Source organism: Podarcis filfolensis (genome assembly GCF_964270895.1).
Source record: "Podarcis filfolensis genome assembly, chromosome: 4".
In the NCBI taxonomy this organism is placed as follows: domain Eukaryota; kingdom Metazoa; phylum Chordata; class Lepidosauria; order Squamata; family Lacertidae; genus Podarcis; species Podarcis filfolensis.
Genome location: NC_139607.1, coordinates 34,216,205 through 34,353,068, shown reverse-complemented (window position 1 = coordinate 34,353,068; position 136,864 = coordinate 34,216,205). Strand labels below are relative to the sequence as shown.

The window sequence follows — 136,864 nt, the reverse complement described above, 5'->3', positions numbered from 1 at the left end:
CTCACTTAAATGTTAATTGTTTGCTAAAAGGTTTGAGCCCAGCACACAGGCTTTAATTTGTGAACAGTTACTAATTGTGCTTGGATAACTTCAGGCTTTTTCTCACCTGTATCTTATTTTGTTACCTATGCTCCATTTGCTTGGTAGTCCTGTCATGTAGATGGTCTTCATCATTATGGGCCAGGGGCTGATGAATAGCAGTCTGGCCTTCAGCATTGCCTAGACACAAGACTTCCTGGGAACCACACGTAAGCTGCACTGAGTTCCCTGGAAGGAAAAACAGGTTATAGATATAATACACAACAACCAGACATACCTCCAAATGTATATGAGGCATTAAAGCCATTTCGGTAGAGGACGGTCATGTATGTTATATCAACCAAGCCTCATGTTTCATTGTGATTCTTTTCATATATTTATAGCATTTTTACCCCACTCTTCAACCATAAAGGCTCTGAGATTGTGGTCCTCAGGCTTATAATCCAGAAGACATGACTAGAACCTGGGGCAGAAATTCAATTCAGTTTGCATTTAAAGGTGAACGTACCTAATTCACACTTTATGAAACCTACATAAACTGAGACAATACATGAAACACAACCATCTATCAAAATTTGTGCTTCTCTGAATGTTGCAATACAGTTCTCCAACCAAGTAATGTACATATACTAGGGTAACATGTTCCATAAAAATGCATATATTGATGAAAATAACATACAAAAATGCATTATATTACAAGGACTTGTGCAAAAATGTGCATATTTGGGGGAATTACATTTGAAAATGTGCACATTAGGAGGAATTTGCACTAAAAAGCTGTTGAATTTTCATGAGGTTGAGAGATAGGTGGGGGGCATCTGTCTCAACTTCTCCTAAGATAGGATGCTCTACATCAGCGGTGGGGAGCTGGACCCACTCAATGATTCTGGTCACTTGTCAATTACATGACAGCATCAGGTGACAAATTCAAAGAGGCTTACAGTCAAACTATACCTGCAAATGGAGAGGGAAAATGTGTGCTTGCAGGTACAGTTTGAATGCAAATAAGCTTCAAGAGTGTGCATTTTCAGGCAAGACCTTTGCAAGTGCTGAGGCTTGCAAAGCCCTTGCGTGACAGCATGCCTTTGAAGGAGGTCAAAGTGGGTCATGGGCCAAAGAAAAGAACTGCTTGGCCTAAATAGGCCTGTGGGCTGGTGGTTCCCCACCTGTTGCTCTGTATGTAGATGCCCTTCCCTGGAAATCTCCAGTGTTGAAGACTGCAAAATGTTCCCCTAATAAGCTTGTTCTCATTTCTCAACTGTTCTTCCAGTTACTGCATTTCCCCTAATTTTAAAAATACTTCAACCTTATAGTAGTTTAATGCTGCAATCTTTTCCATGAGTTATGCTGGCTAGATGAGAAAAGGACAGTTGCTCAACTCCTTACACTGATGCAACACCAAATTAGGCTGATTTACTGAAATGATGAGCAAAGATGGGCAAACATACTTGTCTACTCATCCCAAAACCAAGCGCACCCCCCAAGAAAAAAAAGGTAGAGAAGAGAGAGGACCATCAAACAGCTGAATTCCCCTTTCTCTTCCCTGTAAGTTCCACAATTTCCTCAAGGTGTGTGTATAGTGGGGCATCCTTACTGTAGGGAAAAGATAGGTGGCAAATAACACTCATCAGGGCATAAGAGTCCGATGGAATCAGGCCAGTTACTTATCTAGTCTAGCAGGTGATTTTCACAGCGGCTAGCCAGACACCTATGGGAAGCCATGAAGAAGACCCTGAGCACAAGGGCTCTCTCCCCCTTTGCAATTTCTTGCAACTCGTGATTGACTTTTCACACACAATTACCTGTTGAAAATCATGGAGCTTATAATCAAGCCATGGTCCCTATCCTAGCTTCCACTGTGTGGTACCCTTCACTGAAGGGGGTGACCAGCAGAAAGGAAGAACAGTAGGAGACAAGCGTGCAAGTCCCATTTCAAATTTACTCCATTGTGGCAGCAGTAGCTAGAAATTGTGCTGCTCAATCTGAATAGGTGGCCCATGGCTGGCTGTATATTTTGGATGCTTGCCCCTAATTATGACTATGTGATTATGCTCTTAGTCTGTCAATAACTTCTATCAGGGGGAAGTGGGCTGCTGCTGTTAACGCCTACAGAATAAAGGGAGGGAAATTTTGACATTGGGACATGGTGGGGGAATACTAGAGGCTCAGGTGGGCTTATTTGTAGCCTCCCCACAATTATAAAATAACATCAATAAATGAGCTGTCATTAGTAAATGAAGTCAGTGAAGAAACTGATTACCCGATAATTTCTACCCCTCTGTTTTAGTGTCATCAGAAGATAAGATCCTCACTAACCCATGAACTAATAAAGAACGGCATTCCCTTTTATAAGGCATCCACTCAACACAGACAGCCAATTATTGTCACCAAGTATTTTCCCTGTGGTCTATTCCACGTGTTATAAGACAACAAAAAAAGTCCAACTTTTTTTCAGAAGAATGGAAGAGTAACACAATCTTCCTCATTGCATTTTGTTTGATTACAACTCCCATCACCCAAGACCATCACCTGAGATGGGTGGCGATGATTGGAGCAGTAGTCCAAGAACATCTGGAAACCTAAGGTTGAAAAGCACTGTGCTCAAGTGAGAGAGAAGGTGCCTGAAGGTCAATATTTGGCCCCTTAATATTGTTACTGCTTAACATATGATGAAACCAGTATTGTGGCTGCCATGAGGTGGAGAAGTGGTCACAGATAACCTGTTGTGCTGGACTAAAAACAAAAAACAACAGTATATGAATTGTGGGAAGGTAGGACTAGATGTGATAAAAGAGGGTGAACAAAATGTATGAATGTCAGGCAGTAACCTGACTGCAGCCATTGGTCCACATATAAGTCTGATTGATTAGCTATCAGAATCAGTGGTATAGTGGTAAATTTTGAAGAGGACAAAGTTCATCATAGCCACACCCTCAATGAGAGTCCAAAATTGCAGGAAGAGGTATATTTCTATATACACACCAAAGATAAACAGCACACAGCAGAATAGCCAATTTATTAGGATCACCTTGGACTGCAATTCTATATGCAAAGTTTCCTGTGAGTAAACTCAGTGATGCTTATTTCTGTTTCATATGTTAGTCGCTTTATCTTACCCAAAATGACTTACAACCAACCAGACAGACAATCACCATCTGCTCACACAGATATATTAAAACCAAGGAAAAAAGAAAAACATTAAAAACATTCCTCCCACTTTTAAAAGGACACAGATAGTTAAGGGCTAAATGCCTGGTTGTAGGGGAATGTAGACTAAATATATATAATGATGGTGTCAGGCAAATCTTCCTGGGAAGAGCATTCCACAAATGGGGAGCCACTGCAGAAAAGGACTGTTCCAATGTTACCACCCTCCAGACCTCCCTGATAGCCCTCAATAGCCTTAACTTTGATGAATTTGGCTTATTTGGCTAATCCCCTTATATTCTTGACTGTCATGGACGGGCCGGGTGCAGAAGAGTGGTGAAAGGCACCAGCTGGGGAACACCCATGAGAAAAAGGCTCAGAGCCAGGGGATTGGTGGTGAGACAATGATGAGTGGTCAGAGGGAGAAAAGAGAGCAGACTGGAGACTCAGCTAGACTGGTAAAGAAAAAACACTTTATATGTGTTGTGTATGCAATATAAAACTGTGACACTAGATGGCGCTGTGGAGTCCCGTCTTTCCCTACCGGATTTCCCTGTTTACAACACATTTAACTGAATCGCTTCTTTGACATGTCTAGATCCAGCCTGGGAGGAGGAGGTGTCGGAAGCTGAAGAGGTAAGCAGGGTTCAGTGAGCAGGAAGAGGCTGTGGCAGAGAGCAGTCCAGAACCAGAGGCAGAAGCGGAGGCTGGAGAGGAGTGGGGCTAAGAGGCAGCGATGAGTCAGGCTGGTGAGGAAGCCAGGCTGTCTCCCCCTCCTGCAGCAACCGCCCCTCCCCATGGGTCTCCTAGAGCCCAAAGAGGCATGAAGAGGGCAGAGCAAAGAAAGGCAAGACGAAGGAGCCTCAGATTGCTTAGGAAGGAACCAGAGGAGGAAGATACTTAAGGAGCGATGGGAAGATGGGGACCTGCAGTCCTCACAACTCCATCATTGGGGTGAGAGGGTTGCTGTGATCACTAGGCCTGCGCTATTTGGGTTCCTTTGAATAATGAGTTTTTATTGCTGACCTACTCCTGCTAGCAGCTAAGTGGAAACTGGAAAACCTTGGGGCTTGAGAGCCTATTTGGTTAACTTTTAAAAAATCTTGTAGAATCTCTACAGAAGCAGAACTCTATTGACAAGTTTTTAAACTGTTTTGATGTCTATGTGAACACACCCCTCTCATGACCTACTTGATTCCTAACAGGCAAGAGGAAGGAAGTGCAACACCCTGCAACCTAGTCTGTTTTTCACTATCACAGTTGTATTTGTAACCACAACATCACAGTTTACTAATGAAAAATATAGAGACGCTAGCCCTCAAGAGTGCTTATCTGCTAGTTTCTCTGTCATTAATGGTTAATCTGTGAACTTCTAAATATGGGCTTCTACTAAGCAAAGAAATGTTTTCTGTAACCACCATAAGAAACCCATGAATCCTACTTTTACCATGGGACACTTGTCATGTTCTCTCTGCGTGTAGGTGTGCATGTTCATTCCTGTTTCAGCTGGCAGGGCCATTTCCATTTTGTGGGGTGCTTTCAACTAACTGGAGAAGTCCTCAGTAAATATGATAAGGGTATGAAGAAGAAGGCACAGCTTGTAAGGACAGGAGGAAACAGAGAATATGTTCAAATATAAAACAATCAAAAAGAGCCATGACATTTTTGGCTGTGTCTGTCTTTCCTGATGGATAGCAAACATTGCACCCCTTCCCCTAATTACCTCAGATGTCTTCACAGAGGGAAGGGAGCATACCCTCCAACATTTCTCCAATGAAAATAGGGATGTCCTAAAGAAGGAGAAGAAGAAGAAGAAGAAGAAGAAGAAGAAGAAGAAGAAGAAGAAGAAGAAGAAGAAGAAGGAAGTTATTGTTTGTATGCCACCCATCTGACTGGGTGCCCCAGCCACTCTGGGCAACTTCCAACATATATAAAAACATAATAAAACATTCAACATTTAAAAACTGCAGATGTCTTCTAAAGGTTGTATAGTTACTTATCTCCTTGGCTTGGCGGGTTTCATAACTCCATACCCTCCAATATTTCTACGATAAAAATAGGGATGTCCTAAGGAAAAGTGGGATATTCCGGGATCAAATCAGAAACTGGGATGGCTTCCGGCACCTGGAGGGTTTGAGGGAGTTCTCCATCCCTGAATCCTGTCTTTATGGCCTTGCTAAAGGAGGATCAGCTAGGGTAGGGCTGCCATACGTCTGGATTTTCCTGGACATTACTGGGATTCCAAAGGCAGAATTGACGTCCCAACCATTTCGGGCTTTTCCTTTTTGAAACATGGCAACCCTAAACTAGGGTAAATCCTATAACTGGATTATGAAATAGAATCTCACTTTGTGTAGGCCTAGCAAAGTCATAGAGGTTGAGAGTGAAGATGACTTTTAGTTTGTGAATTCTTTCTTGTACCTGGGCCCTGGCAACTGCCTGGTTGTTCCTTTGCAGCTGCAGCTTTACCTGCCCCACACCTGACATAACATGGCATCAAGTGTAGGTAGGGATGGGTGGATCTGTCAATCTTGGTTTTGCTCCGTTTCTCTTCTTTTTCTCTTTCTTCAATCTTAAATTTAGTTTTCTACATCAGTTTGCAGTTTCTTTTTTTAAAAAAAGTCCTCATGAAAATTCATCAGCATTTTGATACAAATTTATCCTAATCTACACCTTTTTTTGCAAAACAATTTCCCATAATATAATATGTATTTGTATGTTCTCACCGATATATGCAGTTTTATGGACACTTTGCTGCTGTATGTGTATTTTTGTACACATTACTTGGAAAGACGACTATGTTTCAGTTCTCACACTGTTTTAGAAATTGCAAATTAGACAAATCTGAGTTTAAATGAGAACTGAACTGAATTTCTTCCCCATCCTTAAGTGTGGTTGGGACTGGTGGGTACAGTTGGGGGGAAATGCCCTTATGAGCCAAATTAGGACCCCCTAGTGAAATATACTCAGAGTCGCAAAGTGATTTCTTGCTCTTTATTCAGCTCATAGTGGTGAGGAGGAATGAATGAATGTCCCCTCAAAGTATCTGCTTTATATACATTATTTACACAATGGGCTGCACATGATTGGCTAATTCCGGAATTCTACTGTAAGCCAATCAGGTTGTGGATTCACTTCTATCTGGAGCATGATTGGGTGGTTCCTGCCAACCAATCATACTGCTGCATTGTTCTAGGACCAATCAGACTGCTGCATTCTGAATCCTATTGTTCTAGGACCAATCAGACTGCTGCCTTTTGGATCCTATTGTTCTAGGACCAATCAGACTGCTGCAGTTTGGATCCTATTCAACTCAGTACATAACACCTAGTATGCCTTTTGTGGCCTTCAGAACAAACGTACCCCACCCCCGGGCTATGAACTAACGGAACTAATTGGCCTATGAACTAATGGGACAGATTGAGCTCTTCAGCAATGACCTCAGCGTGATCTCAGCACCTGAACAATATGCAACCATGATTGTGGAGATCAGTACTAGGAAGCTGCAGCTTAAGTTTGGATGATCCATTGGCTATATTCCTGCATGCAAATGTTTCCCTGGGAATAGTTGTATGTGTGGGGAAAACCTTTGAATGTCTAAACCAGAAAGAATTAAGGCACAAACAAGGGTGACAGGAAGAAAAACCTTACCTCAGTGTGGTTTTCCAGCTGGAGGAAGAGATAGACCCAGGACACATTTTTTTTCAGGATACAGGAGCTTCAAGGCAGGTTGCAAAGTAAATACAATGGAAGCACCTTCAGATGCTGCTCTTCACAAAAGTTTTATGGGCTGCATTTGCTTACACCAGCATTCTTTGGCCATGCATGTGAGGCTCTGGGGATTTCCAGATGACTTGTTTTTCGTACAATAACTATATAGCTGTTGCTCATATGTTGCTAAGGTATTCCAACAGTGAAGAGCCAGAAACCTATATGCAAATCATGAAGACAATAGCCACATGTTATTGCTTGTCCCTCAACACCTGGTGTTTTGAAGGCACACTGCTTCTGAACATGGACAGTCCATGTTCGCCTTCCATTGACTATGTGAAGTCTTCATTAAAATTAAAAAAATCCATTTAGGCTAGTGGTCCGTCATCACATCTTGTGATAGAAAACTCCATAAAGCAATTGTATGTTATGTACCTTCCTTTTGTCACTGCCCATTTTGGGTGAACTTGAGTTCTAGTGTTCTGAGAAGTAGGCAAATATTTCTATGTGTTTTCTTCATGCTATTCAACATTTTATAAACCTCTGCCATACCCTTTCCGTTACTTACAGTTCCCTTAACTGAAAACACCAGCCATTCAGCCTTACATTGAGAGAAATGACTCCAGTTCCCTGGCCACTTGAGTTTATATTTTCTGGTTACTGCATTTATATGAAGGCATTGTTATATTTTCCATTTTGTTTTTAGTCCCACCCCTAAAAAAATCCTAATATGCAATTTGAGTTTTCTAGGATAATGCCTTTTGTCAAATTTGCTTAGTACATAAAAAAACATTATGTCACCGTGAAAATGTAATCCCCCCATGACCAAATATACAGATTATTCGTTGTGATAGTGAATAACTTGTGTAACGTGCTTGTGCCAGTGCGATGGGCAAGTGGTGGATTGTGTCTGTGACATAGTTAGCGATTACACAACTTGTATCCATTCCTGGACAATTCTGTAATGTTTGAGACATTTATTTTAATTATTGCAAGGTTGTTTTTTCTTTAGAGGAAGCGCAGCCTCACTATATTTCTCAAACAGTGAAATGTACATGCAGTCCTTTTTAAAACGGAAAAAGAAGAATGACATTAAGACAGTCTATCCTGTGATGCAATGAATAGCCATCTTGCAGCATTTATTGCTTAGAAGGCTGGGAATATGAATGCAACCATTACTTCCCACACTATTTTTGTGAAGGAACCATGTAAAATACCCATGATTAGCAACTAGAAAAGTTATTGGACATGGTCTGGCAAGAGCTTTGCTCAGGCATGTCCAGGCACGTTCATGCTCAGCTACTACTTTTGCAAATGGGTGGTGGAGATAGTGAAATGACTCATCCTTTCCCCTCCCCTGCCAGGCTAGAGAGAGGGCAGCAAACTAATCCTGCAATATGCAGGATGCTTAAATTCTGCTCAGTTCAGGCACACCAGCCAATTCCCACTGAAGAATTTTGGCCCCTCCATATATATGGACTTTTGCAAGCTCTTGGTGCCTCTAAGCATCACTTCAGTGTCATATGTGGCTGTTTGTGTGCTGGCTCTCTCTATCAGACTCAGAACGCATTACAGTTGGAACATTTAAATGTGTTATTAGGAAGTCAAACGAGCATCCCAACATTGGTCTACAGGTTACAAGGCACAACAGAGATACATGGCTAGGCATAAACTAGGACATTGTTCCAACAATTGGTATGCTCACCCGCCCCATGCTCTGCCCTGTGAGTCAGGCACAGCTATTCACATGGTTGACATCCCAAGTCCCAGGACTGGGCAAGCAAGCTGCTAGTCCTCCCTAGAGGCTGGGCATGCAAGGTTTGTTCATGCCAGTGCTGTCAACTCCATGTCTTTGGAGGTGAAGGTGGAGTCAGCAGGGTCCACTTGCCTTTGGACTCATACACAGAAGGGAATGCCTAGGTAGAGCCACTGGAGACCCCTCAATAGGTGGTGATGTCACTCTTGGGATACCTAATGGCATGTTCTCCTAATAGCCCTTTCCCATGATCTAGGTCAATACCTCCCCACCTGGCACTCCCTAAGCAGACCCTGCAAGTGTCCCTATTTTCCAGGGAGAGTCCTGGATTTACAGAAGCCGTCCTGGTTTCTGATTTGATCCCATAATGTCCCACTTTTCCTTAGGACATCCCTATTTTCATCAGAGACATGTTGGAGGGTATGGTAGGATGTCCCTATTTTCACTGGAGAAATGTTGGAGGGTGTGGAGTTATGTGGCCTGCAAGCCAAGGAGACAAATAACTATACAGTGGTACCTCGGAAGTCGAATGGAATCTGTTCCAGAAGTCTGTTCGACTTCCAAAACGTTCGGAAACCAAGGCGCGGCTTCCGATTGGCTGCAGGAAGTTCCTGCAGCCAATCAGAAGCCGCGGAAGCTGCGTCGGACATTTGGGTTCCAAAGAACGTTCTCAAACAGGAACACTCACTTCCGGGTTTGCGGTGTTCGGGAGCCAAAACGTTGGACTCACAAGGTGTTCGGAATCCAAGGTACAGCTATATAACCTTTAGAAGACATCTGAAGGCAGCTTTTTAACATTTAATGTTTTATTATGCTTTTTTATATGTTGGAAGATGCCCAGAGTCCTCTAGGGGGACACAGTAACAGTCCAAACTTGTAACAATAAAGTAACTTTTCCAACTTTCAGAAATCCCCCCTTTAACAAAAAAAGCAACAGTTTCGGGTCCGGAGAAACCCTTCAATGTCAAAGTATCTCTCTTACAGAGTTAGCTGTCAAAAAGTTGCATTATCCTTAAACAGCGCGATTCACAATACGGCAGTTCTATTGTCCCTTGGCAGTCCGTTCCCAGGCATTAAGTGGTGGTCTTTGTTCCCTTTCTCTCTTTTTTTGCAGGCAAAAAGTGCTTCCCCTTCTCCCTCCCCTCTCCTGCACCTCAGGGAGGGAGTTCTCTTTTATTGATGTTGGGATTTGAGTCTTTCTCAATGTGATTTACAGGGTCTTAGCTTAGACAGTCTTTGCTTTGATCTGTTTACAGAAAACGGAAGGCGGACTTCCTGTTTACGCCTTCCCGCTCCGGTGCCAAATTAATCCTTTTTTCCCTTAAATTCCCCGATCTTTAAACTTGACCTACTCATGGGTAGTTGTTTAGTAGCCGAATTGTCACAGGAAAAAGGTCAGCGCTCTCCGGCAACAGCTGTGCGGCTTCACTCCACGGAAGAAGCAATTGACTCTCAGCACCGCGCCAGACTCCCCGTTTCGCTCCGGAGCCCTTTACAGGGTTCCCTCGCAGATTGGGGGGGCGCTAAAGGTGCCCACCGAGTCCCACGATCACAGGCTTCACCCGCCTGTGATTTTCGAAGGGGTCCCCGCTTCGCCGTAGCGGCAAGACCCGATTTCCGCGGAGCTACTCCCTCAGAACTAGAGGGAATCCGCCATTGCCGATGGCGCCGCCTCCGGAAGTCGGGACTCAAGACAATTTCCTCGCTAATGATTGGCACTCACCTGAAACACTGCTTACAGAGCGAATGATAAATAACGCATAAAACACCAACAAAGAATATAGCAAGATCATCATTTTCCTAGCTTGCATGTTCCTCTCTACACTAAGAATGGGAAAGGGAGCTGAGTGAAAATGAGACTCCCAGCCTTAGATATGTACTAAAAATAGTCAAGGAAAGCGCCACTACAATCTGCAAGCAGGTGCTGGGTTTATCAAACTGAAATCTGCTTGGCATGGCTAGCAATTGCTCAGGAAGGAGCATGCAGCTCAGTTAGGAGTTTACACTGGTGAATCTGAAAAAAGGCACACAAGAGGGGGATGATTAACTCGTTCACTTTATCTTCTACGTTACCTTAATGTGCTCTTTTGAAAAACATTTTGAAAGTATTATTAATAAACAGATATAAATATGGGTCTTCTGCACTTTCAAAGACTTAGAATTTGCTTCTGATCCTGTTTCCTGGTGCTATGGCCAGTAGTAGAGAGAGGGGCAAAGCACAGCTCAACAAGGCACTGAGGGCACATTTCTTGGTGCCCAGATTTCCTATGGAAAATCAGTACAACAGCAGCTCACCTCCCAGGGCTGTCGTGACAAACCAAACAAAGCTTATAAAAATGGACTTTGGAATTTCTAAATATAAAAATACATATCAGGTGTCAAGGAGATAAATATATATACAGCTTTTAGAAGACATCTGAAGGCAGTCCTGTATAGGAAGTTTTTAATGTTTTATGTATTATTATGTTTTTATATGTGTTAGAAGCCACCTAGAGTGCCTGGGATAACCCAGCCAGATGGGTGGGGTATAAATAATAAAATTGCTCTTGTTGTTGTTGTTGTCATCTAGGATCTAGGTGTTTTTGTTTTTGTTTGTTTATATGCATTTATTTGTTTATTAAATTTGTATTCTGCCCTTCATCCAACAATCATATGGTGATTCACAACATATTTGTAAGCCATCTTGGGAAAATATTTTCCACACTTCTCTCTCTCTCTCTCTCTCTCTCTCTCTCTCTCTCTCTCTCTCTCCATACACACACACACACACACACACAATTTTCTTTACAGTGAAAACAGCAATTATTACCACACATAATTATTGCAGTCACAAGCTTGTATAAAGCAAAGCAGAGTACAGAAGGAAGAAAAGTATCCACCCGCGGAATATTATGGGCACTTTGCTCTCATGCATTTGGAGAATCATATCAATGCAATAATCCTATGCCTGATGCATAACCACACTTTAAATGAGCTCCTACCTGGCCTCTCCACCTAGGAACCTGAGAGACTGGGGGATATAAAGTATGTTGTCCCTTATCTATAAAAGAGAAGAACCAAAAAACCTCCTCAAACCTATCTCTTTTTGGCACACCCCATATGGTCCTCCTTCTCGGCAGAATAAGTTCTAAGAGGGCAGTGTCCCAGACATAATTAATCCAGGCCTCAATTAATTCAGTTTTCTAGTGATGAACTGCAGTCAGCCACACAGCATCCCACACTTTTCATTGCATTTCCCTGTCACATTCCTAACGAAAAGGTCTATTTGCTTGAAGGGTGATGGAACGCTTTAATCCACTTCAACTGCACAAACCAAAATTTCTCTGTACACGCTCAAACCCTCTCTCAAATCACTGACAGTAAAGAGGCAACAACTTCTTTCAAAGCAGCTCGATAACCACCTCACTCTTTCTCAATGAATGCCATGAAATCTGACCTAATTCGAAGAAAAAAATATCTCACTTCCTCCCCCCACGTGTCTCGCCTTGAGCACTGTTCACTATGGAAATAAATAAACATGAACCTCACAATGTGCAAGATTCTTCAGATTCAGTTATAGGAAGTGCAATCCAAGTTGTCTGTTTTGGAATTTGTAGCACGTGCAGAATCTTAAGATGGAACCTCCATGGCCATTTTTAAAAGGTTTGTAAAGGTAAAGGGACCCCTGGCCATTAGCTCCAGTCATGACCGACTATGGGGTTGCGGCACTCATCTCACTTTATTGGCCGAGGGAGCCAGCGTACAGCCGGCGTACAGCTTCTGGGTCATGTGGCAAACCAGAGCAGCGCACGGAAACGCCATTTACCTTCCCGCTGGAGTGGTACCTATTTATCTACTTGCACTTTGACATGCTTTTGAACTGCTAGGTTGGCAGGAGCTCACCCCGTTATGGGGATTTGAACTGCCAACCTTCTGATTGGCAAGTCCTAGGCTCTGTGGTTTAACCCACAGCGCCACCCGCGTCCTTTAAAAGGTTTGAGAAACTGATAAAAAAAATACCCTCTGGCATACAATTATCTGTGTGCATCTTTTGATGCTCAGATGGCTGCATTGCATGGGTATTCACACAAACACTGGAGCTCTATCTTCTCTCCAGCCTTATTAACCCCCTTTCCCTTTCACCATGGCCCCTTAAAGCAGCTACAGAACAACTCAGGGAGGCAGGGATCAAATATAAATGGGGATTTCCATTTGCTCCCATCGCGGAGATTGATGGCATGCCACACAAAGGCACCAGAAAAGGAGAAGTGGAACCTATCTTAACACTACTGAAATTGAAGGTCCCCTGGGAGGAAGATGAATTTAACATGGGAGACCTGCAGGAGCCTAAAGCAAGAAGGGACAAATGGAAACTGCCCCCCTTACCTAACAGAACAAGACAACACCATCAATTATAATTCTCCAGGAAACACATCACATGGATAGTAACGCTAGGCTTCCTAAACATCCATGCTTCAATAACCGTTTCACAGAAGCTGGAAAATTCAATTTTAGAGCCGTCATCATTATTTTGGACAAAACAAGAAGGGAGGATATATTTTTGTGAATGATGGACACTTATATGGTCAAAGCAAAGCAATTCTCTTTTATTTTTAACACATTAGAAATGTGATTCCATCTTTTGTTACTGCACTATCGCCTGGTAGATTCCTGTTGGTGGGTACACCCAGGGGGTCAGGGACTACAATTATTTATCTCCAGGTCCTATTCATTCTTACAACTGAAATACCATATTTTTCCGTGTATAACATGCCCTCATGTATAAGACACCCCCTATTTTGGGGGACTCCAAATTGAGAAAATGGGGGAAGATTGTATCCTCATATAAGATGACCCACAATTCTGAACACAATTTTCTAATTAAAAAAAACCTAGTCATACACGGAAAAGTACAGTATGTGCTGGATTCTGGCCCCATAGAGGTGCAGCTATAGGATGCCAAATTCTTCCTAACACTATGTCAGACCATTCATCTCTATGGGCTACGTTGCAACTTAACTATGACTCATCTGTCCAATAGGTTTGGAGATGAGACTCAAATTTATTTAACAGGAAAAGCTCCATGGAACATATTAAGAAATTGATAATGGAATATATTACATTTTATTTAGGCTCAAATCCAAATTTAGCTATTGTAGGGGATGCTATGAAGGCCACAAACCAAGGGTGTGCATAGCTGTAAAAAGAAAAATTAATAGGATAATCATTCTAATCAAATAACAGCTTTTACATTACATCTCAATTTTGGAAATTAAACAAAACACCACAGCTTCAAGTAAAGCGTATAGGCAATTATTACTCAGTCTAATGAAAGAATGTGAAGCCTGAAAAACTCAGCTACAAAATCTTTAAACTTTTTTAATCAATGATTTTATCAGGCTGGGAAATGAAACTCAAACCCCTTAACTGATATGCTGAAGAAGAAAAAATACAGTGGTACCTCGGGTTACAAACACCTCAGGTTACAAACACTTCGGGTTATAGACTCCGCTAACCCGGAAGTAGTACCTCAGATTAAGAACAGAACTTTACCTCAGGATGAGAACAGAAATCGCGCGGCAGGGGCAGGGTGGCGGCGGGAGGCCCCATTAGCTAAAATGGTACCTCAGGTTAAGAATGGTTTCAGGTTAAGAATGGACCTGCAGAATGAATTAAGTTCGTAACCAGAGGTACCACTGTATGCACATTTTCCTCTCTCTATAAAAAAACAGAAAGGCGGAGTATTTACTGACAGTCAGTAATTAATGAAACCTTTACCAAATAGTATTCTAAATTAAATAGTTCCTTGAAACTTAATGAAGAAAACATACAAAACTAGCTATCCGTAAATTATAGCCTATCACTGATGATCAAGGAAGAATATTGAACAAACCTATTTCAGCAGAGGTCAAAACTTCCATAAATAAATAGAAAATCAACAGGGCTCCCAGCCCAGATAGCTTTTGGAGCTCATTCTACAACAAATTCAAAGGGAATTCAAATGCATGTCTGAAAGGTGTTTCTAGTGATACACTTAAATGCAACTTGTGGGTATCTAATAAAGGTTAATGCTGGAGGATTCAGGACAGATAAAAGAAAGCATTTAATGCAGTACATAATTAAATTATGGAAACCTGCTTTCTCGGAAAGCAGTGATGGCCACCAACTAGAATGAATTCAAAAGATGGTTAGATGAATTCACAGAGCATAAGTCTATCAATGGCTACTAGCCATGATATGCTCTGTCTCTATAGTTTAGAAGCCATATGCTTTTGAAAGCCAGTTGCTGGAAACCATAGGAAGGGAGAGAGCGCTTGTGCTCCCATCCTGCTTGCTGGTTTCCCACAGGCATCTGGTCTGCCGCAGTGAGAACAGGATGCTGAGCTAGATAGGGACGCAGGTGGCGCTGTGGTCTAAACCACTTAGCCTCTTGGGCTTGCCAGTCAGAAGGTCAATAGTTTGAATCCCCAAGATGGGGTGAGCTCCCGTTGCTCTGTCCCAGCTCCTACCAATCTAGCAGTTCGAAAGTATACCAGTGCAAGTAGATAAATAGGTACCGCTGCAGTGGAAAGGTAAACGACGTTTCCATGTGCTCTGGTTTCCGTTTTGGTGCTCTGTTGCACCAGTAGCGGTTTAGTCCTGTTGGCCACATGACCCAGAAAGCTGTCTGTAGACAAATGCCGGCTCCCTCAGCCTAAAAGAAAGATGAGCGCCGCAACCCCATAGTCGCCTTTGACTGGACTTAACCATCCAGGGATCCTTTACCTTTTACCTTTTAGTTACTGATGTAATACAGCAGCTGTTAGATCAGATAAACAGACACATGCAAAGGATACACCCATCTGAAGATTAATTTGCCCAACATCTTCCTGCTTCATAATTTGAAATGGTACCAAACATTCCAATCCACTTTAATAAAAGAAAGTTTGACATTTATGGATGAGAAGGAGAGGTCCTGTTTGATAACTAGCTAAACAGACTGGGGTCTCATGAGTTATCTGTGATCAGCACACAAGTGAGGAAACAGTTAACCGTTGCAAAATATATATGTATGTATGGTCATTTCCTGAGCTGCGGGGTGCTGCCAAAACAACATCTTCTCACTTACTTCCCATCCCATCACATGTGGCTCTTGCATGCTATGAACTACACACCAAAGCAGGTAAGTGCTACTTTGTCATCTAAAACCTACATTCTATGAGATACGTGTGATTTTTCATGTCCCTTGCTTGATCCTAAGTTTTCTTGCAGTGAATTATGTCATGTCTACCGATAAGACCATCACTGATGGCTTAACCAATTGCACATTGCTATCAAAGCAACCTGCGTAACAGCTCGCAATCAACAACTAACTCAGGGAAAGGAACTGTGTTATTAAACAGCCACAAGTATTATTAAGATTAAATTAGGAACTGCTTTTAAAATTAAATTAGTTGTGTATAAGCTGACTATTTTAAAGCAAAGTTTTATTGCATTTAAAACACAAATGATTTAATAAACCTTTCTGAGACAGGCAAACAAATGAAGTAATGATTTGTAGCAATTTTGAAACTGCTGTTCTAGCGGGGAAAGAGTGTGGGAGACAATCATTTCGCACAACCCCTTTAAGAATTATTAGTATGTATCTTTATCAGGAAAGCAACATTTTCAGTCTCTTAATCACCATGAAAGCAGAACTTGGTTGCCTGCAGAATTCAACCGCAATTTTTAAAATCACAGTGCATAAAAGCAAACTGTGCTTATTGTCTCTTACATAGGCTAAAACAGTTCGTCGAAAGCGGCTTTTACAGACAACTCCGGTCTATCCTCTTAATTGTAAAATAATTGCCAATTGCTGACCTATGGAAAATTTCAAGTACAGGAAAGTTTTTACAGTCTTTAGTGCTCCTCTAAGTCCACTTCACCATCTGTGTACCATTTTGGAATTAGCCAATCTGCTTATCTGCCTTTAATGTTATTTTTATTATTAGTTCTTTAATCCATTCTGTACGTAGTGGTTGGAGTTAGGGAGACCTGGCACCCTACACTCAGGCATGAAGCTCACTGATCGATTTGGGGCCAGTCGTTCAAGCTAACCTACCATATTGTGTTGTTATGCAGGTAAAATAGGCTTCTTTAAGTAATGATGAGATAGAAATCTGACAAGATTAAACCCATGTACTCTTCGGCTAGTTGGATACATGCAATAGTTTTTAATTGACTTCTCATGATATTTGTATACTTTCTCTGCTATATCTGGTACATGTGCATACTGACTGGTGTTTAGGCACATCCTTGATGCACGTTATATATATGCTGCACATATATGTATATCTTATAGATCAGGCTTCCTCAACCTTGGCCCTCCAGATGTTTTTGGTTTACAACTCCCATGATCCCTAGCTAGCAGGACCAGTGGTCAGGGATGATGGGAATTGTAGTCTCAAAACATCTGGAGGGCCGAGGTTGAGGAAGCCTGTTATAGGCTGTACAATGGTCTTCTTTCTTTCTTTCTTTCTTTCTTTCTTTCTTTCTTTCTTTCTCCAAACCTTTATTAGGCATTACAGATATAGCCCATCTTAAAAGATCCATATACAAACTTCTAAAAATATATACAAAGAAGCAGCCATATATAGTAACAGAAATTTTCACTGGAGTGTCCTCCCACTAAATCGTGTCATTCACCACTGTGGTTTTCAACCAGTGTGCCGTGGCACCCTGGGGTGCCTTGAATGGTGGTCAGGGGTGCCGCAAGCAACACTAGACTCTGTCCCTCTTTCCTTTCCTCCCTCCTCTGATGCCCTCTCGCTTCTCTGTCTCCCAAAGGCTTGTGTGGCTGTTTGTTGCAGCAGCCCTGCCTACAAGCTGCCCCGGTGAATGGAGCCTCTGCAGCTGGCCAGGGGTGCTTCTCAGACCCCTGTGGGGCAGTTTGAGGAGGCACCTCTCTTTGGGGTGGGGTGGGGTGGGACAGCTCAGAGACCAGCAGCAGCTGTGATTGTCCAGAGGACTCCCAAGGAGAGGAGAGGAGAGGAGAGGAGAGGAGAGGAGAGGAGAGGAGAGGAGAGAGAAGGCTGGGGGAACACTCCACTAGGGAGGGTGTTTGAAAAGGGGTGAGGGGCTGTCGGCTCTGCATAACATAACTGGGCTCCTGGACTCCACAGCTGCAGAAAGAATGTTGGTCAAGGCAGCCATGGTCCCAAAAAGGATGAAAACCTCTGTATTAGTACATAGTTACCTTTGGGGTTTCGCTACGAAACAAATACTTGCAGTACTTGAGTATGATGTAAATATCTTTGCCATCTTCTGCAATTTATTTGTAGAGGACCTCAAATAGCATTTTAGTGTTGTCTCCACCCCCCACCCCTATTATAACCTTGGCTGGTATATTCTTGCAAAACACAGCAGCACCAGGTGCAATGCATTTTGTGGGAAGACTGTGATTTACCATATACATAGTTTCATGAATGAAAAAAAGGAAAGTTTGGGTTCGGATAAGCAAAGTACATCTGTAGGAAACCACATACTGTAGGTAATCAGAATAAACTTCCAGGCAGCTGAAGTTGGAGTAGTCACCCAGGGGAAAGATCATAAGTATAGTCTGAGACCATGTTTGCACCATCAGTTCACACAAGTGGATTCGAAAGAAGAGAATACTTCTTTCACCAGGAATCGTGTGACTTGACCTTCCTGTAGTGAGGATGTCCCCACCAATAAATCTCCTGCAATATTCACTGGTATATACCATAGGTGTGAATATTGCACATTCCTTCTGTGCATGCAAGCCTCCTATGGTACACACAGGAGCAATGCAGATGTGAAGAACAATGCAGGTAATATATTTGTGCTACACCATACACAGTCTGATTGCCTTATACTGCAACTAGTATCATTTTTGTTCTCTTGGTTTCTCATTTTTCCAATATGAAATTCAGTTCTCCATAGTTCTGTAGCATTTTTTTTTAAAAAAAGTTCAGCATTTTAGTGTCTATTTCTCCCAATAAACACAATTTTGTATGCAGTTTTGATGAATGTATAGATTTCTGCAAGCCATTTCTCCTGATATAATGCACCGTTCTATGTAATTTTCACTAATTTCTTCATTTTTATGCACATTTCCCCTGAACATATAGATTTTGGTGGATTTTGAAGGATGGCTGTGGTTCAGTCAGGGCAAATTTGATAGATTTGACTTTAAATATGAGAGAAAAGGCAGCAGCAACCACTTTTCCAGAAGTATTAATTCATTTATGGGTGCAGGACAAGTGACCCAAAGCCTTTGTTCTCTCTTGTCCAAGTTTCCCTTGTTACAAAGTGTATGTGGCAAAAAAGGTGTTTTCAGACTTAACTGCCCCTTGTTGTGTTGGAAACCATCAGAAAGAAAAGCTTTGCCATTTTGAATTGTTATCAGCTTGAAAGAAAGAAGAAAAATCAGTATACGGAAATAAACATCAAATATCAAGCATTTTTAACATAAGAATTAAAATAAAATAGATAAAAAAGAGAAGGAAAAAGATGGAGAATCAGCAGGGTTTTTTTTCCTATCAGCTTTAAAAACCTGTATAAAATTCTTACTTCACAATAACATCCAACTCTTCTACTTTCCATAAACCAACCTTTCCCCCCATAGTCTTCAAACCCTGATACCACAAGTTCTTTTTCCTTGTTGCGAAGAAAGTCCGTAAGGGGTTTCTTGTCATTAATAAATGTCAGTACTGATTTTTCTCTACTTATCATCAGAAAGAAAAGCTGGTGGTGCAGCACCCCTCTGCGAGCTTCTTCTTCCCACCCAGGCAAAATGATTGGTAACAACAAGGGAGGGGCTGGTTGGTAGAGAAGTGGTCACTTCAGAGCTAATTCACATGTTACTTCAGGCTCTACCCCACTCACTGAAGTTGCTCGTTGGCACGAGCAAGATCTAGAAACTACCCGTTAGTTCACAGATCTCAACAGCTAGCACAGCCTTCAGCACTCAAGGGTGTTAGAGATCACCAAAGATAAAAGAGGTAACATTTAGAAATACACAGGCAAGGATGCTTTGCATGCAGTCTACAAACTGCCTGACACTCCATATTGCCAAATTGTAAGGTTTAAATGGAAATCACCTTTCCCCAAGTTTACTCTTTATGGAAACACTAATGAATTTGAAAAGCTTATTTGGTTCAAGTTAAAGCAGGCTTCCTCAACCTCAGCCCTCCAGATGTTTTGAGACTACAATTCCCATCATCCCTGACCACAGGTCCTGCTAGCTAGGGATCATGGGAGTTGTAGGCCAGAAACATCTGGAGGGCCGAGGTTGAGGAAGCCTGAGTTAAAGGCTTGGTCTTGCATGGGTGGGGAACCCTTTTCAGCCCTTACAGACAACCTTCTAGGGACTGCCTACCGGTAAAAGGTGGGACTAGAGGCAGAAGCCGTGGAGGCCACCGCTATAGATGTGGTTCTTATCTTTGTACAGTAGGCTGCATTCTGCCCATGCCAAAATCAGAGGTATCCCACCCACACCATGCATCTCTCCATCTTCCAACCAGGCAAGCAAGAGGCATTATGACAGTTCAATGACACAAGCAAAGGCACCTGAGGAAGGTGGGGAGCATAGACAGTGAGAAGAGTAGTCTACAGAGTTCTGAGGGTCACTTTTGAACCCTTGGAGTTCCAATCCAAGGCCCAATCCAAGACCAGCCTCAGAATTTCCACTTGAGATGAAAAGGCTAAATAGATATCCACCCATTCTGTACTTAATTACAGCCTTGATTTATCCTTCTGAGGCAGCTGATTTATCGCTCTGGGGGCAGTTATCCAGAGTTTTGGAGCACGTTGCCAGCTGTGTATGCTGAGGATACACAGCTCTACTTCTCCTTTACATCTGCAGGTGTGGCAGTGGATGTTCAGGATGTTCAGTATTGCCTCGGTCATGGACTGGGTGAGAGCCAATAAACCGAAGCTCAATCCAGATAAGCCCCATTCAACAAAATTGCATATGCCCAGAGCCGGATTTTGATTTGATGAGGCCCTAAGCTACTGAAGGTAATTGGGCCCTTTATATGTCCAGCTGTCCTTTGTCAACAACAAATTGTCGCTGTTTTTTGTGTTGAATATATGCTATATGGTAATTTATGGAGCTAATAGGTCCATAATAGGTATCTAAAGCCATTTGCACATGTTGCCATGCAACCAGTCCATGCAGAATGTAGGCACCCTATATAGAGAAATGAGCAAATATTTCAAGGAGCAGGCTAGCAGGCGGGGCCCATTATTTACATCATAGGAGCCGACACAACACAAAACAAAACACTGTTGCTGTATGCAGTTTTTATTTTATTTGTTTTTTATCTTATATTTTGGAAATGTACATCCAGGTTTTTTTCCTCTTAAATTTTTTGGGGCCCCCCAAGAGAGTGGGGCCCTAAGCTGTAGCTTGTTTAGCTTACACGTAAATCCGGCACTACATATGCCTCTGAGTTGACGTGTATCAGGTAACAGCCAACTAATTAATACTCAGAGCAGACCCACTGAAATTAAGTCCACTAATTTCAGTGGGTCTACTCTGAGTAGGGACTCTGATAAGGGACTCTTTCTCTTTAGTTTACAGCCATATTTATTGAGCGTATCCGTTTGTTAGCAAAACAGGGTTTAAAGGTTACTTTCAAGTTTCCACTCCAGTTTGTATACAGGTTTTAGCCGTGCACCCTCCAGTGTGTGCTGCACTTTGATACAAATCATTGCAACCACTTCCTCATTGCTCATGGCTTCTGTTTCACAGCTTTACAACACACCCCAGCATTCAAGAGTGAGCAGCGCCCGCGCAGCTGCCACACTGTTTTCAAACCACTCTGCGAGGTGACGGCTCCCACGTGGCAAGTTGTTTGTGTGCAGAGCTGCCATCAGCAGATCAGGCGATCCTCTGCATGATGGCTCTGGGCCTCAAAGGTGAGGCCTTACAGTGCCGCGGAGGAAATCAGCCATTGTCCACTGCACAAAGACAAATGCCGCAGGCTGCAAAGATGGCCGTTCTGTGGCAGCTGCTATATATGCATCAGAATGGAAGGTTTTTATTTTTAGAACACTTGATTCCAGATCATCACTATTTTGGGGTGGGATCCAGAAATGTGCCGGTACATTCTGGTTCCGCAATTAAAGTTGATTTGGTGCTCTTGCTCCTCACACCGTGACCTTTTTGCAGTAAAGAAAGTGACAGGAAAATGCACTGGCTATGCTTGATGAAATATCATATAGCCTCTTTGCAAAGCAATCAGAATGAATGTCTGCGGTATTTAACCTCTCCCCACAAACGTTTATCTAAAAAAAATAAATCAGGATAATTGCTCATAAACAGTAAGTCTGGAAGTGACCTTATCTTTCTTCTCTGATGGCAATCAAAGGAGAGGCTATTTTTCTTTTTGAGGTTGTGTACATACAATGCATTTAAAGCACATGGCTTCTCCTGGGAACTGTAGTTTGTTAAGGGAGCTGGGAATTGTAGCTCTCTTAGGGGTTAACTACAGTCCAGGATTTTTGGGGGGGGAGGATTTTCAATGTAGGTGACAATTAAGCACGATCTCTCTGTGTGTTTGTCTATTGTATATTTTTTGGGCAATTAGGAAGTGGGGTATGGAAATTTCTCAATAATAATGTTGCCAGAAAGATGGTTGTTGGCTCACTCATTCCCGCTAGCATTCTTTCTTTTGCAATATAGTTATATACGTAGTCATCTTGGCTAACCAGGAGTAATTGCTGCCCTTGGATGAAAATTTTCAGTAATGCAGGGGCTATTTACCTTCATTTTGTTCAGAGCCCTGATTCAAGGAAGGAAGGAAGGAAGGAAGGAAGGGTTGAGGTTGATTTTGAACAGAGAAATGGTTGAGGGAAGAAGCTGTTTATCTGCTTCATTTTACTTACAGAGAGTGGCCCACAAAGAAGTATGTGAAGCCCCTGTTCCACTATCCCTCAGCTGGGCACAGTGGAATGCTTCTCGCCATTCCCAGGAAAGGGAGGTCCCCCAGCACATCATAGAGTTAGGTAGAATCTACACACACATATAAAAACACTGTGAAAATGCTTTAAAAAAAAGTTTTGAAAAATGCATTGAATTTTGCATAGCTCATTGTCCCATCCAGTGTCGCATTTGTATATTCCACTTTGCAACACATTTAAAACGTTTTATTAGCAGTTGTGTAGATGAGTCCATATTCTGTGGCCTGCCTCACTGCAAGGCTGTAGGGGCACAAGCTCTTTGTATACATAGAGATCGGGCTGGAAAAGTCCTTAGTCTGTTTGATTTATTGCCACTGAAATTCCAGATCCATCAGGCTAGAATCTAATTTGGCCTGTTTTCCAGCCAGTCCTCCAACCATCTTACCTTCCTTTTGCCCAGCATTACATTCATTCATCTGTTCATCTATTCTGGGCGGCTTCCAACATATATAAAAACATAATAAAACATTTTTAAAAACCTTCCCTATACAGGGCTACCTTCAGATGACACATTGGCTGGTTAACTCCATGCCCTCCAACATTTCTCTGATGAAAATAGACGTACTAAGGAAAAGCGGGACATTTAAGGATCAAATCAGAAACCGGGAGGGACAGCTTCTGTAAATCTGGGACTGTCCCTAGAAAACTTGGAGGGTCTGAACTATCCCCCCCCCCCATTTTTTGTATATGGATCAATGTATATACAAGAAGCAAAAGGGACATAGAAAACTAGATCGGGGTATTACAGAGAGCAAATTCTAGGAAGAAGCACTGGAGCAAACACAGTTCTTATTTCTGTCTCCTCAGAGTATATGCTTATGGACACGTTCTGAAGAAAACACAAGCGAAACGTTACTATGGTTTCCTCCAAGTGATGGATCACTGATCTAATCCTTTTCATTTCTCTAGTGTTAGCATAGTGATTCGGCTATACAGTTGCCCTGTCTCATTGCCTGTGTAATACAATACTCCCTTAAATGGAACTACATTAAGTCCAGCCTAAGTACCTCGTGCCTTTTCACCCACAGGAAATCTCAAAGCCTGTAGGGTGGTGATGCCAATTCTGACAAAGGGTTAAAATGCAAAATGCACTCAAAAAGCATTTCCACGCCTTGCATTTGGCAGTATTTTACCTTCTATGTGGTAACACCAAGCCTGACCACAATGTCCCGTTTTCAACAAAAGGAAAAGTCTGGCGCTTTTCAGTAGACGGCATAGGTTATATGGTTTTCCTGTCCGCTCCACCCTGCCAACCCCCTTTACAATGTAAATAGTTTGCTTGTAAATATATACCGTACTTTTCCACACACACACACCCCGTGTATAAGACCCCCCTATTTTGGGGGACTCAATTTTAAGAAAATGAGGGGAGATGGCCCCAAGTTGTTGAGCCTCTCCCCCCACGCAGCTGCGGGCAGGAAACACTCCCTAGATCATTTCCTGCGCGCAGGAAGGGAGTGTTTCCCTCACGCAGCCGCATCGGGGGAAGCTGCGAGCCGCCAGCCAGCGCTCCCAGATCGCTCCCCGCTTGCTGCGGCATCGGGAGAAGCTGCGTGCCAGTAGCCAGTGCCCCCAGATCACTCCCTGTGCGCAGCAGCAGCTCCCCCCAAGCCACTATCTGTGTATTCGACGACCCCAGTTTTTTGACATGATTTTCGTGTCAAAAAACCTCGTCCAATACACAGAAAAATGCAGTATAGCCAGATCAAATAAAGACACCAGAATGCAAGTGCATGCATTCAGTCACCGAGTAAAAAACAATCCCAGGCCACATTCACACCAACATTTAAAGACCTGCAATGCCACTTTAAACAGCCACAGCTTCCCCCCAAAGCATTCTAGGAACTGTGTAGATTCATAGAATTGTAGAGTTGGAAGGGACCCCGAGGGTCATCTAGTCCAACCCCCTGCAATGCAGGAATCTTTTGCCCAACGTGGGGCTCGAATGCAGCACCCTGAGATTAAGAGTTTCCTGCTCTACTGACTGAGCTATCTCATAGTTTGTTAAAGGTGCTGGGAGCTGGGAGCAGGCTTGTTTTTCCCCTCCCATAGCTATAATTCTCAGAGTGGTTTAGCAATCAATCTCTCTTCACAGGGAACTCTGAGAAATGTAGCTCTGGGATAGGAACAGGGGCCCCCAAGAATTCTCAGCAATAGTCAGGGGTTATGGAATTGAATCAACAACCTAGGGGAGCCACCACAGTGGCCAGCCCTATTTTATGGAGTTTTCAGCCTGAACCCTTCGTGAAGCTGTCCAGGATGCCACTGAATTCCGAACGCCTTGCCTCATCTCAATCTCAGTCTATAATTTTTGCATTGGGTCAGAACTAGGGATGGGCGAGAAACTTGGTTTAGTTTGAATTTCAATATGAACCTAACTAATAATGCACTTCCCAAAACGATATGTGAACCGAAACACAGCTATCTTTTGAAATTCACACTTCTCCAAACTTTGCGATGCAGTTCGCCAATCAAATAACGTGCACAAAAATACATATATCTGTGTGAACAATATATAAAGCACATTATATTAGAGAAGTTTCTTGCAAAACAATGTGCATAATGTGAGATGTTTGCACTAAAGCGCCAACAAATTTTCACATTAACTAGTTAAAATAAATAAATAAATTGCAAGCCGGTGCAGGAATGCGCGAAACTGAAATTAAGATTGGCAGAGTGAGAAACTCAAATTGACATATTCATATATCCTTAGTCAGAATCCTAGAACAGAGCAACTTCATTCGCACCAATCTGAGTGCACCTTGTCCTCAGTAGCTTTTAGCGGCTGATTCGGTGTTCCCAGAAGTGTGTTGTTTGCCAGAAGCGTTATTTGCATAGTTATTTGAGGTTCTGCAGTGAAATGGCTTCTGAACTTTCTTGATGACAATTTGGTGCAACGACCAGGTTATTTTAGTCCTGAACAGCACGTGCATGCTGTCTCTTTGGCACCTGTTGCTTTTGCATCCTTTCGTGTACCACATTCAGAAACAGCCAGGCTCATGCAAATCTTCTTTTGCACCTTTCATCAAAAACATTTGCTGCTTGGGACCCCTTTGGGAGGATGGGCAGGAGAGAAATGCAATAAATCAATAACAATAACTAGGGGATTCACCCCTGCTGGCTCCACTCATCAACCCCCCTGCCCCCCCATTAATGTCCCACAGATTTCTCTTCCCACTCTAAGCTTGCAACTACTAAGATCGCTCTTCACCTCCCAAACCCCATTTCTGAAGCCGCTTCTCCCTCTTATTCTGCATGCCCATGCCTCCCCCTCTCCCAGCATCTATAGTAAGTTCTCCTTTGAGAACTTTGGTTGTTGACTTGACCTGACTCTCCCTTTCCATGGCAGCCATTTTTGTGCCCTCAATCTGTGTGAGCAAATAATAATAATAACAATCAGTGTCTCGCATGCCTGGACAGATGTTTCTTGGTTTGTTTTTAAAACTGTGCACCAGACAGTTTGCACATGATATAATCTATGAAAAAAGGAAGTCAAAAACATCAGCAGTCAAAAACACTCCCTTTATCTTGTGATGCACATGACCCTGTAGAAATATTTCCTGTCGCGCTAGCCTAAATGTTTCATTAAGTGTACTGCCATGTGCTAGTGAGATGCCCACCAAATGGTGGGAATGTGGATGGAAATGAGGCCAGCATGATGGACTGCAGCTGAATACATGGGTGAGTGCACAGACCCAGATCCCCCCCCAATTGTTTTGCATCCTCTTTCTTTCCTTTGACCCATTTACTTCCCGTAAATCCCCTTGGGATTCTTGCCTCTGTCTGCGGCTTGATAAGCACCCTTATTTCAGCTGCCTTCTTCCCTTTCCCCTTTCAGTACTATTCAACTAAAGAGTGTTGTGTTGTGTTGTACTGTTGTACTGTTTTATTGTTATTAGCCGCCCTGAGCCCGGCTTCAGCTGGGGAGGGCGGGATATAAATAAAAAAAATTATTATTATTATTATTCTTCAAAAGCCCTGCATTGTCATCCAATTATTTCTCAGGTAATAGATGCTCGCATCTTTATGCCCGCACTCATTCTTGGCCCTTTGTGGTGTAGCGGTTAAGAACGGTGGACTCATAATCTGGTGAACCAGGTTTGATTCCCCGTTCCTCCATATGCAGCTGCTGGGTGACCTTGGGCCAGTCACACTTCTCTGAAGTCTCTCAGTCTCACTCACCTCACAGAGTGTTTGTTGTGGGGGAGGAAGGGAAAGGAGAATGTTAGCCGCTTTGAGACTCCTTCGGGTAGTGATAAAGCGGGATATCAAATCCAAACTCTTCTTCTTCTTCTTCTTAGCTTCCAGGTCTATTAAGGATGACAGCTTTTGCACCTGTCCTTAGTGGGCAGTTAGTTGCTAAACATGCAAATAAGATTGAGGTGACAGTGGTGATTGGTGGACTGGTTGCTGTTGTAAAAAGGGCATAGCTATCTCTCTTAAGCAATCTGCATGGCGGATGGACGTGTGTAATGAATATCGTGAAATGCATCCGTCTATGTGTATGAGGACCATCTTGAGAAGGACAATTATTTCAGCTGCAGTTCTCCTCCCTCACATCCTTTCCCTTTCTTGCCTGATTGCTACTTCACTCATTCATCTGTTGGACCCAGCAACGGATTGCACAAAAGGAAAGGTCTTTGGCCACCAGTTCTGGTCTTCAGAATTCAACTTCAGTCGGGGAATGTGATAGATATAGCTTACTCTTGGGTAAGGGGTGGCCTATGACTGCTTCTTCTTTTTCTGACAGCCACAGGCTACTTCCAAGGTCTTGGACTTAGATGCCTTGCTTCAAAATCCAAAGCACTATTATTTTAAAAAGCAAAACACTGTTCTATCTAAAGATCCCTGCATTGCAGGGGTTTGGACTAGATAACCCTCGTGGTCTCTTCCAACGCTACAATTCTGAGATTCTGTCTTGTATATACACAAAGCCTTCTATCTGGATGTTTTCTTTTGCCCCGTTTTTCTCTGAGAGACACATTATGGTTTCTCATAAATAAAATGAATTAATCATGCAAATAACAGAACAAAATGTTTCCCCTGTAAATGAATGTTTTGAATCTCTTCACATTTTTTTCTAACAATGTGTCAATGTACTTCTAACAGTGAAACCAACAAGCCAACATCTTGTTGTCAACTATGTTTGAAACATTAACGTATTTCGGTGAAAAAGTACTTCGGCCTTTAGAAAATCTCGTGCTGGCCCAGACCTTTTTAAATGTGCAAGCAATTGGATAAATAAATCCACAACTGTTCTAGGACTCAGCTATATAGCTGCAAATAAAACGTTTTAAGTGTATTTTAAGTGCAATACACAATGTGACATTACATGGAGATGGTGAGCCTTATGGAAAATTCAATATATTTTAAAAAACTTTTTTTAAGAAAGTATTTTCAGAATGGTTTTTATATGTGTGTAGATTCCACCCTAGACTTACCATTTTCATATTGCCGATTACTGTCTGAAAGAGCAGCGGATATACAAATCAGGTGTATTTGCAGAACTGGCAGCAGCAGGGTCATATGTTAAGGCGTGGTCCAACAGAGGAAACCACATCCAAGCTTCCTTTCACATCTCTCTCCCCCCGCCTCCCCACATGCAAGTGCTATACTTCATTTGGTTTCTCTCAAGCAGCACAAATAGATATGAGACAAAAACACAGAGTGTGTTATGTCTTAGAATGTTACACCAGAAATAGCTGGTGCAAGTCTCAGCACCTGGTTCAGCCTGTGCCTAGGACCCCACTTCTGGGCTTTGTTGTGGGGAAGGCAGCATCACATCAAAGAGGCAATAATTTCCGCAGAATGGGCCTTGTGATGTCTAAGAGGCATTGCGAGGGATGTGATTTCACAGTGAGCATCTGCAACAGAGCAAGCTGCCTCCTGTACTCTGAATAGTTGCATGGAAGAGGGGAAATCTGAAAGGTCTCACTTTTAGAGCCCTTAAATCAGAGGTTGCCTATCTTTTTGGACCAGCGAGCACATTCTGAATTTTGAGAAAGTGCTGGGGCGCTGTCACAAAATAGCTGGTGTGTGTGGCATAACACAAAACTAGAGAGGCAGCCACTCCCGCCATCCATGGTAAGACAGCTATGTCCTGCTGGTCCTGACTAATAATAATAATAATAATAATAATAATAATAATAATAATTCTATTATTTATACCCCACACATCTGACTGGGTTTCCCCAGCCACTCTGGGAGGCTCCCAACAGAATATTAAAAACACGATAAAACATCAAACATTAAAAACTTCCCTTGACAGGGCTACCTTCAGATTTCTTCTAAAAGTCAGACAGTTGTTTATTTCCTTGACATCTGATGGGAGGGCGTTCCACAGGGCGGCTGCCACTACCGAGAAGGCCCTCTGCCTGGAGGAGGTCACACCATATTTCACATAACACATACAATCACACACGCACGCGCGCACACACACACACACACTGCTGCTGCCTAAAAGCAACAGAGAACATTTCTCAGTACCAGGGAAAAACACACAAGGTGGCTAAACCACACTCCCTCTCATTTCACAGAAATCACTTAGAAGGTACCTGCACATTTTGCCACATAACTTTCTTTTTAGAAAACCTAGAGACTTACTTTAAAAAAGAAAGCAAGCAAGCAAGAAAGAAACAGCCTTGAGCCGAGGGGCAGCAGTGAAATCTATATGGGCAGCAGCTTAGTGACCCCTGCCCTAAATGTTGGCATGTGTAGCTTGCTTATCATTTGAGGGATGCAGAAAGAGGAACCTTCCAAATCCTCCCTTCTATACAACTGTTAAAAGTTATGTATGATAACAGTACAGGAAGCTTGCGCCACCCCTCTGCATTACTTTACAGTGTTCCTTTGCAGAATGAAGCAGCAAGATGAAGCGACTTTTCACCACTAGTGTAGGCTCTCCAGCCTGCCATCTGGTGTGAAGGTTCAGGTATTTACCTGCTTCTTGCAAAAAGCTGCCTGCTATTTCAAGCAGCGAGCATTTTCATCAAAGAAGCATCCCTTGACCTGTTCCAAGCAGCAAGCTAGTGCACCTCCTCTTGAGTAGGTCTTAGAGCGGGTGCACTGAATTAGCTGTCTCCTTTCTAAGCTCAAAAGCCAATACATTTAATTTCAGTACGATGATGGCATAGTATCTCAGTAAATATCAACAGTGTGCTCACACCCTGAGTCCAGAATGACAGTTCTGGTCACTCCATTAGCTATATAATGTTTAATATTTAGCATTTAATCTTTTCTAATAAAATGCGCTTGTGCATGACTCAAGTTGTAGCACAATGATATGATGCTTTTCATCAAAAGATCCGCACTGTGGTTTGAAGATTTCATTACTTAATCAGTAGCTGTGAGGTTATTTTTTGGTCAGTTTAATTTACTTTGCATTTGTCAACACACAGATGTCATATGAAGTCAGATATATGGGGCGGAAATCTCTGCCTTTTACATCTTTGGCTTAATCTCTGAGGTTGACCTTTCTGTTTTGGCAATAAATGGTGTATGGTTATAATCGCTGCCATCTTCAGTATTGGTTACGTGAAGAAAGGAAGCAATCTGTCACTTGACCAATGCAAAGAAACCGCAACAAAGTCTGCTTAACTGATGGACCCTTTCCAGTCCTGTCATTCTGTGGTGGTGGTAGTAAATTGCCAGGAACCCAACAAGTCTTTCATTACAGGCAGATCAGCCCCGAATTCTTTACAAATGTTGGTGAAAATGTACCTTTGTCAACCTGGTTGGTTCTAGTTCCACTGAAACTGGACCGGTTCAACAGAGAAACATTAAGGATTTGGGGCCACGTATGCCAAAACGTCTGAGCTTCCTAAATGGTGGAACTTCTCAGCTTCCTAAATTGGATGTTTTATTCAAACCGTAGGTTAAAAATAATGATTTAGTAACTTTTAAAAATGTCTTCTCTACCCACAATAAATCCTCACCCCAAACTGAGCCATCTAGGTATGCGGGTACAAGAGGGGGGTGGTTCTGGTCTGACACTACCTTTAAACACGCTCATAGACTTGGGACCTGTGCATTCTCTCACATCAAATGCCCCTATATTGCTCTTGCTTCAGCAGTGAAGCAGCTCAGAATGAGAGGAAAGGAGACTTCCAATCCAGACAGACCCACCCATCCTCCCCCAGGGCTGCACAAGTAGATGGAACAGGCAGCCACCCAAGTGCCTGCTTAGCTGCACATGAGCTTTTTGGAAGGAAGAGGTAGCAAATGGAAGTATCTGAGAGTTGGCTAGGGACCCAGACAACTAGTGTGGAGATCTCTAGTCCTGGGGACGCCGAGATCTGATGGCTCCTAGGGCATTGGCAGTGCAAAGCTCTGCTGGGAGGCCCTGCACTCCTTGCTCCTCATCTGCAGAATGAAACCTCAGGTTTTGAGGTCTGGGCATGGCTGAGCCATGGCATTCTGCCATCATTTGAGGGGATGTGGGCAGTACCTGGGGAGAGCGCCTTCTCACCTGTGGTACCCTGCATGCAGAATTTTCTCATCAAAAGGAGAATTCTTAATTAAGTCTTAAATAATTAAGTGAAAGCTTTCAATCTCTTGAGGTTTTTAATTCCTACTGAAATACACACAGAGTCCTACCTCCCCCGAAACATCTTTCCCATTCATTGCAGTGGACAGGCCAGCTCATGGCATTCAACCCTTTGAGTATACACTGATCAGCCCCTCCGTGCTACCTAACTATGTATTATTAAGTAGAAAATAATTATAATAAAAGCAATTATTTTTATATCATCCAATATAATCTCAGGGTGTGCCTATTGATGCAATATTGCATTTTTGCACTGCTTGTGTTTGTATTATGTTCATAGCAGGAACAACTTGCTTTTGCATTTTACTTATGACAGCAACATCAGGTATAAGAATCATGTAAGTATTTTTTACTCAACAATCTGAAGATATCACAGTATTGCATAATAGTAAGATATAAGGGCAACTTGGTGGTGGTGGTGATTTTATATAGCTGGAAATGGATTTAGCCATAAAGGAAGCTGGAAAGTCGATGTGAATTGTTGCTACATGTTGTTTTCACTTATCTCTTCTCCACCCTAGGTTGCAGACCTCAGTCACATGACAGAATTCTGCAGAGGCTCAAGCGCCAACAAGCCCATCATACAAAATGCATTTAAATAGTACCAATTCAACTCTGGACAACGCAACCATTAACATGCTCCAGAACAAAGTCATCATGGTTGCCTTGCCAGTTGTGTACTCCCTGACAGCAATCATCAGCATCCCTGGAAACGTTTTCTCCCTCTGGATACTCTTCTTCCACATCAAGCCCAGAACCACCTCGGTCATCTTCATGATTAATCTTAGCATCACCGATCTTGCGCTGGCTTCCTGTTTCCCCTTCCAAATTATATATCACTATGGTGGGAACAACTGGACTTTCGGCAGGCGCACGTGCAGCTTCGTCACGGTGATGTTTTACGCAAACATGTATTGCTCCATAATCACTATGACCTGCATCAGCTTGGAGCGATACTTGGGAGTGGTAAAACCAATGACGTCCCAGAAATGGAGAAGAAAGAGATACGCGATTGCCTGCTGCCTTGGAATGTGGTTTCTTGTTCTGTTAGCCCTATGGCCATTGGAAGCGGAAGACCTGACTTTCGAAGTGAAAGAACTGAACATTATCACATGCTTCGATGTGCTTAAGTGGAAAATGCTTCCTAGTATTGGGGCATGGGCAGCTTTCCTTTTACTGCCCTTCTTCTTCTTCTTCTTGCTCCCGTTTATAGTGACCATAATCTGCTACTTTAGCATTATTCGGAAGCTGATCCAGGCCTCTAAGAAATATGGCAATGGGCAGAAGAACCGATCTATCTACTTGGCCACCATAGTTGTCTTGGTGTTCATCATTTGTTTTGCTCCCAACAACTTTGTCCTGCTGGTGCACATCATCAGCCGCCTCCGTAAACAGGAAGGCTACTACTACATTTACAAACTCACCTTGTGCCTCAGCTGCCTCAACAACTGCATTGATCCATTCATTTACTACTTTGCATCCAAGGAGTTCTATCAAACATTCATGCAGGTGATCGGCAAGAAGGTACCTCTGACGGAAAGCTGGGAAAGTAGAAGGGAAAGCATGTTCTCTGCCAGGACGACGTCGGCAAGATCAATGTCAAGCGGACACGCGGAAGGGGTGGCGGAACATAGACCATGTTTGCAAAGAAGTGAAAGTGTGTTTTGACACCGGGGTTCAAATGGGAAGCGGGTGCCATCTTTGCTCCGTAAAATGAAACCATAGCACTGGTGTCACTGAATGAAGCCACTGCTGGTGTCTTTGGAAGGTATAGATATCAAGGAACACCTTGACTTGCGCACCAAAGGCAGAACTACATGTTACTGGAGAGACAGGGTGCTGCTCCCCTCAAATGGCATTATTTTTATTATTTATTAAATATCCATCCAAATATTATGTTCTCCCCAAACCTCCCTTAAAAGGCAGTAAGCTAATCATGTGAAGAAATGTCATTGTGCCATGCATTTCAGTGCCTGCCTCAACATCACCTAGTGATATGGGACCAGGGTGGAAAAACTATGATATGATGGCAAGGGATAAGTAATATAAATTATGAGGGACTGGAGTAGAGTTTGAGACAGGGTTACGGCCTTTTGTGGCAGCCCAAATGTGCTGTAATGTGGAGTTCTGTCCTAAGGAACCAATTCTAAAAAGGCATTCACTTACTGGCTGAAAATAAATGTTTAGCATTCACCACTTTCACATCTCTTTTCAGCTCATGGCAGTCAAGCCATTTGCAACTCAATCCTCTCTGTTTTGACATATTGTGGCTATAGTATCTAGGAAATCTACTTTATGGAGATCTTAATATTAAGCTTGAAAGTGACGCCAAAGGTCAGTAACACCTTCACCCACTTACTTAAGTATGAAACATTCAATGGCTGCACTTTTGTATGTGTACAAATACAAGCTCCATTGTCTCTTGAATTATTCTTTTTTTAAAAAAAAATCATTTCCGGCCTTGCTTCTAAGTTTGAGTAATTGTTTTTAATTTCCAATTTTAATTTCCACTTAATGTTGACAATTTGGTCAACAGAACTTTCAAGCTTAATATGGAGGGATCAATAAAGTATATTTCCTTGTTTCATAGACAAGTCAGTGAGTGCAAGCACTACTGACCTTTGGTGGCACTGTAAACAAAAATATTAAGACTCACTAGGCAGTCTTACACGAGATTTAAACTGAGATATGAGATTTCATATTAAGTGTTTCATTGATGGAATAAGTAAAGGTGTGGCTCATTCCACAGCTGCAATCTTTTCAGAAATCTTCTGGATGATAAGTGCAACAAACAGAGCTAGAAACTAGAAGTGTGAGGACCCTCCAATGTATAATTCATGGTTGTATAAAATGTGAATCTGAGCTGAGTTTAACCCTGTAGCTAATTTTAGAAGTTGCTGAAGCCATTTATAAGATTCTAGTCCTAACTAAAGGTGAATGTTTTGTAAGTTTTTCAGTTCTTTGAAAGTACAATGTTGGGATTTTCTGGGTGTGTGTTTTTCCTATTAAAATCAATATACTGTGGTAAAAAATGGTGAATGATGTCAATTTCATGAGCAGAATTCATTTAATTACATGAAGTGCTTAGAAAAAAAATAGGCTGTATTCCTTTACCCAAGCTTTGCTGGAAGTAACCTCCCATGAGCTCAATGGGACTTATTTCTGAGTAGACAAGACATTGTAGGATTGCACTTTATTATCCTGAGCCAGTTATCCAAAGAAAAAGTTTGCTTGCTTTTAAGTGTGCGCGTGTATGTGTGATAATTTCAAAAGTCCAAACTTCCACTTGTCCCATGTCTAGAAAGCATGGGTCTGAGCTGTTTTCCACTCGACCTATGCTTCCTAGGCATGGGACCAAACAATTTCCCCCTTGCCCCACTCCTTACCCATGGAAAACCAGCTCTTTAAGCAAACAGTAATCTGTGGAAACCCCGATTGCTGTTTGCTCCAATTGAGCACTAAAGAGAAGTTTTCCCTGGGTGATAGGAAGCAGCGGGTAATGTTACTGCAGTGGACACCTTGTAGAAAAGGTAGCACAGGCATGTCTGAATGGTACTTCACAGACATGCAGACAAGCAATGCATGGGGGAAGGCTCAGTGACAAAACATGTGTTTCTCACACAGAAAATCCTGAGTTCAATACGCAGCCTTTCTGAGTAGCACTAGGAACAGCTCCATCTGAAGTCCTGGTGGTTGTTGCTGGTCACCTCTGCAGACAGAGTTAGATGGGTCAGTTGTCTGAATAGAACTCCCCTTCTTTCTCACAAAACCCACCCATGGTTACCTCCCCACCATGCCCAGCTTTCTTAATTTCAGGAAGTGTGTGTGTGTGTGTGTGTTTATATAGACTCAGTGCACTTTCAGACTCTCACTATTTTCAGGTGGGGTTTGTTAACATACTGGGCTGAGCAATCATAGCATACCTTCCAAGTGTGACGTTTTCCCAGGAACCAGTCCCAGAATTACAAAAGCCAACCCGGCTTCTCATTTGATCCTGGAATGTCCCTATTTCCCCTGCCACTGCTGCTGCCGAGGAGAAGGAGGAATCAGTGTGTGTCCTGAGCAGTGGCAGCAAAGGGAGCATCCCATTGCTTCTCTGTGGCCTTTCTATGGCTGTTGCTGCTGGCCTACCCACTTCAGCAGCTCGTAGTGGTTGCTGGAGAGCAGGTGAGGAGGTGAGGTTGCTGCCACCAAGGCCCAGCCCTGCGTGAAGAAGAAGAAGAAGAGTTTGGATTTGATATCCTGCTTTATCGCTACCCTAAGGAGTCTCAAAGTGGCTAACATTCTCCTTTCCCTTCCTCCCCCACAAGAAACACTCTGTGAGGTGAGTGGGGCTGAGAGACTTCAGAGAAGTGTGACTAGCCCAAGGTCACCCAGCAGCTGCATGTGGAGGAGCGGAGACGCGAACCCGGTTCCCCAGATTACGAGTCTATTGCTCTTAACCACTACACCAAACTGGCTCTGAGGGAGAGGCAGAGGGCAGGGCCACCCTGGGTATCCATGTCTAATCTTGCCCCTTCCTAAAACTTATTTATCTCTGTGTGTTTGTAAATCTACCAAAGAATAAAATAAAATAAAATCAGAATTAAGGGGTTTTCTCAGGATGGCACAGGGCATGTGTGCTGAGTCCCATGTGATGGTGGCGAATTGCCCTTCTTCTGATAGGAAATGCTTGGGGGGGGGACAAAAAATGGCAGGGTTGAGATGGGGAGTTGGGGTACAGTAAGAAATGTCCCTATCTGAAGAACGTTGAAGTGTATCTTATAGTTCATTGAGAGGTCTTATGCAACAAAACCACTTCCCCCAAAAGAATGATTTTATTTATTTATTTTTTTGCAATAAGGACTGTGAAGGGAAATTGCACTGAAAAGTGTGTGGCGTAACACTTGCTTTAACACAACATCACCTAACCTCCTTGTAAACAAATCAGAACAGATGGTTTTGAAAGAGCCAATGTGATCTAATCTCCCTGAAAACAAACCAGGACAAATGCCCACATTTTGTTGTTGCTATCATTAAGCAATCGGGAATAAAAAAGAATGCTTGCTGATTCTACTGCATTTGAGAAGCAGCAGAGATACCTTCTGCCTAGCCACTTGTTTGAACAAATGAATGGGATGTCAGTGCAGCAAGTCTGCAACAGACTGATGCATGGAACCACCTGAGTGGTGCTTAGGCATGCAAGTTTTTTGGTTTTCTTACAGTGTCCACAGGATGATGTCTTCAGTAAAATGCCATCCCATCACCCCCACCCCCAATGTAATTGAGATTTACCACAAGTTTCCACAAGTGCTTCTATTTATTGAAATGGTAAATCTGGATTAAAGAGGGAAATAATATGTGGCAGCATTTTTATGAGGATGGCATGTGAATCCTGTGCGCACTTTGCAAGCATGAGCAGAACCAAGACCACAATGAGCTGCCACATGGGAGTGCAGACGATTCAGGAAAAAAAGAATAGTCTTAAAATATCACTGTTGAATTAGACTGACCTCTTGTGGTCAATTCAATGAAGAACCCCAAGTGATTTTTCTCCCAGTTGTAGGCACCTGTAGTAGTTCTGGAATTCTGTCACAGGTTGGAAACGTTTTTCTTTCGTCTGGCGTTTTTAGACACTTATTTTTGATTCGGTGTTATGTGTATTGTAATATAGGAATAATTTCATAATATTTTAATGATTTCATTGCCTTGAGTTTTTCATGAGTTGGCAGTTTATAAATATTCCAATGACTATTCCAATGAAACGATAGAAATATGTTAATATATCTTAGGATATTTTGTATAGGAGATTTAAAATGATTTCCCACTGGATCTCCTTTATTTAGAGAACATCTAGATGTTGGGTAGGTAGGGCAGACTTGTGTTCTGTACCATGCATAGGAGCCAGTTCCTGGGGGCCGAGGTCCCTTCAGCCTGCCCCCCTCGCCCCCCCAATAAACTATTTGAATGGGCAATGCCAATCAAATGGGTGTGTGTGTGTGTGTGTGTGTGTGTGTGTGTGTGCCGTGTCATGTGATCAGTTATGTGGGGTCCATTATGCAGCCACATTTGATCAATTATGCAGCCAAAAAAGTCAAAAGTCATGTGCAAGAGGGAGGTATCAGCAGATGAGGCTTCCAGAATTAGAAATAAAATCAGGATTCTACAGATTCTACTGTATTCTACAAATTCCGCTACACCCACCACCATCCCAGTGGCAGACCTCAGAATCTCAAATTTCAGCAGTGAGAGTCCTCAGTGAGAAATCAGGGGAGCAAAAAGCAAAACTCCACAGCGCCATCTGGTGCCACTGTGTTAGAATGCATAAACAACGAAAATAAAGCATTTTTTCTTTGCCAATGTAGCTGAGTCCTCAGTGAGAGACCCACTAAGCTTTCCATATCTCACAGGGTTGGTGAGAGGCTACAAGGAGAGTGAAAATCACTTATGTCAGTGGTAGACTTTGGTGGACTTTCAGTGGCTCCCTGTGCAACACCCAAATTTGATGCCCCCCCTCGCATCTCACAGAATCACCTTCCATAGTTCATCATTGTTGTATTGCCCCCTGTGGCACCCTCTCAGTTTTGCACCCGGGGCAAGAGAACTGGTCCCTAAATCTGCCTGTGTTTCTGTCACCTTGAGTTCCTTGGAGAGCCTTGATGAGATATGAGCGGAATAGAAATCGTAATCCTGCGGGCAGGAACTGACATTTGTAAGCTGACATTTGGGAGTGTTTTGGGGTGTGAAGGACAAAGATGCTTTAAAATAAATAATAATGAAATAATAAAGTAACTGTATGCTTTTCTATACAACTGTTATGTTGCTATGTTCTGGCAAAGCAAAAAGCAAAAATAAGTTTGTGTTAGGAAACAAAATCCTCCCTGCTAGGCTTTCTATGGAAAAGTTCAAATACCCCAATGTCAACAAAGTAAACCATGTCTAATAAGCTAACACAGGGACCAGGTGACCCTGACAGGTAATCATTATAACTTACTCCAGAACAAATTTTGAGAAACCAAAGGATGAAGTGAGCAAGTTGACTGAGATGGAGAACAATGACACCAGGAGTTATCAGGAAAGTAGTGGCCTAGGCTGGATACGCAGGTCAAAGATTACTACGTCCAAGGTTTCGTTATGAAACTGTTGACTTTTACAAATGTGTAATGTATTTTTCCTTTCACAGTATGGATTATAGACACAGAGAGCACAGTCTGTATAGATAACAATTTTACTGTGTTGTACAGGGAAATCTGTTCCTAAATACCTGTGGTCTTCTGTCAAAGTCATTCCTAACAGCAAATCACTGTGGGAAAGCTGTAAGGGGCAGAATTGTATTTATGGCAGCAATAAAATAAAATAAAATAAGATCTGGTGAAATGTGGCAGAAAACCCAACCTTCTGGAAGCCTAAAAACTGAAAACTTTACAGGACTCTAAGATAATCATGGATCTGTTCAAAATTATAGTTCATACAATTATGTGGGCCTTAGATTTAGTCACTTCTTAATTTTTTGGTATTTGATTCTTCTCTCAACTTGTTTCTACCTGCAGCAGACCAAAATGTGGCACACACTCTTAGCTTAGAGCTGAAAATGTAAGCAAATGAGAGATATGATTTGGTAAAAGACATGGTTCACAGATATTTCATCATATTTAATTACGTCATACTTCTTTGGTGTGTGGCGCTATTTTGTTTTGTGTTCCATCCTTTTTAATTTTTTATTCTGCCTAAAGCTGGAAGCGGCCTAGGTCTCTCTGGACCACTGAAGCCGAGTATCCCTGATCATTGTTCTTGCTAGCCAGGGCTGAGAGCAGCACACAGGCACTCAAAGGCTTGGCTAGTATTCTCTGTAAAACGGACTGCAAACACACACAAGAAGGTAGCGATGAAATTGTCGTGTTTTCCAGGCTTAAAGATGTTATATAGCGCAAAGGCCATACAAAAAACGGTCACCGCATTAGCAATTGAGGCCAATGGCATCAAGTCCTGGGCAATGATTATTTCAGAGGGTAGGGATTCCTCATTGTTTAATGGTATGCATATAATGTTGATTTTCTTCATCGTAATTCTACACACGGAACAGGTGCCCCAGATCTCAATTCCTTCAATGCCAGGTTTGTTGCTGCCCATGATGTTCTCAACCTGCCACACTCTCCATTCAAGATTGGCTGTGGAGCAGATGCTCCATAATTCAGCCGATAAGAGCCAGGACAAAAGCACCCAGTTGAAAACAGGACACCCTGCACAACAGCTGTACCGGAAAGGAGCCATAATGTGCCTGGGGTGGAACTGGAGCTTTGGTACTGGGAAGGCTGGTGATAGAAGGCATGCTGGAGAAAAACAGACAAAAGATAACAGGTAGATAGTTAGGCACAGTATCATATGGACATCTCCTAAAATTTGAGCAAATAGTGATGTGCAGCTAAAACAATGCCATCATTCTAGGGCAAATTCTGCATTTCCCCCTTGAGACGTAGGAATGGAAAAGTCTGCTGTACCTGCAATCATAAGTGCCAGGAATCAGACTTCCCCAGGGGCGAAGAAATTGCACAACCGTACAACCCCTTTTGTTGCATGGACCCCCTTCATGCAGATAATTGGACTCTTGTCTTGTCCACTCCTCCTCTGCATTCCTATGCTCCTCTCCCTTCCCTCTCTTTGTTAAAATGTCAGGTATGAGCCAACCAAAGTTACGCATTCTACCCTTGAAAGAAAGTTTGGTGCAACAGACCAATACAGCTACTGTTCAGGACAGAATCCTTTCTGACTTTAATCCTCATTCTCCCTCCCCCCCCCCTCTCTCTCTCTCTCTCACACACACACACACACACACAATGTGAAAAGCCTGCCAAGTGGCTCTCAGACAGGACAAAAGGAAATAAAAGTAAATTTGTTCTTATCTGAGAAAACACTGCTGTGTTGGTGGGGAACTGAGGGGTGCTGCATATATGCACCTACATGAAATCAGTTCTTCAACCAGTCTCTGGTACACAAGGAGTTTCCCCAGGGCTTTCTCTTTGTGTGCCTAACCTCAGAGAAGACCTGAGAAGAGTGAAGCCGGTCTGAGCACTGTAGCAACTGCTGGGTACTGGCCATTTGGAACATTTGGCAACTGCTCAGAGGCAGTATGCATTTGAATACCAGTATGATTCTGGCACTTTGAAAAGACACTTTTTTGTTAGATGTAAGCTTATGCAAAGATTGCGTACAAAATGTGGCAATAAACACTCCAAGCTGCCAGTTCCAAAGGAATGAGCGAACAAGATTTGAAAGAAACGAATACATAAATAAACAAATATTTAGTTGTTTCCATTGGGTTTCAACACCACTTTGAATTACAGCAACTTGATTCAGTAGTACTGGTGGATCAGACTAAGGATCCATCTAGTCCAGCATCTCTTTTCTAAAAATGAAAAGCTTTATAACAACTCTATGGGGAAAGGCATTTATTATCTCCATATTACTGTGTGGCAGAGGTGTGGTGACGTCCGATACTGCGGAATAATTTCTTACTTAAATTAAGACCACTCTGTTAATTCATGGTGAGGGGGATCTTTGAGTCAAGAGGTTTCCCAGCTCCTTGGTTGCTTTCCTGGTCACCAGAATATAAATTCTCCCTACTGTCGCTGGTCCCAAGGTAGACTCTTTTGAGATTTGCTGATTTTCATGTGCTATGGACTCGTCATATTTGTTTGTAGATTTATAAAAGTCGTCTACAAAGATTTTTCCTGCACCTTCTCGTGGGGATTCCTTCCCTTATAAAACGTGGGACTGAAAACATCCTGCATTCCAAAGCAGATTCCCAATTTGAACCCCGGAATGGGAGACTGTCCTCTTGTTCCAAACGTGGCTGGGGTTAGGTGGTGCTTATTTTCCAACTAAAGTCGAGCATGCTTTGCTGTGGTTGCCTTGGAAGGAAAACCCCCTCATTCTGCAGCAAGAACAGAATAAGGAACTGCTTAGCCTTAACTGGAGACGACTAAGCCTAGGGACGTGGGTGGCGCTGTGGGTTACAGAGCCTAGGACTTGCCATTCAGAAGGTCGCGGTTCGAATCACCGCGACGGTGTGAGCTCCCATTGCTCGGTCCCTGCTCCTGTTAACCTAGCAGTTCGAAAGCACATCAAAGTGCAAGTAGATAAATAGGTACCGCTCTGGCGGGAAGTTAAACGGTGTTTCCGTGCGCTGCTCTGGTTCGCCAGAAGCAGCATAGTCATGCTGGCCACATGACCTGGAAGCTGTACGCCGGCTCCCTCGGCCAATAAAGCGAGATGAGCGCCGCAACCCCAGAGTCGGCCACAACTGGACCTAATGGTCAGAGGTCCCTTTACCTTTAAGCCCAGTGCCACCAAGTGACAGAAATAGAAAACAATGCCATGCTTAGTTGCTGCGTTTTTAAATGCACCTCCACCCCCTTGAGATACTGCTGTGTTTCAAACAGATATTGCCCCTTATTTGATCAATAATCTCTAGGGCACTCCCCCCCTCCCCGCATCTACAAGGCATGAAAAACGTCCTTCCTAAGCCACAGTAGCAACAGCCGCCTACTGGGAGAAGGAAGGAGAAGCTGCTCTGTCCCTCCTTTCCCTCCCCTCCGCGCAAACTGGGGAGGAGACCCTGGAGGACTCCGCCCCTCGCCGCTTCCCCCAAGTGCGCCGCGATAAAGGCGCCGGCTGGCTCCCTCCTCTCCTCTCCGTCGGCTCGTCCTTCCCGCGGCCGTCCGGTCCCGCCGCAGCCATGGTCCTGAACCCCGTCATCGGGAAGCTGGTCCACAAGAGGGTGGTGCTGGCCAGCGCCTCTCCGCGCCGCCAGGAGATCCTCACCAACGCGGTGAGTGTGTCGCCTTCGCTGCGCGCCGGGGCAGCCTGTTCGCTCTCGCGGCTCCTGCGCCCCGCTTGGCACCGCCCGCCCCCCGGGTGGCCCCTGCCTTCCTTTCCGCCAGGGGGGCTGCTGCGTTTTGGGCGGCTGCACACAGGTGGCGCCTTCACGTGTAAGTCGCCTTGAGATGGGGGTTTGGAAGGCGATTGATAAATAATTTGTAACGATATTAATAAACAGCCCATGACTGCATCTTGGCTGCACCGCTTGAATTCCTGCCTGCCAGGTTGACAGCTCAAGAGGGAGAGAGGGAGGGGACGCTGAGAATCCCATTGGCAGCCACTTTCTTCCCAACTACTTATCAGGAAAAAAATAATACAAATCTGCAGTTCTGCTCCCCCCCAAAAAGTCTGCCCCCCCCCCCGCAAAACAAGTTCATTTTGTGGCAACCCTACTCTGAGCCAGGGCTTAATGTTCTCTCGCTCTCGCCCGCTCTCACTCTCTCACACACAGCCCTCCACTTTTGGTCCTGGGAAGCAGCAATGAAGTGCTCAGGATATATTAGTGTCCTAAAATCCTACTCGGCATGTGTTAGAGCCACTGCCCCAGCCACAAATAGCACACCTGTCGTTTGGACGAGCCTCTGTTTCAAAGGGGACAAAAAATTCAGACAAACCTTTGTGTCAGTTATTGGGGTGGCGATTCAAAAGCAAGATCTAAAGAAATGAGCAAGTTTTCAAGTTCATCTGGCTAAAAGTGCGGTGAGGAAATAAATGGATGTTGAGTGCGATGGAAAGTTCATGTCTGCAGCCTGTAAAATAGTTTGTGAGATGAAATGAACGTGCTGTTGTGCAAATTCACCATGGGTTGGACTCAGACCCAGGATAGCAGGCTGCACTAAAGACAGCTCCCACCCACCCCACAACATTCCAGGGGGGAGGGAAGGGGGGGAAAGTCAGTGGCACAGAGTGCAATGAGATGGCAGGTCTTCAAAGGTGCATTCAGTTCTCACACATTTTGAAGTCTTTGAAAGTACTTGATCCACTAGTCCAGCTGTGCAACTTGCTCCCAATGGAGGCTGCGATGGTCACCAATTCGGATGGCTTTAAAAGAGGATTAAGGGACGCGGGTAGCACAGTGGGTTAAACCACAGAGCCTAGGACTTGCTGATCAGAAGGTTGGCGGTTCGAATCCCCGCAACGGGGTGAGCTCCCGTTGCTCGGTCCCTGCTCCTGCCAACCTAGCAGTTCGAAAGCACATCAAAGTGCAAGTAGATAAATAGGTACCGCTCCGGTGGGAAGGTAAACGGCGTTTCCGTGCACTGCTCTGGTTCGCCAGAAGCGGCTTAGTCATGCTGGCCACATGACCTGGAAGCTGTATGTCGGCTCCCTCGGCCAATAAAGCAAGATGAGTGCCGCAACCCCAGATTTGGCCACAACTGGACCTAATGGTCAGAGGTCCCTTTACCTTTAAAAGAGGATTAGACAATAGATCAGGCAAGGATCCTGCTACATCAGGCCAATGGCCTTTCTAAGCCAGCATCCTGTTCTCATAGTGGCTAACCAGATGCCTGTGGGAAACCTGCAAACAGGATTCAAGCACAAAAGAGCTCTCCCCTCCCGTGATTTCCAACAGCTGGTTTCCCAGAGTCATGGAGATAAATGCTTTCAGTAGCCTCTAGCCAGTTCAATAGTCCCTCCACCAGCGCCTTAAGCAGAGAGCATCCACATAGCCTTCAAGTTTTGTAAGATTTATTGCTGAAATAACTTAGTGTCTCTAACAGGGCCTCCGGTTTGAAGTTGTTCCCTCCTGGTTCAAAGAGACGCTTGAGAAGTCATCTTTCGCAGCTCCTTTTGAATATGCTGTAGAAACTGCAAGGCAAAAGGCACTTGAAGTGGCAAACAGAATGCACCTGGTAAGCCATATACGGACCTCCGTTGCCTGAGACGATGCTTTACAAATGCTGTCAAACTCTTTGCTGTTGCAGTCCAGATCCCTACATCTTGGTTTATTGAACTTGGCTTATTAACAACGAACTATTTAACTACAGAAGTGCATGAGTGTTTGAGATGGGGCATGCAAACAATTAGTTGTGTCCATGTGACATTTAATCTATAGTACAGTAGTACAGGAAGGCTTCCTGTTCCAGATAGTTGTGCACTAGGGATTGGACCAAGCAGGTGCCAAGTCCTCACAGAACCCCCTCATGTGACACCTTTAGCATAACTGTTTTATTTAATGGTTGATGGGAAAGCTGGATGCAGTCTAAATCAGTTCAAGATTGCTTCTATTGTGCTTATTCCCCACTTGCTGTTTAATTTCCCAACTGTTAGTTTAAGTTATGGTTAAGGTGGAAAACTGGACAAAATGCATTTTTATTTTTTCAGAAACATCTTAGAACACCCGATGTCGTTATAGGGGCAGACACCATAGTGGTAAGTCATAGACACCAGCAGCTGAAAACTAGAATCTCTCTAATTAACAACTCTTGTTTTATCAACACACGCAGGTGCCGCTTTCACTCGGAATACAGAAATTCACTTATCCAAACAGAAAGAATTGTTCCCAAACCATGCGACACACCCCACTGATTCAGGTGTCCGAACAGCCAGAGTTTGCCACTTCCTTACTTGTTTGTGCTTTGCTGGTTGATGGCAATCGTTTTAGGGCAGAAATCAAGGAGAGAGGGATGGGGGAGAGATCAGACAAATCAGAGAGCAGGAGGGATGGGACAAATCAGTTTTTCTTTTGTCTCTCTTTTGCTGATTGGCTGCAGCCAATAATGGAAATTGTCAGGAAATAATGGAAATTGTCAGCTCGTCATGCAAACACTCACCTAATGAACAATTTCCTAGGAACACATTTTTTTCGGAATGCGGAAGTTGCATGTACTTATAATTGCACAATAGAAATTGGGTATGCCAAACCATCCAGCCCAAGCTTCCATCAATGTGCTTTTTTTAACTCCAGGGTTTAAATAGCTCTTTCCTAGACTTCCTGCTTTTACTTGTGCATGGAATTAAACGCTTATCACCTGCAGTGTTTACTTTAGGCGCTTTGTACACAGACAGAAAGCAAAGTAGCTAATCATTAATATGTAAAAATATCCCAGGGTGAAAAGGAGTTTAAGTGGGGAAGGACTGTAGCTTGAGTTGTACAGTAGATACCGTATTTTTTGCTCTATAAGACTCACTTTTTCCCTCCTAAAAAGTAAGGGGAAATGTGTGTGCGTCTTATGGAGCGAATGCAGACTGCGCAGCTATCCCAGAAGTCAGAACAGCAAGAGGGATTGCTGCTTTCACTGCGCAGCGATCCCTCTTGCTGTTCTGGCTTCTGAGATTCAGAATATTTTTTTTCTTGTTTTCCTCCTCCAAAAACTAGGTGCGTCTTGTGGTCTGGTGCGTCTTATAGAGCAAAAAATACGGCACTTTAAATGCAAAAAGTCCAGAGCAGGATAGTAAAAACTCTTGTCTGAAATGCTGGTGAACTGCTGCCAATACTGTAAGTGTCAACAACACTGAACTAGATAGGCCATTGGACTGACTTGGTATAAAGTAGCTTCCTATGTCCTTATTTCACCTCAAGTAGCAACTCTTCTATGGGAGAGAACTAGGCTTTCCCTTGACAAGTGTATGCAAATATACATATTTAAATATATTTATTCCCATTTCAGACAATAGAAGAACAGATTTTGGAGAAACCAGTGGACAAACAAGATGCATATAGGATGCTTTCAAAGTTTGTACTTCAGATCACTGCTTATTTCTAACCATGTTATACTGCCTTTGTCGGCCTTATTTGTGGATATGGAAAGCAAATGAAAAATTACTTGATTGGGATATGCTTTTCAGTTGCCCTTCATAAGAATGATAAGCATGTAGTTTCATTTGTTGGGGAAATGCATCTATTACAGTTACCTGCATTTCTTGTGTAGTTATTCCCACAGCTCATAAGAGGCTAGCTCTGTTTCAGTTGAATCTCTGGATCACTTTTTAAATCTGCTTGTCAAATACAACCATAAACACACCTGTGTGTGAATCACAGCAGGCAGGCTGTGATACATTTTTGTGAAAGCATCAAGCTTTTATTTTAATCCATGCTTCGACCTATTGTTTTGCGTAATCAAATTGGACCTAATTTGACCATGGCTATTTATTGCATAGTTGAGTTTCCTATAAAAGTTTCTCTTCCTAGTCACACATTAGAAGAGAACTTACCAATATTTTGTTATGTGCACTGCTTAGAGAGTTTCATGATTAAGTAGTTTATAAATCTAATGGTTAAAAACATAAAATGAGACCTCACGTCCATCAGAGTCAGAGGTAACCAACCCCAAAGCATAGCACACCAGTTAGTTTTTCTCACCAATGCTTTCAAATTTTATGTCTGTTTTTCATTTAGATAAGGGGAGAAAGGCATCATTTTGTGCCTGGTTCTCATGCCTTTTTCATGTTTTCAGTAGTACTTCAGTTCAGAGGTAGCAATCAATGTAAACAAAATCCAGCCAAAGTCAAGGACTTTGAAGCCCCATTCAATTTGGTGGGAGAATAAAACAGAATCAAAGTGAAGTGCTTAGCTTTGCCTGGCTTGTAAGGCTATAAAATTGAGTAGATTGCCAACATTGCTACATCGTTCATAAATAAGCAGAATTTGTTTTTCAAACAAATTCAAGTGTTAGATTTCCAAGAAATCAGTGCAAATTGGCTGCAGCCTAAATATATCTGTTTTTCCTCGCAGGCTAAGTGGCAAGGAGCACAGTGTTTTCACGGGTGTCGCGATTGTTCATTGCAGCAGTAAAGGTAATTGGTAAGAACGAATACAGGTGCTCGTGGTGAATCAAAGACTCATTTGACCCTGTAGCCTACTTACTTGTCAGTGAAATCTTCCCCAACCCAGAAGCCTCCAAATGTTGTTGGGCTGCAACTCCCATTAGCCCCAGTCAATATGGCCATTAGGGTAAGGAATGATGGTATTTGCAGTCTAACCTCATTTGAAAGTCACCAAGTGGGGGACTTTAGTGTCTGCGTGCATCGGAAGACTGCAGGAGTTTGGCTTTTCTCTCTTTGTTCACACTGAGGAGTACATTGGGTGATAGCCGACTAAGTTTTACTCGTAGTAGATCCATTCAAATTAATGAACATGACTGAGTTAAGTCCATTCATATTTCAGTGGGTCTGCTCTGAGTTGGATAGCACCCAGTGTTTTTAGAGGACAGCACTTTGTGATGAATGGAATTGCTTAGAAGTGTTGAGAGCCAGTGTGGTGTGGTGGTTAAGAGTGGTACATTCGTAATCTGGTGAACTGGGTTCGCTCCTCCGCTCCTCCACTTGCAGCTGCTGGGTGACCTTGGGCTAGTCAGACTTCTCTGAAGTGTCTCAGCCCCACTCACGTCACAGAGGTTTGTTGTGAGGGAGGAAGGGAAAGGAGAATGTTAGCCACTTTGAGACTCCTTCGGGTAGTGATAAAGCAGGATATCAAATCCAAATTCTTCTTGAGAATTCATTTTGAAGTGGGTGGATATCAGACACCCCAGCCCAAAGGGTATGTGATGGCACCTCAGTGGCTTCTGTAGAGGCTTGTGGCATCTGCTGGAAAACACAAAGGGCTGTATTCAAGGATGTCTGCTAGTGTAGTGGGACCCCATCTCCCCAAACCACGTGCCACCCCAAAATTGACACTGGAAGGTTGGGAGAACTAACACAGTAACAGGCAAAATGATAGCAAGCATTTTAAGCAGGTCTCAGATCTAGAAATAAATTGAATCTAACTATAATAGAACTGGGCACTGTCAACTTCCTATTCATAGTAAAACACTTTGAGTTAGGGTTTGTATCTGTTGTCCTTGCCAATTTGTTGCCTTGCTGGCTGTGACTTGGCTTGACAACTTCCATGTTGATTCTGCTTGCAAACGTGTTGACATTCACACCGTGACCCAGTTTCATGTATTTATCTTTCCAGAAATTCCCAGTAATTAATCCCCTTTCCCCCAAATGCTGATCTCAATTGAAGGTCACTGAGGAGCATATGATTGATCAGGCAAAAGACAGTAAAGCCAACCTAGGTGATTATTTTGGCAAGGTGACGTCAACCTTTATTTACTCCCCGCTCACATGAACACAATGGCAGTAAATCGCAGAATCAGATGTGATTGTAGGCAGACAACTAGAATTGTTCTAGTGGCTGAAGGCAGCCCAGAAGCACCAAACAGAACATGCAGTCAGTATCACCAGCATAAATCAGAATCTTTGCCTTTTCACAGCAACCCGATACATGCATTCCCACTGAACATGTCTTGTTCCCATGTTCTATCCTTGCCCCTCAAAATAAAATGGATTATTGCATTGCATTGCATTGCGGCCCTGAAGGTCTACTCAGGCAAATCCCATTGATTAAGGAGATTTACTTTCAGGAAAATATGTATAGGATCACAGCCACAATGTTTGTCAAAACAGGGGATAAACTCCAAATGTTGCAGCATTGAGGAGTTTAAAGTCATATCATAGCCCCAGAACAATAAAGTTGTATTTATTCATTTGATTTCTATCTTAAAGACTCAAAAGTGGCTTTCAGTAGTTTTTCCTTGGTGCTAATATGCCTGCTCCCAAAAGGCTTTCCGGCTTAGGAAATCAAATGTTCTGTGGGATAAAAGAGGCCAAACTAAATGAAAATGATGCAGCAACAAGCAAGCCGTAGCACTGATACAAAAATATATCTAATGGACAGTGCTCTTGCCAGGCAGCTACCTTCGAAATGCCTAGTTGTGCATTAAAAGAGCTGCTGCATAATTGATGGGGGGTTGTTGTTGGTTTATATGGAGAACATCCCACAAGGCAGCCCAGGTCCAGCGATGCTGCTCCTTCTCCCAAAAGCGATAATGGTGACTGTTTGAGAAGGTGCTGCAGACTGGGCTGGGTGGAAAGCAAAGCTCATTTCCAACTCTGACGATGATAGTTTCTCTGGAGCTCTGCCCAGGAGGCAGGTGGATTTTAACTCACAGGCCCTGCAATGGGCTTCATCTCCAGCGGTAGCACCAAGAGTTTAGTGTTGACTGTTGGGAAACATGCTGTAGATTCTGGGTGGGTACCAGAACTGATTATCCGGATAATGATAACATTTCAACCTGAATAAGATTTTCTCTTTTTAATGCAAAACAAAGGCTAGTCTCCAAAGATCTGCACAACTTATTTCACATGCCCAAAGGTTGGGTTTTTGTTTTTGTTTTGGAGTTGTTTCTCAAAAAGGAGCCCTCTGTACCCAAAGGCTACCCATTAAAAAATAAAATAAAAAATGAAGCATGTTTTTAAAAGCAGTTTTTAATGTGCCTTTAGTTCAAAGGAGAGAGAGTCAAAAGCCTACTTGAGTATGCCCAATCCTGTGTAAAAGAGTTCGTGGTACAGCTGCCAAATATAACTTATCCCACTGTTTTGCATTTTATCCCATTTAAATGAGTAAGAGAGCCTTTGGAAAGCATGTTTTGTTTTTATTAAACTACGCATGCTGGTACTGAGGAGCATATAAGTTAACGCCAAATTATGATGTTCCTTCAGTCTGTAATAATGTTTGTAACATGGTTCTCTTCCACTATCATTTGCACCAATCTATGCTGCAGCTATTTAGCTCATTGTATATTGCTGCTGCCTCCAGAATGTTAACAAAGATCTGCACTGAAGATCAGTACAGAAGAACATCCTTGACTTGAAGGGCAAGAGAAATATAAAGCCAGTTTTCAACAGATTGCATCAAATGCCTCACCAATATTTAGAGGGATATTTATAAACTAGCATCTCATTTTATTGAAGTAACTGGAAGCACATTTATGTGTATAAGATCCATGTATTCATTGCAGCATAATTTGGATTTGAATTTGGAAATGCAGGCCTACTGATTGCAGTGTAACATATTCATAATAAAACTGCTTTAAAACTGCTGGTGTTCATCAGATATGTCATTTTTTTTAACCAGTGGTTTTTATTTTTCTAGATAATCAGCTAGAGACTGAAGTCACAGATTTCTATGAAGAAACCAAAGTTAAGTTTTCTGCACTCTCCGAAGAACTCTTATGGGAGTATATTCACAGTGGTGAGCCCATGTAAGCACAATAGTTGGGAGCAGATTTGAATGCAGACCTAATCACTCTAGATGGCTTGTTGTGTGGGAAAACTGGCTGTTTATGTAGCACATGAAACAAAAAGGGAGTTTAGTCTGGGAATATGCAACATTGCATAAAATAATATGTTTGGTTTGTCATTTGCAAGAGTGAGAGGGAACAGTTTTGGATTTTGAGGGTGAGGGCAGGAAAAAATTGGTAGCAGAATTCAAAGGCCTACTATATGTTAAAAAATGAATGTGGAAAACAGGATATATCAAAAGCATTTGTTTAGTCTGCATCATAGATATAACACTGTTATCAAGACAGCCAGTTTCTCTCTTGCCCTCCTTTTTTTTTATCTTGAGGAAAACTGGATTTGTGCCTTTGATGTTTCAGCTTTGCAGACATACTTTAGTTGTATGTGACAGTCATACAGGGGCATAGAACAAATTGCCAAAAACATAGGTTCTCCTGAAGAATAACCACATGTGGCCTGAAAATCAAAGTGAAGAGGAGTTTGCCCCCCCCCCATCCTTCCTAAATGTTACCCTGTGCATTATTAAACATGATTTGAGCATCTAGGCCAGGGCTGGATCTTTTGGAGCCTGTGGGTATTATTATTATTGTATTTATTTATTCTCTGCCTTTTTTCCTGACAGGACTCAAGGTGGCTTCTCTCTCTTGGGTTATTCTTCCACCAGTCACACACATACACATACTTCCTTTTTCTGTGGGGTTTGGGTGAAAGTCTCATCCAATAGAACTAAAAATGAGCCTGTTGAATTTACATGGTTTTTCAAGGTCCCCGAAAAACCAACATCACATTGGATGATGATTTTTAAAAACTGCCTTGGGGCATACAAGATGCCCCATCCTGACTGTAGTTTCCCCCTCTGTATCAAAGGTCTCTGACTTTTTGGAGACATCACAGGGAACTGCTTTAGGAAGGCAGGGAGCTCAGAATTCCTAGTGCCTGTGAACACCTCACTTATGTTGGTATCTGTGTGTCATATCTAGGTGACTAAAAAAATAAGATGCAACTGGTTGCTAACCAAACTTTGGTGTTGTTTAGTCATTTATTCGTGTCCAACTCTTCATGACCCCGTGGACCAGAGCACGCCAGGCACTCCTGTCTTCCACTGCCTCCCGTAGTTTGCTCAAACTCATGCTGGTAGCTTCGAGAACACTATCCAACCATCTCTGTCGTCTCCTTCTCCTTGTGCTCTCAATCTTTCCCAGCATCAGGGTCTTTTCCAGGGAGTCTTCTCTTCTCATGAGGTGGCCAAAGTATTGGAGCCTCAGCTTCAGGATCTGTTCTTCCAGTGAGCACTCAGGGCTGATTTCCTTCAGAATGGATAGGTTGGATCTTCTTGCAGTCCATGGGACTCTCAAGAGTCTCCTCCGGCACCATAATTCAAAAGCATCAATTCTTTGGCAATCAGCCTTCTTTATGGTCCAGCTCTCACTTCCATACATCACTACTGGGAAAACCATAGCTTTAACTATACAGACCTTTGTATTGCCATTTTTGCCGGTGGGAAATTCTGATTTATTTTTTTTTAGTGCTCAAACTAGCGTGTTTTTAAATCTTTGTTGAGAGCATGTGACTGATCAGAATTGTGTCATTTGCATAGTAAATGCTAGGGATTTTTAGGATGAACTTCAGTCTTGCAACCGAGAGAGATGTTTAGGCTACAGATGTTCAGGCCTTGATCTTTCTGTGCAAATCAATAAGCAAATGCTGCCCTGGCACAGTGTTTGGGAGGGATTGGCGATGGATTTAGCTGATTCCCTTCCTGCCAGGATTTTGTGGCTTGCCCATAATTAAACTTGTGTGCTTTAGACGGGTCAAAAGTTCATGAGATCTCAAAATGAAACAGAAGTCAATCAGCCTTTAAACAGAATGACCCAAACCCTATGGGTTTAGAAATCAGCCTCAGCATGGCACATTAGGGCCTTACAGTTCTATCTACCCGACTAGAACAAAGGGGGAAAATACTTTTGCAACAAGAATTTAGGCAAGCTTATGTGTTCTCCACAACTGAATTTATTTTTAGATGACTGTGTACCGTTTCTTCTCCTTCTGTGAGCAGTGGTAAAATCCAAAGGGCTTCCTGGATTTATTGCCTTCCATTAAGAGTAATGAAAGTGTGTACTGAAACTGATTTATCTACTCCTCTAGCTCCTATCACCCCATCCGGCACAGATATAAAAATAGATGTCTGCTTATGTATGTGGATATGAAGCAAAAATTGGGGGGTTCTTAACACTACATTCTTCCTTGAAGGAGAAAGAGAAACAAGCCACACCTACTTCTAGAACACTGTTATGCTGATCTTCTTTTCTTAAGCAGTTAACATACCAGCTAACAGCAGCGTTACTTTGCTGAAGCAGAGTTAAGTGTCACCTTTAAGACATGTTGTTTAGATGCTACATTGGCCCTTGGGTCTTGCTGAGCCTGCTAGTCACTGAGCAGGGAATTAGAAGCATTATACACCAAATCCAGCATTTTGAATTGTGCCTAGAAGGCTATAAATAGCTGTGAAAACCCTATATACTATTATGCCACAGATGCATTCTTAATTAAGCCATTTGACTGTTTTCTGCATCTGGGCTCTTGAAGGCTCCATATAGTATTATGAGTTAGCAAAAAGTCATAATGAATGTCCTAGGTGCTCTTGTTGTCACAGAGTTGCTGAAGTTAACCAGGTTCAGACCTGGTAGTAATAGTAGTAGTAGTAGTAATACCATACCACCCATTTGACTGGGTTGTCCCAGCCACTCTAAGCAGCTTCCAGCAAAATATAAGAACACAATAAAATGTCAAATATCTAAAACCTCCCTATACAGGGATGACTTCAAAGGCCTTCTAAAAGTCATAAAGTTATTTATCTCCTTGGCATCTGATGGGAAGGTGTTCCACAGGGAGGGCGCCACTACCAAGAAGGCCCTCTACCTGGTTCCCTGTAACCTCACTTCTTGCAATGAGCCAGAAGACCCTTGGAGCTGGACATCAGCGGGAGTGGAGACACTCCTCTAGGTATACAGGGCCGAAGCCGTTAGGGTTTTAAAGATCAGCACCAACACTTTGAATTGTGCTCAGAAACGTACTGGGAGTCAATGTAGATCCTTTAGGACTGAGGTTATATGGTCCTGGCGGCCGCTCCCAGTCACCAGTCTGGAAGCCGCATTCTATATTAGTTGTAGTTTTTGAGTCACCTTCAAAGGTAGCCCCACATAGAGTGCATTGCAGTAATCCAAGTAGGAGATAACCAGAGCATGTACCACTCTGGCAAGACAGCCGGTGGGCAGGTAGGGTCTCAGCTGGCATACTAGATGGAGCTGGTAGACAGCTGCTGTGGACACAGAATTGACCTGCGTCTCCATGGGCAACTGTGAGTCCAAAATGCAACACTAGTTTACGAGTTCCAGAAGGCTTTAGACATGTTTTTCATAAATGGCTGCCCCTTATGCCCCCTGAACTGCTTTCAAACTCAAGGGAAATGTCAAACAGTTTCATGGTTGGGTCAACTTCACAAGACAAAAAATCCACTGAGCATAAACTCTTTATTTGGTTCTCTATATTTTCAGATCCTGGACAAAATGTTTAGCTTTTGAAATATGTAATGCAGAATAATGTCTAGGTGAAACTAAGATACCCGATCCTTTTCCATCCAAGTGCTGCTTCAATTTATTTTTTTAACTTTCTCTCTAGGGACAAAGCTGGTGGCTATGGGATCCAGGCACTTGGGGGAATGTTAGTGGAATATGTTCACGGAGACTTCTTGAACGTGGTAGGGTTTCCTTTGAATCGCTTCTGCAAAAAGTTAGCAGAATTATATTATCCGCCCCCAAAGCACACTATCCATCACATAAAGCATGACTCTATCCCTTCAGTAGAGACTTTTGAGATTCTAAGTGATGGGGAATGTGACTCTTCAGATAACCACACACAGTTTGAAGGTGCTAAGAAGCGAAACGGCGGTGGAGTCCCCCACAGCCTGGAAAAGTGCATAAAGAGCAGTCATTCTTGCAACACACCTGTGGAAAGTCAGAATGGAGTAATAGAAAATGCAACGCAATTCCCAGCTAAACTCACTCACCTTCTGGATGGCTTCAGAGCATCAAAGGTATCCCATCTTTTGTTCTTTTGTATATAGATCTGTAAAAAAGTTTTTGTTAATTTTATGGAATGTGGCACCTGTGGGCTTGGGGAATGTGCCTGCATGTTAAGGACAATAACTTGAGCTCCAGGGACCTTGAAATAAACAGGTTTTATTCTGTTTGTACAGGTTTATCCATTAGGATACAATGAATTTTTAGTGAACATGAGTATGTTTACAGCTGCAGTTCTTTATATGCTGGTTCTTACATTTCTTAGTGGCTCAAATACTTGGTCAAGGGTAAATAAGAGATCTTTTGTGAAGATCTGAAAGCAGCCTGAGATGTTTGTAAATACCACTACAAAACTCTCCATCTGTTGCTGCAAATGGGAGGTGGCTGTTGACACAACATAGACTCAGTGCCCTAACTCATCATTGCTGTACCCAGTGTGGGCTCTCTTCTCCCTTCTCCATTCTCCTACCCTACCTGGAACTGCAATGAGGTAAATTGAAGCTGGTCATTAATTTTTAAGAAAAAGTTGAAATTATCACTTCTCTCCGCTTGGTTGTTGGGCAAACCATCATATATTGCCCAAGTCTATTGCTGCAAGTCTCAGATTCAATCCCCTGCTTATCCAGAATCAGATGGAAAGTGATGTGAAAGACTTTTGCCTGAAGTCCTGAGCCCCTGCCAATCAGAATAGACAATTCTGGACAGATAGAAAAAAATTGTCTGACCTAGTTATACCAGGCAGCTTTGGTACAGAATGAAAAACCAATTGGCATCTACTGACTCACTGACAACTGCTTCTTAGTTAAAAATGCCTTTATAGACCTCTTGTTTCTCTTTAAAAATATATCTAGATTCTTCTGTTGTGAATGCTTGGCAACTACACATTTTTTTGGATACCCTCAGTATTCAGCAAGGTACATTTTTAGAACACTTGAGTATCTGTTCAGCATTAAAAATGTTAAGCAGCCATGAAGTCTTGTGAACAGGTTTCTGTTTCAGCCAAGGCTAGTAACCATCATTTCCTCTGTAATATCCTTACCACGGCTGTTTGTCTACCATAATCTCTTGGATGTTGTGATCAGTAACAAATTTCAGCGGCTGAACTTCCATCCAAAATAGTGCAGCCCAAAGTGGGGCTGGAGCAGCTAAACCAGGCATTGATGTGACTTAGTAGCTTATGGATTGCCTTGATTAATTTTTCTTTTAGTAATCAATGTACATTTCATGTCCCCAGGCTTTGTTTGTGGCATCTAAGCTGAAAGTATTTGACATTCTGAAAGATAAGGGCACCTTGACAGCCACGGAAGCTGCTAATAAACTTAAAACCTCAGTGTGTGGCACAGAAAGATTACTTGATGCCTGTACTTCTCTTGGCCTATTGGACAAGAACCATCTAGGTGAGCCTTCTTCTCTAAAATGGTTGGGGGTGCGGAACGAAAAGGAACTTGTAGCAGGACCTTCCTGCAATTGGATTGTTGGCTAGAGTATGGGCATATGTAACGGAGAAGAACAAAAAAGTGTGTCTAGAGAAATGAGTCAACTATGATTTCCAGGTGAACTTAGCACAGCCTTAGAAAAAGCAACACTTAAGAGCAAACTATTCTGGTGTCTGTGACTCCCTTTTTTGTTTTTAAATAGCAGCCATTGGGGACAGGGATTCCTGATCTTATTCAGGATAGCGGAAGGAGAAGCCATTTCCTAAGTTTCTCAAAAGGTGCTATTGCCTTCAAACATGCTACACTGGCATTCTTCAGAGATAAATCACAGCTTGGGGTCTTAACTTAGGGGCATGTAGTAGGAAGGTTGTATTTTCTACCCCAGCCAACACTTTGGTATGTTCTGTAGGTAGAAATTGCCTGTCTGTCCCGGGACACTTCCCTTGCTTCCACTTGCACACTACTGCACTCAGGTTGAACTTTGTCATTTGAAAACAATGCATTTTTAGGGCTGCACTGTCATTTTCTTAACATCACATTGCATCTTTCAGTGGCAAGGAAATGTGCAAACTGATTATAAGAAGCAATTATAATATTGGGTTTAATTAAATTCTTTACTGAGCTGTGCCGATCTGTGGAAATCAACTGAGCTGTGAAACCCTTGCAGCTGGTTAGGTTTAGCTTAATGAATGGAAAAAAGAGACACTAAGGAAAAATAATACGGATCTTGCAAAATTCTCTGTCTTCAAAGGTTACAGCAATACAGATATGGCAAATTTATATCTAGCATCAGATGGCGAATGTTCACTTCATGACTACGTTCTCTACTGTAATGACCACACATGGCCTCTGTATAAACATTTGGAGTTGGCAGTCAAAGAGGGGACTCCGCTGAACCAAATATTTGAGAAGAAAGCAGAAGATTGTATTCAGGTAGTATAGAATCCACACATTCTTTATATACCGCTTTGGTTTAAAACATTACGTGCTTTGGAGATGGTCACTACTGGGCAAGTTTAACTTTCATTTTTTGATTGTGAGCTGCCACAGTATGCTCAGGAATTATTTTTTTGAAGAGCTGGGTGCCTATAATGCAACTGGGGTCCCTGTAGTGCTGGAAAATTTATTTGAGCCAGCAGAGCTATCCATAAGAAGAAAAGGGAAGGTGGCAATTTTTGTCAAGTCCCTCTTCCCATTCAGCCCTCCTCACCACCTGCCCTGGTGTATGCTCTCCCAAACCTCAGGGCATGTGCAGGGAACTGTAGCAGGAACGGCGGATCTTTGAAGATCACCTTAACCCATTTCACCTACAAAAGACTACTGAATTAAATAGCTTTCTGTCAGAGGAGGCGCACAAATTGGATACAGTCTACAGACCAATTACACAAAATATTCAGAGTTAACCAAAGTATTATATAAGATTTTTTTTATATATATATATATATATATATATATATATATATATATATATATATATATATTATTAGATTATATTGCTACACATTTTAATACTGGCAGCCATCAAATGGGCTCTTCTCACACACACACACACACACACACACACACCCGCCCAGTATAGTACCATAAAGGCTGGTATGTGTTAGTTTGCTAATGCAAGTAAAGTTTCTATCTATCTATTAATAGAAAACTGCCAAAAAATAATCCCAAAGTCCTATGCTGGTAAGGTTTAAGCAGTGGACAAATAAATGCTTTGTGTAAACCACTGTAGTAGTTAAATTGAGAAAAATACCTGACTCTGAATACAAGCTAAAATCAAGAATTCAGTGTCAGATCCTAAAATTACTATGATCTGCAAACTATTTCCCTCCATCAGTTATTTGGAGCTCTTGGGCAATGAAGTGGAGTCCTAGCTTAGTTCTTACTGAGGTGGGAAACTTTGTTGGGCTGTACCACTTCTGCCCATCACATGGTAGAATGCCCCCTCCTGTATAACAGAAAACAAACCACCTGTGTTTATAGTACACAGACATGTTAAGGAGATCTTCTTCTCCCTGTCATCTAGTTCTTAGGTGTGGAAGGAACTTTTATATGGAAGATCATTCAAAACCATAGGAGTTCCAGAAGCACTCTGGGCTCTTTCTTACTTTTTCCAAATGAATTTTATTATAATTACCAACAAAAAAATTATTTACATCATAGTAAATTAGCAGCAGCAGCAAATAGTTGTGTAAGGCAATCCTAATGTTATATATAGTGAATTCAGTGAACACTGCTTTCTGACATGATCCAGAGAGTAGACTTCTCTGTTCTCTCGACATGGTCTTCAGAATAATCTGAAATGTCTGAATTATCACTCTTAAATTGCAAAGGAAACTCACTTTTTTGGTCATATTAAGATTAATAAAAAGAAATATGACATTTCTCTTTTGTGTGGTGTGGCTATTTCTTTTTTAAGATGAAAAAGCAAGTCGTTTTCAAGGTGTGTTTTTTAACACCTCTGCATATGTTCTGTTTATATCCTATATCCTAATTCTTTTGAATGAGTCTAGAAACTTTGGTCTGCTCTGTTTTTAAGGATTTCTGTTGCCAAACTACAGAGGCGAAGCAACGTTTTATGAGTGCCATGCACAGCATTTCCAAACTAACAGCAAGAGATGTAGCCGTGGCTTTTGACCTTTCACAGTTCAGAGCTGCGTGTGATTTGGGAGGTAGGCATTACAACATCTGGGTGCATTGATGGAAAATTTCATTATAATTCCTGTTGTCATTGAATATGTAATTCTGTATTATTCGTTTCCTCTTGGGTATCCTTCCTTATAACTTTGGTCCTATTATAAGCATTGAACTTCAAAGAGAATCCGTGGAATAGATAAGAAAACTCTCTTTGTTTTCTTGTAGGTGTAGTTAAGCCTGTTCATGGTTCACTTAGGTAAACTTTAAATGCAGACTTAATGGTGGAATATCAAAGTACATGAAGCTTCTGAGATGGAAATGCAGCTATTACTTTCTAGAATTAACAGCAAATGCATAGCAGCTTGGAACAGCTCAGTGTTGGGAGTCCTTTTTTTGTTTTTAGAGAAAGAGTGGTTAAGATCTTTCTCTGAAAATCTTACAACGTGACAACCACCATAAGCAAATCTCAGTGGTTGAGGATGTTATGATCCATACAACCAGCTTAAATGCATTTTCTCACTTCTAAAATGTGAAAGCATCTTGCAAGTTTTATAATTAGGCAGATTTTAATAGTTGCTGCTGGGTAAACATTGAGTGCTAATATCATCAGAAGTAAATTTTAACTAAACGAGGAACTAAATACAGGAGCTATCGTGATAATATTTTGCTCTCTTCAGGTTGCACTGGCGCTTTAGCTTATGAGCTGGTCCATATCTACCCAGAGATGAAAGTCACAGTATTTGACCTTCCAGAAATCATCACGAGTGTCTCCAGCTGTCAGCCTTCAAGACAAAACCCAGCTCAGGTTTCCTTCATGTCAGGTAAACATACCTCTTAGGTACAGTGTGTATAGAATCTTGGCATATGTGGATACAAATGAGGCTTATCACAAGGCAAAGTTTGTATGTTGAGTCATCTTTGCTTCCTTGAATACTCAGTTTCTTGTGAAAGTATTATTGGTAAAGAATATATGTGATGAACATTTGTGTTAAAGGGCTGCTTATAACATATAGGGTGATATTCAACCAAGTTTAACTTAGAGTAGGTCCACTAAAATTAATGAACATGACTGTTAGATCTGTTTCAAAAACTAACTTGATATTTGGGGTATTGATGTGTATATAAGGCTGCTGAGATGAAGATTTGTTTATTTGTTTTATAATTGATGAAAATGCATTTTTCAAACAGGTGATTTTTTCAAAGATAATCTTCCAAAAGGAGACCTTTATATACTTTCACGAGTTCTACATGACTGTTCAGAAGAGAAGATTTCCACACTCTTTAGCAAAATATATGCTGTTTGCAAGCCAGGTAAGATTTGACTGCTCTTTCCCCTTTTCCTTCGTATTAGTATATCATGAAATAAGTTTATTTTAGCAAATAATAATAATAATAATAATAATAATAATAATTTATTATTTGTACCCCGCCCATCTGCCTGGGTTTCCCTAGCCACTCTGGGCGGCTTCCAACAAAGATTAAAAATACATTAAATACTAGTGAAAAGGGTCATTTCCCCAAAGACTGTGCAAAATTAAATATTATATGTGGCCACCTCTTTTCTGTGTTTCCCCCTATGTTTAACTCCACACAGAGTCTCTGGGGAGAATTGTCCTTATCACTGTAAAATTGCAGTAAGTAGCGTATCAAAGGACAATTGCAAACATGTAAAAGTTGAATATTAGCTCTTAAGAACTATTAACATCCTTCTAATGGCAGTTTTGATTAGAGCTTCACAGAATAGTTTTAAAGTACATCCTTGACATATCTTAAGTTGCAGTCCTGTGCACACTTATCTGCAAATGAAACCAGTAGGTCTTCTGTTAAACACGCCTAACTTTGTGTGTTAAATATTTTGTCTTCTCAAAAAACAAAAAAGAAAAAGTGGAGTGATTATGATGCAGGGAGATCACTTGCTTTCTCCCCCACCTAAAAAAAATGGGGGGGGGGGCTATATCTAGACATGGTGATGTAGACTCCAGAGCTGGAAAGGAGACAAGTACAGCCAGTAATTAAAGCAGGTTTTTACTGCCCTGCCACAGTGTGGTGAATGAAGGAATGAATGTGATAATGAAGCCTTATATCGCTGGCACTTTATTATTTTTAAATTTCAACGTTAAAGGCACTGGAGTGGTACATTACAAAGCAGTCGGTCTCTTGAATCAAGAACAATATATTTAAAACTAAATCTTCATGTAAAAGAAAAAAGTTAGGGTCTGTGTCATCACCAAAGACAGTGATGCGTACCTTCAAAGTGCTTACAGCACTTCAGATAGCAATGTAAATTTTGAGGAATGTAATTTTTAAGCATCCCCCCCCCCCCGTTGCCCACAACAATTAAACAGCTGTAGGGAATCAGGATTTTCCCACACTAGGGGTCCAGGTAAAAATTGAGGAGTGGGATGAAGCTGCTATTGGCGCAGTGGAAAGGGTTGAATTCCCTACACACGCATACATGCAACAATCCCAGTCCTGGTGAGACTCTTTCCTGCAGCAGTTGCTCTTTTTAGTTCAAACTGCACATTTGTAGTTTAGCTGTACAAACACCTCTAGTCAGATAGAGCAACTTTAGGAAAAGAAACAAATCTCCTGACTAATAAAATAAAATAAAAACCTTCCTGTAGAGCAAGAGAAGACAAAATGCTAACTTGAAGTTAGAAATTTGTAACTAAACGGTGTTGTTGCTTTCTTTCTTTCCTTTAAATGCAGGCAGTGCTTTGCTGGTAGCAGAAATTGTGCTTGATGAGAAACGAACAAGCCCTGCTAGAGCTGTCCTGCAGTCCCTTAGTATGACGGAAGGCAAGCAAAGAACTGGCTTGGAGTATAAACAGTTATTGGAGAAACACGGATTCACCAATGTTCACATTAAGATAACAGGAAACCTGCTAGATGCAATTTTGTGTTTTAAGAAAACATCTACCCATTAAATTAGATGGAGCAAGTAATTTGATTTACTGTCACCATCAGCTGGAATTAGTATAGATGTTTCTGTTTTGGGGTTGCACTAATGGTTGTCATGTTACAGTTTGAACTATGCATAAAAGCTTGTCCTATTTTGTTGATTAAAACAGTACTAAGAAAATCCGGTGACCTATTTTTTTCCCTATCTGGGAAATGCATTGCTTGCCCCTTTATATAATTGATGGCAATTTAATTTCAAATCAATGCTTATTTTTTCTTACCATGTGCCCCTTGCAACCACTCTTTAAAACTCAGGAAACATCAAGGAAACAAGAGAGAACAAACTGTGCATAAAGCTACAGTTCCACTAACTTCAGCAGGACTACTATGTAGTTTCTCATGCAATCTGTACAGCAGTTTTTGAAAGGGATAGGTGTGCATTCAGGGCTGTATCAGATATTGTCTGTCTGTGCAATGTTAAATGTGGCACAGAAGAAGAATCCAATGCAACAGTAGCACTAGTGGAAACTTGTTCCCCAACAGATTGTGAAATCTATTGTGCAACAAAGTTGCCAACAACCAGATCACGCATTCTCTTGTGCAGCAATGTATCACTAGTGCAGTGTTTCTCAAACTTGGGTTCCCCAGTTGTTGTTGGACTACAACTCCCACCATCTCTTGCTAGCTGGACCTATGGTCAAGAATGATGGGAGCTGTAGTCCAACAACAGCTAGGGACCCAAACTGAACAGGTATAAGTGACTTAGCAATTCGCTGTGAACATCCATGCCAGGTTTAGTGGGCATGTAAGAGAAACTACATCCATATTTGGAGTGGGTCAGCATGGAATAAAACTTCATACCATAAAATATCCCATTCCATTTCAGTAATGACATCAAAATGTGTAGATGGAGGTAGGGCCTCCTCTCTGATCCAGAATAATTTAGTTAAATAACACTTCAAGAAAAGACATGAATACATATCTCTTTGATTTTTTAAAAAATGTCTTTTCAGAGAACTTGAAATGAATTCAGTCAAATGTTCTCAGTGCAGTATTCCTTCCCAGTTCTCTGTCCTAGGAAGCTGTATAGAGAAATGACCGTTTTTATTTAAAACAATAGGTATAAATTGCTTTCTAGATCTGCCAAAACAACTTGTGACTAGTTCTATTGTTTTGTGGGTTTCAAAATATGATTATATACACTAAATATGATTATATACACTAAAATTGACTGGACTGGGGGTTTTTAGGGGAGGCATGCAAGTTTTTCTTTGACCTCTGGCTCACCCCCTGAACCATGCTATACAATCGTTCAGAATACTGTCTCCTCTCATCTGATAAAAGGAGGGAAGAGAGCTACTCAAAGCTCACTATAGTAACTTTCCAAAGACTATCAGCAGGTGAGTTACAGATTTTTATTTTCTTGAGCTAATCTTGAAACCATAAATACAAAGCATTAGCAAAGTTCCTCCATACAACATGCAATGTGCAGAGCAAAGGTCTCCCTGATGAATCAAACAAGGAACACTTTATATTGTAACCATTTAATTTGCATTTCAACCACAGAAAATTTCTCCTGAAAGGTTTTTGTTTGTTTTTTTTACATTGTGTTTCCTCTCTGTGCGCCCTCATGTTCCACATGCAACTTATATATCCAGAATGTGTGGTGGTACTTGTTTATTTGTCTATTTGTCAAAAACTTAGTTCTTATTCCTTTTAAGATTGTTCAAAGATATCTAAAGTGAAATTTTCCAATCAGTGTGTTAACGATTTAAGTTCCAAAAATGATTACCATATATTTGCATAACTATGTCTGAAATAAAAAACGAGCCTCCTGTTATTTTTACTATTAATATAAAAGGAGTCTCTTTCGTTCTTTGAAAAGCACTATGCAAATTAATGAAACTATAAATTATCATTGTTTACAATTAGCCTATGTTTAAATTTCCTTCTTCTTTTGAAATCACTTAATCATTTCACTGTTAGTGCTAAGTAACAGTCAAAGTATCAATTCAAAACAAATCAACAGTTTTTGACAAATTGTTTTTACCTAGGCAAGTTTACTCAGAAGGCCCATTGAGTTAAATGAAATGTTTTCTTGGTAACTGCAGCTTTCAAATAAAAAGGTTGTTTAGTAGTTTGGCTGCAATCCTGTGTTATTTTCTAGTTATGAAGTCCCATAAAACCAAGGGTACTTCTGAATAAATAAGGATTTTACAAAAATTTGTGAAAGCAAGCTAACAAATGAAAATGATAAAGCTTAAGCCAAGCCCATCTGCTGATGAAGATAAAGTGTATGCGCTTAATTAAAAATAGTAAAGGAGAATCTAATATTACGTGAAACTTTGAACCATCCCAGCTTGTGGGGTGGGGTGGAATCACAGCTCAGTAAAGCAGTAACTGTCAATGTGAATGTGTACATATTTTAATATGTAAAAACAGAGTCCTGCAGCATCTTAAAGTCTACAAAGACGCATGCCATGACAATAAATCTATTAGTCTTCTAGCTGTGCCTCCAGACTCCCTTGTTTTGGCTGCTACAGACTAACAGGCTGGTCCTCTGGAATATATAAGGAAACATTACATACAAAAGGGAAATATCCAAGGACTTGCAACAATTATATATGAAAGTGCAGTGTTTCGTAAGTGATAACACTGTAATCTTTCTACCCTTCCCTGTCATGTTGAAACAGAAGCTGTCAGGCCTCAGCACTGTTTGCAGTGTAATATTAATAGTATGGGACCATAATCTAAAACGGATGTAATATACGGATAGACTCTACAAAGCAATTAAACTGCCAACACTGTCATGCACAACGGAGTCTACTAACATTGGGGATTTTGGAGTGCTTTCCTGTAATGCGTTTAGAACCCATTTCAACTTTGCTCGTTCAGGCCACAGGATGAAGTTACCTCCAATCCAGGTTAAAAGAGTCCTGATAAAATAACCCACGATAACCAACAGGGTGAACTGCTGGCACAGCAAGCCCAATGCGGAATCTTTTCCCGGCCCAACGCACATCGGGTACACAAATTAAGTCCCAGCGAGTTCAATGGGATTGACCTCATGAATTTAGTGCTGCAACCTCGGGGCATAGCGGGGATCAGGCCCGAGTCAACATGAGCCGGGCCTGACTTCGTGCCAACTCACTGACACAACGGCCCATGCAGCCCGCGCTTCCGCTCCCCGCAGCAAAGCACTTGGAGCGCTCACACGTGCACTTTACACGGGAGCAAGTCCGCTGTAACTCCTCCTCGAGCCACAACGGGGATATAGCTCCGACGAGGACCGCAGCCCAGTCATAACACCCACCGGGGCCCGCCATTCCAATTTAATAAAAAATGATAATAATAAATTCACTCAACAGCTCTTCAAGGGCGGGTTTCCTGGGCAAAGGAAGCGCGTCAGGAGGCCGCCTCTTCCTCCGCCGGCGTCTGCGAGGCCGCGGATCCCTCCTCCTTGCGGCTGCCCCGCCAATGGAGCCCGGCGGGCGGAGCCTCCTGAGCCGGCCATTTAGCTCACGAGCCGGGCTGGCCCTTCCCTTTTCGGCGGCCTGAGTTGCGACAGCGCCCGTGGTCTCTCGCCTCGTAGCCCCTTTCCCCGCACACTCGCCGCTACCAAGCACCACCACCACCATGGCAGACCAGGCCCTCTCCTTCGCCAAGGACTTCCTGGCAGGCGGCGTGGCGGCAGCCATCAGCAAGACGGCCGTGGCGCCCATCGAGCGGGTCAAGCTGCTGCTTCAGGTCAGGCCTCCTCGCGGGGCGCTTTCATTTGTGGGACGGGGGGGGGGTCTGAAATAGGGGGCAGGGCCGGGAATGAGGCGTTTGGGGTGCGCGGCCCGGACCCCCCACTGCGCGGCTTCTTTTTTATTTTATTTTAATACGCATTCATGTGTGTATGTTTGTGAGGAACTACTTATGCCCTCGAAAGGCTGCCCGTGACGACGGCTGCGGCAAGGACAAGAGAGGCGCCCGCCCCGCGTGAGTCTGTGTGTGTGCGCGCGCGCGCGCATGGCTGCCGTTAGGCCGGTTCCGCTGTAGAAAGTTCGTTGGCGGCAGTTTGAATGCGCGCGGCGCTGTTCCCCTCCTCTTCCCCCCCGCCCCAACCAACACGCAGATGAAAGGGTTCTCTCCTCACGCGCGAGGGGGGCCCGCGCCCGCTTCTTTCCCTATGCCCCCCCCTTTTTGTGTAGCGGTGTACTTAAGATGTAGAGGGCGGGAACGCACTGAGAGGTCGAAGGAAGCTGCCGCCGCCATCTTCTTCTGCGGCGACGTGTCGTTGATTGGTGCGACGGCGGCGTAGGGCGTCCGCGCCGATTGGATGCAGCCGGCCTCCCGCCCCTCGCCCTTGCTCTCGTATCGCGAGGCTTCGGCGGGTGACCCCTGCGGAGCGCGCGAGGTCACCGCCGCCTGTGCTGCAGTGGGGCCCAAGCCCCTCCCCTCGGGCCGCAGCCGGGCGGATGCGTGAGTGAGGCGGGGCGGGCTGTGAGACTCCCTATGCGGGCAGGCAGAGCAGGCCTCGCGCTGCAGAGCGTCACATACCGCGCGACCTTTTCCAGACTACTTCCGCCATGTACATACAAAGGGCATAACTTTCTCCTTTTAAATGGGGAGGCTTTCCAGAGCATCCGGCTGGCACGAAGAAGGGCATGAATTTACTGCTAAACCTCGGCATTGCCCGAAATCCTAGAGAGTCACTGCCCGCCGTTGTAGACAGTTGACCCAGTAGCAGACTTTATTTTTTTCCCTTTCTATTTATTGCATTTATATCCCACTTTCTCTTCTCCCCCCCCCCCCAAAATGAGCTAAAGGTCGCCTACATGTCTCTCCTCATCCTCATTTAATGTCCAGAAACAACCCTGTGAGGTAGGTTAGGCTGAGAGGCAGTAACTGGCCCCAAGGTCACCCAGTCAACTTTCTAGCAGAGTGAGGAGTTGAAGTCTGGTCTTCCAGGTCCTTGTCTGACACTTTAACTGCTACGCCACACTGCCACTGACTTGGTATAAGGTGTGTTCTGCATCTACAGCCTACGCTACAAGTATGGGCAAAAACCATGAAAGGACAAGGCGGAAGAGAATGGTCTTTGGTAGCTTTGAGCTTTTCTTTGAGCAGTACAATCCCATGCACATTTGTTTTAAAAAGTCGACCCCACTGAGTTCCTTGGGTCTTTACTCTGAGGTAACTGCATACAGCAGGGATGGAGAACCTGCCGCCTGCCACACGTCCCCATTTGGCCCACAAAGCTGTTTTGGGGCAAGCTATACCCACCTGCTGTGCATCTGATGTCAGGTGTGGGGAAGTTAAAGGTGGGGCTTTGCCAAACAGGGCTTTGTAGGTCCTGCCAGTTAGCAGTGCCTGGAATTCCTCCATTATACAGAGATTCCTAAGCACTCAACAACCAGCTGGTACTCAGAGACACATGGGAACCATTATGATGTTAGATGATTGACAATGGGGTTGAACCACACAAAATTGACCCATGAGTGGGAGAGTAAAGGATCTGGCCTACCAGAGCAAAAAGATTCTCTACCACTGATGTACAGAATGGTAATAAAAGCTGTCAGTTTTATGAGTGTTTCTACATGGAAGCAAAAGTACACTAATTCCTTAGTTTAGAAATATAAACATTTCTTTAAATGAAAATCCCACAGTTAGCAATGAGGAATGGCTGTAGTTCTACTGGTTTAACTTTAGAAATTAAGTTGCAATAGCTATATCCCTGCTCATTAATTTAATTTTTACAGTAAGCTGATATTTTCGCAGTCTACTTGTGACTTTAACAAGACTCATTGGAAGATTAACTAGATAGTGAGCTAATAGCATTTCTAAACAGCCGATTCATAGAAAATATGAGGGGAAATTAAAATCATTAGAGAACAAATAACCAACACTGAATCAAATTAATTCTCTAGAAACACTTGTTGAAACAAATATTTTCAGCGATGACAACATAGCCAGAATTGTAGGTGTCTATCTGATTTCAATAGGAATGGTGTTCCAAAGTACTGATGTCACTATACTAAAGCATACTTTGAGTAGAAAGTCAATTTTGTTCCTTTAATGACTTAATTGGATTAAATTATTCTATCCCGTTTTCTATAGCTCCCATTGTGACTTCAGATATTTGAAATGTATACTTCAGACTGAACCTGAAAGAATAAAGCTTATTTGGAACCATACAATTTCTCATTTAGAGTAACTGTGAACATCTTTTTCTTGCAGGTACAACATGCAAGTCAACAGATTGCTGCTGATAAGCAGTACAAAGGAATCATTGATTGTGTTGTCCGCATTCCTAAAGAGCAAGGAATGCTGTCCTTTTGGCGTGGGAATTTTGCCAATGTCATCAGATATTTCCCAACTCAGGCGCTCAATTTTGCCTTCAAGGATAAGTATAAGCAAGTATTCTTAGGTGGAGTAGACAAGCACACACAGTTCTGGAGATATTTTGCTGGTAACCTGGCCTCTGGTGGTGCAGCTGGAGCAACCTCCCTCTGCTTTGTCTATCCTTTGGATTTTGCAAGAACCCGACTGGCTGCTGATGTTGGAAAAGCTGGCGCTGAAAGAGAATTCAAAGGCCTGGGGGACTGCCTAGTCAAAATCTTCAGGTCTGATGGTCTGCGGGGCTTATATCAAGGGTTCAATGTCTCTGTCCAGGGAATAATCATCTATAGAGCTGCCTACTTTGGGATCTATGACACAGCAAAAGGTAAATGTGATGGTCAGCCTGATACTGACAAGCAACATGCTGGGTGTTTTTGAATAGCACCATGTAACTATTGAGATGTGCCTAGTAGCACAAGTAAAACTGATAGATTCATTTGCTATACTATCCACATAGAGGCGGGGGGAGGGAGCTAAACCACAGAAAGTGTTGGTTTACAAAGCCACACAGATTATCTAGGGAAGAAAACTCCATGTGAATCAGTTTGACAAAATTAACTAGCTTTAAATAGGCATTAGGCTGTGGGTCACTAATTGGTTCTGTACTCAATGATGGAAACCTCTCTTGGAATGCAGGGAGTGGAACCTTGGGCAGTCACGGTTGAAGAGGGTTATGAAAGAGACTAGGAGGGAAAAGATCAAAGGCCAGGGGTTGAAATGTTACTTATACTAAAGGGAAAGTTGTAAAAGCTAAAGTGGTTACATTAACTGTTCCTATAATTTTAACTGTAACCAAGTATGTAAATTACCCAAGGCTGTTCATTTAGGGCAGAGGACTAGAGCTTAAATTTAACTGCCGTAATCCCAAAGCTCATATTATTGAGATGGATTTTAGTGGTGATTCTGTATTTAGATGCTCTGGATTTTTGTTAATTAAATAAAAAAGTGTTGACACCTGAATGGAGTATCTTTCCAGTACCACATATCTCACTGTCTACCAGAGAGATGACAGGGAGGAGCATATTTTAAAAACAAAACAAGACTTTACTAAAAGAACTGAGGTTGCCTGATCAGAGGTGGAGTTTAAAAATAGCAAAACATTAAAATGTAGGTCATAACTAGCAGTCAGTGAATTCCCCTATATGGATTCACTCCCTGAGTAAAAGAGGTTACTGTCCATTTGGACGCAAGCAGATATTGAGAAAAGGCACCATCAGTTGTGTGTTAATGGCTGAATCATAAAACAGGGGTAAACAGTTGCCTGTAATATGATCTTCTATATTAACCAGGAAGGCAAAATTCAACAGTTGAGCATTATTTCATGATACACCATAAAGTGCCCCAAAATACGTATTCAAATGTTGTGTAATGGTAAACAGATCCTTTCTTTAGTTTTCAAAATGATGTAGAAGTTCTGTTTTTTCATTATAGGTATGCTCCCAGATCCTAGAAACACTCACATTTTTATAAGCTGGATGATTGCACAGTCAGTGACTGCAGTAGCTGGTGTGGTTTCCTATCCATTTGATACAGTGCGACGTCGAATGATGATGCAGTCTGGACGTAAAGCAGGTAAGCAGCACATCAAAATAAGCCAATTTTACATTAAGCACCAGCCTGATAGTCCTGTGCTGCAAGGAATTTCATGCAGATGTTTGCTTGAAATTGAATGCAAACCTAGTGAGCAGGCTAACAGAGGAGAGAGCAAAGTGCTAGATCTCTTCTGCATTTCCAACACTGAAATCACTGGGTTGCTGCAAGAAGGTCAGAACTCTCCATCTTTCTGCCAGTAGTCCTGCCAAGACTTTAACAGGGTAATAAGTAATGTTTATGAGCTGTGTGGCTTTTAATTATTTTTGGTGGCAGATGTAAGTACTTTTGTGGTGGGCAGAATGCAATACCACACTCTCTTGAATTTGCTGTTCTGGGGGTTCTCCCAACCCCCTAGAGCTGATTTGGGAGAGGTCCAGGGGGAAGAGAGGGGAAAGCTCCCATTGCGCTAATGGAAGTGATTTCTCTGGCTTCCACTAGCACACTAGGTTAGGTTAATCTGGCACTGTGTCTCAAATTTGTTTCTGTTCTAGTAAGCTTGTGCGTCAGACACCATATATATAGACTTCACATTCATTCTACATAAGTAGTTAATATTTAACTCCTGTTAATACTCATTGTAATTTAGTGCTTCTTGGGTCACAGGACGAGACTGTCCTCATATAAGCATTGTAAAATCGGCTTAGTAATAACAACTGGGATCCTTCTTCTACCCTACACCCACCCCCAATAAAAGCAGTATATTATCTAGTTTCAGAGTAATATTTGAAGAACAACTTTCTGTGCATAAGTTCTAACAATGTGTTAGCTCAGTACTGCTTTTACATTTCTCTGGACAGAAATTAACATAGTTCTGCTGTCCTTGAAACATTTTATTAAATTTATATACTGCCCTTCATCAAAAGATCTCAGGGTGGTTCACAGAATCAATGCTTCGAATAATAAACTTATTTTTCCTACAGCTGACATCATGTACTCTGGAACAATTGACTGTTGGAGGAAGATTGCGAGAGATGAAGGTGGAAAGGCTTTCTTCAAGGGTGCATGGTCTAATGTTCTTCGAGGCATGGGTGGTGCTTTTGTGCTTGTGTTGTATGATGAGTTCAAGAAAGTCATCTAAAAAAACCCTTACTAGAATTGTAAGTTAAATTGACAGATCATGTAGAATAACTTGCCATTATGGACCATTGATCTTTGAAAAATTCCTGTGTGGAGTCTTATTTATCGGGGCCAGATTGTGTTTAAGTAGGGCTAGAAACTGCCTTCAGTGAACTGATAACACTTTGAGATACCATTATTCCGGCATTGAAACAGACAGCTCTGCTTACTGAGTTTGTCCATTTTTGGTGATAATCGTAGTGCTAGCAGTTCTGGGTCCAAGGCAGCTGAGCTTCACTGAAGAGCAGCCTGAAGTTTCAAGTCCTATCTTAGAGGACCATAAAATCATGTTTTGAGAAGTATTCATTTAACAAATCATGTTTTTCCACTTGTACTTAAGCACTATGTACTGTTTGCACAGCTGAACATCTAGCATTTGTGTTCTCAGAATTGAGGCATTCTGTGAAATAATAAACAAAATTAACTCTGATGTATTGAATTTACTGTTATAACTTGATGTTCAGGGTCATGCCTGCTATGCAGTATGGTACTTCTACCAGCTTCAGATAGGGGAGGGAATGCAGATGAAAAATTAAATTGGTGCAGCAGGATTTTGTAGAGGAGTGGGCCTAGCTGAGGGGTGGGTAACATTTGAATTTGACTTGGCTTGGCACTGCTAATACCACATTTGATCACTGGACATTAATGATTGAACTTCCGCTAAAAGAGTAAATGAGATCTACTTTCTGAGACTTCCAGAGGTTTGACTACATCTTTATGACAAATGGGCAAAATAGTTTGATTTAGAATCCAAGGAACCTGTTTTGAATATGGTAACACTAGAACCTGCAAAATAATAATAAAAAATGGCTTGGCAATGCTTATGTACATAATTCATTGTGCAATAGTATGACAATTGGGCCCCAAAAGAGAAGTGGTGGGAAGCACGATATAAAACCGCATTGGAAAACAGGTAGGTGGATTTGAAATAATTTGGATTTGTACAGCTGGTGGTTGTACTGATGACATCAGCTGTCAAATTAACAAAGTGAATGAAGCAGCACTTCAGAACAATATAGTTCATTCATAAATAGATAAGGTATATTCAGTGTTTCCGTTGTGTATGCATATAATGTATTAGATAAATCATAGAATTGTAGAGTTGGAAGCGACCTCAAGAGTCATCTATTCTAACCCTCTGCAACACAGGAATATTTTGCAGCATGACTAGCTCTGATGCAACTATTCTAGTAATGCTTAGGATTACACAGTACATTAGAAATGGTTTTTATAAACCTTTATTAACTCCTTTAGCAGGAGGAATTAAGAGCTAAAAATGCTAATGATATTTGTAAAATCTCAGTGCAGGGCACAAGACATCAATACACTAAAACTTAAAATCACAATACATGGATGCGGAAGTATCACAATAATGATCACTTAAAGCTTGGCTGGCAATAAAAACCAGCAAAATGTAAGATTTAGCTAATCAACTGAGTATCTTAACAGGCTTGTCAAAAAGCCTCGTTGGCCAATAAGACTCATTTATTGGAGCAGTGGGCATCTTTAGAAAATGTTGAGATCTTGATTTCGATGAAGCATGGCAAAGATAGACTACAAACATCACAGTAGCCCCTGTCCTTTAGAGTAAAGGAAAAGGTACCCCTGCCCGTATGGGCCAGTCGTGTCCGACTCTGGTTGTGCGCCCATCTCACTTAAGAGGCCGGGGGCCAGCGCTGTCCGGAGACACTTCCGGGTCATGTGGCCAGCATGACGAAGTCCTTTAGAGTAGTGTTTCTCAAACAGTTAAGTCCACCAACCCTTCTGAATTTAGTGCACCCAGTCTATAACCCTTTAAATTTTAGGGGACAGAAATTTTGTGTAGATAGTTCAGTTGCATGTACCTTGCTGTCATCATTGCCACTTGTGTAGCAAAATGACACCTGACTTGATTTCTGTGTTGGCTGTGTGTTGATCCCTACAGTTGGAGACACACACACACACAAGCTTCTTTCTCTAGCTGTTACTTGCATAGGAAACATCCCTGGCATTGTCTTCCAGTGTGCTTGAGTAGCAGCTTTTGTACTTGTATACATGCATTTGCAGCTGAGATGAAAGGAAGCACCAAAATAATAGCATTTCCCTAATTTATTTTGGGGTAGCAGCTGGCTAATGAAAATCTGTCATTGTTTTTGCAAATCACAATTCATTTCTTCAACCACTGTTATTTTTTCATCTGCTGCTGGCATCAGGTCCACCCATGTTTTCTACAAAAAGGGAAAAGAAAAATCCCCTTAAGGTTAATTCCTAAGGCTCGTGACCACTTCAGTTTCACTTCTTTATTACAGCTCATAACAAAGTTCTACTAGCATAGCGAGTACTGAAGAATAGTGTGCTGGTGGTTGAGCTTTCCACAGTTCCTCCAACATTTAGAAAATGACAGATGGAAGCTGCAGCAAACACTTTTTGCAATGCAGCTTTTCTTCTGTAATATATTTTCAGTTCAGCCCTGTTTCTAATTTCCACAGAGTGGCTAGGGAAATCCAGCCAGGTGGGCGGGGTAGAATTATTATGGTTTCAATATCTCCAATTAAGTTAAAACTTACTTGAAAGTCCCATTTCTTTTAGATGAAATTAAGCAACTAACCTTGGCACTAAAATGTCAGTAAAATTACTAGTTTCTTACACAGGCCTTCTACTGATGGAGCTAGTTAGGTGAATCCCACCCATTATAACTAGAAACTCTTACATTTTTTGTTATTATGACCACACAGATAGGTTTGGGGAAGTGGTTACAGTGTTTGGAGACTTCCATCGTTCATACACGATGCCTCAGGGTTCCGTCCTCTCTCCCATGCTTTTTAATATCTATATGAAGCCGCTGGGAGAGATCATCAGGGGGTTTGGGCTGGGTGTTCATCAGTATGCAGATGACACCCAGCTCTACCTCTCCTTTAAATCAGAACCGGTGAAGGCAGTGAAGGTCCTGTGTGAGTGCCTGGAGGCGGTTGGAGGATGGATGGCGGCTAACAGATTGAGGTTGAATCCTGACAAGACAGAAGTACTGTTTTGGGGGGACGGGGCGGGCGGGTATGGGAGATTGCCTGGTCCTGAATGGGGTAACTGTGCCCCTGAAGGACCAGGTGCGCAGCCTGGGAGTCATTTTGGATTCACAGCTGTCCATGGAGGCGCAGGTTAATTGTGTCCAGGGCGGCTGTCTACCAGCTCCATCTGGTACGCAGGCTAAGACCCTACCTGCTCGCAGACTGTCTCGCCAGAGTGGTACATGCTCTAGTTATCTCCCGCTTGGACTACTGCAATGCGCTCTACGTGGGGCTACCTTTGAAGGTGACCCGGAAACTGCAATTTTCCGGCAGCTATTTTCTAGCTGCAGAATGCGGCAGCTGGACTGGTGACTGGGAGTGGCTGCCAGGACCACATAAGACCAGTCCTGAGAGATCTGCATTGGCTCCCAGTACATTTCCAAGCACAATTCAAAGTGTTGGTGCTGACCTTTAAAGCCCTAAATGGCCTCGGTCCTGTTTACCTGAAGGAGCATCTCAACCCCCATCGTTCAGCCCGGACACAGATCCAGCGCTGAGGGCCTTCTGGCAGTTCCCTCATTGCGAGAAGTGAGGTTACAGGGAACCAGACAGAGGGCCTTCTCAGTGGCGCCAACCCTGTGGAACACCCTTCAGATGTGAAGGAAATAAGCAGCTATCCTATCTTTAAAAGACATATGAAGGCAGCCCTGTTTAGGGAAGTTTTTAATATTTAATGCTGTACTGTTTTTAACACTTGATTGGGAGCCGCCCAGAGTGGCTGGGGAAACTCAGCCAGATGGGTGGGATATAAATAAATTATTATTATTATTATTACAAATTGTGGAAATACCTTACTAGACTAGATAAAATTCTAGCACACAAACATCTCTAGGAATGGGGAAAAGTGCTAGGTCAGCAATTTCATGACACTTTCCGTGTGGCAGTAAACAATCGCATAGCATTACTTTGTGAATTACAGCCATTCATCTTTAAATTGTTTTAAAAACTGGCAGAATACTGCATTCAAGGCATTCTAGAACTCACCACATTCTCATATTGCCAAAGAACATCTTTTGGTTGCGGAACTGGAAAAGTTAGGCATCTCCATATGTGGAATCTGCAGGAAGGAAAATGTGGGGCTTTGACCAGGGTCTCAAATCCTGTTCTCCCTGATCCATATCCTCTTGCCTGCAGATGGAGAGCTTCATGCATAGAAGGAGAGCACTCGCCCAAACAGCATGCACAGATAGGACATAGATTGAATTATGCACTATATGTACTGCACTGTCTTAAATCTTTAACAGATCCTTCTATTCAACATTTTGATTAGAATATTAATACATTAGATTTTCATTTAGTGTTTTCAGGTCTTCTAGAAATGTTGAATTTTTCAGATCTTTTGGTTAAAATCCCAACAAAGAATACTCAGGCTTGTCAAATCTCAGAACAATGGTAATTAAAAATGCTAGCTGTATTCTAGATGCAGGTAAAAATGGCAGGTCATTGTGTTTTACCTTTTCCAGATCAAAATGAGGAGCAAGATTGTTATGACGGTCCCAAGTACTACAAGTATTAATAATTCTGTGGGAAATGGATTGGGGTCAGTACCTGAAAAGACAGGAAGGCATTAGTGCTAAGTATCATAAACACAGGCCCAGCATCAGCTTGTGATGTGGTTAGGCCAGGCACCAACAATGCTGGCATGATTTTAATTTATTTAAAACTTTTAAGGTCCCAGTGCTGAAAGGGAAAGTGTCAAGCCAGGAGGCTAAAGCCTTTGAACCTGCCTCCAAATATAATGTTCCTCTAGGGGCATTGCATTGCGGCCCAGATGCATTGCAAGGAAAGAAGATAGTGACAGCTACAGCTGCCTATCTCAGCACTTAAAAGGTAAGCAAAAAATTACGCTATGCCAATAGTGGCACCTCCCCCAAACAGCACTCTTTGTTTCCCTCTTCCAACCAGGTTATTGGGGATCAGGGCAGTTAATTGTTAAAGTTCTGGTCCTTAAAAGCGCACCAGACCTGGTAACAACCACAGCCTCTCTTGGCACTTGGCTCTGTCCACATTGCTTGCTGGGATGGGGGCTTCCTGAGTAGTGTTTTTTGGGAAGAACCAGGATGGTGTTTTGCAAATCTGGCATCAGTCTTATATAAGCACACACGTACGGCAGTCCATCAACTGATCTGTCTCACCAGAGTAAGGTTACCAGACGTCCCCCTTTCCCGAGGACAGTCCCTGGATTTACAAATCAGTCCCCATACAAAATCCACTGAAGTTGAAAAGTGTCCCCGGATTCATTGGGAAAAATCTGGTAACCTTACGCCAGAGTGGTACATGCTCTGGTTATTTCCCGCTTGGAGTACTGCAATGCGCTGCGCTCTACATAGGGCTACCTTTGAAGGTGACTCGGAAACTGCAACTAATCCAGAATGCGGTGACTGGGAGTAGCCACGAAGACCATATAACACCGGTCCTGAAAGACCTACATTGGCTCCCAGTATATTTCCGAGCACAATTCAAAGTGTAGGTGCTGACCTTTAAACCCTAAATGGCTTCAGCCCAGTATACCTGAAGGAGTGTCTCCACCCCCATCATTCAGCCCAGACACGATCCAGCTCTGAGTGGCTTCTGGCAGTTTGCTCACTGTGAGGTCATAGGGAACCAGGCAGAGGGCCTTCTTGGTAGTGGCGCCCGCCCTGTTGAATTCCCTCCCATCAGATGTCAAGGAAATAAACAACTATCTGACTTTCAGAAGACACCTGAAGGTAGCCATTTTAGGGAAGTTTTTAGTGTTTGGTGTTTTATCGTGTTTTTAATATTCTGTGGGGAGCCACTCAGAGTGACTGGGGAAACCCAGCCAGATGAGCAGGGTATAAATAAATAAGTTGTTGCTGTTAAAGTTCCATCTCTAAGCAACAGGGGGGGCGACACTAATATCATTTTTGATGTCTGTAAGGCTCAACTGCCAGAAACTTTCTGTAAGTCCTAGAAGCTGGAAGTCTTGGAAGTATGGGCTGTTTTCTTTCAAAAAAATATTTTAATCTACAAATTTATATCGTTCTGCATGCTGAGGGAGTTCTCTGAATAGATATATATAAACATTTTTGGATGGCTTTGTTTCTCAGGCTGATAGAGGCACACAAGCACCTGAGTTAGCCAGAAGAGAAAATAACAGAGAAAGGGCCAATGGAAAAAAAATATAAATAAATCCGTAATCTTACCAAACACAATTGGTTTACTCCACTCACTCCACTGTGTCCCAATGGGACAATACTGTCCAGCTGCACGGAGCCTCAATGAGTATTTCCCACGTACCGTGTAATATTGGTGGGTTTCTCCTCTTGTTAACTAAAAGTAGAACATTAATCTGCTTTATCTCTTTGTTGGTGAAATAGCATGCCAATTCATATTCATCAACTTATTATTTCATAAACTTACACATACCACTTGATTGTAAAAGGAAACAAACCTCAAACAGTTAAGAAAGATAAAACAAGAACATCAAGAAAAAATTACAGGCATGTTTTAAAACATGCTGAAACAGATGAAATGAGACACTTAATATTAGGATTGTGTGTTTGAGCCCTACATTCGGGTAAAGATTCCTGCATTTCAGTGGGTTGGACTAGATGACTCTTGGGGTCCCTCCCACCTCTACAAGTCTGTAATTCTGGGACACCTGCTTCATCTCAATAGGCAGGGAGTTCCAAAGTATAAGGAATAGATAAGATTAAAGTAAGCAAATTTAGAGAGCTGGAATTAAAATCCTAAAGGTTAATAATGAAAGGTTAAAGTGAAGCTTTCAATAGACTTTGATTTCATGACAATGGGTATACTTGGAAACATGGCTATAGAGAAAGGGGACAGTTTACTTTCAAAGCTATGATATTAGCGAGAAAGGCAATGATAGCTTTAGGTTGGAAAGATAGAGAAAAATGGACAGTAGAGGCATGGAATAGTTATTTGTTTGAACTTATTCAGTCAGACATTGTCACAGTAATGTCACAGGAAACAACGTGGAAGGTCAAGTCCACCACGGTAAGGAACAGATGGAACTCCTGTCTTCAGTGGATAGAAACTACTGGAACAAAAGACATTGGGTGGAAACGAAAGATGCTATGCCCATGGCTGAGGATAATTGCTTGAACCCTTCCAATGGATATGGGGGGGGGGAGGGAAGAAGGAGATAATATAATGTATGTAAAAATCTCGATTTTTTTTTTTTAAGTATAAGTGCTATGACACTAAATGAGTAAGTTCTTACAAATGCAGAAGGGGTATTATGTGGCACCTGTAGCAGCCACATCTTTGGTGTATGTTTATTATATTTTGTACAGTGGTGCCTCGCAAGACGAAATTAATTCGTTCTGCGAATTTTTTCGTCTAGCGAATTTTTCGTCTTGCGAAGCACGAAATCCCATAGGAATGCATTGAAAATCAATTAATGCGTTCCTATGGTCAAAAAAAGTCCAAACAAAGCCAAATTTGGTACAACAAGAGTTTATTAAGTGCTCTTTAAAGTCACACATACTGTAAAGAGCATTTCAAAATTCAAACCCAGAATTTTTTTAAAAAAACAGCAGAGTGGCCCAATGGTCACAGAAAATCATAAAAGAATCATAAAATAGAATCACTTTTCAGCCCATTACTGGTTTTCCAACATCTGGCTATCTCCATACGAGCAACAGTCAGTAGAAAGGCTAAGAGGTCATCTTTAGGATAATCATGAACAGACGGGATCCTAAGCCCACGTAGTGCTAGTGCAGGGGGCATTTCAATTGTTTTGCTGTATATCAAGCTTATTTCTTCGAAGACGGCAATCCTCTGTTTTCTAACACACAAGTAAAGTGCTACAGTTGTGGTGTGAGCTAAACCTGCCCTGCATTCATAGCCCTAAACAGTCTTGCCTCCTCAGGCAGAAATTTCAGAGGTGGCCATGATATGTTTCTGTGCTTTCATCACAGACAGACACAGCATAACTGCTTGCCTATTGAACTTCTGTCATGCAGTAAAGACTTTATTTCAGCAGGTGTTTAAAGTATTTTTTCCTGATTTTATTTTCTTGCATTTTAAACCTTATTGGGCACTGCTTAGAGACTAAGGAGTTAAGCAGTATATAAACAGTTGAAATAAATATAGAAAATGAAAAGATTATAGGCACTTGTTGACTTCCCCATTCACTAGAATGCAGAAGTCGCCTAAGGCTTTGGAAATGGAGGGTAATCAGATCTGATGCATAATATCACACTGAATATCTGAAGCAATGAAGCAGGTTCCAAACCAAATATTTATTTTACTTTGTGTCACCCATCTTTTGAGGATTCTGGATATTTTTTTGCTATATTTTCCCTTTTGGACCAAATCTGGACACCTAGATAGAACATCCAGTCAGATGGATGGGGTATAAGCAATAAAATATTATTAATTAATTAATTAATTAATTTCAGAATGCTGTGGACAAAGAATACTATGCTGCCTTCTTAATATTTATAGCCCAGTTTTCTTCCAAGGCAGCATACACATGATTCTCCCATTCTTAAATTCAGTTCACATGCCTCATGTTTATATAAGATAGCAATACTTACTGTTGAAATTTGGCCTCTGATTTCATCCTTAGAGACAAAAAAGTAACATTTTTAGTTGGTTTCCATTGTACTTTTTCAAAGTATGCTAGATTTCACAAATTTGGCTATATACCTTCATTAGTAAGGAAGGCAAAAGTTGTCAAGAGTAACTGATAATATCGGAGGACAGAGGGCTGACTTCCTTGTGGGTGGACTATTAACTTCCCCCATAATCTTTTCTTTTTTTCATTGCGTAACACACACACACAATTATAAACATACATATTAAAAAGAAGACGAGTGAGTTATAGAAGTTCACGTTTTTCCATACATTAATAGATGTGAAAATTTACAAAACGGTATTTGGCTTCCCACAAGTGCTGACAATAAAGCACCAGGCAACCATTTTGCATTCCTACAGACCAAGGGTAGGAAAACTGTGATCCTCCAGATGTAGGGGGATCCTGTCATCTATTGGCCTATCCCAACTGGGGCTAAGAGGAGGGCCACAAATAGGCTGCCTCTGCTATAGTGCAAGGATTTGGCAAACCAGCTTGTGATGTATATAGGAACTCAGCAAATAAATGTATCTCCACAATCCAGTCGTTATTTTAAATATGTGGGATAGACCTGGCATTTGTGTACCAGCATGCATACCTAAATTCAGCCACACAGTATGAAGCTAGGAAGGGCAAGATTTCAGAAACCAACATAGTTGCTGGGTGCTTCTGCACATGAGTACACTGATGCACCTGCATGTATGGGGTGATGGTATATGCTGGTCAATGTAGCTCACACATTGCAACCTTGACATCACCATGAAAGACGGATGATGTGTCTATCCTCATGGGGACTTTCTAGACTATATTACAGACATTGGCTTTTGACTGAGAACAAAACAGCCAAGAAACATTAGTTGGATTCAGATAAAATACTATAAGCTTTTTCTAATAGGGAGGCTCAACAAAGGAACTGAAAAGCGAGGCTGCAATGCAGAATTTGTTGGGAGGTCATCCCACAAGGAAAGTATCGCTCTATTTTATCTGAGGATTTTCTTTACTCATGAAAGAACTGTACACAACTCCATCTCCACCAACAAAACCTATCTAAGAATTACCATTCACCCTGGTAGATAGGGAATAGCAGTCAAACTAAATTCCGTGTACATTTGAAATTGGACAAATTTTCAAAATGTGAAATGTTTCTTTCACCACGAATTTCTACATCAGATAGCCACATGAGACTAGCAAAGGTAACAAAAAGCTATTCAACAAGCAAAACCACAATTAACCTCTTACCCTTATTTCATACATAAAGCAGTAGTCTGCATTATCTTTAAAGGCACAGGGAGGGGGTTTCCATTGTACTTTGCACCCCCACGGCTGTTCATGACAATTCCAAGTGATATCTTCTGGTGGAGTAAGTTTTTCTGTAATGAAATAGCCAGTATTTTACTTGAAGAAGAAGAAGAGTTTGGATATGACATCCTGCTTTATCACTACCCGAAGGAGTCTCAAAGTGGCTAACATTCTCCTTTCCCTTCCTCCCCCACAACGAACATGCTGTGACATGAGTGGGGCTGAGAGACTTCAAAGAAGTGTGACTAGCCCAAGGTCACCCAGCAGCTGCATGTGGAGGAGCGGAGACGTGAACCCGGTTCCCCAGATTATGAATCTACCGCTCTTAACTACTACACCACACTGGCTCTTGACAGGCGGAGAGCTGTGACATTTCAAGGGCATCTGAGTGGTGAACTTCCCTGCTTCCAGTTCCTAAGCATTTCAGATTCACATACATTGTGGGTAGGTGTCACCCAGCTTATAGCCAGGAATTTTGTGGTGAGAGGTCTTGAAGGGGTACAGGGTATGTGAATGCAGGCAGACAAATACATCTTTGAGGTTTCTTTAATTTTACAAGCATTTTAAAACAAAGGACTAGAGAAGGGGTGAGGGATTTCTGACTCCACAGCCAGCCTAGCCTGTGATCAGGGGTGAAGAGATTTAGAGTCTAATAATATTGGAGGTAGAAGACAGAAGTGAAGACAGAAGACAGAAGTGAAGACTTGAAGACAGAAGTGCCTGGTGTGCTCTGGTCCATGGGGTCACGAAGAGTCGGACACGACTAAACGACCAAACAACAACAACAACAATATTGGAAGTCCACAGCTTCCCCATCCCTGATTTATAAGGTATCTCAAGATATCTAATTTTTTGCACTATGAGTAAACGAACAAACAAACCCCACCCTCTTTCTCTTACCATGATCGAAAGGCCAGAATTGCTGATCCAAAGGCTGAACCGGTGATTCTTCGCTTGATCCATTCACTCTGAGGGTAATATGATTCTCAGGAACTTTTATATTAGGAAAATGGCACCCAACATGTCTTCCAAGTTTATTATTTTTGTACTGGGGGCATTCTGTCTCTTCTCCATCGTTTTCGCTGCATGCCAAAACATTTTGTTAAAAACCCAACCAGGAGCAGCATACTCTAACCATTCCCTTCCCCACCCCTATTTAATAAATGAAAATGAATTACTGATATATCAAGTATAGAAAATACTGGACGTCTTTAGGAACATTCCTGCCAGTATCCCAAGTGCAATTCATTGAGGTAACATGAACTGTGTAAATGACACAGGATAAATTTTCAGCTGATGCCTCGTTGTGTCCTGGGGAGAAAAAATAGGAATGATCAGTGTGTGTGTGTGGCTCTGAGGCTGCATACCTGCATGGATTAATGTGCTCATCCTATATGTGTTTAATGAGATCAAACTATGCAAAGTACTTCCTTTTTTAATGTCAAGTGGCTTTTCAACACAGAAGTGATTCTCTATCGCTTACTTGCTTTCAGAGACTGGGTTGAGGAGTACAACTCTGATGAGGAATGGCAGGAGCCTACCCCCCCCCCCCCCGCTCATGGCCAGGATCCTGAAACTCCACAGGAGCAGTGGAGTAGTGTTTCTTTGGAACAATGGTTTGCTGAGGGGCACAGTTCGGAAGACAATAGTTGGACAGAACTAGGAGGTGAACAGCAGGAAGAACGGGAATAGAGTGAACTAGCTGACACTTTCTCACTGTAAGTTGTGCAGGCTCTTAGATTAGATAAGGTGACTGCGCAAAAGGCTCAAAGGTTGAGAGATCAGGTGGCTAGGAGGTGAGAGGATGGGTGTGACTAGAGGGAAGTGGACAGAACCTTAATTGGGATCACCTGCACTCTGAGAATGGTCGCTTGCTCTTTTGCTCCGTACATTAAACATTTCTGTTACTGGTAAGAGACTACTTTCTCTTTGTACTGCTTAACTACAGCCAAGAGGGGAGGAAGCAGAGTCCCTGAAGTCTGACACCTGCTCATTTCAGCTTCCACTGAGCCTGTTCATGTAGCTGCTTGTTCATGTAATTTCATGGTAGTTTCATTCCTGTTTGCTGCAGTTTCTGGGAACTTCATGATTTGTTTTATATCTCATAGTTGTTTTTGTATCATCTTCAGTGGACACAAACACTTCCTACTCTAATATGTTATTTGTTTATGGTACCTAACTAATCTTCTTCAAGTATCCATCTGCCCTGAGGTGTATTGTGTGCCTACATGTCTGTACTATATGTGTGTGTGAGAGAGAGATCTTCAAGGAAATATGCTTTTTTCATCTCTCCTCACTTTCCATCTTACACCCACATAAGAATCAACCCTACCCCAAAACTAAAATGCCTGATCCACCCACACATTAATGAACTACTTTGGTAATAAATACATTTCCTTCCACTCTGACTTTGCCTGCTCTCCACTGTCACTGATCTGAGCTTCCGCAATTCTAACCTTCCACAATTCTAACCATATCTATGCTAAAGTAAGTCCCACACAGTTCAAAAGAAATGTATACTTACCCTGATTATTTGCAAAAGTAATAAAGAAAACAGAGCAGAACACTGTGAGGCAACTCGTGTGAGCAAATCCTATATCGGGCACCATACTGATCTTTCTTTTTTTATATAAATACACAGAAATAAATCCTAAAATGAAAGAAAGGGTTTGTTTTATTTCATTGTTCTGCCACATTTTCATTGGAGTGGTATTCTTTGAAGTTACTCCATTAGGAGAATGGAACATTCCCTCCCTCTCATCTCCCTTTATGTCTACCCTGTGCCCTCCAGAGGATTTGAGGGAAACCCAGGAAAGGTCTGAGGGTGACCGGGCAGAGAAGAGTGAGGGGAAATGGAAATCCTTTTACTAATGGAACAATTTCATTGGTTGCCAGTCTCTGACTTTTCTAGTTTATCTGAGGGGACTTTTTTTGTAAGGCTCTGTCACATTCCCACAAGGCATGACAACGCAACATGTAATACTGGAGGGGTTTTTTGTTGTGTTTTGTTTTGTTTTAAGTTGCTGTTTCTGTTCTCATTTGTATTTATTCAGTTCTACATATGGCATATCTACATTGTTTTCAGAGAACACATCTTTGAAATACTCCTGACTAACTTGTTGTCTTCCAGTTGTTGAACTACAACTTGTATCACCCACAGTCAGCATCCCATAGTCACCCAATATATTGTACTTGATGACAAAGTTTTTCTTTTTTAAAAAACAACAACAACACCCAACAAAATCACTGCAGGGCATTCTGTATTATGTTAGCATTACCCTCTTCTGTAAATCTGCTTTATCAAACACTGACACCTAACAATCAGATGATATATACATATTCCCATGTTTAAAATTAAAGATGTATTGATAATTCTCTCTATTTCTATATATCTCTCTCTACTTAAAAAATACACAAAGCTAAGTTTTTTGTTTGTTTGTTAAATACCACATGGCTAATTTGCAAAAAGTTGCATGGAAAACCCTGCTCAAATTTCAGAACAACCCCCTCCCCATAAAATTCTTAAATTTGGCATTTTAATATTGCCTGGTAAACAAGGGGGGGGGGGCGAAACCGAGTGTACAGATGGGGAAAATAAATAAACGGGGAGTGGGGAATGGCAGATTTCCACCGCTCTCCATTTAGTTATTCTCACCTCACCCCCCATGTAAGGTTGCAATCATGTATGTAAAGTAAGTATAAGTTGCAGGTCCACTGTATATAGAAATATAGGTTGGTTACCTGTATTTTTCCAGCTTTTTGTTTGTCAGTTCTTTTCTTTCTCTAATCTTGATAGCAATCCAGTCCCTTTTCCTTCCAGGTATGAAAGTTCCCTACTTGTCCATCTGTATATCTTTCATCATCAAGTACTGGAACAATGGGTAATGTTTTTGGGAGTAAAAAAAGAATGCCCAATCTGTTAAGCAGTTGTTTTTTAATACAGTTTGCACACAATAATATTTTTTGTCTAGTTCTTTTAGACATCAATCGCAGACATGTTCGTTTTCACTAAGAATCTTTCCGTTGGTCTAAAATACTGATTTTCTTTCCTAACCCACAAACCTTTCTAAGTCATAATAAGATTCCTGCTTCTTGGTAGCATTCTTCTGTTTTGGATACCCAGACCACCCTCTTTCCAGTTTTTTGAGAATAGCAAAGGGTTTCTCAAGAACTAGAAGTGACGACTGTCACGATGTTGAAAGGATTGGGATAGTAGATATATTCCATTATTCCTGCTGTGTCTCCCCCCACCCCCACCAATGAAAAATGGGTGATGTATTTGTGAAAGGTTATGAATGTGGCCCCTTGTTGTCTGCTGAGTGGGGAGTTGTTCTTACCGTCTCTTCTTACAGGCTCAATAAGATTGTAGTGAAGAGAAGTTGTGGCAGTGCAGAGAGAAAGCAAGGATATATATGTTGCTTTCATAAGGAGCGTTGCATCATGAACTTCCTTCTTTCACTTCCAATTTACAGTAAGTGAATAAGAAAGAACAAAGTAGTGAGATGCTTTCTCTTACTCTTGAAGGCCTTTCTGATGCCTTCCTTATATCCTTGATACTGCCTGAAGAAGGATACACCATGTACAGGCCCACTGAACAAATATATCTCCTAGAGAGAGCATTGTCAAAAGCTTTTGTTCATAAATGATATGATAATAAAAACTCCAAACTCGGTGTATGGGCGGGGTTCACCAAGGGTTTCTGGACATAAGAGACCTCCTGGTGTTCTGAGGATCCTTGGGACCTGGAGAAAAGTGTCTGAAGCTTTCAAACCCACAGTTTTCTAATTAAAATAACAGATATGGGGAAATTCGGGAAATTCTCGTCATAGGCCATCTCAGTTGTCATAGTTGCCTCATTAAGAACAACCACTTCCTGTCTTTAATGTCAGCCAAAAGTTTCCTTTTTGGGGAGTTCCTATTTTCACATCTTCTTAGCCCAGGAAAGACAATAGCTTGTGGGCTGCAGAGTGTTCTTTTGTTGAATGACAGTTGTCACCATGGCGTTCTGAAGGGGCAAGCACGTTTCTGTCAATAAATGAGGAGAGCTTCAATTTTGCTCCTGAGGCTGCAATGGATATCCACTGGGAACTCAACCCAGGATATTTCCAGTGTTATGCTCAGGAAAATAATATTCTAACCAACAGAAATGACGCGTATCATATCTAGTCACCATTCCCTTTATTTCCGATATTCAGCCTTTGCTTATGTAGCTGATGCACAAGAGAGAGGTATCAGCAAGCTTGGAAGAATTCTAAGATTTGCCAAACTCCAAAAATAGGGGGGATAGATAGATAATAAGATAGAACCCCAACTCACCCAAACAGGCCAATAGTATTTGTACTCAGTGGGTTTCCAATGCCTGGTTAAAAGTCTGTCCTGATAGAGCTGTACACAAACAACTTTGAAGGGTGTTTCATAACTGTGGGGACACCACCGAAAAGCTCCTTTCTCTCATGCTCACCAATCTAATTGATCTTACCAATTGGACTACTAGCAAGACCTCTGAAGCTGCCCTTAAGACACAGAGAGGTTTACTTTGGCACAATAAAATTGCCAACCTGTAGAGAACCTGCAAGTTTTGTTCTGAGTGGTGCATAAAAGCTGGGTGGCGATGGAAAAGGGATGATTTCAATTGGAAGTGTCATTGTCCCAATCTGAATAAGCTCCATCTTCCACAGCTGCTATTAACACCCCACAAAAAACCCCATGGGAAGATAAGGATCTCCTGCTTCGTGTCTACTTTGGTCCTAAGTTTTATAAGGTACCACAAGACTGAGCTGTTTTAACAAAATATTCAGTGATTTTCATAATAAACCGTTCCCATAACTATAGGGTTGGATCTAATTAAATCATATTTAAGAGTAGACTCATTAACTAACAAATCCATGGATTTCACTGTGTCTACTCTAAACATGACTTATTTGGATAAAACCCATGCCCAAATTAGAATCATAGAATAGAATCATAGAATCATAGAGTTGGAAGAGACCACAAGGGCCATCGAGTCCAACCCCCTGCCAAGCAGGAAACACCATCAGAGCACTCCTGACATATGGTTGTCAAGCTTCTGCTTAAAGACCTCCAAAGAAGGAGACTCCACCAATTCCACTGTCAAACAGCTCTTACTGTCAGGAAGTTCTTCCTAATGTTTAGGTGGAATCTTCTTTCTTGTAGTTTGGATCCATTGCTCCGTGTCCGCTTCTCTGGAGCAGCAGAAAACAACCTTTCTCCCTCCTCTATGTGACATCCTTTTATATATTTGAACATGGCTATCATATCACCCCTTAACCTCCTCTTCTCCAGGCTAAACATGCCCAGCTCCCTTAGCCGTTCCTCATAAGGCATCGTTTCCAGGCCTTTGACCATTTTGGTTGCCCTCCTCTGGACACGTTCCAGTTTGTCAGTGTTCTTCTTGAACTGTGGTGCCCAGAACTGGACACAGTACTCCAGGTGAGGTCTGACCAGAGCAGAATACAGTGGCACTATTACTTCCCTTGATCTAGATACTATACTCCTATTGATGCAGCCCAGAATTGCATTGGCTTTTTTAGCTGCCGCGTCACACTGTTGGCTCATGTCAAGTTTGTGGTCAACCAAGACTCCTAGATCCTTTTCACATGTACTGCTCTCAAGCCAGGTGTCACCCATCTTGTATTTGTGCCTCTCATTTTTTTTGCCCAAGTGCAATACTTTACATTTCTCCCTGTTAAAATTCATCTTGTTTGTTTTGGCCCAGTTCTCTAATCTGTCAAGGTCGTTTTGAAGTGTGATCCTGTCCTCTGGGGTGTTAGCCACCCCTCCCAGTTTGGTGTCATCTGCAAATTTGATCAGGATGCCCTTGAGTCCATCATCCAAGTCGTTGATAAAGATGTTGAATAAGACCGGGCCCAAGACAGAACCCTGTGGCACCCTACTAGTCACTCTTCTCCAGGATGAAGAGGAACCATTGATGAGCACCCTTTGGGTTCGGTCAGTCAGCCAGTTAATGTAACATCAGGTGGTGTGGGACCACACAGTGTTACACAATTGATGGATAGACTCCAACTGACCTCTTCCTCTTTGTGGGAAGCAGCAGAAATTATAGGAAACAGTTGTGACCCAAACAGTGGGGAACATGTGGCTAGAGCTGAAGAATATTTCTGTCTACCGTACATACAGTGGTACCTCTGGATACTAACGGGATCCGTTCCAGAGCCCCATTTGCATCCTGAAGTAAATGTAACACGCAACTGCGCGTGCGTGGGTCGCGTTTCACCGCTTCCGCACACGCGTGTGATGTCATTTTGAGCGTCTGCGCATGTGCGAGCGGCGAAACCCAGAAGTAACACGCTCCATTACTTCCATTACTTGTGGGGCACAATCCGAAAATATTCATCCCAAAGCTACATCAACCTGAGGTATGACTGTACTCGGGTATAAGCTGACTTTATCAGCACATTTTTTATGCTGAAAAAGCCCCCCCTAGCTTATACTTGAGTGAGGCGGGTGGCGGCGGAGGGACAAGTGGCCCAAAAGGAGCCCTTTCTTGCTGCTGGTCCCACTGCTGCCTCCCGCCTCTCGCAAGGGCAGGAACAGGAACTGCGGTTGGGAGAGGCGCTGCGCTGTGCTGTGCCTCTCCCAACTGCAGCTCTTATGTCTGCTCTTGCAAGCGGCAGAGGCGGCGGCAGAGGGACAAGTGGCCTGAAAGGATCCCTTTCTCACCGCTAGTCCTGCTGTCGCTGCCCGCCATCATCCGTGACCACTGTTCTTGTTAGCTAGGGATGATGGGAGTTGTTGTCCCAAAACATCTGGAGGGCTGAGTTTGCCTCTGCCTGTCCTATTATTTATAAGCCTCAGCCAGAGTCGTGGAAGGGAGCAGGGCAAAGGTGGAGCTTTCTTACTGAGAAGAGAAAAGGAACTGGTGAAAAGTGGTTGGCTGGGTTATGAACAAAGCTCCTCTAGTCTGATGAGAACATAGAGAAGCTCTGATGTGACACAGCCGTTTTGAGAGCCCTGACTTGGAGTTCAGTGATTCACTCTGTCAAAGACAGGACAATAACCTAATTTGGAGTATGTTAAGTGGAAAATACTTATTTCTATGCGAGGGAGCTTAGATTATAACCATTGTTAGCTCAGAAAGCTGCCTTCTACTGAGTCAGGCCATTGATTCATTTACATCAGAATTATCTACACTGACTGACAATGGCATTCTGGGGCTGAAGGCAAGTTTCTCTCCCACCTCAGCCCAGATGTTTTGCATACAGAACAGATGCTCTGCCACTAAGCTACAGCCCTTGCTGTAGCCAGGGGACCTATTTCCAGATAGGATAAGTGTCTGCCCCTGTTAGCAGTAGGTGTGGCATGAGGATATGATAGTGGAGGGGAGGTTTTGCTAATGCAGTCAGATTTTTTTAAGGGTAGTGATGGGACACTGGAGTTGGCAATGGAGTGCTGCTATACACAAGGAGCATCAGGAACAATAAAGGCCAAGACCTGGTGGTGTTTTTTTTAAAAAAAAATGCTGGATAGTTTTATTGTTTCCAGTTTTATACAAGCAAACCACAGAAGCCATTCTTTACAGAGTGTTCCTGGCCCACTGGTCCAGCAGAAGACTAGGAATGGGGAAGGGTCGCCACTTATGCAGGGCTGTCCTGTCCATGAGGCAGGCTGAAGCAGACATCTTGGACAGTGGAATCCCATGGGGCAGTGCCCACACAGAGACCCCGCCTGCCCCTACCACCACTGGGGAATGCAGAGCAGTAGGAGAGATCTCCCTGGAAGCCACTGCTGTGCAAGCAGGGTAAGTAAGGCTTCGGCTAGGGACACTTTCCTGTTTTGCCTCAGGCAGCGAAATGGGATGGGCTGCCCCTTGCACTTATGCATTGCCATCAGATTTACTTTTGCTAATTTATATGTACAGGTGCAAATTTAGCTAGTACTTTTATCCAAACGATGGGACGCGGATGGCGCTGTGGGTTAAACCACAGAGCCTAGGACTTGCCAATCAGAAGGTCGGCAGTTCAAATTCCCGCAACGGGGTGAGCTCCCGTTGCTCGGTCCCTGCTCCTGCCAACCTAGCAGTTCAAAAGCACATCAAAGTGCAAGTAGATAAATAGGGACCGCTCCGGCAGGAAGGTAAACGGCATTTCCGTGCGCTGCTCTGGTTCCCCAGAAGTGGCTAAGTCATGCTGGCCACATGACCCGGATGCTGTCTGCGGACAAATGCCCTCGGCCTATAGAGTGAGATGAGCATGCAACCCCAGAGTCGGTCACGACTGGACCTAATGGTCAGGAGTCCCTCTACTTTTACTTTTATCCAAACAACACAACTCACCTTGGGGTGCGGATAGCCAGGTGGCCTGCATGCCTGCTTTGCCTATTGGTCTTTAAAGTGGACTTGAACCAGACAGTGCTTCAAAAAGAGGGCTCTTTCAAATAGAGGTCATTTGAGAGTCCTTCAGACAGAGAGTCCTTCTTCTCCATCATGGACTGTCCTACAGCCCAACTGTTCTTGAATCTTTGCTAGGGTTGAGAATTGAATCTAAAATAAGCCACTGCACAGGCTGTGGACATAGGGGATGACACATCCAACAAGAATGAAAAAGTGGGGCAAGAGAGAAGATGAATTTGCGTGCAAAGCAAGAGGAGGGTGTAACTTTGCATGGAAGCTTTTGTTCTGAGAGGAACTCATCATGAGAAAGAGGCTTCTTTCCTCCTTTCACAGAATAGTGTCTTTCTTCATATCCTGGTCTAATTACAGAAAACCTGGTTCGGAGTACAAAACTAATTGAATGGCCACTGTTTGATTTCCTGTTTTTATCTTTCTAAGAAGCTGAATTTCCATGTAATTTGTATCTATAGCTTTGCATTTCAAGGCTGTATTTCCATCCAGCTGTTAATCTGCTTTCTACTTGGCTTAATCTCAATATTCTTGCCTTGTACACAGAAAGCAAATTAGCAGTAGAACAGAAGGTAAATGTGGCCCCAAACCGATAAAACACTATTTTTTGGAGCTATTCATATACACGTGCCCACTTCATTATAAATACATTAATTCAGAATGAATGCAATAGGTGCTGATATAGTTATGGATGTGCAATTCTATCACTTCTCGTCTTCACAGTTGTTTTGGGCTCTTTTCTGTGTGCCTTAAGAGGCTTATTAACCCAACCCCTTATTAAACTCCTCTTACTAACCTCCACAATACTTTTTAAAGTATTACAAAAAAAATCCCTTCATGTTGTGTGTTCTGCTATGTGTAGAATCAAACCCTAAAAGCAGTTCCAGGAGTTTGATAATGCTAAAACAGCCATGTATCTATGAAGCTGCAATACAGTTTCGTATTAACTGGTGAGACTTTCAACATTCACCACAAGATGGTGCAGCTGTTCTCTCCAATAGGTTTTCATGCCCAAGTGCCATTCAAGTACCAGAATATGAGAATACAACCCCCCACTTTTTAAAACCCAACTAAACAAAACTAAAACAATAAATAAAAACACACCCCATTGTTTATAAAGAAACACCTATAAAAACACTTAACTAGTTTGTTTTTTCTCTCCACTTTTTATTTTCTCTCTCCCACTGCTGCCCCCTCTTAGAAACATGGCATTTTAAATTTCACTACAATAATCCCATTGCAACAAATTACATTTCTTACTGACACCAATCAACTCAATTCTCAGTATGGAAATTACTTACTAATAAGAATAAAAATACACATGGATGATTGAGTAAATGTAGTGCAGGAATTATAATCTCGAAATCTCTAGTTCAAATCACATGCTTGCTGCAAAACCACATTCGTAGAAGTTAGCCTTAGGCAAATCCCTGGGCATATAAATTAAAGGTGGGCTGAAAGTTTGAACTTTCCGATAATTTGGGGAGTGGTTTGGGAACTGTGAAGAAGGGAATCTACCTACCCCCTTTCACTTTTTTCATCCTTCTGCAACTTGGAGCAGTGACAACAAAACTCTTATTGATGGAAGGCTCAGAGGGAATTCCAGTCATTAAGGCAGGACAATAATTCAGCATCAACTTCGTTGGACTGGTCATGTTGTGCGGATGCCTGATTATCATCTTCCAAAGCAACTACTCTATTCTGAACTTAAAAATGGAAAGCGTAGTGCTGGTGGTCAACAAAAGAGGTTTAAAACTCTCTCAAGGCAAATCTAAAAAAAAAAGTAGTTTAAACACTAACAACTGGGGAATGCTGGCCTGCGAGTGCTCCAATTGGAGAACAGGCTTTACCAAAGGTGTCATGGGCTTTGAAGACGCCCATGACAAAGGGAGAAATGTGCTAAGAGGAAGGCGTGCTTGGCAAACCCTTACCGTGATCAACTCAAGCCCAGAAACCTATGTCCCCACTGTGGAAGGACGTGTGGATCCAGAACCAGCCTCCACAGTCACTTATGGACTCACTGTTAAAACCTTTTTCATGGAAGACACTCTTACTCAGCTACAAGTGATCGCCAAAGAAGAAGACAATAATTATTGTATTATATCCAGGAGAGAAAGAGAACAAACTCAGGAAACAACTAAGGCCTGTGCCATCTAGTGAATAAACTATGTAATTAATGACACCCCAATCAGCATCATCACATGTTGTGAGCAAGAGAGGCAGATGCTGGCAGCCCAGTTTGTATGGCAATGCTGTGGAGGTCAGGTGGTGTCTGCACTGACTTTCCTCCATAACCGTCACCCAGCTGAGCTTCACTTGAGAACAGGGCTGGCTCCAGGTTTGAAGGGAAGGGCTAGTCAAAATGTCTTCTGGTATCACCTGCCTCAGGTGGCCTTGGCATATTTAGCTGCAGTGGCATTGTTCAGGCACTGTGCCTATCAATTATTTGAGTCTAGCATCATTTTATTTATACCCCACCCATCTGGTTGTGTTGCCCAAGCTACTCTGGGCAGCTTCCAACACAAATAAAAGCATAATATCAAACATAAGATTAAACTTCCAAATACAGGGTTGCCTTCAGATGTCTTCTAAAAGTTGTGTAGTTCTTTATCTCTTGGACATCTGAAGGGAGGGCGTTCCACAGGGTGGGTGCCACTGCTGAGAAGGCCCTCTGCCTGGTTCCCTGTAACTTCATTTCTCACAGTGAGGAAACCGCTAGAAGGCCCTCAGAGGTGGACCTCAGTGTCTGGGCTGAACGGTGGAGGTGGAGATGCTCCTTCAGATATATACTGCCAAGGCTGTTTAGAGCTTTAAAGGTCAGCACCAGCACTTTGAATTGTGCTCAGAAACATACATAATGCCTTAGAGTTCTTAGAACTGGGGCCATGGTAGGAAATTAAAAGCGCAGTTGCATCCAGCTCCTAGGAGTGCCTGGTCAGAAAACACAATAAGGGGGCCCTGGAGTGTGCCGTGCTACAGCACTGGGAGCTTGGCTCCTGTCCAAAGTGCTGGTGCTGGTTCTGTTTGGGAATAGCAGCATACACTGGTCGCTGCTTTAACACTGGGTTCTGAGAATGTTTAAATGGAACATCTCCTTAGGAAGTTTGCAAGATGTTTCATGAGCCAAAGTACTTTCAGATGTGCAGTATTCAGGGTGGCAAAAGTCCCAGAGTGATTAGATAGATAGATGTGCACACACAGAGAGAGACACTGGCAGGATTGTTCATGAAACAAATCTAATTATTCTGTGATGGTCATGTGTGCCATATAGTTAAAAAGTTTCAGTTGTGTGTGAGGGGAGGTAATCTGTACTGCCTCCATTTCGGCCAAAGCCTCCTGAAATCTTAATGATTTATATCTGGAAAAAGGAAAAAGCTGAACTGAATGCCATTGGAAAATGAAGGAAAACAGAGACATGGGGGGCATTTATTTTACATCTGCAGGACATTCAAATGCACTGCTGCTATTTCTCTTAAAGGAGTAACAGATACAGATTTTTGCCTTGTGGAATCCCTTGAACATTGCCATCAGATAAATTTCATTGGTCTAGATAGCCAAAACTTATTTTTTACTTATCAACAATCTTTTGTGCTTGCTTACTGAGAAGGATATATTTGGCCAGTCTCGTGCTAATGTGAACCACTCCCTCTACCCCCACCCCCACAGATAGGCTTCATTAAGCTGGTGCGTTATGAATTGCTTATTTAAGGAGAGGAGTGGTGCCAAACTACCACAAAAACATTATTTTGCTGGTGTGGGAGGGAAAGAGGAAGGTAAAGCTTTCTGGATAACTTGTGCCTGTGGGTCTAGCTTCTCTGGTTCGGGAAAAGAAAACCCTGACCACCTTATGTCTAGACAGGCCAAGGGAGGAAGAGAAAGAAAATGTATGTGTCTGAGAGAGTATGAATATGGAGAAAGTAAGGGGGGGTGGAATCCTGGGCCATTTGTAATGGAGAAGCTGGCATACAAAAGTCCTTGTCTTTGGATGTATGAAGCATTATCCTGATGTGTAGGCACATGTAAACCTGGCTGGGCAGAATTATGAAACAGTAAGGTGAGAAAAGTACAGACAGTGTCATGATGACTATTTACAATGGCCATTCTAAAAGAAAAAAGTAGAGAGATGGAACAGCATCTTGACCTGTGTAGTTGAGAGTGTGTGGGTGATCAAAAAGGCCAGAGAGCCACAGAAGCCGATCAGCACAGAGCAGCACAGCTTCAATTTTGCCCCTTTCAAAACCTGTGCCTTGTTATTTGTTAGATATAAAGGCAAAGCCTCTCCTCCTTCCAGAGGGGAGGAGTTGTGAATGGGAGCCATTTCCCGCATTGGCAGGGGGCGTTCTGGCCCCTGCTCAGCTGCCCTGGCTGCTGTGCCATGCCCCCTGGCAGCCAGCCAATCAGGCGGAAGCTCGGGGGCGGGGTTTAGCCACTCAAATGCAGCCGCAGCAGCGCTTCCCTTTCACTGCACTGCTGGTTTTCATCAGAAGAATAAGAAATCTAAATGATCAAGTTTTTTAAGAATGGAAATCATTTATAGAGTATATTCAGAATAATTGTAAACACATTAAGAGTTTAGCAGGCTTAATATAAAAACGTGCAGTAGTAGAATAAAATGTAAATGGAACATAGGGGATAAAAATTAAATTGGTTTAATTTGGAAATGCAGTAAAATATGATGAAAAAGGAACTACAGAAAGAGGAGGAGGGAAGTCATATATATACAGTATATGATACATTGTTTGATTTTTAAGTTTTTCTTTTTTTTAATATTTGTATGTTGTAAAATTAATTATATAAATAAAATTATATATATATATAGAGAGAGAGAGAGAGAGAGAAACATGAACCCTGGGTAAGTGCCTGGAATCCCTGGAAGCTCACAACACTCAGAGATCACTCCCAAGTGATTAAAATATTTATACTGCACCACAGTCCAAAGAATACTGTAGATCTCTCTGCAAGCATGATTATCATTATCTGATGAGGAAAGCCTCTTAACAAGCCAATGTTGCATAATTTCGCTGGCTCTGGCGGTGTGGTTTTATGGATGAAAATATCTGCAGATGACAGCTGACTGTTACAAAGCTGAGTCTGGCAATTGAAGTGAATTTCCTTTTAAAATACCTGTTTCGAAAGCTTAGATAATTTGTAGGTGTGCGGAAGCTAATCCACTTCATTTGATTCAAATGGGCTTGAAACAGGCAGGGGAACCCAGTGCTTGATCTACAATGCTTGATCCACACATGGCATGGGCAATTCTGTATGAAAAACCCAATGGAAGGAGATGGGGTGCTCCTAAACAATATGCTATATTATGAAGCTTTTTCATTAAACCTCTTTTATGTTGATGAAGGTACGAAAACACTGGGTAGCCCTGGAGGAGAAAATGTTAGGCCAGGGCCCTTTGTGGACACTGCCTTTCAACAGGGCTGGCCCAAGACATTTTGACACCTGAGGCAAACAACAAATTGGCATCCCTCCCCTCCAGGAAAGAGGAAGTGAACACACATTCTTTATGACAGTACAAAAACCCGCAAAAACAATTTTGAAAGGAAAGGTTTCCTGTGGATCCTGCTGCCTGAGGCAGGTCACCTCACCTTGGTTCACGGGTGGGCTGGCCCTGCCTTTCAAAAAGGCATAACTCATTTACTTTGTGCACTTTCTTGAAATGGAAAAATGGTAGTCTTGCATTTTGCCAGTCTGTTCACCTCTAACACGGTTACATTGTCACCCTGCTCTTTTTTGAGCCCACATTGAGGAAAGTTCTGGCAAAGGATAGCTAAAGGAAATTTTAAGGTGTGCAATTTTCCAAATAAATAATACACCTGTTACACCCTGGTCGAATTAACTTGCATTATGTCAAATGTGGCCCCTGACAGGTACTATGGACAGCCACAGCCACACCAACTATTTGATTTGGGTCGACTGGGTTAAAGGAAAATAGTGTCATATAAGGAATAGTTCAACCTGTCCCTTTTCCAAATCATTGAGGGAAACATCAGATACATTTTGTTTGCATAACTCTTGATCTCTTTATTGGTAGCTGCTTGGTTATCCATTGTACAGAAACTGAAAACTTTATAAGATACAGATCTTCCATTGTGGTACAAAAATATATTAAATATATTTCTGAAAGAATCACAAATTTACTTGCGAGCTCTATGGCATACTGTTAAACCTGATACATTTCACGATGGAACTCTGACATAAGTTAATGAACACCACTTGCAGCAAGAAATCTCAGTGATTTATTATTAATAAATTTGTATGCCACCCTATATCTTCAGGTCTCAGGTTTCCATAGAAGTTTTAAACTCTTGACTTTGAATGACTATGGTAAATATTTTGTTGATGTGATCCATCTTTTAGCATTGTTTTAGCATTAACCTTCTTCACAGGTGTATGTATTCTTTCCTGGTTTCTTTCTGCATCCTGAAAATCCAATGACAGTTGTTACAAAACATCAAGTTCTGTTACAAAATAGCAAGGGGGAATGCTCTCATATAAGTAAAGTAAGGGTTGCAGCCTTCACCTATTGGAAAGTGAAAGCTCTAAACTTTGTACCCTAGAATAATCCCATTGGAGTTAAAGGGGACTGTCCATTTGAAATTTTCTTACTCCAAACAGTAGGATCAACAAAATGACTCACCCTCCGGTTCAAAATTACACTGCTCAGATAAAGAAAGCTTTGACTAACTGGGAGTGGATTTTGTGTGACCAAACTAAATTCCTTTGACTAGTTAAACAATCTATAGCCTTTTAAACTGTCTTTGTTACTATGTTACATATTTTTATGTTTATATATTTTATATTTTTATATCACCCGGTGACCCTTGACTGAAGGGTGGTATCGAAATTTAATAAATATTTGTGTGTGTGTGTGTGTGAACTGCTTTAAGGTTTTATTTACAAGCAAGCAGTGTACATTTTCCATGAAATAAATATATAATAAGTAAGTAGACTCAACTGGCATCAAGTTGTCAGGAACTGGAAAGAGGAGGAATGGTGGAGACCGCCTCTCCCTCCTCCTGAACCTTCCAGAGAAGAGGAAGACAGTATAGATTTACAGCAGTGGTTTGCGGAAGGTAACGGCTCAAAAGCAGATGAGGGGCAAAGTTGGGAAATAATGGAAGAGGAAGAGGAGGAGGAGGAGGAGGAGGAGGCAGAGCCAGAACAGCTGGCTGACACATTATTACTAGAAAGCATTCCAGACACTCCTTCCCCAGAAGCTGATGAACATTGAAAGTAGGAGAGCAAAGGGCTTGGAGGCAAATGGCCCTAAGCAGCCACCGTAGGGTGGGTGCTGCTGCTGATGATTGAGGAGAGAAGGGGGGGTGGAGATTACTCGGAGCAACGCCATTACTCCAATAGGCTGCATTTCTAAGCCTCTCTCTGTTTATTGTTTATTAAACAATGATTTTTTAAAAAACAACAACCACAAACCGTATATATTTCTGAATACCAAGGATGTTGTTTAAAGTGCAAAAAACCATTTTTGATTGCCTTGTTTCCCAGACTGATAGAGGCACTTCTCAAACCTGAGTTAGCCACTTAGGCAGAATAATAGAGATCAGGCCAAAGGAAGAAGTACTTGGAGAGAAAAAATCTGTAACGTTACCAAACTTAATTAGTTCACTCCAGTCACTCCATTCTTCTCCAACAGTGCAATACTGTCCAGCTGCACGAAGCTTCAAGATGTATTCTTTATCCTTTGGAAACAAGTGGTAGGTTTTCCCCGTTTTTTCCTAAAAGCAGGATATTGATCTGATTTATTCCTTTGTAGGTGGTGACATTCAACAATTTGATTTTCTAAAATAGTATTAGTGGTGCCCACCCAATTCCACTGTGTAATGTAAAGACGGCTATTTCTCTTGTGCAAAAGCATTCAACAAGCTGCTTCCTTAATTCACTCACTAGGAAAATACTTTCCCCTTGGAAAATCACTATAGCTGCCTTTTAAGTAAATATGCTCAGGGGCAGGATATTAATAATTCTTCAGTTTTACAACTACTATTAAGAGATTAGAAGTCGAAAAGTCACAATATGATTGTCTTAGGGGCAAGGGAGAGGAGAACTGTGGTCCTTCCTAGATTTACTTGAGTATGCATAGCCAATTCAAACTATGGTCCACATCCTTACTTCTGTGATTCTCCAAAGCCTTCTTGCGGGGAGGGGGTTTGCCATGAAATTTTTTTTGAAATGTTTCATTATACCATACATTAAAAAGCAAACTAATCTGAATAAAAAGAAAAAAGGGAAATGAAATAGAAATAGAAATAATAGAAATAATAGAAATAGAAATAGAAATAGAAATAATAGAAATAGAAAAAGAAATAGTAATAATAGATATAGAAAAAGAAATAGAAATAATAGAAATAGAAATGGGTGGAGGATACAAAGGCCTCTCTCAAAAGCATATCTTAACCTTTGTCACACACAGAAGGGGGTGGACCCTCCCAGCTCTTACCTGGGAGATTCCCTCTATATGTTCCCAGTCTCCCACCCTGGAAGATTTTCCCTTCTCTGCCTCTTTCACCAGCCACCTATCATTAACCCAGATTAGGTAAAGGTAAAGGGACCCCTGACCATTAGGTCCAGTCCTGACCGACTCTGGGGTTGTGGTGCTCATCTTGTTTATTGGCCGAGGGAGCCGGCGTACAGCTTCCGGGTCATGTGGCCAGCATGACTAAGCCGCTTCTGGCGAACCAGAGCAGCACATGGAAATGCTGTTTACCTTCCCACCGGAGTGGTACCTATTTATCTACTTGCACTTTGACGTGCTTTTGAACTGCTAGGTTGGCAGGAGCAGGGACTGAGCAACGGGAGCTCACCCTGTCATGGGGATTTGAACCGCCGACCTTCTGATTGGCAAGTCCTAGGCTCTGTGGTTTAACCCACAGCGCCACCCGTGTCCCTTTAACCCAGATTAGAAGACATCAAAAAGCAAAGTAGATTAAACAAAACAAAACCAACAGGGAGACACCTAGATAGAACTTCTAGACTGGCCCTATTTCAGAATGTTGTGATCAAATTTTACTATACCGCCCATTTATACCCCATTTTTCTTCCAATATGTAACCCTTGGCAGCCTACATGTGGCTTTCTCATTCCTAAATTCATTCCCCCATGTGTAAGTGTTTATATAAAATAACAATACTTACTGTTATAATTCCATTTCTCAGTTCATCCTTAAGGGAAAAAGGTAACATTTTTAGTTGGTACTGGTGTCAAATTTTCTTTGTGCTATTTTCAAATTATGCTTGATTTCACAAATTCAGCTGGGTACTTTAATCAGCAAGGAAGGCAAAAGTTGTCAACAGCAATTGATTACATGTGTCTGTGACTTACTTGTTGGTAGATGGTTTAACTTTCCTCCCAATCTTTTCTTTGCTCCACTGTTTGACATGACAAACAGGATTGGCTTGGGGCATTTTGCTGATGGTAATTCTACACTGCAGGTCCTGGGCCAGATAGACCCTTTTCTCAGCCCATCCATCTTGTTGAATCTTGTTGATTCCTCATGTGCCTCACCAATCCCAGAGTAGCAGTACTGGGTCCTCTGCAACACCTTTCCCCTCTTCGGCTCTCTATAGAACTTTCCTCATCCTGTGAATCATTGCAAGTTGCTTCTATCCACCCACATTTTGTCATAGCCTTTCTAACATGGAAGTTGAACAAATCTGAATCTCATTCTGTTTATTTCAATAATTGTCATTGATTCCAGCAGATATGGATGGTTCTAAAACTGAATTCTATATACATTTGAAAGCTGGACATATTTCAAAATGTGAAATGGTCCGTCCGCCCCTTTGGGTTTCTACACGAGATATGCACATGGGACAAGCAAAGATGACCAAAAACAATTCAACAAAGAGAACCACAATGGCCTCTTACCTTTATCTGGTACTTAAAACAGTAATCTGCATTTGTAGTAGCAGTTGGAGGGGGTTTCCATTCTACTTTACAATACAACAGCAGTTCACGACAATTCACAGTGATACGTTGCGGTGGGGCAAGTTTTTCTGGAATGAAAGAACCCATCTTTTACTTGACAGTAGGAGATTACAAGGGCATTAGAGTGGTGAGTCTTTCATCCCTCTCTTAAATATTTCATATTCACATATGCTATGGGTGAGTGTGGCCAGGTTTATAGCCAGGAATGTTATGGTGTGAGGTCATGCAAGGGTACAGGGTGTGGGTGGGTGTATCTGCCACTGAAAAACTGTGATGTAGAAGCAGACAGATATGTTTTTGAGGTTGTTTAATGATAATTTTACAAGCATTTTAAATTAAAGGCCTATTGCAGGGTTGCACGACATCTGACTATCCAGATGTGGCTGGATTCCCAGCAGCCCCAGTCAACCTAACCTGTGATCAGTGGCGATGGGAGTCAGAATCTAATATTGAGGCCACATGTTCCCATCCCAGATTTATAGCTATATCAAGATTTCTAGTACTGCTGGCAGAAAAAAGTAAACCAATATATTCCACCCTCTCTCACCATAATCGAAAGGCCAGGCTTGGTGATCCAAAGTCTGAATTGGTGATTCTTTGCTTGAGCCAGTCACCTGGAGGGTAATATGATTCTCAGGAACTTTCATATTAGGAAAATGGCACCCAACATGTCTTCCAAGTTCATTATTTTTGTACTGGGGACATTCAATGCTTTCTCCATCGTTTTCGCTGCATGCAAAAATATTTTGTTAAAAACCCAACCAGGAGTAGCATACTCTAACCATTCCCTTCCCCACCCCCATTTAACAAATGAAAATGAATTACAAATATATCAAGTTTAGAAAATACTGGACATCATTAGGAGCATTCCTGCCCGCTTCCCAAGTGCAATCCATTGAGGTAACATGAACAGTGTAAATGACACAGGATAAATTTTCAGCTGATGTCCCTTCCGGTCCTGGGGAGAAAAATTAGGAAAGATCATGTTTAGTAACATGCATTGAAGTGCTCAGAGTACTTTTATCATCATCTCATATATGTGTCATCCATGTTTATGAGTTTGGTTCTGAGTCTGAGTAGCTGCATGCAGGGGTGAAGGAAGGGGGGGTGCGGGTAGGTGCGATCCGCCCAGGTGTCCCCACTGAGGGGGGTGACAAAATGCTGGGTGGCATTCACTGCAGGGCCTACAGCGCGCCCAAGCCACGCGTCTCTCCTGGGACACCCGCAGGCTCCGCTCTGCCCCAAACGGTCTGCCCACCGCCTCCCCCTCAACTGTAGGGCAGCAGAGTGGGAGGAGGCAGGCAGACTCCTTGGAGGCCCCGCGGAGCGTCCTGCCCCGGCTGGCCCCGTCCCTGGGCACAGGGCACATGCGCCGCCCCAGGCGCCTGATCGGCTTGCTCCGCCGCTGCCTGCATGGGTTCTTCTGAGAAGAGTTAATGTAAGGTTACCAGACATCCCCGTTTCCTGAGGACAGACCCAGGATTTGCAAATCAGTCCCCATACAAAATCCATTGAAGTTGAAAAGTGTCCCCAGATTCATTGAAAAAAAATCTGGTAACCTTAAGTTAATGTGCTCATCCTATAAGTTTGAGCATGAAGAACATGAAGAAGAACTTTTTTATGGCAAGAGCTGTTGGACCATAGAATGGATTACCTTGGAAGGTGGTGGACTCTTTTTCACTGGAGACTTTTAACCAGAGATGGAATGACCATCTGTCTGGGATTCTTCAGCTCTGACTACTGCATTGCAGGGGGGCTGTACTAGACAACCCTCGGTGTCCCTTCCAACCCTACATTTCTATGATTCTATGAAAGTGCCTCCTTTTTAAGGTCAAGTGGTGTTTCTCTACAAGTTCCATTGCCAATGTTCACCCTAGGGCGTTCTAAATTCAATCAATATGAGGTCAGAATGCTAACCCCATATCACACCCCTTGTCACCAGAGTTATGCATACCCTGGCAGCAGTTCTGTGCTTCTGTAGGTATGATATGATTGCCTAGAATGACTCAGATGGACTCAAACATGGTGGTATAGGAATGAATGACTCATATACCTGTATGCTGGCATCATCTATTAAGTATACAGTAATTGGTTTTATTTACACAGAAATGAGGAAATGCCTGTGTATTAATGATGGTTTAACATGGAGAATGGATAAATGTGTATCTCTAACATGGATTTCCCCCCACAGTTTTCTAAGGTACTCTAAGCTCCTAAATGGGTCAATGATTACCCGTTGAGTGTTTTCTGTTTCTCTAATGTATCCTGTTACTCTGAATGTAACCCTTGAGCATGTGATGAAGTTGCTGAGTTGCAAATTCACCATCTTGAAAGAATGGTGGCTTTTAGCCTTTCTCTGAATGCCACAAAGAACAAAAGGATGTAGATGGCTCACCAACTCATCCATAGGCTAAGGCCACTGGGGGCTGGAATGTGGAACAGAGACCCAGTTTGGATTTTTGGAACTATCTTTCATTTCTAAGTTGCTGAGCCTGTGCTGGACAGCCCAAAACCTTGCACGAATGTTTTGGATGTATCATTTGATGTATTTTGTTCTGTTTTCGAAAAAATTCTGCAAGTAAGCTTTGAATAATATTTTTACGGGATTGGACAATGTTTATTTGCAAAAGTAGTTAGTTCTTATGCACCCAGCCACTTCGATCTCTGCAATATTAATATCTGCAATATAACCTGTTAATCAACTTGAAAATATATACTTACCCTCCTCCTGTGCAAAAGTTCTGTAGAAAATAGAGTACAACAGAACAATGAGCCGAACTGTGTCAGCAAATCCTAGAGTGGCCACCATGCTATTTTTCTTTTCTTTATAAGTGGGGAGGAATGAGTCCTAAAGTGAAAGAGGGGGATTTCTTTTATTTCATTCCTTTGGTACATTTTTCCTTTGAGTGGTATTCTGCAAAGCCATTCTGTTATCATGCCGCAAGGACTTTCATTTGTGTAACACAACTGCCCTCCCTTTCCTGTGCCCTCCCCAAATCTGGGTTGGAGGGTTAGCAAAGCCCCCAAAACAGATTTGTAGGGTGTGTTAGGAAAGGTGTGAAGGGGACAAGTTCTGTTGTATAAATGAAAGACTTTGTGTAGACTTTCTGTGGACAAAACAACTCTGATGGCTACTGTGTTTTGTGTTCAGTAGCTTTTATAAAGAAGGTTTCTTTTTAATGTTCTACAATGTTCCCTCAATGGGACATGCAATACAGAAGTTCAGCTTTTTAAAAAATGTTCTTTCTTGTTAGAGCTGGCTAATAAGATAGGTAGATAGATAGACAGATAGGCAGACAGATAGACAGATAGACAGATGATAGATTATTTACCAGGCAGTTTTCTTATCATGTGTTTTTCCCCCTAGTATTCTGCTGTGCTTGCTATATTTTATATGAAAATGTCATTTATAAATATTTGAATATAAATAAATACATTGATGGGAACTGCTCATGTGAGCAATGAAGCTTTGGAAAGAAATACTCATAGAACATGGCAGTAACCTTTTTCCCCACAAGCAAGGACCAAACGAACCTGAAATCATTTCCCCAACAAGAAACTGCTGCAATCTAAAGGTACAGGGAGTGTAGAACTTGCAACTGAACAGTTTTAGCAGCTTAGAGGATTGGTGGGTGGGTGGATGTTTGAGGCCAGAAGGATGGCAGGGATGTTGAGACTGACAGAACAGATTGAAGCACCTGTTTGGGTCTGTGGGAATATTCTGGAGGGCCAAAACAATAGAAGTTTGAAGGGGGGGGGGTTGAACTTTGATGCTGAGGAATTAAGAGTGGCAAAGACCTGGGGTGGGACCGGACTGGTGACTGCTGCCATGCTGATGGAGGGATTGGGCACTTAGCATATGGAAGGCAGATAGGGATTGGGTGGTGGGGTTACTGTAACTACTGTTGCTGCTTCCCACCCCTTCTCCATCAAGCTTGTCGTAAAGGTTGTGAATGTAGCTCCTTTTCTGCTGAGTGGGATGTTATTCTTACCTCCTCCTCATATGGGCTCAGAGAGATGTGTAGCTGATAGAAGCTTTGGTAGTGCACTTGCAAAGTGTGCTTTACTGAGAAAGCAAGGGTATATATGTTGTTCTCATGAGGAGTGTTGCATCAGTCTTTCATGAATTTCCTTTTTCGCTTCCAATTCATTGAACAAGGAAGTATAATGGAGCACTTTCTTTTGCTTCTGTTGACTTCCTTATGTTTTTGATGGTGCATGAAGAATAATTCACCCTAAACAGGCCCACTGAACCCTAGAGAGGTCCTTGCCCAAATGTTTTGCTGATGGTGATTTTAAGGTTCATGAAGAATAAATAACCCAACTGAGTTAATACTTCACCTAATGCTTTCCTTATACAGTAATAGAATCATAGAACCATAAAGTTGGTAGGTGCATCTAGTCCATGCCCCTGCAATGCAAGAATCTCAACTAAACCCTACAAGACAGCTATCCAACCTCTGCTTAAGAACCTCCAAGGAAGGGGGCCTCCTCTGCATTGAACTGGCCACCTTAAACATGCCTACATTTTTCTGATGGAGTGATTGAACACCTAGGGCTCAGTCCGAACAAAGGTGAGGTGCAAAGACTTTCATATGAGTGAGCACAGTGGTGGTTGTTGGAGGTACCTTTTCCACATAGTTGGGACCTGAAGATGAGGTGGCAACATGTCTGCACCATTTTGTGGTCCTTTGTCTTTTTTCTAGTTTCTCAGTTGCATTCATTTTATTACTGATGCCCACAGCACTTTCTCAAAATTTCAACTGTGCCCACTGGCCATAGCTGTCAACTTACAGATTTGAAAATAAGGGACCAGCAGCCTTGAAAATAAGGGACCAGCAGTCAAAATAAGGGACCTGCAGCCTCCCCTGTTCCAGGCACTCCAGTCTTCCTGTCCTCCTGCAGTCTGGTCAAACTCATGCTGGTAGCTTCGAGAACACTGTCCAACCAACTTTGTAACCAGAGGTTCAAATGAATAGAATCTGAATCACATGCACCACAAGGCCTATGCAGCCTCAACTTAAGATGGCTCCCCGGCCTGGCTTTGCACTGCAAAGTTTGCAGCAGCACGTGCAACAACATGGTGTCCAACATTCAAAAAACCCCTCAGCTTGCATTAACTAGCCACACACAAGGCATGCAAGCTCCACCCCCCAGTCATTCTTAGACTTCTTATTGGGTGAGCAACACAGCCAAGCAACAGAGTTGGAGCCTCCCTCCTCCCTGGCTGGCAGGGAGGGAGGGAGAGGAGCTGCTTCCTTTGAAATTTAAGGGACATCATTTAAGGGACATTTAAGGGACATCTATCAATAAGGGACAGCAGCAGGACATGGCGCTGGAATAAGGGACTGTCCCTTCAAATAAGGGACACTTGACAGCTATGCCACTGGCTCAAAGAGGTTGGTGACTGAACTATTGTTAGCACTTGGGTGCAGAAACGTTTCACAGAGTTTGAGTGGGACTATGAAAGAGAAATTTCTTGCTAAAAGTTACAGTTCATGGAAACACAGCAGAAACAGCACCACTTGTTTTAGCTAAATAATTGTGGTATTTTCCTTTGTGTGTGTACTTTTCTCTGTGGTGAGGGGCATCATTAACTGATAAAATAAGAACAGACAGTACTGTATCTGGAAAGCTGCTCTTACACAAATCTCTTTTTAAAATGTGTATGTGTGTGTGTGTGTGTGTGAGAGAGAGAGAGAGAGAGAGAGAGAGAGAGAGCACAAAAGTTTTGAAAACCAAACGCCTTCTTGTGGTATTTTACTACTTCCTTCTTTCATTTCTAAGTAAAACTGCATCAATACTTTGGTATATATGGAACGGTCTATTAAAACACTTTCAATGTTTGGATTGATCTTAAATGACTTTGGGTCTGATAGATCTTTGTATCATTTGAACTGGCTTGTTCTATGATTCTATTCTTTCTTAAAAGGACACCCGAATTTGAGGATTCTTTCCTCCAAGAAAATAATGTGAGATATATGTATATACGTGTGTGTGTGTGTGTGTGTGTGTGTGTGTGTGTATGTGGACAGATAGATAGATGATAGATAGATAGATATAGTTTGAAAAGGCAAAAGCAAAGCTAAAGAGGTGGTAGTTGGGATTCTATGATTTTCTTAAGCCACTTGATGCAGTTTCTGAAGTTTCCATGAGAACTGAATGAGAATGAAGTTCATTTTGTAGTGCATCTTTGCTGTTCACAGTACACTGTGTGTGCTTTGATGTTTTCTTAATTGGCCTTTTCAGGTATATTTTACACTTTATCAGAGAAGCTTATAAAATTAGGAAGGCCTGAAATAAAAATGCCAAGGATGGCAGGGATGAATTGAGGATCGAGCTGTCAATTGAACTGGAGCAGAATCGGTTCCCTTCTGAAGGGGGTGAACTTGAACTAATTTCTTTTTGGAGTGAGTGAACTTGAATTGGAACATTTTTTAAAAAATGAACTTTCGGTGTATTTTAGGAAGTAAAGCATACTGTGTTTAGTGGGGTGATTCCTAGGAAAATGTATGTTGCAATAGATACATAAATGGCTTTGAACACAAATATTTGAAGATGTTCCTCTTCCTTTATCAACTTGCCTATGCTTTGAGAAAGTCGCAAGAGGTCCTTCCCCATGTCCCATCATTAGGGAAAGCACACATATACAAAGGAGACAATATTCTCTGTGTTGGTGCCCCAATTGTGGAATGCTCTCCAAGAGTGATATGCCTAGTGCTGGCACTGTATTCTTCCTACTGCTGGGTTAAAACCTTTTTATTTACCCAGGCACTGAGAATTATGGTGTATTTAAGCTGATTGAATAGTTTTATTCCTCTTAGTTTTGTTGCTTTGCTGTTGGTTTTGTTTTACAATACATTCTATTACCTATGCATTCTGCCCTGAAACCAATTTTTAGGTAAAGGTGCAGTATATACCTTTCAAAAACACACACACAAATAAATAAATAATAGCTGATGTGGTTTTTCTCAGATATCAGAAATGTGTTCTTTATTCGAAAAGGCTCCCCCCCCCCCGCCCCGTTGATGAAACAGCCTGTCTGCTGTTTAAGCTTTCAAACTTACTACTAAGCACAAATTTGGTCCTTTGGAGATTTTTTGTCTGATTACTGTACGCATGTGAACTTATCGGAGATCACTGATGTTTCCTTTGGCTTCTCAAATTTCTTACTTCAGATAGAACCATCTAGAATCAGCCATCCTACTGCCTCTTATCCTTAGCTGCTTGGAGCAAGTTACATCTGTATAGTCTTTAGAATAAGGTTACTTCTTTTCCAAAGAATCTGGGGACACTTATTTTTTTTTAAAGAGAAAAAAGTTATTTAAAAAAAGTTATTTAAAATAATAATAATTAAGAAGTAATATCTTCTTTTCTGGGGTCTCGTCTGTCGCCCGGCCTTCCTCTGGGCCCCGGCCTGCTCTCTTGGAGCGCTAGTTGCCATGGAGTAGGCTCGGGTCAAGCCTGGGCTCAGCCACGTGTCCTTGACCTCCCGGTGCTCCTTCTCCTCTCCTCCTTCTCTGTGCTTCAGCTCCGGGGTTTTACTGGCCCCGGAGCGTCACTGGGCAATCGGCCGGGTGGCTGGATGCTCTTGCTCCCGGCTTGATTTGGATCACGGGGGTCAGCAGTTCCCCCAGTTGACGCGCTGGGCATCCCTGGTTCTCCCTTGGCAGTGGCAGCAGTAGTCTGAGCAGCTCGGAGCCAGCCTGGTAGTGCAATTGGTTCTGGCTGGCTTCAGGAGCTGCTCGCTGCCATGGCACCCGCCATTTTGCCTCACCAGAAGTCCCCATATGATGTGTCTTGTGCCGTTGAACCAATCACACAACATTCATTCCCTGCTAATAAATCTACAACACTTAAAATATAAATCCAGGGACATTAAATGAAATCCGGGGACATTCCAGGGACAGATTTTGTCTGGGGATAGATTTGTAAATCCGGGGACTGTCCCCGGGAAATGGGGACATCTGGTAACCATACTTTAGAATTTCTTCCACCCCGTTTCTGCTTTCTTAGCCTAATCAATCAGGTTTTCATCCTATACATTCTATTAAAACAGCATTCACTTACGTTGTTGAGTTTGTTTGTCTGTGTGTACAACAAACCATGCTTGCAGTTGACCACTAGGCACAGGGAGGCACGTGGGTGGGTGTGGAGATCACACAGGGTCCCTGGACGTTTAATGGTCTATTGATCCCTGTGCCACCACTGTGCTCGCTTCCCCGCTGCCACCAACCCGTTACCCTCTGGTAAAACACTGAGTCCAGACAGTTGTTAAAAGTGAACCAAAAAGACAAGTTTATTTTACAAATATTAACAAGTTTATGGTTTCTCAGATAATATTCCTGACAGTATCTTAACTTTAGTTTCTTTATCGGCCTATACCTTCCTATTACCTTCTGACTGATTATCTCACCTGTTTGACTGACTCCTCTTAACAAATTTTCTCACTCTCTCACACCAGACTAGCCCAGCCCACAGACTTATCTTTTCTGTCTCTTTTAACTCCAGACTGTCTTCTCAACCACCCTAACTCTAACTCTCTCACTCCAGGAAAACCTCTGTGCTAAAACCTTATACACGGTTAACTCTGCCCCTTAGGTTCCCATTGCTTAGTCATTTTACAATTAGTTAACCCTTTCCTTATGAACCCAGTATGATGTCACATACCTAGGAGGGCAAACGCCACAGTGGGGAGTAATGACAGGCAGCGGCAATGCAGGGTATAACAAGGTCACAACTTTATTGGTAACGGGAACATTGGGGCATGACATGACATAAGGATCTGTCTCCTCTATGCCTGGGCAGCCTGACTGCTGGCCTAATCTCCTTCCCAGCCTGCCTGCTGGGTAACCCATAGGAATTGCCAACAGGAGGTTCTCTCTGCAACACAGACTGATCCGGTGGGTCCCACAGCAACTTGGATGTGTGGAATCCAGTCACTGTTCCCCTGACTGGAGCCAGGGACTTGCTATGCCGCAGCTAATATCCCTTATGAGAATCCCTCTTAAGTTATGGATCCTACCAAATGCCTTCCCCTACTAAGTTATGACAAGTATAACAGATACAAACTGAGGTGTTGGAAGGACTGAAGCTGCTGCAGTCCAAGCCAGGGGAAGTGCAGTTTTCTTTCTGGTTGGCATCCTGACCAGGAGCTTGCCAAAGGCGTCCATTAGTTCCCAGGGACATCATAGGTCTAAACCACAGCAAACTAGCTCCCTGTCACACTGGGGAGCAAGCTGGCCTCAGTGGCATAGGAAGGGGTGTGTGATGGGTGCAGGCTGCCCTGGGTGTCATCCCTGAGGGGGGTGACAAAATGGCAAAAATATGTGTGTGTTGTTGTTGTTTAAAAAGGGCACACAAACCTTTTTTGGGCTCACAACAAACACCATGAAACACGTCTGACACTGGGCACCACACTGCAAGGGCTGGTCCTTTCCGCGGGGCCTGCAGCATGCCTGAGCCATGCATCTCTCCTGGGAGTGACATGGTGGTTTCGGTACCTGCAGGCTTGCATATGCCAACCGCCTCTCCTTCAGCCACCCTACAGCTGAGGGGGAGGCAGTGAAGAGGCTTTGCGCAGTGTGCCCTGCTCTGGCTCGCTCCGCCCCCAGGTGCAGGGCATGTGCCCTGCCCAAGGCACCCAAGCAGCTAGTTACACCGTTGGCTGGCCTGCCATGAAAGAGTGACAAACCAGAATCTCTCTTGTTGTTGAATCTCACCTGAAATGTAAGGGAACTCTCCTATCTTCATGCAAATGCTCAGTGCCACCTGTTTCCAAACACATTAGCCCCCTCCCCCCGAGTCAGAAACCTGTGAAGTACAGCAGAAGATGGTGTGCAAAACTATGGCTTGGTTACCTAGCAGTGAGTCACAGAATCCTTTTGGATAGGTTTGTGAGCAGGGGCACTAAGAAACTCCATGGCTGAGTTGTTGAAGATATATTTCCCGTTCAGGTTCTTCAGAGGACTTATATTTGACACCCATAGTCACTTAGTAAAAAAGAAGCTTAACCTATGCAACTTTTAAGATCTGTGAGAACGGATTATAATTATCTCACTATTTGCAAATATTTCCTATAGTCATTTCCTCTAGATTTTCATTTTTGATACAAAGCTATTCAGTAGTAAAGATCAGTCCTAGAAAAGTACTGCTGTGGTTTATATTGGTAATAATTTGATCATACACTATATTTCCAGGTATGGGGTTGAGCGTTAAGTCCTCTGCTGCTGTTCTGCTCTGCATCCTCCTGCGGGTTTCTCGGTCATGGGCACCATGTAAGTTAAAATCTGTCAAAATGAATTTTTAGCACAAATACCAGTATTAACAACTCAGTATTAGCAACCATTCACTTTATAATGTACAAAAATTACAAAGACATGAATGAAATTTAGAGCTAAATCAATTGTAAAGGTTTATTTGAACCAAGTCTTTGTACCACTAAATGTCAGTATAAAGTAAGCTCAAACAGTATAGTGTATGTTGCGACTTTCAGGACAGAACACAATAGTTATGCAATAGTTACATAAGGTGAAGATCTCATTACAACTACAGAGATCTGTAACATGCAACAAAGATTTTTCTTAAAAAATGTTAAATAAATTAAGTGTTTTCTTATTACAGTGGTACCTCGGGTTAAGTACTTAATTCGTTCCGGAGGTCTGTTCTTAACCTGAAACTGTTCTTAACCTGAAGCACCACTTTAGCTAATGGGGCCTCCCACTGCTGCCGGGGCACGATTTCTGTTCTCATCCTGAAGCAAAGTTCTTAACCCGAGGTAATATTTCTGGGTTAGCGGAGTCTGAAACCTGAAGCGTATGTAACCTGAAGCATATGTAACCTGAGGTACCACTGTACTTGGTTTTGGGGTGGGATTTTTTTTTTTGCATTAAAAATTCTAAGCAGCATTACTTATAACTAAAAGCCATAGGAATTTGTGTCTTTTGTTTTCTGGAAGTAGTTCAATAAATGTAATTTAATGTTACATCCATGGTCTGGTTATTCTTTTTTCTTTTACATGAATTCTAGAGAAAAACAACAACCTACCATTTAAAAATCACGATTATGATGGTAAATAATGATCTGCTAGTTAATACTGTACAAAATTACATGGATTTTTTTTTTCATGCTTTTCATCTGCAGTGTGGGATTTTTTGCCAATCTTCCTTTCACATTCAGTCTTATTATTCGCTTTGTTTTCAAGGTCTATACCCCATCAATCAATTTAATGGTTCTGAAGACATCTTAGCAGGTAATGATACAAAAACAGAGCTCTCAAATATATTCACACACAACCTAGAAACCCTCCTCTTAATCTCATGCTTCAGCAGAATAGGCTTCTCTTTGGTGTTGCCATTTTAGGACAGCTCGCATTTGGACCTGAGCATTCATTCTAGCAGGGACAGGGAGAAATAATCTCGCAGCAGAAGATGCTTGGACTTTCTTATTGTATTAAGCAATATCAACCTTGAGCTGTCAAATAATATTGTATGAAAATGTTACATCAATGGCACTAAATACCTTGGAAGTCCCTCAAGGCTAGAGAAAGAGGAGCATGGAAAGTGCAGTGCCAAATAGGAAGAAGAAGAAGAAGAGTTTGGATTTGATATCCTGCTTTATCACTACCCTACGGAGTCTCAAAGCGGCTAACAATCTCCTTTCCCTTCCTCCCCACAACAAACACTCTCTGAGGTGAGTGGGGCTGAGAGACTTCAGAGAAGTGTGACTGGCCCAAGGTCACCCAGCAGCTGTATGTGGAGGAGCGGGGAATCGAACCCTGTTCCCCAGATTATGAGTCTACCGCTCTTAACCACTACACCATACTGGCCTTTTCTGCTGTGGTGGGAATGAAATAACGCAAAGAGCTTTTGGCAAATGGTAATTACTATACCTAGTGAAGTACTTGACCCTTTTCTGGGTGGTCTAATGTAAGCAAGTTGTCCAGTATATGCACTTAAGCTTGCTTGGTTATTTTCTAGCCTTATACGATAAATCCAAGCCCAAAGTTTCTCCTTTTTAGTACTAAGAGGTGCAGCAGAAACATGTATATTTAGAAGATCTAACTTGGATGAGACTGATAGCCGTTTATTTTGCAGATTATTTTAAACAATTACACCCTTTCATCTTTGCTAGATGGTTGCCCAGAATACGAAATACAGAATGTCAATGGTAAGAGGATGGAGATTTCATGGCATGCAAAAAAAAATTTTCCAGGCAGGAACATGACGATGTCTTATAAGTAAGTACTGGCAAACAGACTTTCTTTGGATTTCTAGGTTTGAATGCTGGGAATTTTCAAACAAATTGGTCTATAAATGCACCTCCCCCCTTTTCCCTTTTCTTTCACTTCCTTTTATCCAAAGGAACTAAAGCATGAGATTGGTAAGATCTTATATTTATATTCTGAACTCAAGCTGGTGAGAACATTGATCTGGCTTCCTTCTTATTGCACATATTCACTGTCCATTCCATATTGTCTGGAGGCCACAAATAGCTTTTCTGTTTGGTTGTTGGGAGAAAGCTGTATCCTCAACACTTTTAAAAACCTACAACCTATGGCCAATTCTAAATGTGCCTGTTGGTTTCACTGGACTTTCTTGTAACATGTGAGGCTTGGTGTAATATGCTCAAACCATCTTGCTCCGGCGAGCAACCAGGCCATTGAATTCTGCACCAGCTGAAGCTTCCGAACCGTCTCCAGAGGCAGCCCTATGTATAACACATTGCAGTAATCGAACCTTGAGGTTACCAGAGCATAGACAACAGTAGTTAGGCTATCCCTGTCCAGACAGGGGCATAACTGGGCCACCAGCCAAAGCAGTTGGAAGGCACTCTGGACCACTGAGGCCACCTGAGCCTCGAGCAACAGCAAAGGACCCAGGAGTACCCCCAAGCTATGAACCTGTTCCTTGAGAGGAAGTGTAACCCCAGCAGGCGACCTCCCACCCATCCAGTCTAGGGAACAACCCACTAACAGTGCCTCAATCTTATCTGGATTGAGTTTCAGTTTGTTGGCTCTCAGTCCATTACTGAGGCAAGACACTGGTCCAGCACTTCCACTGCCTCACCTGCAGATGTAAAGGAGAAATAGAGCTGAGTGTCATCAGTATACTGCTGACAACATACTCCAAACTTCCAGATAACCCCACCCAGTGGTTTCGTGTACAGTAGATGTTAAACAATGTAGGGGATAAGATTGAGCCCTGCGGAACCCCACATTGAAGGTTCCATGGGGCTGAAAAGCATTCCCCAAGCAGCAACTTCTGGGAATGACCATTCAAGTCGGACTGGAACCACCACAAAATGGTGCCACCCACCCCTAATTCAGACAGTCACTCCAGAAGGATATTCGGTGGTATCTAAAGCCACTGAGTGGAATATAGAGCCTCCAGACAGTGCAAAAAGTACAAGAGTAAATGGGTGAGCTGCTGGAATATGTCACACACAACACCCCTCTCTCCTGGCTGGTGGGGCTTTTCATGCTCTCTGGCAAGCTGCCCGTTGAAGCTGCAGAACCAGCAGAGTAAGGCTATCTTGGAACAGGCAAGACTTCTTGCAGTAACCTTGCTATTCACTCTTCTTGCTCTAGATGTCAGCACTGTCTTTTGATAACTTAGCGGCAGATGAGCCCTGTTACCATAGAAGACAAGCATCTTTGTGCTGGCTGAACTCTCAGAATTGTAAATATCCAAAACAATAACTTTATTTATTTAAAACTGCAAACTGCTATAGAGTGAAGCTGTTAATATTGAAGTGGTGGAAATTAAATAGATGGTCAAAACCAGTAGTTGAAAATCCTGTTGTCCCTATCCCAAAGGAACAACACGTGACTTGTAGTTGTCAAATCCTGTCAATTGCCTTGCTTTTTGGAAAAAGTGTTTCAAAGGAGGCCAACTAAACACTACTGCCTTCTATTATTGAAATAAAATAAAATAAGTATCTTATATTTCATGGACAGGACCTGGCAGGACAGGAATCCCCTCTAGAGTTCAGAGGGCTAGGCAAGGATTATCCCCTTTAAAGCATTTCCAAATATCCTGCTTATCAATGGAAAAGATTTTTGCCATCTTATTGAGTATGATTATTTCAATTGCAGGTTTGATGAACAAGAAGAGAAGCAGTGCATTGAATATTTGCATGACCAAGGATACAATAGTGGGTGTCTGTTTCCTACTGAAGGGAAATATCTGCACATTTACATTAGGAATCCAAATCAGACAGAGGAGGCTTACTTTGATGAACAAGAGAGCAGCAATTTGTGTAAGTTAACAACTATTATCACTCTGGCAGTAACCTTTTCAGGTGTCAGTGCCTCACTAGGATTACAAAAGAAAAAAAAGGGGAAACAACAGCAGTTTGACTTCTTCAAATTCTGCTTAGTAAATATCTGTGTTGTTGTTGTTGTTGTTGTTGTTATTATTATTATTATTATTATTATTATTATTATTATTATTATTATTAATGGGACATGGGTGATGCTGTGGTCTAAATCACAGCCTCTTGGGCTTGCCGATCAGAAGGTCAGATGTTCAAATCCCCGTGATGGGGTGAGCTCCCGATGCTCTGTCTCAGCTCCTGCCACCCTGGCAGTTTGAAAGCATGCCAGTGAAAGTAAATAAATAGGTACTGCTGTGGTGGGAAGGTAATTGGAATTTCTGTGTGCTCTGGCTTCCATCATGGTGTTCCGTTGTACCAGAAGTGGTTTAGTCATGCTGGCCACATAATCCAGAAAGCTGTCTGTGGACAAACGCCGGCTCCCTTGGCGTGAAAGTGAGATGAGCGCCGCAACCCCATAGTCACCTTTGACTGGACTTAACCATCCAGGGGTCCTTTACTACTTCTTCTTCTTCTTCTCCTCCTCCTCCTCCTCCTCCTCCTTCTTTCCCCAATGCTGCCTAATTTCAATTTTTTACCATTTTTGATGCCATTTATATGCAGTAGTACCTTGTTTTTCATAGTACGGAGAGCTGTTCTGCTGTTTCTACCTTTCCACATCAATCTCTGTCTGGGAATTCAGTATTGTAGAGGATTCTGATTAATGTTCTAAGGCACACACTCAGTTAACACAGAATGCTTTGGAGTTTCACTGTGACAAATATGACTACCATATTGGAAAAAAAAAATCTATGATGGGGACAAAGTGTCTTTCCAAGAACCTTGTGTTCTCTCACTCATCTTTTCAATGAGGGACTGCCTTTCATGCTTTCAAAGAACCCAGGAATCCCCAGGAATCAGTTTATAACTATCATACACAACAGCATTTGATTCTCGGTATGCAGTAGTTTTTGCTATCTGACTGCATTTAAAAGTGTTCTCGCCACATATTTAACCTTATATAGCATGCAACAACATGCCGTAGCAGTTATTAGTTGACTGATAGCTTATGTGATTTCGTATTTTGTTGTTATTTGAGCAGGCTTCAATCATGAGATGCTAACAAGTCCAATGTGTTCAATTAAAACATTTTGTAGCTAGGCTGTGTAATTGAGTGTATTAATTTTATCTTCACCAGTGAAGCCCAACCCACCTGAACACGTTACTTTCCAATGGGCAGATGACAAAGTAACTGTGCAGTGCAAGGGAGTTGACAAGGAACATTGTTTTCACTTTGAACTTCAGTACAAAAGCCAACTTGACAAAGATTGGCAGGTGGGTAGATAAGTGCAGCTTTGCGTTGCAGAATGGAAACCTGGAAAGGGACTTTTTCTTTTGCAGTGCAGAAATAAATGTGGGTGTTTTTTGTTAGGAGTTTTCCACCACATCAACATAGTCTTGAATCAATGAATTTGAAACTCATCATCTTGGGTTTCCAGCAGCAAGAAAGAAGGCCTTGAAGCCTGGCAAAGCTGAGATGTCCAGAATTGCAAATGGACCGCTGAGGCCCACATGTGCAGCTTGGAACTTATGCAAGACACAGGATGCAGGGAAAACAATTATCTGAGCAAGGATAGACTCTCCAATTTTCCCTATTTTCCAGGGACAGGCCCAGACTTACAGAAGCCATCACGGTTTCTGATTAGATCCTGGACATCCCTATTTTCACTGGAGAAATGTTGGAGGGTATGGAGTTATGTGACTCCTGATCCAATGAGATACAACCTTTAGAAGACATCTGAAGGCAGGCCTGTACAGTGGTACCTCGGGTTACATACGCTTCAGGTTACAGAGGCTTCAGGTTACAGACTCCGCTAACCCAGAAATAGTACCTTAAGAACTTTGCTTCAGGATGAGAACAGAAATCGTGCTCCGGCAGCACGGCGGCAGCAGGATGCCCCAATAGCTAAAGTGGTGATTCAGGTTAAGAACAGTTTCAGGTTAAGAACGGACCTCCGGAATGAATTAAGTACTTAACCCGAGGTGCCACTGTATAGGGAAGTTTTTAAATGTTTAATGTTTTATTATGTTTTTATATCTGTTGGAAGCCACCCAGAGTGGCTGGGGCAACCCAGTCAGATGGGTGGGGTATAAATAACAAAAATTCTCATTGGAGAAATGTTGGCGGTTATGCAGTGACATCACAGTGTACTCTAAATTGATTGCCAGTGGACTGTTGCTCACATCCCCTTCATCTGTGTATTTTGACACACAGTCCCAATTATCTGAGTGGAACTTAATTTCACAAACTGTGTTTAAGGGTAGCTGTGTTTAGGCAACTAAAGATCTGATAATTCCTTGGGGACTTTATATGCAAGAAAGCTGGGGAAATCCCAGAGTTGCTACTTCATTGTTCTAATTCATATGTTGATTACTTCCTCATGGTGTACAAGCTTCTTTCTTTCAAAGCATTGGCAGAATAATGAACTAAGGGTTGTATCAAACTAAGTTCGTCATGTCCACTGATTTCAATGGGTCTACTCTGTGCAAGACAAGCATAGGATAAGAAATGAGGGGGGAAATAAAGGACAAAATATGATACACAGGGAGGTAAGATGAAAACCTAATGCTTTGTTCTTCAAAAACAGAAATGTGGAACTTCCGAGTGATCTACTGTATTGGATTTTAAAGAAAACTCTCAGTAGTCTATGATTCAATATATATTGTTTAGAATTGTGGTGCAAACAATTAAGCTACAAGTGAGTTCCAAAGTCTGAAGAAACAACTCTTTTCCTAGTACTGATATTAGGCCCCGAAAGACAGTCTTTATTGAAAACCAAAATATTCCAAAAGCCTGTTAGAATAGCCTAGAAAATATACAATGAACAAAATTATTAATGACTGATACCCTTGCTGTTCAGTCTAGGGACCAAGAATGTTGTGAGATTAAAGACCAAGGATTTGATCCAGCGAAATGCTATTCCTTTCGATTCAGGCTGAATCACAGTTGCAGTGTGTTTGCTTATTCCAGTGAATGGGGAGCAGAAACACATTGGAAAAATGGCAGCTCTGTAGGTAAAAATAAAATAAAATGCACTGCTACTGTAAATCCTCTTTCTGAAACTTCTATTTCTAGATAATGCTAACATGCAGACCTACTTCTTGTCATTTATTTAGTGTTCAGGGTATGCTGTCTTATATACAGGGTGCCCCCAGACTGCCACTCTTCTGCAGTATGGATTCAAGCACATAAGTTTTAGGTTTGCACAATTAAAGTTTATTATTATTATTATTATTATTATTATTATTATTATTATTATTATATTTATACCCCGCATTCTGTCACCATAACACAACAAATCCACTATTTTATTTGATTTTAAATTGTTTAAGAACCAACAACTAACCCTCCCCTGCCCTGCTGTCAAATCCCCCCACTCCCAAATTAGCAGTGATAACAAGGCAATGACAAAATCCCTTCAATGATTCTTTCCAGGCACTGAGGAGTCTGGGAAATGTAGTTCTCCACTGGAAAGTTGCCATTGCAGTATTCTAGGGGCTGGGAGGTTTTGCACAGACAACTCCAGCGAAACCATGCCACTGTACTGCTACCTTACCATTTCAGGGTGCGTTTTGGGGAAGGGCGTCGGAAGTGGGGCACGCTTTAGGGCAGTTGGGGGAAAACTTTGATTCATCACATATTGTGGAACTACAATCCCCACCAACCCCAGTAAGCGACTATAAAAGTCAAGATCCAAACTGAGCAGAGTTCTCCCATAAAGGTCCCAAGCCATATTTCCAAATGCTACAGCACTGAGGGTGATTAGTCAACACAGGGACCTGTTTTCAGTGACACCCCAGTGGCCCATTTCACAACTGGGAAACAGTAGAGAATTGGACATAGGACTTTAAATGAATTTCAGTTGATATTCTCTCCAGACAACATTTTGTTATAATATATTCCTTTAAAAGCATTCATTAGCAGGCATCAGCACATGTACATGACACCATATTTCCTATTCCAGTATAGTCACGCTTTCTGTTGGAACGAAGAAGGTTAGTTATATAAATGACAATATAAAGAGCTAAATGACAATATAAAGAGCTAATTTTTATTCACAAAGCAGAAAAATCTCATACCGGTATTCTTGTATTCTTTCATCCTAGCAGAAGGGTACTTCAGTGGACAACACAAAATTCCACATTATTGTGAAATGTAGAAGCTTAAAAGAATGGTGGCCTAAAGATTAATAGTATATATTATTCCATTTTTTAATAATTGCTTTTCGAAAGAAAGCGTTGGCCAAAATATGCTTTAAAGAATCTGATGTTTCTTTTTTCAAATATACTGGAAAACACTTTGAATTTTTTTTCTTTTTGTGATTCTTCAAAGATTCCTGTGATATAGATGTCTCTGAACCCGAATCAATTACGATAATCCCTTTGACTTTGGTGATGGCTGGCATCCTGGTAATATTTGCCCTTCTGTGGTGCGTTTGCAGATGGGAAAGGTAAATGCTGCTTTGTGCACTCACAAACCCTTGATCAAAATGATCAAAATGACAGAACAATATTTGTGGCGGGAAGGCCTACACATTTCAGGAATCTAATGGGTACAGTGTGCATTTTGAGAAAGGATGAACTGCACCTATCCATTGGATCCTGGCTGGTGGAGATGAGGATGATCAAGGTGTTGCAGATAGATCTGCAGGAGTTTACTCCCCCCCCCCAGGGAATTTTACTCCCATATTACAGATTATGGGATGGAATGTTTGGAATTTGCTATATACAGTACATGATGTGGGTCTTCCAGGTTTATAATTTTGAGAATAGTAGAGAACGAATGCATGGGATCTGAGTCAGAGTGGGGCCAACTATGTCTTCAGGATTTACTGTGTAAATCCTTACCGGAGAAGCTGTGTGAAGTTTTTTGTGTGTAGGTAAGAATGAACAGATTGGATAGGCAGGAGCTGAGCCTGAAGGCAAAGAAAGGGGCGTCGACAAAGGGTGGAACGCTAGAGAAGATTCAAAGGAAGCCCTCTGGCCAACAAGTAACATAATAGTCACAAGGTGGTACAGGAAGTTTTTTTAAAGTCATTTAGCCAATCAGAATATGGAGTGGCTTCCCTTCACTCATCCTGGATAAAATTAAGGATTGGGCTCATAAAAGAATGCATGGGGAGCATCGCGAAACCATCTTGGCTAGCCCCACCACCAATAGTTGGAGAAGGCATGCCTCCACACTTTGGCCAATGTGTGAAGGGGCTTTGTGTGAATACTGATGTGTGTGCTTAGAGTCCTTTCACATGCCAGCTGGTCGGGGCATTGCAGCTGCATGTGTTGGGGGAGAGATAGATAGATAAACTTTATTTGCATTAGCCAACGGCCATAGCAATATAAAACAAGCAATATATACAAATAAAAAAGACAGCAATGGGTAAAGAGGGCAATCAAATGACCAAGATTATCGTTCAGATAGTGGCCCTTAATCTCAGTGCACCCTCGATAAACCTAGCAACCTTTGCTGTTGTCTGATCATTTTGATCTGATAAAAGAAAGAACAATGTGGCCTCAGATGGGCGGCCTGGGATTGTAAGTAAGAGTGGGGTAATGATTTCATTCCTTAGATCTTTATAAAGGGGACAGGACAGGAGAACATGAGCCACTGTTTCCTGTTGGGGGAGAGGCAAGCAATCCCTGGCATCTCCAGGTAGGTATGAGAGACTTCCCATCCAGAACCCTGGAGAGTGACTGACAGTCGGTATGAATAACACTGAGCTAGTTGGCTCAAAGGCCTTAAGGTGGCTAACTATAGTCCTAATTGTAACCACCCTTGCACATCTTTTTAACATGCTGTATGGGTGCGTGTATAGGGACGCGGGTGGCACTGTGGGTTAAACCACAGAGCCTAGGGCTTGCCGATCAGAAGGTCGGCAGTTCGAATCCCCGTGACGGGGTGAGCTCCTGTTGCTCGGTCCCTGCTCCTGCCAACCTAGCAGTTCGAAAACATGTCAAAGTGCAAGTAGATAAATAGGTACCGCTCTGGCGGGAAGGTAAACGGCATTTTTGTGTGCTGCTCTGGTTCACCAGAAGTGGCTTAGTCATGCTAGCCACATGACCCAGAAACTGTACGCCGGCTCCCTCAGCCAATAAAGCGAGATGAGCGCCGCAACCCCAGAGTCGGTCAGGACTGAACCTTTTTTTAAAAAAAAAAATTTTTATTAACCGGCCAATCAAATCAAATCAAATCACATCACATAAGTTCCGAATTACAAAGCCGAATTTTGAATTTTGTTGAGGGAACCCATATTTCAAGATCCGAAGGGGGATTCTGACCATCTTCTTGCCACTGCGTTAATGTCCAAATCAGTCCAAACAAAGTTCATAATTCTATCCAGTCTTATCTTGCTGTTTCCACATCACATCTTGTTCATATAATTTCTCTTTTTTCTTTCTGATCTCTTCTGATAGTCTCCTTAAGCTGATAAACACCAATAATAATCATGTGTGAATTTTTCCGTTCTTCCAATCCTCAAATCGAGATGGCTTCCATATATCATCGCCTTCATAGATAACAGCGCTCTTTCCATCATTAATTACAGAACTGTCGTTCTTAAGTCCCACTGAGGAGTTTCACCCACAATATAAAAACAGCTCTATTTCTCTATTTCTCCTCTCAGACTTAAGTCCTCCGACAGAACTTCCCAATATGGCGACAGAATTTTTAACTGCGTCATTCCAAAGCCCTTATACATTCCACGCTCTTCTTCTGCTTTGGTTCGAAAGTTTATCTCCACACAGCCTTAAATCCACAGCTTAAGTCCTTAAAATGACATTTCTGACTTATGGGGGGGATTCTTGTTTAATCACATAAAGGAAAGAAAGGAAAGTTTTTTCCCTCCTCCCCCATCAGTCCCTTTGCCATACCGAGTCTTGGCGTATCTTCTCATGATTTATACTTGTTCCTCCGACTCGTCTTGTTTTATCAGAGATCTCTTCTGTTAGCAGTCTTTACTCCCCCTTCTTCCTTGAAATATGTGCATTGGCTTCATCTAAATTGTTTCTTTTGAAGTTCTTGCAGCTAGTGGTGCGGATCAGAGACGGCGTCCAGGAGCGCCGAAATCCCACAGGAGGGCATTGTGCCTAGTGCCCCCATCCCCACAAATTCGGGGGTGGTATAGGGCACAGCAGGCAAGGGCAGTCCCCCACCACAATCCGGGGGGGGGGGTAGGGAGGCTATTTACTCCCATCACAGCCTCCAATTTACCTCGTGTGGGTCGGAGAGATGTTGTTGTCAGCCATCTTCTGATGCACCCCTAGTGGTCCCTGGTCAGGCCTGAACCTAATAGTCAGGGGTCCCTTTACCTTTATGGGTGCATGTATCTAAAACCCCTCTTTTTAGAACTGCATGTAACTTTTAGCTGTCCATTCTTCCTTGGCAAGGAATCAGTGCTCTCTCTGTGCTCTGGAGAAACTCAACAGACTCTGTTTATCATAACAGATGGACACTTTAGTAGTAAGAAAATATTACTGAGTATGATGACTTTGGGTTGGAGCCATATGATCAGATTGTGGTGGATTCATATATGTGGGGTCCAAAATCCTGTTCACTTTCAAAAATATTTGTCTTGGTCATGATGAGGGAGAGTGAAATCCTGAACTTTTGGGCCAAGTTTGTCCCCAACCTGACTTTAAGTGTAAGGGAAGTTGCATGCCTGGTTCTATGAAATCCCTTTAAATGAACTAGGCTCTGACTTAAAGCTGACTTCAGCTGAAAGGTGCCATTCCCCATCCCATTTGCTATATGTGCCATTAATTTTTAGAATAAACTATTTTCCCTTCTTTGTTTTTAAGGACCCTTCAAATTATCTGGGGCATAAAATGTCTGTTTCTGCTTTTATTTAAATGCTGAAGATCCTATATTTAATGTCTACTTTTCGAACACAGCTTTTCTTTTTCTTTTATGGTTTTTTATTGTAATCATTTAAATTATTTCCTTTTTTTTACAGAATTAGGAAGATCCTAGTGCCTGCTGTACCAGACCCCAAACATCTATATTCTGATTTGTTCAGCGATCATAATGGGAACTTTCAGGTAGAGCACCATATTTTTTCCAGGTTTCCTTCCCTTGTATTCTGATTTTCTTTTTCTCAAACTTAGTTTGATCCCTCTGAAATATGCATGCATTCTTGTGTTCCCAGCTGCACATTTAGTGATTTTTAATACCCCAGAGAGTATGTGACTATTGAGAGCAAATCTAGAATCATGGTTTTATCTTGCTGCAACAAAGGACTCACATCTTTATTAAGCCTAATAAAGCAATTACCAAAAAACATTGGATCAATATTTTTCAAGGAAGTCTAAAATACTTTACAGATGTTGCAGTTAAAAATTTATTTTTTTACAAGATTTCGTACTTACTCTTTATAAGTTGCAAAAAAGAAGTAAACATTACAAATGTGTAAAGCCACAGAAACTTTAGATATATTTAGAGAGGTTGTAAAAAAAATGTTTTGGATTGAGGTGATAAAAATTGAGAAGATTTCAGGACATAAATTAAGTACAGACCCCATAGTCATACTAGGAAAATTAAATGTTGTTAGAAAAGTTATAGGAAAATGGTAAGACATTGGTACCCAAATACTGAAATAGAAAACCGCATCTTGAAAGGAAGAAAAAATGACATCTGGTGTAGAATTTTAATGCACAAAGTATAATATTATAAGAAACTATAATGAATACTACAGACTATTGTAGTCAGCCCTCTGGCTTGTGTTAATGAACTGTAAGGTGGTTTTACATCAGCTGAGTTTATCTAGTAGGAAGAATTTCTGCTTAAGCAAATGATGATATCCACATTTTTAAAGGAATGGATTAGCAAGACAGAAAATGTGCTGGTTCAAACAAAGATAAAATATGATGATGATGATGATGAAGAAGAAGAATGTGCAATTGAAGAGGAAGAAGGAAAAGATTTCCAGGGAGCCAAAGTATAAGCCAGAGGTAACATTCTTGAAATCTGCACAGTTCTCTCCCTCAAAAAGGAGAAGAAAGAACTTCAGGACCCAGGTTTACATGCAGTTGACTGCTCGTATGAAGGGCTCGTTCACAATGTCACCGTTTGTCCAATGGTAGAGAGGGCTTATGGTGCCCCTTCTCTGTACTGTCTCGGCACCTCCTCTGATTGAATGTATGAACTAGGGCACAGAATACATTCAGGGCATCATTGTTTTCTCAATATTGTTGCATGCCACCCTAGTCTCCAAATGTTGTGAGACTCTAGGGGTTCCAGGCGCTTACTCGGGGTTCTGTTTCCTCAAAACCGAAGGCAGTTGTTTCTTTAGGAGATATTGTTTATTTACACATATGTACAACCTGAACCTACAATGGAAGGACTCATAGCATTAGCACCTCAAGAGGGTCTTTCTACTCCCATTGCACAACCTTGGACTCAAGCAGAGATCGGGCATGGCTCTGTCTCTCTGGCTTCCCAGCCCTTGCTTCCAGCTTAAAGCTCACATAGTTCAATCTCTAACTGTTTTTCTTTCTAACTAACAGACAGTTGTGGGAGGTGGGAGGCACCCAAGTGTACCTTAATGGTCTGTACTTAGGGGGCCAGTACATCATGAGGAAGCTAGCCTGGTTATTCCAGGAATTGAATCCATGCCAGATCCAGGAATTGGAAGGGGGCTCAGGTATACAGCCTACCTCCCACAAATGCATAACACTATGCTCCCCCTCCCTGATGTTATTATGGTAGGCAATCAAGAAGATACTGAAGGGGTCCAACGTGTCAATGCTTGTTGTACAACCACTGAAGGCAACATCAACAGGTCGTTCTTGCGATTTCAACCACCAAACTTTGCTCACACGCTTATCTCCATCCTCCCTCCACCGTGTCCTCTGTGTCATCTGTGGATCCTAGGCCAAGAAGACTTCTGAGTGTCAAATGCATATTAAATAACAGTGAGAAATGAAGTGGTAGATAACATGTAAGTTGGGTAGATGATATGTAAATAGCCATTCTAGAGGATGTTGAATGATACTCATATCACAAATGATAAAAAGAAATGGCCAATCAATGATACTAACTCAGGGAGACAATGCATAACCATTGCCTGTCTTTGTTGTTTGACTCACATTGTTGTTTCAAAATAAAGAAACACACATATCCTCTTCTTTGGTTAATAGAAAGCTGCCTCCATTATGCAAAGACTGTCACATACTACATGTCTATATGGTGCACCAAGTTACAAGGAGGAGTGTAAAGTTTACGCAGGGTGTAGAAATTCAGCCATGCCTAAAACATATCCCTGTGTTACTGATTCCAGTCCTCAATGAGCTTTGGAGTAGACTGATTGGTATATTTCTGAGTTCTTCTCTTGTAAATTCATCTCAATACTAATGAGGTCTGAGATCTTCTTTGTTTCTCCTATACTGCACTGAATGCAAGAAAGCTCTTCCCTTCGCACCCTTCTGCCTTGAAAACTGTGAGATCTAACTGGTCCCTAATATAGAACTGTCCCTCATGTAGAACTTTAGCCTGTCCATTGCACAAGCTGGCTTTTCATCTGGGAACTGGATAAACAAGAAGAGGCAGAGGGGCCAGTTAACAATGTGAGGAATCCATGTTAGTTTTCTGCATTGCGCCAAATTAATGTGTGTACACACAAGCACACCCTTACACATTACAGATCACACAGATGCGTACTTCACATGTTCAGCACATGGGCACATAAATTATGAAGACAGGTCTACCCAGAGAAGGGCATTAGAGAACAGGCAGTTCATGTTTATTTTTTATTTTTAATAGTTTTTATTATTATTTTTTGTTTTACAATTTAGAATACTCATTTAAACATCCTTAAAATATCAATGCCTTCCCTTCTTCTCTTTCCATGGTTCATTTTGCATATCATAAATCCCTGCATATTTTACATAAACTAAACCATTCAGTATTCTATTATTACATCAATCAAACCTATTTACACTATTGAATTTATCTTAATGCTGCCAACATTTTCAAGTGTACCCAATTTCCCCCTATATATTCAATAAACATTTTCCAATCTTCTCTAAATGTATGTTGTTCTTGTTCTCATATTCTATATGTTAAGTCTGCAAGCTGCGCATATTCGATCAGCTTAAATTGCCATTCTTCTTTAGTTGGAACTTCACTTGTTTTCCATTTTGGGGCTAACAAAACACAGGCCACAGTAGTGGCATACATAAATAACCTTTTTTGACACCTAGGAATTTACATCTGAATTATCCCCAACAAAAAGGACTCTGGATTTTTGTGTTTTTATAACTTTTTTCAATTCATTATTGATTATTCCCAATACTCTTTTAACCCTTTTACAGGTTCAGTGACAGTTCATGTTTAGATCAGGGGTAGCAAACCTATGCCTCTTCAGATGTTGTTGGACTTAAGCTCCTGTGGCCTCTGGTTTAGATCCTCAGCTTCTAGAAAATAATCAGGTTTGGGTTGTCAGTTTGCTAAAGGAAGAGAAGTTCAAAGCTCACCAGCCGTCACAGAAAAATTACATTGTTCAATGTCCCATCAGCAGATGTTGCACATGGTAGAGGGCATGATCATGAAGCCAACTGAATGCATGGACTGTAATAAAGTACAAGATGGTGGTGATTTCAGAGGTTTATATGGTAGTCTCTAAGGACTTGACTTGGTCACTGGACATCCAGTCTCCAGTAAGAACAGAGTATGAATTGCAGTGATGCTCTTTCTATGCATCGGCTTATGTGTCATTCTTGCTTTTCCATATGTTAATAATTTGGCTTTTAAGCAGATCTCTGTAGGCAGAAGCTTTGTAACAGAATCTTTGCCTCCAGAGAAAAAAAAAGATAATGTTGCATGTCTACAACTTATCAGACCACACACACATGCTCAGAGGCAAAATACACAATAGTAATAGCAGATGTTTAGCTGTATTGCTTTAGCTCTGATAATGTGGTCAAGCGCCTACGGGTATTTTGGAAAAATGAACAGCAAAGAAAGTCCTGCATTGTTTTGTCTGAGAGTCCTTCACACTTCTCACGCACATTAGTTTACCAAGTGAAATCAGAAACCGTACACGAGAACCTTTCTTTTAGAATTGCACACGTTGGCAGCATCCAATTTATAATGGATATTTAATTTAAGCCAAATGTCTGTGTACCATGTACAAGAAGGGAGCTGTATTACTGTGGATGTCTCCATGTGAACAGGTCTCCATGATAAGATTGAATAGTAACCAAAACACATAAGGCAGGAGTGAGGACATGGTGGCCTTTCAGATGTAATTGGACTCCACTGGCATCAGTCTGTCTTGAGAGACAATGGACGAATGCACCATTGGGAGTAAAGTCAAACTGTTGGAGAGTTGCAGCACTTGCTGTGGATGTAAAGACCAATATGGGAGATAGATGTTTCTTACAGCTGGGGCAGATGAAGACATCTGCTTTCACTGCTACAGATGCACCATGGCATTTTTTCTCTCTGTGCTCCTCCCAGTGGCCATTTTTCCTCTGGCCACTGCTATGAATGCACACACACTGTCTGTCTTTCTATCTCCAGGCACTGCTGTTGTCTGCAAGCGATGAATGTTGCCAGCCTTCATGTCACATTTGCATACATCTTTATAATGCAGAATTGGTCTGCCGGCAGGCCTGGTGCCTGAAGCCAGCTTCCTGTAAAGGAGTCCTACACTTCCCATAATCCCTGCTATAGTTTCTGGTCTTCTTCTTCTTCTTCTTCTTCTTCTTCTTCTTCTTCTTCTTCTTCTTCACCAACCACAGGCTATTATGTGACTCATTGAGAGCCATCTTGGTTGTAAGTTGCTTTGGGTTGCCTTGGGCAATATAAAGTGTCTAACAAATTTAATAAGTACCGTAACAATAATAATATTTCAGGGTAAAGCACCCAATCCAAGACGTAATCCAAAACAAACGCACAGCAACAAAATTCTAAGGCTTTCTGGAGCCTGCCGTTGTCTGTTTAATTATAATCTTTTGATTAAAATAAAATAAAAAACTAATCTGAAAGTAAATTTTCTAAATGTTTCTACTGTTTTATGTTAACCTAACAAATGCTAGAGGGGATCAAACACAAATAAGGGGGTTAAATACTGAGACCCTAAGATGACCCACTCTTTAAAATAAGTTGGTAGGTTGGGTGTGAAACAGCATCCTGCCCCCCCTCCCCAATCACTCCTGATTTACTGTACAGAAAGCCAGAAATTATATTATTAGATACCAAATGCTGCTAATATTTAGTGAGTTTCAAAATACAATTTTTGAAAACAATTTTTAGAAGTAAATTCCTTTTTTTTTTGCCAATAGCCAAGGTCCATGTAGGATCCTCAGTGAGTCTTCATATCCCTTAGTCCTCCTTCCTTCTTTCTCCTGAGAGCCCATTCTAGTGGGGAGGTATTTCATGCACATAAAAAAGAAACTAAGTCCTAGCAATAGCTTCCATGTGATCATAGGAGCTGCCCAAGGGCAACGCTGGAGGAAAGCAACTTTGATGTTCCAAATACCTAATCTCAGACCACATGGACACTTGCCCCTGTAAAATATTAAACACAGACCCTTTTGATCTCATAGTATAAGACTAAGTCATAATTGCTTAATACATTGAAAGATTATCAAAATAAAAGTAAATGGAAACATACTATCTTTTAAAAATGTCATTAGGCATTTTTACTTGTTCATGTTGTTATTGAAATATTCTGTGGTGAGGCCAGTACTTCCTTCCCCTCTCCTCCACCCCTGCCCACTAATCCTGTTAGGCACAAGATATTCTGTTGCTTATTATTTTACTCGACCGGATTTTCTCTATGCAAACGTAGGCCATGATCTTGTAAACCTATTATTTGGAAGCAGTTCCACTGAGCACAACAATGGGACTTGGCATTGATGCAACTGTTCAGGATAAGAGAATAAACCTCAAACTCTAGAAAATACATTTGTTCAAACCAACTAATCCAGAAAATAAGGAGCTGGGAGAGGCACACTGACAGATGAAGTAGCACATACCACAAACAATGTAATACTGATCCATTTGAAATCAAGTCACATGCTTAGGATCTGGGGACCATTTGAAGTGCAAAACCCTGAATACAAGCATGGACTTCTTGGGCTGCGGTTTTATTTGACAATGGAGATCTGTATAATGGCTACTTGTAACCTAATTTAGTCCATTCAGCATAGTTGGAAAGGGCCATTCTGCAGCTCTGCGACATAGAATTTGCGTTCCAAGCAGAAGGTCCCAGGTTTAATCCCTGGTATCTCCAGGTGGGTTAGGAGAGACTCCGCTCTTAGTTCTTGGAGAGCTGCTGCCAGGCGATGTAGTCTCGGCCCAGTATACCTGAAACTTCCTAAGGAGATGTTCCATTTAAACATTCTCAGAACCGACAGAGATATTGAACAATGACTTTAAAATACTAGCAAAAATGTATAAGATATTGTTAGAATGGTGTACAAAGGATGAAGAGGTAAAATCAGTTATGATTGATTGGGCCAAAGATTTAGGACATAATATACAAATGGAGGATTGGGAAAAATTATGGAAAGAAGGTTTAAGATTTACTGCATATACAACTATAAAAGAAAATGTGATGAAAATGATGTATCGATGGTATGTAACACCGGTAAAATTAGCGAAAATGTATAAGACAAGTAATAAATGTTGGAAATGTAAAGAAAAAGAAGGTACATTTTATCATATGTGGTGGGAATGTAAGAAAGTAAAAAGCTTTTGGGAAATGGTTTATAATGAATTGAAGAAAATGTTGAAATATACATTTGTTAAGAAAACAGAAGCATTTTTATTAGGTATTACAGGTAATGAGATAAATAAGAAAGAAAAGAAGTTATTTTTATATGCAGTGACAGCAGCAAGAATATTGATGGCCCAGAAATGGAAACAGGAGGAGCTACCTACTTTAGAAGAATGGAGAACAAAAATGATAGACTATGCAGAATTGGACAGAATGACAGAAAGGATCCGAAACTGACAAGATCAAAGATTCACAGAAGATTGGGAAAAATTTATTGAATATTTGCAAAAATTAAGTGATAATCAGATTACGTTTGTAAGTTTTAATGAAGCGCTGTGATGGGAAAATGTTATAATAAGCATTAAAATGGGATGAAGTTCACAGTAATAATATTAATAACAAAATAGAAATGTGTAAAAAGTTAAAATATGAAGGATTTGCAGACAAGTTGAGGGAAGTCGAAAAAAGAGAAATAAGATGTAACCAAGATGTATGGAGTGTATAATTCTGTTTTGTATTTGAAAATTAATGTCAGAGCTGCCCGAGGTCCCAGCTCACAAAGGACCAACGCCGCTTCGTTGTTAAGTAAGGAAGTCTTTATTGAAGTTCAGTTTCACTTCCAGAGCCGCAGCGTGCAGCTCTACGTCTCAAACTTCAGACCGCTGATGCTCCGTCTGAGTCTCCTCCCCCCAGACACCAGTTTAAGACTCTAGCCTCACTCCACCTCTTCCTCTGCTCCTTCCGCCTCTAGTTCCACCTGTCCGTCAGGGTCTCGCCCTTTCTAGACTCTTCTGACGCTGAATCCCCTGAGCCTTCCCCCTCCCTCCGGCAGGCTTTAGGAGCTGGTTCCCAATCCGGGTCTCCTGCTGTCCCTCGCGCCTGTACATTTGAACTTGGCACGCGCGCCCAGCCAGCAAATTTCCTCCTGACCGTTTCACTGCTGCTGTCACTGCTTCCCCCTTCGGGGAGGCTAGCTGCAACTGACCTCCCCTCCGTTCCCCCACTCTCCGATGGAGGCGTGGTCAGCCCTGACTCATCTCCTCTCCCCGCTGGAGGAGACGCTGGTCCTGACACATGTGACTCCTCCCCCCCACTACGCTCTGGTGGGGAAACTGGTCCTGATCCCCCGCTGCTGCTTTGGGGTTCCCCGCTGGCTCCTTGTTTCTGGTGCGTCCCCCCTGGGACCCCCCTTGCCCTGACCATCGGCGCCCCCTTCTGGGAATCTTCTGATTCGCTGGAGAAGCTCATGGAATCTCTCGGATCACTGTCATACTCCCCTACACTACCCTCGGATTCTTCCCCTTCGCTCTCCATTTCCTCTCTCCCCTGTGCTCTTGCTCCCGAGCCCCTGACAATATATATATATATATATATATATATATATATACACACACACACACACACACACACACACACACACACATTCTCAGAACCCAATGCTACAGCAGCAACCAGTGTATGCTGCTATTCCCAAACAGAACCAGCACCAGCACTTGGGACAGGAGCCAAGGTCCCAGTGCTGTAGCAGGGCACACTCCAGGGCCTCCTTATTTCGTTTACTGACCAGGCATTCCTGGAAGCTGGATGCAGCTGCCCTTTTAATTTCCTACCATGGCCCCAACTCTAAGAGCTCCAAGACATTGTGTATGTTTCTGAGCACAATTCAAAGTGTTGGTGCTGACCTTTAAAGCTCTAAACAGCCTTGGCAGTATATACCCGAAGGAGCATCTCCACCCCCATCATTCAGCCCAGACACTGAGGTCCAGCTCCAAGGGCCTTCTGGCGGTTCCCTCATTGCGAGAAGCAAAGCTACAGGGAACCAGGCAGAGGGCCTTCTCGGTAGTGGCGCCCGCCCTGTGGAACGCCCTTCCAGCAGATGTCAAAGCAATAAACAACTACCTGACATTCAGAAGACATCTTAAGGCAGCCCTGTTCAGGGAAGTTTTTAACGTGTGATATTTTACTGTATTTTTGGTTTCTATGGAAGCCGCCCAGAGTGGCTGGGGAGGCCCAGCCAGATGGGCGGGGTATAAATAATAAATTATTATTATTATTATTATTATTATTATTATTATTATTATTATAGTGGTTCCCTCACTGTGAGAAGTGAAGCTACAGGGAACCAGGCAGAGAGCCTTCTCGGCAGTGGTGCCCACCCTGTGGAACCACCTCCTATCGGATGTCAAGGAAATAAACAACTACAGTAGTACCTTGGGTTAAGAACTTAATTTGTTCTGGAGGTCCGTTCTTAACCTGAAACTGTTCTTAACCTGAAGTACCACTTTAGCTAATGGGGCCTCCCACTGCCAGCACGCTGCCTCTGTGCGATTTCTGTTCTCATCCTGAAGCAAAGTTCTTAACCCGAGGTATTATTTCTGGGTTAGCGGAGTCTGTAACCTGAAGCCTCTGTAACCTGAAGCATCTGTAACTTGAGGTACCACTGTATTTGACTTTTAGAAGACACCTGAAGGCAGCCCTGTTTAGGGAAGTTTTTAATGTGTGATGTTTTATCGTGTTTTTAATATTCTGTTGGGAGCCACCCAGAGTGGCTGGGGAAACCCAACCAGATGGGCAGGGTATAAATAATAAATCGTTGTGGTTGCTGCTGCTGTTGTCAATACTGAGCTAGATGAACCACCGCCCTGCCCTCTACCTGCACCTCGGAGTGGGCGTGTCATGCAAGGCTGGGCTTCTGCGGCGGCGGCAGCCTCACCGCCTCTTCGCATGCTCTCCAGCAGCTGCTACAAATGGCCTAAGAGAGGAGGCCAACAGCAGTGGTCATGGAGACACTGTGGAAAGGCAATGGAGAGGCAACAGGATGCTCTCTGACAACCCCCACTGCTGCTTCTGTCACCGCTCAGAATAAGCACTGGCTCATCTTCCTTCCCAAGCTTAGTGGTGCTGGTGCTTGTGGGGGGGAAATAGGGATATTCTGGGATCAAATAAGAAGCTGGGGTGGCTTTCATATTTCTGGGACTGCCCCTGGAAAATAGGGACACTTGGAGCATATGCACATATACTAAAAGAAAGGATGTAAGTTCTTTACGAAACTAAAGCGTACTTGTTTATTCTTCATACCAAAAATGTCATGCTATGCAGTTTACGTGCTTGACTATCAAGCTCACTAATGGTCTCAAAAGCAATATATTTGTCCTAAGCATTCACAGCAGCCCCATAATGGGCGCTCTAAGTATTCAAGCCAGCACTAGCTTTTGTCAGAACAGATTCAGTGCTATACAGATTGATGAAGACCAGCACTGGCTGAAATGCAATATGAGGATGCTAGTATGCAAATAGACCTCTTTTTTTTTTTTAAGAGACTGCATAATATTTACTGAGCTTCTTGATTAAACAAGTTGGCTCCAGGTCAGGCTGCACGTTAATATGCCCAGGGTTGTTTTTGCAGCATGGGGACTTCTGTTTTACATGATGTTTCACCCAGAAAGAAATAAACAAGGCCTGCTTAGCAGCGCTGTAACAAGCTGCGTCGTTGCCTTGATTCACCCCACCCAAGAGGCTGGAGCAGAACGACTGCCAATTACGCTGGGTTGAAAAATGTCCGCCAAACAAATGATAAAACACCACAAAACTTCCTTTGTGCATGTGAAGCCATGTAATGAAGTGAACCAGCACAGTTTGAAAACTGTAGCGACAAGCGGCAACAAATGTTTGTGATGGATGATGTGATTAAACACACACGCACATATATAAAACACAAACTGAATAAGCAGTCTGTTTGGGAGAACAATAAACTCCTGTTTATTAAACTCAGCTCAGTGTCTCTGTACTGGGCAGAAGAACACAGATATCCCAAAGAAACATTGGTCACTGCGATTAAACGGCAGCAACCAAATTATTTCTAGAAGGAATCACTATATTATCATTGAAGAAAATTCTAACCAGAGTCACATTCACACCATACATTTGAAGCACTATTAGACCACTTTAACAGTCATGGCTTCCTCCAAAGAATCCTGGGAAGTGTAGTGCATGCCAGTTGTGAGGAGAACTTCAACAAACTAGAGTTCCCAAGATCTTTAGAGGGAAAGCCGTGACTGTTACAGGTGGAAGCAGGGGACCAAGGATATGGAGACAGATGCAGCCTTTATCCTGACAGCAATTACCACCAGTGTGTCAGCAGCAAAATACCTCTGGGAACACTAGCACAGCACACTTGACAAACATCGTTCGCAAAGAGAACATGGCACCAGCCCACAGGAAATCAGGACATCATTTAATTTTAATGGATATTACAGCCCTTCTGCCATATTGCTTCATGCAGACTGATGCACACATGCCTAGTGTAGTGTGGGAATATGTTGTCTTCCCCACCCCCACAATCATGCCATTTTGCTAACTATTGGACCCACAGACCTGTTGGAATGGTTCTATCATTAGGCAGAAAGAACCAGCCACTTCAGGCATGTTCCTTCTCAGCCAACAGCTGTTCACTTCTGTTGGAGGACAGAGCTGGGTGTACAGAGCTGTCCTGGGCTTCCTACATTAACTAAAGCAAGAGTCAACTGCCTCTCTGGTTGGCATTCTAGAGCTATTTTTATGGGGTTCTAGAGCTATATTTTAATCAGCAAAAATGCCATTGCTGACATGGGCTGCTATACGTCCAGATTTCCCCAGCCATTCTGCCGATTTCTGCCAGGACACTGCTGCCGACTGCAGTATTCCGGATCTGTCTGTGAAATTCCAGATGTATAGCAAACCCTACTCAGTAGATCTTTCTTCTGGGAAAGCACACAAATGATTAAGCTGAAAATATAATTGCCAGGCACACAGTTCAAAGCAAGCCCTTCTGCTGTCAATGGCCTGTAGGATACAACATAAGGAATTGTGCCACTCCTTTGCATCCACCTCTGATGTGGCAAGCATCTGGTCAATTCCCTCTTGCAACATAGCTTAGCCAGGCTCCCCAGGCTCATGCAAGATACAGGAACAGTGCAAAGGGCAAGGTAGCAGCCACCGGCACAAGATCACTGACTCAGTCATGTCAACAGTGGGGCTGGCACACTTGAGTTCAAGCAGTGCTGCCTGGAACCAGAACATTTTTTTTTAGTTGCACAATCTCCTCTTCACCTTAACTGTTTCCTGCAACCCAAAGATAAGAGCCTCAGAAATAGTCCCTTGAGGACTGAAACAAAGATCTGATTCACAATTTCCTTTTGAATTGCCTTCAACGAAACCACAAATCAACCCACACCCTTCTCTGTTAATGTTGATCTGCCAGAATATCATTGGGTGGATCTGCTCTGGGGAAAACAAAAGAACCTCACATTTAGCAGAAGGTAGACAACAAGTGAAGTTCCCTTTGGAAGTCATCAGTTTTAAAGTTCTCATTTTAAAAGACACTGGGGAGAGGGGGGACCCAGCATGCCAGAGCAGGCAGCTTGCAACCTCACAATTATTCGAGATTTAAGACTATGGTAGACCACTTTCAAAGAATATTTGTGAGGATTTGTGGGCTGTTGAGAAAAACAGGTGGCCTATAGTCCCTAGACATTATTCCTGCATTATCTCAGTCTGCCAGTCAATGCTAGGTCTCTATCACTCCTGAATTTCCTGCTCTGAACTGTGCAAACAAGGGGCTTGCAGTGGTCCTTAGTAAATCATGGTAACTTGTGGCCTAACCTAACAGGCATGAGCCATTCCTGCACCCACTGCCCTGCTTTAATAATTTCAGATATTCCTAATTCTTTCCACCACCTTCTCAAGAGCTTCTCAGAATTTCAATAGTAAATAGGCTTGGTTCATACAAAATGCTAAGCTAAGTTAGAAATGCGAGTTAGAAAGCATGTTGCTTCCCCCAAAGAATCCTAGGAACTGTAGGATTCCTACAGAGTATAATTCCCAGAGCCCTTAACAAACTACAGTTCCCAGGATTCTCTGGGGGAAACCATGCATTTAAAGGTGTGTTGAATGTGCTTTGAAAAGTATGCTGTGGGTATGACCTAAGACAGATGAGCATCTGTGGAAAAAAGGAAGATGCTTGGTACCAGGTCAGGTTATTTGTCTATCTGTCCCAGTATTATCCTCTCTGACTGACAGTCAATTCCCAGCAGAGGATGTTCACATGTCTTGCTAGCTGACTTTTTTTAATAAATGGGATGCCAGGGGTTGAATCGGGGACCAAAGTATATGAATTGGGGTCCCTTAATATGACTTTTTGAAATCTGTTATCCCTACAAAGCTCACTCTCCCCACACATGTACGGCATTGAGCTAAATCAGTTTGGACCTGCTATCCACCACCACCCATCACTTCCTCTGCTCACACAGCATGCAGTGCTTACTAGCAGCCATGAGGTGGAAGCAGAACTCTTCCTTTTGCCTTTTTCTCTTAAGTTTCATTTCCAGACAAGAAAAAGAAAAACTCAGCAAGCTCTCGCTGATATTCTTGTCTGGTGTTGGAATGCAAACTTTCCTGTATCAGCGTAGAGGCTATTTGTTTTGTTCTGGCATGAACTTTCGCAGGTAATTAATGCTGGGATGGGCAACTGGTACCTGTGAGGCGATTTTTGGTCCACGATATTATTTTGAAATTGTAGGAGGTCTTTGCTGAAGTTCCAGGCTACGCTTGGTCCCCCTGCGGCAGCAATCTCTTCCTTGAGCCTGGATAGTGAGCCTCCAACACCCTCCACCTTCCAGCCTTGGGATAATAAAAACTGGATCAACTCAAACCTTCCCGAGCAGTTGAAAAGACCTCCCATTCCTTCAGAAAAGTGTGTTAACTGTTGCCTCCCAAAAGCTGGTTGCCAATGACCATGATCCTGCAGCATTTTAGAAGTTGGCCATTGCTAGCCAACTTTGCCAGATACTCAAATTTAGGAGGTGTCTGGTATGTATTGACTGTGGACACAGACACAGACACACACACAGCTGGAAGCTGCCCACAGTGGTTGGGGCAACCCAATCTGATGGGAAGTGTATATATTAGAGAAGGGGGAAGGAAGAGGGAGTTAATTAAGGAAGAAGTGTGGACTACAAATAGTACTTCAATCACCAAAGAATGTGTCTGTCTGTTTGTCTGATGCTTCTCCCCAATATGTCCCTAGATTAGCAACAGAAGCAAATTTTAAACAACTTCTGGAATGCTAACAGTGAATGCAGTATATATTACCAAGTGGGAGGCAGTTGTTTGTTTATTTATTCATTTACATGATCTATATACCAACCAAAAATGAATGCTACTGGAAGAGAACTACTTACCTAACATCTTTGTTCAGCCCCTGGGAATCACAGTTAAAATGAGTGGATTTCCAGTTCTGAATCCATTTCCTCCCATTCTAATCTGAATGGTCCCCCCATCCCGTTTAAATGCAATTGGTTGGATCCAGAGTAAGTTAATTGAATTAAGGCCCCATTGAAATCAAGTCTGCAGGTTCGTCATCATCCCACAGATTTCAATGGGATCTAAGTGCAGTGAACCTTATCCACGTTTACTAAGAATGAAACATGCAAAATATAACAGGACTTATTCTCAGGTACATGCACATAGGAGTGCAGCCTTTGCTGGAATCCAATCCACAGATGCCTAAATCAGACTTTTAGCCCTTGGTTTTTCTACGTTCCAATATATGTAATGTTTGGTTTGTGTCCATTTGGACCTATTTCCTGGCCCTGCCATCCTAGCTATGAACTGAGTGGCAGGTTTATCATCTCCAAAGGCAATGAGCAGTCTCAGCATATCACCAGGCCTATCAGCTATGGGTGGCTTTCATGCGATTCATCAATTAAGATTAAGTGCCTCTTTTAAAGCATTTTGCTTTATGGGCTAGAGTGCAACACAGCTGGAAAGATCAAACCATTATATGATTAATCCACATTGAGCTACATGTAGATACTTATACCCACAAGGTCTTATAATTTGTGCCATTAACAGTGAAACAGAAAACAGAAGTAACAAGCCATTCCCCACCCTCCATTCCCTACTTTGCCACATTTTCATTTCTTCAGAGTGTCTGTCCTTCAAACCTTTTGATCGTAGGGATGAGGAACCCATGGCTCCCACTGCCACCAGCCTCCGCCAGCATGGCCAGTGGTCAGGGGTTGCCTGGCTGAGCTGAACAACCTCTAGAGAGCTGCAGGTTTCCCTACTCTTGTGCTATAAGGAATGACAATGCGCAGAACATGCACTCTTGTAAAAGGGAAGGGAGTGTTTTATGTATTTTTATTTTGTATTTTTATTCTGTGAACTGCCCTGAGATCTTTGGATGAAGGGTGGAAGGCACATCTGATAAATAGATAAAAACGAGTGAATAAAAAAATAAAAAATAAGGAGGTGGAGGTTTAACAATGGTACTAAATGGATCAACATGAATTGCTTGGCTATG

The 136,864-nt window shown here is 42.3% G+C and overlaps 6 protein-coding genes and 2 long non-coding RNA genes across 11 annotated transcripts; 4 read left to right on the top strand and 4 right to left on the bottom strand.

Moving 5' to 3' along the window:
* Nucleotides 1-15,639: 15,639 nt before the first annotated feature.
* Nucleotides 15,640-34,156, top strand: LOC310761181 (P2Y purinoceptor 8-like). 2 transcript variants are annotated; one of them, XM_083610953.1, is made up of 2 exons: nt 15,640-15,794; nt 31,646-34,156. In XM_083610953.1, the coding sequence occupies exon 2, from the start codon at nt 31,713-31,715 to the stop codon at nt 32,790-32,792; it is 1,080 nt and encodes a 359-aa protein (XP_083467079.1). In that variant the 5' UTR covers nt 15,640-15,794; nt 31,646-31,712; the 3' UTR covers nt 32,793-34,156. The 2 variants fall into 2 exon arrangements, with proteins under 2 accessions (XP_083467079.1, XP_083467078.1); XM_083610952.1 differs by lacking the exon at nt 15,640-15,794 and adding an exon at nt 26,136-26,260.
* A 4,944-nt stretch (nt 34,157-39,100) lies between these two features.
* On the bottom strand, nt 39,101-40,166 carry LOC310761357. Its single transcript, XR_014547424.1, has 2 exons — nt 40,062-40,166; nt 39,101-39,433 (listed from the first exon to the last, which is right to left on the bottom strand). It is a non-coding gene; the product is annotated as an uncharacterized lncRNA (long non-coding RNA).
* A 773-nt stretch (nt 40,167-40,939) lies between these two features.
* ASMTL (acetylserotonin O-methyltransferase like) lies at nt 40,940-63,601 on the top strand. Its single transcript, XM_083610711.1, has 14 exons — nt 40,940-41,096; nt 41,445-41,931; nt 43,703-43,834; nt 44,307-44,354; nt 45,593-45,657; nt 46,657-46,718; nt 49,900-50,008; nt 53,724-54,138; nt 55,359-55,521; nt 56,312-56,493; nt 58,097-58,229; nt 58,872-59,015; nt 59,383-59,505; nt 60,904-63,601. Exons 2-14 carry the CDS (start codon nt 41,839-41,841, stop codon nt 61,119-61,121), a joined length of 1,887 nt encoding a protein of 628 aa, XP_083466837.1. The 5' UTR covers nt 40,940-41,096; nt 41,445-41,838; the 3' UTR covers nt 61,122-63,601.
* On the bottom strand, nt 53,711-64,547 carry LOC310761280. The gene is made up of 3 exons (XR_014547306.1): nt 64,462-64,547; nt 54,112-54,170; nt 53,711-53,825 (listed from the first exon to the last, which is right to left on the bottom strand). It is a non-coding gene; the product is annotated as an uncharacterized lncRNA (long non-coding RNA).
* Nucleotides 64,520-70,621, top strand: SLC25A6 (solute carrier family 25 member 6). The gene is made up of 4 exons (XM_083611015.1): nt 64,520-64,842; nt 67,321-67,807; nt 68,914-69,054; nt 69,996-70,621. Exons 1-4 carry the CDS (start codon nt 64,732-64,734, stop codon nt 70,151-70,153), a joined length of 897 nt encoding a protein of 298 aa, XP_083467141.1. The 5' UTR covers nt 64,520-64,731; the 3' UTR covers nt 70,154-70,621.
* Nucleotides 70,622-72,264: 1,643 nt separating this feature from the next.
* LOC310761183 (interleukin-5 receptor subunit alpha-like) lies at nt 72,265-84,587 on the bottom strand. Of its 2 annotated transcripts, XM_083610959.1 has the most exons (11): nt 84,438-84,587; nt 83,842-83,969; nt 82,625-82,750; nt 81,279-81,411; nt 81,001-81,182; nt 80,041-80,171; nt 78,764-78,790; nt 76,400-76,526; nt 74,690-74,783; nt 74,220-74,292; nt 72,265-72,398 (listed from the first exon to the last, which is right to left on the bottom strand). In XM_083610959.1, exons 3-11 carry the CDS (start codon nt 82,707-82,709, stop codon nt 72,315-72,317), a joined length of 936 nt encoding a protein of 311 aa, XP_083467085.1. In that variant the 5' UTR covers nt 82,710-82,750; nt 83,842-83,969; nt 84,438-84,587; the 3' UTR covers nt 72,265-72,314. The 2 variants fall into 2 exon arrangements, with proteins under 2 accessions (XP_083467085.1, XP_083467084.1); XM_083610958.1 differs by lacking the exons at nt 83,842-83,969; nt 84,438-84,587 and having other exon boundaries at nt 82,625-83,006.
* On the top strand, nt 81,568-124,826 carry CRLF2 (cytokine receptor like factor 2). 2 transcript variants are annotated; one of them, XM_083610978.1, is made up of 11 exons: nt 81,568-82,010; nt 109,633-109,710; nt 110,637-110,684; nt 111,566-111,671; nt 113,529-113,692; nt 114,945-115,081; nt 116,668-116,821; nt 118,140-118,257; nt 121,756-121,840; nt 122,614-122,749; nt 123,507-124,826. In XM_083610978.1, the coding sequence occupies exons 2-10, from the start codon at nt 109,635-109,637 to the stop codon at nt 122,740-122,742; spliced, it is 1,017 nt and encodes a 338-aa protein (XP_083467104.1). In that variant the 5' UTR covers nt 81,568-82,010; nt 109,633-109,634; the 3' UTR covers nt 122,743-122,749; nt 123,507-124,826. The 2 variants fall into 2 exon arrangements, with proteins under 2 accessions (XP_083467104.1, XP_083467105.1); XM_083610979.1 differs by lacking the exons at nt 109,633-109,710; nt 110,637-110,684.
* Nucleotides 95,528-103,456, bottom strand: LOC310761226 (granulocyte-macrophage colony-stimulating factor receptor subunit alpha-like). The gene is made up of 8 exons (XM_083611074.1): nt 103,426-103,456; nt 102,155-102,281; nt 100,259-100,391; nt 99,981-100,162; nt 99,374-99,501; nt 98,641-98,667; nt 97,098-97,224; nt 95,528-95,911 (listed from the first exon to the last, which is right to left on the bottom strand). Exons 2-8 carry the CDS (start codon nt 102,240-102,242, stop codon nt 95,862-95,864), a joined length of 735 nt encoding a protein of 244 aa, XP_083467200.1. The 5' UTR covers nt 102,243-102,281; nt 103,426-103,456; the 3' UTR covers nt 95,528-95,861.
* Nucleotides 124,827-136,864: the final 12,038 nt, after the last annotated feature.

Coding starts and splice junctions, on each gene's coding strand:
- LOC310761181 (XM_083610953.1), top strand. CDS start 31,713: ATGCATTTAAATAGTACCAATTCAACTCTGGACAACGCAACCATTAAC.
- ASMTL (XM_083610711.1), top strand. CDS start 41,839: ATGGTCCTGAACCCCGTCATCGGGAAGCTGGTCCACAAGAGGGTGGTG. Junction 46,719..49,899: donor TGTTCATTGCAGCAGTAAAG/GTAATTGGTAAG, acceptor TTATTTTTCTAG/ATAATCAGCTAGAGACTGAA. Junction 54,139..55,358: donor ATGGCTTCAGAGCATCAAAG/GTATCCCATCTT, acceptor TCATGTCCCCAG/GCTTTGTTTGTGGCATCTAA.
- SLC25A6 (XM_083611015.1), top strand. CDS start 64,732: ATGGCAGACCAGGCCCTCTCCTTCGCCAAGGACTTCCTGGCAGGCGGC. Junction 67,808..68,913: donor GATCTATGACACAGCAAAAG/GTAAATGTGATG, acceptor TTTTCATTATAG/GTATGCTCCCAGATCCTAGA. Junction 69,055..69,995: donor GCAGTCTGGACGTAAAGCAG/GTAAGCAGCACA, acceptor TTTTTCCTACAG/CTGACATCATGTACTCTGGA.
- LOC310761183 (XM_083610958.1), bottom strand. CDS start 82,847: ATGTTCCATTCTCCTAATGGAGTAACTTCAAAGAATACCACTCCAATG. Junction 78,791..80,040: donor GCTTTATGTATGAAATAAGG/GTAAGAGGTTAA, acceptor TTTGTCTCTAAG/GATGAAATCAGAGGCCAAAT. Junction 72,399..74,219: donor TTTGGCAATATGAGAATGTG/GTGAGTTCTAGA, acceptor CCCTTTTTGTAG/AAAACATGGGTGGACCTGAT.
- LOC310761226 (XM_083611074.1), bottom strand. CDS start 102,242: ATGGTGGCCACTCTAGGATTTGCTGACACAGTTCGGCTCATTGTTCTG. Junction 100,392..102,154: donor AACTTTTGCACAGGAGGAGG/GTAAGTATATAT, acceptor TTTTCTCCCCAG/GACCGGAAGGGACATCAGCT. Junction 98,668..99,373: donor GTTTTAAGTACCAGATAAAG/GTAAGAGGCCAT, acceptor TTTTCCCTTAAG/GATGAACTGAGAAATGGAAT.
- CRLF2 (XM_083610978.1), top strand. CDS start 109,635: ATGGGGTTGAGCGTTAAGTCCTCTGCTGCTGTTCTGCTCTGCATCCTC. Junction 110,685..111,565: donor TTCTGAAGACATCTTAGCAG/GTAATGATACAA, acceptor CATCTTTGCTAG/ATGGTTGCCCAGAATACGAA. Junction 118,258..121,755: donor TGCGTTTGCAGATGGGAAAG/GTAAATGCTGCT, acceptor TTTTTTTTACAG/AATTAGGAAGATCCTAGTGC.